This window comes from Balaenoptera musculus, chromosome 5 (genome assembly GCF_009873245.2).
Source record: "Balaenoptera musculus isolate JJ_BM4_2016_0621 chromosome 5, mBalMus1.pri.v3, whole genome shotgun sequence".
Taxonomy (NCBI): domain Eukaryota; kingdom Metazoa; phylum Chordata; class Mammalia; order Artiodactyla; family Balaenopteridae; genus Balaenoptera; species Balaenoptera musculus.
Window position 1 is genome coordinate 21,913,290 of NC_045789.1, and position 144,179 is coordinate 22,057,468.

General features: G+C 38.8%; 1 protein-coding gene and 1 pseudogene across 1 annotated transcript; both read right to left on the reverse strand.

The window, feature by feature from the left end:
* Window positions 1-14,187: 14,187 nt before the first annotated feature.
* Window positions 14,188-84,489, reverse strand: SLC39A8 (solute carrier family 39 member 8). The gene is made up of 9 exons (XM_036853295.1): window positions 84,374-84,489; window positions 83,454-83,926; window positions 59,524-59,686; window positions 51,975-52,144; window positions 48,963-49,085; window positions 48,297-48,464; window positions 18,168-18,375; window positions 17,783-17,967; window positions 14,188-15,657 (listed from the first exon to the last, which is right to left on the reverse strand). The coding sequence occupies exons 2-9, from the start codon at window positions 83,670-83,672 to the stop codon at window positions 15,508-15,510; spliced, it is 1,386 nt and encodes a 461-aa protein (XP_036709190.1). The 5' UTR covers window positions 83,673-83,926; window positions 84,374-84,489; the 3' UTR covers window positions 14,188-15,507.
* A 39,836-nt stretch (window positions 84,490-124,325) lies between these two features.
* LOC118895904 lies at window positions 124,326-125,287 on the reverse strand (annotated as a pseudogene).
* Between the last annotated feature and the right edge of the window lie 18,892 nt (window positions 125,288-144,179).

Consider the following 144,179-nt stretch of genomic DNA (forward strand, 5'->3'; position numbering starts at 1 on the left):
TCTGTTTCACGTCTCTTTCGTAGCTTCTGGTGGTTTGATGGCAATCGTTAGCATTCCTTGGCTTGTAGAAGCATCACCCCAATCTCTGCCTTCATCTTCTCTTGGCATTCTTCCTGTGGGCGGACCTGTGCCCAAATTTCCCCTTTTCATAAGAACACTAGTCAGAGTGGATTAGGGACACACGCTTCTCCCATATGACCACATTTTAAATAATTACACCTGCAATGACCCTATTTTTAAATAAGATCACATTCTGAGGTACTGAGGATTAGGACTCCAACATATCTTTTTTTGTGGGGACACGATTCAACTTGTAACAGTAGTAAAACAGCTGCTCCAGATATCACATCTACACACAATGTCTCAAAGAAGTAAAGGGTATCTCTTCTTTTTTTTTTTTTTTTTTTTTTTTTTTAATAAATTTATTTATTTATTTATTTATTTATGGCTGTGTTGGGTCTTCGTTTCTGTGCGAGGGCTTTCTCTAGTTGCGGCAAGCGGGGGGCCACTCTTCATCGCGGTGCGCGGGCCTCTCACTATCGCGGCCTCTCTTGTTGCGGAGCACAGGCTCCAGACGCGCAGGCTCAGTAGTTGTGGCTCACGGGCCCAGTTGCTCCGCGGCATGTGGGATCTTCCCGGACCAGGGCTCGAACCCGCGTCGGCCCTGCCTTGGCAGGCAGACTCTCAACCACTGCGCCACCAGGGAAGCCCCGGTGAAAATAACATTTAAGTATTTATCTTCTAAAATAATATTAGTAATATTCCTGCTACACATATATACTTTCAAAGGAAGCAAATCTAGGGTAATAGCTAAACCTTAAAAACACCCTCAGTTAAAATTCTTTGTAAACAATAATAAGCTCTATGGTCTTGTTACCATGAAATAGAAACTATTTGTTATCTCTAGGTGATATTCGGAAAATGAAGAAGCTGATAAAATAATACAAGTTGAGTGTTTACCACTTACCAGACATATTTCATGCATGGTCACTTTTAACCCTGCAAGACAGAAATTGTTATCCCTGTTTTTCAGATAAGGAAACTGAAGTTCAGAGAGCTATAACCAAGCTCACATAGCAAGCAGATATCAGGGGTAAGATTAAAAGTCCGATCTCTCGGATTCCAAAATCCTTTCCCCTTCAACACATCTGTTCCTTCTATGATTTTTTTAAAAACTAAATAATTAAAATTAATAAACTAAAAAACAACTGTAGAGAAATATTTTTAGTGATATAAGATCAAATCTAAAAACTTAAGTACCTGAAATAAGCTCACAGTAAATTTTTAATAAGGAAATATTTCTATAATTATCCCAGAAAGTTATTTTTATAATTACGTCCATAGGAGAAACTTCAAAAGGAAAATTACTTTTGACAGAAGTACCACTTAGTAAGTGGCAGTATAAGTGGTAAATGAAAGAAATAATATAACATAATTTAAACTAGCAGAAGCATTTAATGGCTAGTATTTATTGATTGATTGGCAATAGACCAGCACTGAAAAAAATACAAGTGTTATATTTAATAAAATGTTCTCTGCTCAATATTACCTATTTTTATACAGATCTTGAAATAGCAATGGCAAGTTCTGTATTTTAAAACCAGGTTGAAGGATGATCTAGTTTCTTTGCACCCTCTGAGTCCTTCTTAAGAAAGTTTTTTACCTTCACTAGTTCTGTGAGGGTAGCTCACAAATCATTTATTTCAGTTTGATAAACAAACCATTCAAGGAAGACACTTCCCATTCTTTATTTGTCAGCAGAGAAATACCACCTGCAAAAACACCTTTCCCTGAATATCCATCCACCACCATTTCTTCAATGAATGAGTAAATGAGATTCCATACCAGCAGCCCAGGTTGGAAACTCCAAAGTGTTGTCAGGAGATCATTCAAGCCCATGACTCACAATGCAAATGGAAGCAGGACAGCCAATTGGGATTTCCACCTGGAAATTAAGAGCTAGGTAGTTTATGTGAGTATAATGAATTATCCTCTCCCTCCAAGTCCATAACCCATTCCCCAGTGGAGGTGTGAGTTAGTTTAACAGCTTAAAGACACAGGGAAGCCCCAGGAAGATGAGGGAATCCTAGGAATCTTAACCCCATCAGCAGAAGGCAGGAGGATGCAGCACCTGCACAGGGACAGCTCTGTGGGCAGTGGGGCAGTTCAAGGACAGGAAGTTCCACAGGGCCAGCTTTCACACCCACTGCCCACCTCCAAGTCCAGGAAGTCCCACCCTCGTTGATTTCCCAGGCCTCCTGGTGTTAAGCATCTTCCTTTTCTCTCTTCCTCTTGGAGATGATTCCAACCTCTCAACCTCACCGAAGCTTCTCCCCACCAAAGCAGAGATTGGAAATGGCAATGTTTCTTTGGTTCCAGATTCCAGTCCCAAAAGCCAACTCCAAAAAGTGAGGAGCCAGAGCATCGGCCAGAAACTGCTTCTTCTTCTTCTACCCTGCAACAATCAGGCAATCCCTGAAGCACCATTAAGTAAAGACCGTAAACCTATGAAAACTAACAGACCGGTCTGTCTGTTTGGCTTTTCTCATAAAATTTAGCTATTTAAATGTCATGACAGGGGTCATGGCTGGCTGGGCTCCTACGGGTGACAAGAGTTGGATAACACACTTCCTTCTGGTTTTCACAGAAACAGGAAATCTTGGGAGAAAAAAAATGAGTTAGTCTTCTTTTCCTCTTGACTTTTTGTGTGTGTGTGTGTGTGTGTGGTAAGAAACGTGAACATGAGATCTACCCTCTCAACAAATTTTTAACTGTACAGTATTGTTAACTCTAGGTACAATGTTGTACGGCAGTTCCCTTGAACTTATTCCTCTTGCTTAACTGAAACTTTATGCCCATTGATAAACAATCCCTATTTCCCCTGCCCCCTAGCCCCTGGCAACCACCACTCCACTCTTTGATTCTACAATTTTGACTATTTTAGATGCGTCTAGATAAGATACTTTTAGATAAATGGAATCATGCAGAAACAAAAGACACCAAGTGTGGGCAAGCGTGTGGAGAAATTGGGGCCTTTGTACACTGTTGTTGGGAATGCAAAATGGTGTGGCCATTTTGGAAAGCAGTATGGAACTTCTTCAAAAAATTAAAAATATTGGGATCGACATATATACACTAATACGTATAAAATAGGTAACTAATAAGAACCTGTTGTATAAAACAAATTTTAAATAGAACTACTGTGATCTAGCAATCCCACTTCTAGGTATTTATCAAAAAGAATTGAAATCAAGATCTTGAAGAGATATTAGCACTGCCATTTTCATAGCAGCATTATTCACAATAGCCAAGATATGAGAACAACGTAAATGTCCATTGATGGGTGACTGGATAAAGAAAATGCACTATGTACATACAATGAAATATTATTCAGCCTTGAAAAATGAAGGAAATTCTGCAATCTGTGACAACATGGATGAACCTGGAGGACACTATGCTTGGTGAAATCATCCTGTCACAGAAGACAAGTGCTACACGATTCCTCTTGAGTTTAGACATATAGAGAGGCATCTGGGGACTAATGAAGGAGGGTGGCCGGCAAGCAGAGTTGGACATCAGAATTTGGATTACAAAAGGGAACACACAGGAGGGCTGAATCAGTTCGTTTGTTTTAATTGTTAGTAGCCGAAAGCAACTCAAAAGGGTTTTCATGACTAGGAAAAGTGATTGTTACACATGTCAGGAAGTCCCAAGGAAATGGGACTCCAAGGAGGAGGTCTGTTAATTCAGCTGCTAAGGATGTCGTCCTAGACCAGAGTTCCATATTCTATCCTGCATCCTCAGCACATCACCTGTGTCCTCATGTTATTACCTCTCAAGGTAACTGTTTTCATTTGCTGGGGCTGCCGTAACAAAGTACCACCCACTAGGGGGCTTCAACAACAGAAATGTATGGTCTCACAGTTCTTAAGGCTAGAAGTCCAAGATCAAGGTGTGCATAGCGTTAGTTCTTTCTAAGGGCTGTGAGGGAAAATCTGTTTCACATCTCTTTCCTAGCTTCTGGTGGTTTGATGGCAATTGTTAGCATTCCTTGGCTTGTAGAAGCATCACCCCAATCTCTGCCTTCGTCTTCTCTTGGCATTCTTCCTGTGGGCGGACCTGTGCCCAAATTTCCCCTTTTCATAAGAACACTAGTCAGAGTGGATTAGGGACACACGCTTCTCCCATATGACCACATTTTAAATAATTACATAGGTCATTAAATGCAATGACCCTATTTTTAAATAAGATCACATTCTGAGGCACTGAGGATTAGGACTCCAACATATCTTTTTTTGTGGGGACACGATTCAACTTGTAACAGTAGTAAAACAGCTGCTCCAGATATCACATCTACACACAATGTCTCAAAGAAGTAAAGGGTATCTCTTCTTTTTAAGAAACTTCCCAGCACACACTGTATTGTCTCAGGGATCAGAAACTGTGTCATATGCCTAACCAGTCACTGGTGAAGTGGTTGGAATTGCTGGGATTTGGAGGTGGGTTGCTCCAGAGAATACAATGACCACTTTGACTGATAGCCAAAGGGAAGTAACATCACAAGATATTAAGCATGTCAGTTATTATGTTCTCCTAAATTTTTCTGTCCTCTAAGTTGTGAACTTTTCTCCCTTTTTTGTAATTGCATTTATTAGGCTTTTTTTAGAATAAATGTTCACTGAAGAAAATTGAGAAAGTATTAAAAAAAAAGTTTTTAATGATTCATATCCCACCAGCTGAGATTTCTTCTTCTAAAACACTGATATATACACGCATGTTTATTGAAGAAAATTGAGAAAATGTTAATATTTTACCAAGAACCAATTTAAAATAGCTCATAATCCCACAAACAGAGATACCCCCTACTAATGCATTAGAAAATATCTTTCCCATCTGTATATACTATACATACATCCATATATAAAGAAAAATTGGGATTACAGAGGGCATACTGCTGAGTAGGCTGCTTTTTTTCAGTTAATATTAAATTGTTTACATTGCCTTTCTCAGTGTATTAGAAGTAATCGTATTATCTAGAAACACCCCACCTCCATTATATTTACACTCTACAGTGGTGTAAATGATACCAAAATATATGCACCTGGGATCAAGGGAAATCCATTAAATAGATACAGTGTAAATGACAGCAGTGTATTGATATCAAAAGTATCATTCTGGTGATCCCAAAAGCATCATTTAGTATCATTAATTGCAAAAGTGTTCCATCTCAAGTTAAGTCACGGAGGGAAGTTCTTGATTCTAGTGATGGGAAGGGAAAAAAGGTCTAGTAAAAAGGAATTAGACTTATTCACTAAAACCAAAGTCAAATAGTCAAACACAACCTCCTCTGTGAAGAATTGCCTGACTGATTCCCACTCCAACCTAAAGAGAATTCTCCCACTTGTGCTCAACTACTATTTGCTGCAGGTCTATCTGTCTGATTGCTGGTGTCCTCTATCGTAACACCTATGAGTTGTGGTATCATTGGTTTTTATGTGACTATTCCCTCACGATCCTCCTGAGAGCAAACATAAGCTGATTCATCTTTGTATCCTCTGGGCCTCGAATGTATGTTTTATTGAACAAATGAACGAATTCTTTCATTCACAGAACAAGCTCAGAAATTTTTTTCTCCTTCCCTGCAATGGTCTACCTTATTTTTAAAAAACAGTTAAAGTTTGAACGGTTAACTTTTAAAGTTTTATTTGGAAAAAAGTGAAATGTAATTATTCCAACACTAACCTGGATATTATGCTTAAGTATTAGTGATGCATGTGCCTAAAAAAGCCAGGTGTCTATAAAAATCAAGTAATAACTTGACAACCAGGTGATGGTTGCTAAGAAACTGCATTTTTCTGCGAACACATGGTGTATGAAGTGTGGCCTAGATTCATATCCTACATAAAACATCTTCCTCGGAGTTATCTAAAGAGTCTGATTTTGCATGGCTTGTCAAGGCATATAAGTGGCTCTTTCTGCTGTCCTGCTCCTGCTATTAAAAATCATGATTCTATACATAGAATATTATTTCATCACCATGACCTGTTCTGGACTCCAGGTTGTTTAGATTACAGACTAAGGCCCTCTTCAGCTCCAAACATTTCAGTGGCATCAAATGTTACCCTCTCCTTTGGTCACCACTGAGGAACAACCACAGCTTCTGACAGACTAGCAGTGCTAAACACAAAAATTAAAATATCTACAATATTTCTGTATTCTAAAGTGAAATAATAATGAACTGGAGGTTATCTGCAAGTTTTGAAGGACTTTTGTTCACCACTAGAAGAACATAATGGAGATTTTGCTATACTCTGCCCCAAATAGGAAGTTGACTCCAAATCTTGACGGCAGCGGGAAGGGGGGGATGTTGTCCAAAAAGTACTTAGGGACTGTGCTAAATTTAAGTGCTAGAAACTGTGTTTAAAATAAATATCTCTGTATTTAACTGCTGTATTAGTTAGAAAGTTTTCTAAAGCACAAGGAACTACATTCAATATCCTGTTATAAACCATAATGGAAAAGAGTATGAAAAAGAATCTATATCAATAACCGAATCACTTTGCTGTATGCCAGAAACTAACACAACATTGTAAATCAAGTATGCTTCAATAAAAAAAGAAAGTTTACATTTCAAGTAACACAAACTCAAATTATCTAAAGCCAAAAGAAAAAAGGACTTAATATTGAAATAACTTGGATAACTCACAAAATTGAAGGAACTGCAGGAAAAATCGAAACATACTGAGGATGTCAGAGACTACAACCATGGACAACTTAATGATAACTCTCTCTCTCTACCCCAGTCTCTACCCTGTCATCTTCTCTCTGAGCTTCAGTCTCATTTTCCCAGGTTTCTCCTCATGCCAAGGAACACTGGAACCACATCCAAAGGCAAGAGCTTTGGCTGTTCCCCTCCAATGTGGGAAGTTCTGTGGAAAGATTATGACTGACCTAGCCTGGGTGACTTCCTAGCTCGTGCGGGGCACGGCAGTGGTGGGGGGACAGTGGTTGGAAGGCCCTCTGGAACCACTGAGGATGGAGCAGCCAAATTCTGTGAGGAAGAATGAAGCCATTACAAGAAAGGCAGAGTCAACATGAGCAGGAAAATCAACAGAAGTCCCTTACTCCAAACATGTTGGTAATTTAATATCACTTTCACCAGTTTTGTCACTGCAAGGGTATAGGGCAACTCAACCCTTATTTTATAAATATTGTCTCTAATATTCACTATTCTAGAATGTTTTGAACATTTTTCACCCTAAAACACCAAGGAATCGTTATGATAGCACAGATGATTGTTCTCCCATGTGTCCTTCTATAAAGTGCTTACATAAAATTCTGAGCTTTAGTTTTTGCAAATTAAAAGACTTTTTATTGAAAGACAAAAAGCAAAGGTGGAGAAAGGAGAAAAATGTATATGACGTACCTTTCCAACAATTTCTAAGATTTCCAAAATCAGTGTTTCTAAGTTCATTAACAATCCAACATTTAATTATAAGGATAAGAACATTAAGGCTAACAAATAGAAATGACTCCCAAAGGAAAAATATTATTCAGAGGTGTCTGCTGCAAACAGGAGGGGCCTCCCCTCAGCTCTATGGTTATAAGCTGGGTCCCTGCTTTTATCACTCAGATGTGCCTCATAATAATTCAGAGTACATTTTAAGGGAAGGAATATGTTACATCTACATGGGAAAAAATCTCATAAGTCACAAACTGTTTATTCAGTAAGCATTTATAGAAATATATTCACTCTTCCCCACCTAGAATCTATGTCTTTGTTTTATAAGAAGTGATATTTAAGGAATTGTTGCCTCATAAATAGTTGGAATCTTTTATCAATTTTAAAGATATGTATCTGCCAGATGTATAAATCTACTTCATAGCTAGTCTCTCAAAAATCCTAGATATGTTTCTTTGTTTGAATAGTTACTCATACAAATTAATCTAACCTAATTCCATCCAGTTAACCTAAGAGCATTTAATGCATATTTTCCAATCATCTTTAGTTCCTACAAATTTCCAGTTTGCTCTCAAATCATACTAACTCTACTTCCATTTACCCACTTTAGTGTCTTACTTTCTCCCCCAAATTCACAGTAAGACATCTACTGCTGATCAATCAGTCACAACAAAAACAAATGGCCCACTCAAACTAGGCTAAGGTGAGACAGGTCCATTTACTTACAAATGATCTAATTATAAAAAATTCAAGTGGGACTTGGGGAAACCCCAGCATGAAACTAGGGCAAACTGCAGCAGAACGGTTACTACCCCTGGGTCAAAGGGACAGAGAGAGCATGATTGCCAGAAGCAAAGGAAAGGAGCCATAGGCTGGTGTTGGTCCAGCAACTATTGGTTAGATGAGCTAGGTATAGAAATTGAGTAAGCATTTATAATTTTCACTAGCAATTCAATAAAATAATTGTATGTCTGATTATTTCTAATATGTCTGATGTATGTCCTTTCCATTTTCCAAAAATGGTTTTGATTATGTCTTTATTTTAAATTTTATTTCATTTTTCTAGTAATTCCTTTGCATTCTATTTACAAAAGTACCAACCTGTGGCAAATTGGAAATAAGAAAGTGGCCTTTCACCACAGAGAGTAGAAGATCTGGATCTCCAGAACCAAAGATAGTCCTGGAGAAGGCTTTCTGGAGAGGAGCTGCCCTTCAGTTGAGCAATAGACAGCCCAAGGGAACCCAGTGGAAAGATAGTCAAGGAAATTGATGCCCTATCCTCACTTTCCTCTCTCCCTCCAATCTCCTGTTAAGCTCCCCATTGTCTAAACCCTTTGAGGTCCATATAGGTCAGTCCTCTGGGACAAAGAGCAGGATACAGAAGGGCGGAGAGTGAATCTCTTTTCTGTGCAATTGAAAAGTTTATGGCCCAAACATAGCAAATGCACAAAGTCCCATCATCACAGAGAATGCCATTTTGGTCACACTCCCTGTGCCACTTATCAATGTATTGCCTCTCAGCTCCAGATTCACCCTTCAATACATCCTCTGCCCTAACAGACAGAATTCTCTTAGCATCTCTCCTGTACAGTGAGCAGCACATCGAACTTTCTCACCAGAGAGCCCTGGGGAATATAGCAGAAGGAAGGGGCTCTCCTTTTGTTGGCAGGCACTGCATGGGGTCAGCGGTGAGAGTGGGAGGACTTTGGTCACACTCTGCCCCAACCACACACCCAGAGCATGTGGTCCCTCTGCAAGCGCTCAGCCCCAGCCGTGCCTGGTATTAAAACTAGAACCGATTTCACAGGGTTGTTGTGAGTACTGATTTTAAAAGTGCATGTGTAATCCGTATATTGACCTGCAGTTCTCTCAGGGTGAACCACAAACAACTTTGATTTTATTCCCCACCTGCTTGGGGGATGGGACCGGGTAGCCCTTCTACCCCTGAATGAAACTTGACCTGGAACAAGGACTGTTCTGACACAAAACTCTGGAGGAATATAAAGTCCTACAATCGCTTTAATATAGTCTCATCATAAAATATACACAGTACTCTATATAAAATAGATAACCAATAAAGACCTACAGTACAACACAGGGAACTATACCCAATATCTTGTAATAACCTATAATGGAGGAGAATGTATGTATGTATATATATATACTGAACCACTTTGCTGTACACCTGAAACTAACACAACACTGTAAATCAATTATAGTTCAATAAAAAATTTTTAATTAAAAAACATATATAGTCTCAGGTCGATTATTGAAAGTATCCAGTCCGATATACCAATCAGTACTTCAATCTTTATTCAAAGATAAGACTTTTAAGAAGGAATACTTTTCTTTCATCTCTCTTACTCCCCGTTTGCTAACGTGGCATCTAGCGCCACAAGGGTTAAGTGCTTTGATGGAGGAGGGGAAAGGAGGCACAGAAAATTTCTTATTTGATGGGTACAGTCAAAATATGACTCCGTGCCATCTGGTTTGACTTAAAGCTGTCTGAGTACTTAAAGCTAACCCTTTTTCTTATTGGCACTTTTAGGATTCTTCAGAGGGGCTCCTCCCCAATGATGTATCCTAATTCTCCAGTTGTCCCACGAAATTCAGTCCTTGGCTTTTCCAGAAGTCCACTCAGTACCGACCTTCTCTGTCCTCAACATGGCACCCTTCTTACACACGATTTTAAATTGTTCCAGGCCAGATCTCTCATCCCGCATTAGATCACACTAGGCCAAGGGGATATTCATGCGTCCTTTGTCCCAACAAACTCTAGGGGTGAAGTTCAAGCTGAATGCACCAACAACTTTCTCACCTGAGAGAGTGGCCTCCAAAGCCACCTGCCAGCCTCCTCTCAGTCTCTCTGTTTCCAGGAAGGGAGTCAGACACCAGTCCACTGCGTCCATAACTGCAGTGGCCCCTACTGGGCTGTCTGCAGGGCCTTCTGGTGGAGTTGCCACGAAATCCAGAATGAGACACGTTTTGTAAACTTCCTCAGCTTTGTGAGGGAGGGAAATAGTTCTGATTTGAATTCTTCCTATGAGACCCGCCCCTGTAATTCAAAATATTTCATCTTTATTTTTCTCTTCCATGACCCCTGATCAAACATCCCTTTGGTGACCACAAGCATGGTCATAAATTATCCACGCGTTGCCCTATTGGGGTTTTCCCACAGATAGGTGTATACAGTTGTTGGGCTCCCATGCACAACCACTGCAACAGGAATTAAACCATTATATAAAGTTTAAAACATGCAAGCCCTACCCATGAAAAATATTCTTTGGTAATCTTGCTGTATATATCCAAACTAAGCGATATAAGATTTGGTGCCACCAGTAGTTCATTTAATTATCTACAAAAATCAGATAACATTTCTGATCCAACTTAGCTTATGCTACATAGCTGTAATGACCCATAACGAGAGAGGAAAAAAACAAATGATTTTTTAAATTTATTTTTTCCAATTTCTACTGACAGTACTTAGTTTTACAGTTCTGGGTTTGAGCCTCATAATCAGAAGAGTTTCAAATAGAAAGATGAACGTCCATAGAAAAAGAGAGGTTTCTTTTTTGTTTTGGGGTTTCTGGTTTTCCATTTGTTTGTTTCCTTAGAAGGTAGACTGTCCTGTGAAAAACACAGGATGTCTTCAAGGTAAATAAATAATACAACAGGCTAAGACAGAGAAACTAGAAAGTACAAGTGTGTATGAACAATACTGTTTGTAAGGTAAGATTGGTCAGGTGGCCCAGTATAATTAAAATGGTCAAAGTGTCAAGGAATTAATCTGAAAGAAGTCATGAGAATCCCTAAAAGAAGCAGGTCCCTGAGCTGGCTGTGTCAGAACCACCTAGAATGATAAGTTCCCCAAGTGAACCAGATGCAAGCCTGTCTTTACCTGACACAGTCACTCTACTACCCAATACCCATTCTTTGCTTCTTCTTAGAAACAGAACCCTGACTTTATTGGTGGTAGTATAACCAGTTAAAAGCACCATTTCCCAGCTTCCCCTGCAAGTTGGTGTGGCCTGCGACTAAATCTGATACGTGACTATAAGTAGAGATTGTTGTATATTACTTCTGAGAAAGCTCCTTAAAGGGGGATGAAGAGCTAGGTGTGAATTTTTTGCCTTTCTACCCCTTCCTCCTTCCTGCTATGTGGAATTTAGGTGGGATCTCTCTAGCAAACATTTTAGCATATAAAGTAATCTTAAAGTCAGAAGCCAAAGGTTACAAGTCAAAGGAGCCGGGATTCCCAATGACCAGGGACCCACAATGCCAGCCCTGCACTGCTTCTTCCACACTCCTTTTATAGGAAGGAAAGTAAACCTAACATGTTTACACGCCTGTTATTCTATGCTAGCGAATCCTAAATGCAATGATGTTGGCATTTTCTTGGCCTTACCAGATTCCAACAGACGATTTTCCTTTTCACACAACTATAAGTTCCTCAACAGTGTCTCAGAATTAATGGAACAGGAATTTGGAGTTTTCAGTTTATCCCGCTGCCTTAGCTTACCCGAAATTTTACTAGTAAAGTCCCTGATTGGGAGCCTCCAGCATAAGGAGTTAAATGACCATGAGAGAAGGCTCTGTGAACACTCAGCACAGAAAGGAAGTTAAGCGCAATGCAATCTTACACAGGTATTTCAACCCACAGTTGGGGGAAGGCAGAGTGTCAGTGAGAAAGCAGATGTAGCAACATCAGTGCTAAGGAATTTATTTATCACAGAGTTAGAACCTCTTGTATTGTCAACCTCTTGTACTGTGATGGACCTTAAATAAAACAGAGGGAGTCTGGAAATCACGGTAGCCTACTGCTAAGAACCAAAGTGAAGACAATGCCAATCAGAGCATGGAGGACAGATTGGTAGTTAATGTTCCCCTGGCACAGACCATCAATAATTAGTTCTGTTAATACACTTACACTAATTACCTGGTAAATCAGAGTGTTCTTTGCTTCTTCGCAATTAATTCATTTTTCAAAAATTTAAGCTCCTAGGTAAAGAAATCCTCTTAGATGTTGGGTTGGTAGGTTGGAAATACTATAAACATCTAGAGGTCATTATGAAATGCTATTCAGGGGCTATTATACAACTGGACTCTCATGTTGGCACCGCTAAGCAACTGCTATAGAAGTGAACCTCGCAGGGTCAGACTTGCAAACTGAAGAAACACAGATTATCCTGACAGAGCAAACCAGTGTGACATCCATACATCTACACACAATAACTTACACTGGTAAGGGAAAGAAAATAATATTCTCATAAAAAGGAATTGGTATTAAATACTAAGTTCAAACATGAAAGTAGTTCTGGAAACTCTGGGTGAATTTGTATTAGATATTTTCTAAGGAAAATGAAATAATAAATCTACATAGGGTAGATTGAACCCATTTGCACTCTTCACTCTCCTCCTGCATTAGAATTGCATGTCTATTTGCCACTTGACTCTGCAGCACCTCTTACTACACTACACTGGCCCAACCTAGATGACCCACAGCCTGAAGTGGAGCGACCCAGCAGAGCCCAGGCTGGATCTGCTCATCAGACCCGTGAGCATGACAGTAACCTGTCGCTGTGAGCCTGGGGTCTTCAGATTCTTCGGGTTGGTTGTTACTCCACATGAGTATGGTAACAGAGGTCTCCTGTGGTCTGAATGTTTACGTCCCCCCAAAATTCATATGTTGAAATCCTAATCCCCAAAAGATGATGATATTAGGAGGTAAGGGCTTTGGGAAATACTTAGATCAAAAGGGTGGCGCCCTCATGAATGGGATTAGTGCTCTTATAAAAGAGGCTCCAGAGAGATCCCTTGCCCTTCTACCACCTGAGGACACAGCAAGAAGGTGCCACCTACAAACCAGACACCAAATCTGCCTGTGCCTTGAGCTTAGACTTCCAGCCTCCAGAACTGTAAGAAATATATTTCAGTTGTTTATAACCTATTCGGTCTGTGGTATTTTGCTATAGCAGCCTAAACAGACTAAGACAGGGCCTGATTCAGTACTCAAAAAATGCCAAATTAGTAATCACTGTTATAAAGTTCAATAATGCAAAAATAAAAGTATACACGCCCATATAACGCACTGAAATCATTTTTGGTTTGCCATACTAGCATCTTTAAAGCCTGAAATTATAGAATATTCAACTGGTATAATGAATGTCTCAGGATAAGGTATGTTGACTGATAGGTTTACATTTTGTTATCTAGGATAATTTAAATTTAAGCATGGCTTCCCATATCCTACCTTCTACCTGGAACCATAGCCTCTAATAAGTAGCAATTTTCTGTTTTGCTTTTTGGGTCTTCATACCCTATTGCCTCTGTTCTCCTCAGAGTTGAGGAAAATGGCCAAAAGATCAATACATGGACAGAGTAACATGAAACACCCAGACAGTCCACATACACGCTGATCTCCACCAAATGAGAGTTTGTTAAACTATCTTGTTTTAATACCATGTTGTAAATAGCTTCTTAACCCAGACATACAATCTGTGCTTTAAAGAGGTAAAGATTATCTCTTAAGATTGAATGTAAACAAGTGAAATGATAAAAATAGATTCTCCGTTTACTGATTTTAATGAACAATGATTAATCTTTACAGTATTTATTTGCTGAATATCTTTGAAATAAACATAGCTATTTCTCTCCCTCATAATACCGAGTACATGGAAGTCACACAAAAAATACATATTAAAATGAATAATGAATGACACAATACATGGATTCAAAGGTGTTTACTGTTTGGTCAAACAATATTCTTTAATTGTCAGTCATAGAGTGAAATGTACATTAACATACATGTTAAATATTCATCCCATCTGCATTATTGCCATATGACACCATTTTATGGTCTGTAGAAAAATATAATTCCTGAGATCATTGTTGGCTTCTTTCAATCATTTTCCTCACTGACAAATCATCTTTCCTTAAACGACTTGGGAGTGTGAATTGGGGTTAGGATGTTCACTTATATACCAACTTTTTGTATCTGCTAAATGAATAAACAGGCTCTATCTTTTATAAAGGGTAGAAAAATAACCATGGTGTGTGGAATTATTTTGCAAGGTATACAATATAGGAAAAATGTAGGCTGAACACAAAAGAAGTATTTTCTGAATGTCTCTCAATCACCCATAAGGAACATATATTTCCTAGCCAATCAGTCTTTGGCATACAGCCGTCCAGCTGTTATTTTGCATTTACTTAAAATATCCTCTGCTAAATAGTTGTGTTCATCTTTAAAAGTAAATTGGTTAAAATTACATTCAATTTCTTTCTATAAACCAACATTTTCTTCACCTTCACAAGCAAACACACTGGATACCGAAACATTGTTGTCACCAGCTTTACGTACTATTCTGCCATTTGCCATGGTACAACCACAACATAAGTCATAAGAAAGCAATTCTGGCTTTTTACGGAATCTGGTGGAGTTTACACTGAGTCTGGACTTAGTAGGGCTAACAAAACTTTACTGATTTCATAATTCATACTATTTCAGGATGGTTTTCAAAACAATCCTAGAAGTCCCTAACTGAAATAGAAAACAAAACAAAAGCTATGAGCAATCTTTCTCTCCTGGGTTCACTAAGGCCTTGGAATCATTTGTATCTGTGTACTTGCTTGTGAAAGCACTAAAACAAATTAATTCAAAGAAAACCACTCTGAAACTACTTGAACATTTGATACAACCATAGAGGTTCAAAGGCTTATACGGCCTAGTCTGTATTTTTCTCCAAGTCTTGGTGTCAAAATGATTATAGAATGAGTTGGTTCTTGCTCTGTGATGATTTTTAGTGTGCATGAAACATAAAAGAAGTGAGTATTTAACAAATATCTCATGTTATCAGGCTTCTCAGGCTGGAACTGAAAAGCTTTTTGAAGGATTTTTAACAACAAATAATGGCCTATTTCACAGATCAGAAAACCAACAGTCAGTTTTCTTGACCTACAGCTGAAAACAAAATTATCTTTTAACTAAATAGGAGCTGTTTTATTTATTAAATGCCTTCGTTAACAACACCATCTTTCACTTCCAGTTACTCCAATTCAATTTCTCCTGCATACATAGTAATGAGCAGAATGGCTGTGAATCCAGTTAACATTCCAGCATTCTGAATCATGAAGAAGGTGAAATCGGTTTTTCTTCCAGTTACCTTTTCTCTCAGCATATCATTCATCTCTGGAAACTAGAGGAAAGATATATTGTTAGATAACTGTTGCCATCTTGTGGGAGAACATAAAACTGTCACTTACAGATTCCTGTGGAGGTGGGAGGGGACGAGCATTTCTCTGAGTTGTTTAAATGTTTTAGTATAAAGAGCGTAACAGTGATATCCAGCCCTACTAGACATCAACAAGAAGAAAAGTACGAAAATAGTGTTCCCCAAGTGAGTCAATATAGTGGGATGGGATTTACCTCATTTTATGTCTCTCTCTCTCTCTCTCCCCCGCCCCCAGCTCTCTTCTTTGCTCTCTCTGCTCCATCCACACCATTCTTTTAGGACCTCAAATGCATCCAGCCTCTTTCCATCCTCAAAACCTTCACACCCACTAAAACCTCTATCTGAACTCTTTTCCCTCAACATTTTCAATGAGCTAAATCTTTGAGGTTTCAGCTTAAATCATACTTTCCTCGGAAGGCTTCTCTTAGGCCCTCCTAATTTAGGTTCCCTTATTATCATCTTTCATCATATATATTGTTTTTCCTTTCATTTCACAGTTTTTTATTTGTAATTATGTAATCATGTGTGTGATTTTGTTTGTTTGTTGAATTTCAGGTTCCCCTCTTTGTAGACAGAAGCCCCAGGAACACGGGGACTGTGCCTTTTTGCTCCCTCCAGGGTCCACAATTTCCAAGCCTGATACAAAAATATCAATCAATAGTAGCTGATTCAATACATTTTTAGAAATCACTATATATTTAATTCCTGTTCTCTTCAATTTGTTTCCTTTTGCTTGTTCTGTCCCTCGCAAAATCATAAGGTTTTTAAATAAACTGTGCTCTGTTCTTGAAATGAAGACTATAACAATCTTATTGCAGTGAAAGCGATTAAAACCCCAAGTTCTGTACTTAAAAGCTATCCTTTCTCAGCATATAACTTCTACTGAAGAGGCTTCATGAGGAGATCTGTAAATGCCATCGTTTCAAAACATATTTCAAAGTGATTTGCTATACATACAGTGGTGCATTGCACCAAAGCACCCAAGAGGTCTCCAGAAAACACTGTCAATCCACCTGCCTGATTTGAGAAAACTTACTGAGATAAAATGGATGAAATTCATGAAACCGTTCTGAAAGAAGCAAGTATGCTTTCTGAAAAAAGCAAGTAAGTATATACAGCATCATTTATTAGTATTATTTCTTTAAATTGAATAACTCTAATAGATTCTGTTCTTACATTACAGAAAGAAGAAGTGATGACCTAGCGTAAAATATGCTATGAGGCATTAATTCTGTGAAGAAAAACATAAATGCAGTGATCGTTCTAAGAGATGAAATCCTTGCACTTATAAGGGCCTGCACAGAACAATGAACAGAGCTAGACAGTTATCATTTGGAACTAAGAATGCAGATGAAGGAAATTAAATTATTAAATTATGTATGTAATACATCCTCAGTTCCAAATGCAAAAGAAACATTCCTTGAGTTGCATCCACTTAGCACATTTTCATTTTCTAGAAAGCTGTCCATGATTTATTTGAAAATGCACAAGACCATTGGTATTCTCTCTCTTACACACACACAGACATAAAGACAGACACAGCATAGACATAAACATAGATACAAATATATACCGTCCCAAGTAAATACCGTTCAAATTTAATTTTAAATTTAATTTCAAATTTAATTTCAATTTTAATTTTAATACCAGTTTTAGTTTAACTCAAAAGACTCTCACTGTTCAGAACTTTGAAATAACAAAATGCTCTTTACTTTAACAAGTTATTCCCTTCTGAATGTGACAGCCTCGCAAAAGAAGAGAGAAAAGTCCTATGGAGACATACTATAGAATACAAGCTTTACCCACAAGGCAAAACACCTGGGAAGATATCTCTCCTTCAGCAAAAATAAGTCATTTCATCCTCTGTCAATGAGGTCCTAGATCAAACGATCCATGAGAATCACTTGCAAATCACTATTAGTACAAACTACTGAAAGAGAGTTATCTGTTGGACCGGGACTATTTTAAACTACAACAGAAAGGCCTTCCACACTGTGGAAAGCAAAAGGTCACCCTTAGTCAATTCATAACCCAGGTGTGTCATTCCAAATTTAAGTTGAAACAAGATAAAACTCTTAAAACTTCTTACCATATCCGCCAGAGATATATAGAGGAACATGCCTCCAGCAAGGGCAAATATAACATTTGGAGCAAAATTATTGCCCACCAAGATGCCAAAAGCTAGCCCAACGTAGCAGGAACACGCAGAAAGGAAATTGAATAACAAGGCTTGTCGAGTACTCATTCCTGCATTGAGTAGGATCACAAAGTCCCCTAAAAGAAGAAGGACATATCAAGTGAGTAGGGTTGCTTTCTTACTTGGGGATGAAATAAAAGAAAATCATCATCGTCTAAAAAAGGGCTCCGTCTTTTTGAGGCATCCGCAGGATTTTTAAGAGTGTGTCACCTGAAACGTCTCCCTCCCCTGAAACCAAGAAGCACCGGACTTGGAGAACAAGAGCAGAGTCCCTTGCCTAACTCATGAGGGAACTCCTCGCACAGGATGGCGATGGAAGTGCTGAGTCCCTGCAGAAGAGACAAGGTGCAGGAGGCCCCGATGGCCAGGCCGTCGATGAAATTGTGCAGGGCATCACTAAGTGTTATCATCCAAGCAATGGTCCCTATTTCTGAGAGCTTCGGCCCCTTCAAACAGGTACATGAGCTTGACTCTTTGTTTCCATCCTGTAAAAGAACAGAAAATCAGTCAACAGGATACCACCAATATTTCTTGAAAGTCTAAACGATACGCAGAAGTGGATGTGTTAACGTGTTGAGAGAGACAAATGTTTCCACCAGAAAAGTCTTTCATAGTAGATAGGAACCCCTAATCATATAAAACAGAGAAAAAAAAAGTATGGGAGGGAGAAAAGAAAGGAAGAGATTGACAGGCCTTGAACAAACCACTTAAAAAACATTTCGCTTTGGTTTCACCTTCAAACAATCCTTTCGACTTGTATGAACAGATTCTTACTACTGCCTTCCTAAAGTGTAACTGATATTAACCAAGAATTTGATTTATTCACAGTCTTTAAAGAAGTTTGTCAAAGACTAAATTTAAAGTCTCTTCCATGTCACAATTTAAACGTGAGATCCACATTTAAAGCATGATGATATCAAGGAACATTTATTTTAATCTATCTTATGCCACTGTGTGACTGTGGGCAAGGAATCTGGGCCTCAGTTTCTTCAATTGTGAAGTGAAGAGAGTGTACTCAATGGCTCATTTATTTTTCAATGACTTATTAAGTTTCCACGGTATTCAGGTAGTGTGCTGCATGTTTAGGCTGTAACAACGTGGTCCCTACAAGCTCTAAATTTCAATGATTCTCTTAACAAATTCCATGAAGTGTGATTGGAACAGGCTTGCCTTTACACAACACTTCTTTCCACTTTGAAACAATAATAAAAATAGAAAACCCTACAACAGACCCTTTGCAAGAATTTAAATTTCCATCAAATTTACAAAATTGTATAAAATCAAATGACAAATGCCAACTGAAGCATTTTCCAGAAACTGTGGAAAAAGATAATAAAAGGCAAATTCATTTTTAAGCAGGGAAGCAATTTGCAATTAACTGGAGAACATTTTATTCCTAATTCTCCTTCCTGCAACTCTACCTCAGCAGCTAATCAACATATTTATTGAACACCTGCAACTGTACAACAGTGTGATGGACGCTATGGGAAGTGCACAGAAGTGGGAAATAAAGCTTCTATCTTCGAGAAGCGTATTTATCTTGGAGAAACAAGATGTAAAGTATACGACTGACTCTTTTAAAAATGTGCAACATATATCAGCTGAAAAGGGCTTCCTTCAGAGCAATCATCTGCGCGGTTGTGCGTGTACTCTGACGTGACTTCATTGCTCAAAACACTTTGGGGACCTCCTTTCAGAATTGAAGGTAGATCCTGCCACACATCTTTTCACTGTTTCATTAGTGGCAAATCTTCAGCTTTGAGGGATGTTTTTTGTTTGTAGACACAGCCAAAAGTCATTTGGAGCCAATAAATTCTTAAATTAATATGAAAGGAGGGAGGATTGTTAGTAGTAGTTGCTAGCTGTTAGTAGTGGTAGAAACAGTAATAGCAAAGGCATATGGTGTTTATTATGTGCCAGGCACTGTACTAAGCGATTTAGATATTTAATTCCTTTAGAACCATTCTATGAGTTAAGTACTGCTATTATCCATCATTTTATGGTTGAGGACACTAAAACAAAGAAAGGCTGGTGAACTTACTAGCGATACAAAAGAAAGAAGTGTGCTTTTTCTAGTAACTGTTCTACTACTCCAAACTTATGGTGGGGAGGTAGGGAACACCTCTTGTTTGTGGTAAAGTCTGAAGGCAATTTGCAAGGAGAATACCCCTTTCTCTCAAAAACACCTGAAGCAACGTTGGAATAAGTATTTAATCTCCTTTTACTTTAAAAGGCAATTCTCATCAGCATAAAAAGAATTCCATCTGGTTTTAAAATGTGGTCTTTTTACTGTATAGTGTTAAAACATAAACTGAGGCAAATTAAAAAATTTAAGATCTTATTTGAGCAAGAATGGATTCCAATCTGGCAGTGTCAAACCAGAAGTGGTTAGGAGCATTCCATGGACAGGCGCAGGGAGACACTTTTACCGAGAAAAGACGGAAGCAGAGCAAGGAAATTATTGACTGGCTACACCTTAAAGCCTAGATGGGTGTTTGCGATGGATTGTCCTTAGGTTTTGATTTTGTAACACTGAGGCATTTACAGGCTTAGATTTTGGATTGTTTACATATGACATTAGAGCCACCTCAGCCTAATTGCCTCCCTGTTTAATTAATTTAATAATTGATATATCTTCAATGCACAATATAATAAACAACAGTGACTTAGTTCATGTCAAATGGGTAGCTCGGATAAGAAATGCTCCAGATCAGGAAGCAATTACTGCCAAAAGAGAAACAAAGGCAGTCATGAGAAAAACCCACAGAGCAAGTGACCTTGGCTTTGCAAAAACCTACTGCCAAGATACATTTAATAAGACCAGTTGTTTTCCTCTTCCAACTTGGTTTACCTAATCACATATTTATAATTTCCTTATTTACTTGTGATGATTTAGGGGAAAGATTATAAGACCAAGTCTTGACTACCTGATATTTTGTACAGAGTCTGTATACAAACTCCTTTAATTCTGAAAAAGAAATTAAATTAATATATCAGGCATGGTTCTCTTACCTCTGATTACAGATATTATTCACTCTATTTATTATGCTTCCTTTTAGCCTTATAATCTTAGGTCTCAAGTGACACTGTTGGGTAGGTTAACAGTTATACATTTTTAATAGTCTTAGAACAAATGAAAGAGGCAAACATTCACAAACAGTACTTTTTTAACTCACCTGGAACAAAGTCACTGAGCAGAGAGACAATTAAGTCAAGTCCCTTTAGTTAAATCAGGGAGTATTCTTCTCTTTCCCTTTATTTTTTATTTTTCTTTGCTCTTGTTTCTTGCTTGCTTTCTTCCTTGTTTGACTTATATACTAAATGTGAGGCTCTTTCTAACCTCAGCCATGATAAAGCAACTCAATCTAGTGAAAAGCCCATCACTAGATGGTCCAGGAGAACCAAGTTCTCGCTCGGCTCTGACAAGAATTACTGTGTAATCATCAGCAAGGCTCTTAACATTGCTCACCTTAATAATTAATGAAAATGAAAATCAAAGCAAAGTGCAGACTAATCAGAATAGGGGGAGAAAGAATAGCATGGACCAAAGTTATGAGAGGAGAGGGGACACTGAGTAGAATCCCAACGTAAGTATGGAGAGGAAGAAGCAGAAAGTAAAAGAAAAAAAAGTACTAAGAAATCAAAATGAAGAAAGCAAGTATGCTTATTGCAGAACAGTCTAAGTTTAAGCAAGGAGGAAGAAGACCGAAAAGGAACACAAGGAGAGGAGGAGTGGCATGAGTTGGGAGGAAAAGGAAGAGGAATCAAAAGAGGAAGATAAAAAGGATGAGGAAAAGGAGAAGGTGAAGAAGAACAAGGAGGAGGAAGATGAGGAAAGAAAAAGAAAGAACTTAGCTATCCTGCATAGGCCACAGGTCATATAAATATGGCTTACACCTGCAGTGAAACACTATGCAGAGTAGTGGAGATGATGAATATTTTATTTTTCCACATGTAAAGATGTCCAAAACATAGCATTGAAGTTTATATATATATAAAACAACATGTCTAGTGGGCACCTTTTTGTAAAAATTATTATTATAACTTCATGATGGTCTAAGCGCAAACATACTTGGAAAGATATATACAAAAATGCTAATCAGGGGCTTCCCTGGTGGCGCAGTGGTTGAGAGTCTGCCTGCCAATGCAGGGGACACGGGTTCGAGCCCTGGTCTGGGAAGATCCCACATGCTGCGGAGCAACTGTGCCCATGAGCCACAACTACTGAGCCTGCGCGTCTGGAGCCTGTGCTCCGCAACAAGAGAGGCCGCGGCAGTGAGAGGCCCGCGCACTGCGATGAAGAATGGCCCCCGCTCGCCACAACTAGAGAAAGCCCTCGCACAGAAACGAAGACCCAACACAGCCAAAAATAAAATAAAATAAAAACAAAAAACAAAAAAAAAAAACTAAATGGAAGAATTATGTGCACAGTAAATAATCTGAAGTTTAAAAAAAAAAAAAAATGCTAGTCATGGTTCTCCCTAGGAGATAATACTGTGGATAATCCTTGGGTTTTTTCTTTTATCTTTTATGGGTGTTCTGGATTTTTTTTTCTTTGCACTTATTATATATTATTTCAATACTCAGAAAACAAAACATTAAAGCCATGGGGTGAGAACCTCACGAGAGGGAAAAGTGAACCTGTGTTGACTCAGGAGTTATCATCAGCGAACCAGGTAAAGCTGGAGAAGCAAGCTGCCTGGCAGGTTTGGTCTGCATTAAAAAGAGGGTGTATTGTCCCACTAAGTGAGACTTTTTTTGTTAAGTTAATGGCATGAGCACTGTCAGACCTCACTATGCATTGGAGGAGGCAAGGTGAGTCATGATTAATAAAAATTTTTTTGTGGTTTACTGTCTATATGTTTTATTGATAAGAAGGTAAAAGCGAGCAACCACTGCAGGTGAAAGTTAAATTTCAAATTCTACATCCCATGCTGAAAGAATTTTGCAGAGCAAGAACTCTGGTTAAAAAAAAAAAAAAGTCAAAAAGGAAAGTAGAAACACTTCAAAAAACATAACAAAAATGGCAAAAGGAAGCATAAATAAACAAACAAAAGCTGACAATTGTATGCAAAGGAACATAAAATCTATACCCATAAAAGAGAATTTAATGTAATATAAATAAAAACAATAAAATATCATTTTAAGAGGCTGCAAATAAAGAGAGGTGAGAGTTAAATAAAGGGGCACTGAATGCAAGCTAGCTTAATGATTAAAGGGTATGGGCTTTGGCACAAAATGGGTGTGAGATTAAGTAATGGCTCTGCTACTTAACAGCTCTGTGCCATTTGGAAAGTTACTTGGGTCCTAGCTAACATAAGACAAGAAAAGGAAATAAAAGGTATACACACATAGGGAAGAAATAAATAAAACTGTTTTTGTTGGCATATGTCTATGTAGAAAATGCAAAAGAATCAAAAAAAAAGCTTCTAGAATATAATAAGCAAGTATAGCAAGGTTGCAGGACACAGGTTAATATATAATAGTTGCTTTCCAATATACCAGCAATGAACAAGTGGAATCTGAAATTAAAATCATAATACCATTTACATCAGCACCCCCTAAAAATGAAATACTTAGGTATAAATCTAACAAAATATGTGGAAGACCTAGATGAGGAAAAGCACAAAACTATAATGAAAGAAACCAAAGAAAAACTATTCTGTTCATGCATTAGAGGACTCAACATAGAATTGTCAAGATGTCAGTCCTTCCCAATTTGATCTAGATTCAGTACAATCCCAGTCAAAATCCCAGCAAGTTATTTTGTGGATATTTTGTGATTCTAAAGTTTACATGAAAACACAAAATACCTAGAATAGCTAACACAACATTGAAGGAAAGAAACGAATTTGGAGAACTGACACTATCTGACTTCCAGACTTACTATAAACCTACAGTAATCAAGGTGGTGTGGTACTGATGAAAGAGTAGACAAACAGATCAATGGAACAGAATAGAGAGCCCAGAAGTAGACTCATATAAATAAGGTCAACTTATCTTTGACAAAGAAGCAAAAGCAATACAATGGAGAAAGACAGTCTTTTCAACAAATAGTACTGGAAGAAGTGGACATCCACATGAAAAAAAAAAAAAAAAGAACCTAGACACAGGCTTGACACCCTTCACAAAAATGAACTCAAAATGGATCATAGACCTAAATGCAAATGCAAAACTCTAAAACTCCTAGAAGATAACACAGGAGAAAACCTAGATGACCCTGAATATGGCCATGACTCTCTTCCCAGGTTCTAGTAACTGCTCCTTCTTCGCCATCCTTTGGGCCCAGGGATGGTAACAACTTTACCATTACTGGTGCCTGGTTCATGCACTACTCTTATAACCCACTCACACCTTATGAATAAATCTTCCTCAAATTATTCTAATCTGAGTAGTCCATCTGTTTCCCATTGGGATCCTGATAGAATCACTGGTACTGGAAGTGGCCACAAAAAACAGACCCCCAAAAATGGAATTTAATTGGGTTTTTCATATATTCAAAGTATGGAGAAATGGGACATTGATTACCCATGGGTGGGCTTCAATTTTCAATGAAGGCCAGAACATGAAGGGACTCTGCAAGCTCTAGGCTCTATTGCAAGCTTTCCTGCCAGTTGGTTCTTAGGACCCAGCAGAGCCAGTGGAATTGGAATAATCTGTGGCAGACAGAGATGCTGAAAGGAGCCTTCTGGCAATCCCTGATCAGAGAATCACAGTGCAGACCCTTAAGATGTTAGGTTAAAGCCATGACCTCTTTTGCCATTAACTATTCTTTATCTCAAAAGCAGTTCCTTGTTTGTTCCTAGGTCCTTCTAGAGACTTACCTTGTGCCCATGGAACATCCAGTGGCCCTGAGATCATTCCCAGCAAGCCATAAAATCAGCTGTTCACACCAGCATTCCATCATTAAATTGTATATACAAGTACAAGCCCACACCAGTCTTGAAGACACAGATGGCAATGGCCATTGTGATTCAGACTCTCATAATCTAAACCTAATACTTCATCTCTTTTCCCTTAACAACAATAAAGCTACATGGGGCATTTCCTATAGCCAGTTAACTGTGAATAGTGAGTGTTTCAGCACCAATCAGCTATACAATCTTACTCATAATGAACTTAAAATAAAACAATAAAGATAAATCCTCCAAGTGGGCAGAACTTTTGAGTGTTGTGTTGAACTTCGTGTAGAAGTAATGGCCTGAGATATACATCTACACTAACTCATGGGTGGGTGCTAAAAGAGTTGGCCAAGTGATCAGAGACTTTCAAAAAACAAAATTGGAAACTGGTGGCAGAGATCTGGAAAAAATACATAGATGGACCTCTTGTAAAAGGCACAGAATATGAAGACAATTCTATTCCATTAAATCTCATAAGAGGCTATCACTGAGGATGGTCTCAGTAATAAAGTGAGCAAGAAGACCTGACTATAAATGTCACTTGGTATCTTTCATTGTCCATCCCAATGTTTGCTTAATTTATCTCCCAGGCTCCCTCCTTGAGGGGCAACCTAGGCTGGCTATGTCCCTAATTAAAGATCACTGCGCCACCGAACAGTGGCTTTCTGTACAAGATTAGTTCCCTCCCAGTTCTAGTAGCTTCTTCCTTCCCCTTTCCCTTTGGACATAAGATTGCTAACAGCTCCACCATTTCAAGCCCCAGGTTTACTGCACTCTCCCCTGTGGTTCACCCACAACTTGCCCAGAGCTTTGTAAACTGCTCTTTTTCTATTTTTTATTTATCCTTACTTGAAAGTGCCATCTCTTTCTGGAAAGGACACGATTGATTCAAAGTCAAATGCTCATTCCACATACAACATTCACAGACTCTTTATATACTATTATATATATTTGAACAGAAAAACTTACGAAAAGGATTAAATAGACACAAAGATATAAAGAGTTAAAGGCACTATACAAATATAAAATTTCGATGGGCTTTGCTTTTATGGCTATATTTTCAAGAGATTTCAATGGACTTTATAGCTGATGGTTCCTTTGTCCTTCCTCTAGCCCTGAAGAGTCAGTCTCAGCTCACTATAACCAAAATCAAACTTCATATGAGAAAAGAGAAATTAATTTTATCTTTAATGCATATAACCAAATATAATTCAAATGCACTTAGTCTAGTCATTTGGTTTCAAGACAAACCTCATAACTATTTTCAAAACTCTCTTTGCCAATGAAAATAACCATTAACGAGAAAATAATAATTTCCCGAAAGCTTGAAAATTGTTTCCTTTCCCTCCATCCTTTCTGTGAGATGTGATTGAAGTTATTTAGCTCTTTAGGAGTTCAAATAATTATCTTTCATTTGCAGTTGGGACCATATCATTTTACTCTCCTGATAAAAATAACTTAGGAGAAATCTGAGGGGTTTGCAAGAAATTATGCTACTATTTTGCCAATGGAACTTAGAGTATATACTAATTAAGTATTTACAGTTACCCTAATGGACTACTTACGCCTCTCTAAAAGGATGCCTACTGTTACTACAGATGGAGGAGGGCATTAATGCTCTGATACATTCGAGAAGCAGGATACCGTTTCTTAGAAAAAGCTTGCATGATGTACTCCCCAGCCCACGCAACTCTCATTGTTACCGAGAAGCCTTAAAGGAAGTCAGAGCACCAGGAAATTGGTTACATTTTCATTTAAGTTGGAGAAATTTGTTGCGGGGCTCCTGAAAAATGGGGTTCCCCAAAGGCAGGGATATCTACATTGCTCAGCATCAAGTCTTCCAGAATAATTCAGAGGAGGAAACAGGAGTAGGGTGGGATGTGGTAGAGGAACCGGCCCCATGCAGCAGCTGCCTGTGTTGTAATTACCATTTGACATGAATTATGTGAAAAGAACTGAAATAAAGAAGATCCCACCCAGTGTACTACAAGTGATTGACTATCGAGCCCTGCAAAAGATGAGGGCAGGCTGATTGGCAGAGATCTAGAAATGCAAGCCTCTCAGAGCAAGAAGTTTGGGAAAGCAATGAGAGGCAAGGGGTGACAGGTGACAAGAGGGACAAGAGCAAGTGCCAACCGCAGTCACCGCGACAGAAGAGGCGATGGAGACCACAGGGGGGGCACTAAGAAACAGGCAGTCTGCCAGTAGAGAAGAAAGTGAGCAACAGAGGGTTAGAAATAACCCTGTTCTCTGAGGAGGCAACCGGAACCGGTCTATATTCCAACAGTTTAGAAAAACAGAGCATCTCTACTTAGTATGTGGAGAGTGAGGGGTGAGAACTACACAGGGAATAAGGGTACCAGGACCTCATTCCCTCTTAAAGATGCAAATAGATACTCTGAAGATTTGCTCACCAGTTTAAGAAAAGAAATTTGTATTGAGGTATAGTTGATTTACAATATTGTGTTAATTTCTGCTGTACAGCAAAGTGATTCAGTTATACATATATATACATTCTTTTTTTATATTCAAGAAAAGAAATTTGATAGTGAGGAATTGCGCATGAAAGACACAGGATGTGCTCAGGGAGCTCAGAACAGTAAAATGATAATAGTACTAGCACAAGTCATTAGTAGTAAAGTCATTTAATCTTCACAATAACCCCATGAGGTTATGAGTTCCATTTTATAGATGAGGAAATTGAGTTATAAAGAGGTTAATTAAGTAACTTGCCCAAAGTCACACCTCTAGAAAGGCGCAGAGACAGGATTTAAACTTCTATGCCAAACAAGCTACGCCTGTGATCTCCAGAAAATATGGGGTTTTATTTTCTCTTATTCACTCCTGTTCATCCCGTATCTAGCACTGCAGGCACCCTGAACATCTGTTGTCTGAATAAATGAAGGTCAAGTAATAGTAAAAGTACATTTTCTCTCATGACAGGTTCACAAATCATTGTCACATGAAGCATCTATTCCAGTCTTTCCAAAGAACAAACATAAGGGCAGTGACATAACATGGGTAAAGAGTGCATAGAAAAATGCTCATTAATCAATTCCAAATTGGTTCATCTACATTAAAAAAAAACACTCTGAAAGTGCAGAAGTGTTTTTGTTGTTCTTTTCTTGTTTTGTCACCAATTCTTTAACGTCGTGGAGCCACATCAAAAGCTCCTTGTGGACAAGGATTTTTTTGTTTTTCATTTCAGCCCAAAGTTTAATATTAGTAGGTGTTCAGTAAATTTTTCTTTTAAATAAATCAAGGGGAGGGGGGTCTTGTTTTGCTGAACTGGATGGAGTAATGGAATGCCAAATCACACCCCAGTCAGCAGACAACAGTACCTCCACATCTGTCCCGGTGACCTCCGAAGGGCAGAAGACTTTTACCAGCAGCCGCCTTGCATCTAACTGGAGGATGCTTACACGTTTTTCAGAAGATGGTTGGAGGAAGGGTGCAAAAAATCATAGTAGCAACAAAGGCGACTAACGCTGTTGAGTGCTTACCATGTGCAAGGTACTCTGCTAAACGCCGTGAGCTGAGCACCTCTAACATCCAATCGCAGATGCAGTAATGCAGGTACTAGAGGTAAGGGCTGGACCCAAACCACACAGCCAGAGACGGAAAAGCCATTGAACCCAGATGATTTGACTCCTAAGCCCATGCAATAAAAGGCACAGAAGACTGCTCAAAAGGACTGAGTTTTTCCAGATAAGAAATTCTGCGTTCAGTAATTTATTCCCATGATAATGGGTTATTTTATTGCTGTTGCCAGTCTCCATCATGGAAGGTGCCAGTAATTCAAGTACCTCTGGTTTTGAGTAGAATACACTAAGCTGATGTTTTGGGGTTTGCTAACACTTCAGACACACTTAAAATAATACCTCCAATCACTGAGGGAATAAAACACCATCTCGGGCTTTCAAATCTACTCCATATAATCTGTTGTTTACAGACTGCAATATGGATAGGAAATATACAGTTGTTTTTTGACTGTCCCTTCCTGAGTCTGTTACATTTAATTTAATAATATGTAATTTTAGAACCAGAGGCTTATTTGAGATTATCCATACTTACTTAAACGTTAAAACACAGTAACACTTACTTTGAAGGAGTTCCATCTAAAATTTTCTCCAATGCCATTTCATGCCAGCATCCCTTGTGCCTTCGCTACTCTGATCTTCTTTCGATTCCTAAAACCCACCAAACTCTTTCCCACCCTGGAGACTTTGTGCTGGCTGTTTCCACAGCCATGACCGTCTTCTCCCTGATCTTTGCACAGAGAGCTGCTTCCTTCAGTTCAGATTTTAGCTTAAATATGTTCCTGACCACCCAAACTAGCTGCCCAGACATCATCACATCACCACATTTCAATTCCCTGCACAGCATCTGTAACCCTATAATGTTGGGCTATGTACCCACGGGAACAAAAACAGTGCCAGAGATCGGAGACATTTTCTGTCTAATTTGCCACAATATCTCCAGGGGGTGGAAGAGAGACTGGCATTAGGCATGTGATCACAGGATACATGACAATTGAATGAATGACAGAATGAAAAACTAAATACCATACTTCTGCCCATTAATACAGCTTTACTGATTTGACCTGCAGACCAGGATGTCATTCAGAATGTGAAATGTTACCACAAAAGAAGGCTCAGTTTAAGATTGCCTTTATTGTTTTAATACATAAGTTGCATGACTGAAATTTTGGTCCAAGTCAGAAGAACTACAAAGAATCCAGAGAAATTTTCTGCAAAATGATGCCCTCCCAGTAAAGGATCGTTGCAATTTTACTTTCCAAATGTAAAACAATCTCTAGATTTGTTTGTTTTGCAGCCTAGAAAACTATTGATGATCCCTCACTTCAGTTTTTCTGATATGTATTTTATAACCTAGTAATAAAAGTAGATAAACTAGAAAGCATCAAACCAGAGACATGCACGGTTTACTGAAACTTCAAAGGTGATCTTTATTGGTGCTTTCTCAGCCATTGCATTTTTTTCTTTAATCTGCCTTCACTGAGTTGCTATAAAGGTTTAATAAAGTCATGCTCATTAAGCAATCTGATAATTCTCAGTAGAAGAAGATTCAATAAAGTTTGTTCTTTTTTTGACTTTTAATGCTCTGATACCTGATATCAGAAATAAGAAGCAAAAAGAACCACTTTTAAAAGAAATGGGGGCTCACACATTGAGGTTTCTCCTTTTGACTGATAAGAACTCAAGCTTACAATAGATCTGAATAAATTGGGCCATTGATCAACACGGTGAGCAAAGTTAAAGACAGGAGAAAGTCACCACTTAATTAATAAAAAGGAAGAGTCATTAACTTAATTGCAGTGAGATCCTCAAAAAGGGACTGAAATCCCCTATCTAAAAAGCAAGCACACGGTAAAATCAAATTCCACCACCCAATCAGTGATCTGACTGTAACCTGACGGTACATTTATTAAGAGTGAACACCTAATTTGGTCTTTAAACACCTTCAATTATTTTTATTCACTAAGATAATCAGTGAAGTATTTCTAGTTATAGAAGTGCTTTGTGTGATCTGGACATTTGCCTCAGACATAAAACTGAATAGATAGGAATATATAGGCAGATAAACATCTGTGTGTGTGTGTGTGTGAGAGAGAGAGAGAGAGAGAGAGACAATCTGCTAATGCTCTACTACAGGGTGTAGTAGTGTTAAACTCAAAAAACATCTTGGCAAGACCACACTTCATTTGCAAGATACTTTAGCTTTGTGATCTTTCTAATTTAGGATTCCTATTTTTGAAATATATAGAATAAATATAACACGGAATACTAGAATATAGAATAAATTCTACCTCCCCAATAGCCTCTCCTTGGGACATGAATTTTACTTATTACAATAAAACATCTCATGCTTTGGCAAATTTTCCATCATGCAATCCACTGAGTAAAAATTACTCACCAGGTCTTGATCCAGTATTCCCAAACTGCAAGATGCAGCATGTAAAAAATATAGCACCACATAAATATTTTCAAATGAGCAAACAGCAAAAATTTTTCTAAAAAGAGACCAATTTTGGCAAGCCCAGTGTTTATGACATGGACATCTTTTATAAGTCAACCTTTAAAAAAGCCTGAAAAAGCTGATGTTAAAGACACACCAGCAATAGAATATATATTTACATTTTTCCATTGTTTATGCTAGTTTGCATAATAAAATTAAGCAACTCTTTCTGATGCCCAGAATAACTTACTTGAACCTCGTAATTTTTTCCCTCATTTTTCAAAAGAAAAATGTATTGGCATTCATCCTCAATTTTTTTTTATCAATCAGCATGCACAACAAAGCAACACAGCAATTCTTCATTATACTAATGGTGGAAAAATTAACTTGACATCAAGCCTAATTGAGTAAAACTTCACTAATTCTAAATAGGGATAAGTCCTGCTTGATTAGTGAAAGCAATTTAGTATAGAACATGTTTAGATAAATACACTTTTATAGCTTTCCAGAATTCACACCCACAAATAGCTTCCACAGCAAGCACGGGGTGTAGTAGAGGGCCTTCAGAAAATCTGCCACGTTGTATGGATAAGATTAATGTAGCATCTCAATTACAAATAACAACTTGGTGTTTCTTGAGATAACTTGAAAACTTTAGGTGCATCTTCCTAACAAATTATTTCAAAAGCAATTTTTATAGAGGATGCCAAAGTACTCTACAGCCCAGTCTATAAGCAAAATGTAACAAATCATACGTTATTAGCTATGACAGGTTAGCAGAGTCAAATTTAATGAGGTTTCACTCTGCAGGCAATCCTCAAGTTGCATTGCAAAAGTTCATTTGTAAGTTCATGGTTAGAAATCAGAACTGATTAGAGCAATGTTCCCATTAGGAAGGTCGTGTCATGCCTATATACGGAAGGAACATGGGGTTGGAACTCAAGACCCCAGGAGGGGATCTCATCGTAACTTTGCCATTTATTATCTGTGTGAACCTGTGTGAGTTATTTAACTTAACTGAGTCTTAATTAAATCTGTAAATAGACTTAATACCTATTTTCCAGGACTTTTGTAGGAATTAAACATAGTATCTGTAAGGCACCTACTACAGTGCTCTCTACTCCCACCCCTGGGCATTTATTTTCTTTTATCAAGTATCTCTCTACATCAGAGACGATTAGCTGGGAGGTTGTAAGGGTGTTTCAGTTGTAGGGGTGTACATACTTTAAATTGTATGTAACAATTGGTGGGTCTGTATATTCTTCTGTTGCAAAAGTTCATGCATTTCATCAAACAGCTTCCTAAGGGGGATTCTTAAGACCTGCTCTACAGGGGTACTTGCTTAAATTTTTAAAAATTAGAAATGGCCAAATGCTTACAAATAATAATTGGAAGTATCCTCTGCACCTAGGTTACCATTTCATCCTATCTTATTTACTTAGCAACCTCACACCTATCCTTCACGATTGGTACAAGCATCATCTTCTCAGGAAAGCATCTGGGACCACTTCATCTGCATCACTTCTCACCCCAACATGTGCCACATCTTTCTCAGCACAGCAACTTGTGTATAAATCTACTAAAGTACTCATCACACCACGCTATAACTATTTTTACATGGATATACGTACCTTTAAGGAATTCCAAGTACATGGTAGATTCTTAATAAGTGGATAGAATTTTTTCCCACAAAAAATGTATTTATATTTGGTTTTCATTAAAAGTAGTCAAAAACACTAATTCAAAAAGATAAATGTACCACAATGTTCATAGCAGCACTATTTACAATAGCCAAGACATGGAAGCAACCTAAATGTCTATCGACAGATGAATGGATAAAGAATATGTGAGATAGATGACAGATAGATACATACATACATACATACATACATACATACACACGATGGAATATTACTCAGCCATAAAAAATAATGAAATTTTGCCATTTGCAGCAAAATGGAAGGATTTGGAAGGCATTATGCTAAGTGAAATAAGTCAGACAGAGAAAGACAAATGCTGTATGAGATCACTTATATGTGAAATCTAAAAAATACAACAAACTAGTGAAAATAACAAAAAAGAAGCAGACTCACAGATACAGAGAACAAACTAGCGGTTACCAGTGGGGAGAGGGAATGGGTAGAGGGGCAATATAATAGGGGTAAGAGACCAAAAAAAGGGTTATTATGGGATTATATGAAGACATCTGTGTGAAACTTTTGAAAATTATAAAGCACTATAGAATTTAAAGAACCTTTCATTCAACAAAAAAATTGATCTTAAAAAGTAGTCATTTTAACTGATGAGAAACATGCACATCAGAAAGCAACTTGGCTTTGGTAAAAGAACTTTGAGTTTGACAGATCTAATTTCAAATAAATCTTAACCTCTCTGAAATTCAGTTTCCTCATCTGTGAAATGGAGATAATCACACCTACCAATTGAGGGTGTACATGAATAACATTTGTCTAGTACTGAGTATATTCCCTGCACAAGATCTATACCACCAACATCACACCACTAACTACCGCCATCACAATTATTGCTGTTAATTATTCAGGAGTGACAGGTAACAGAAATCTAACATGCCTATTGATGGATTGCTCTACCTGACACTGACTATGGCTCACAGACCAGAGAAAAGAAAATCTGTGCAGGGACAGCTTTCAGGAGGCAGAGCGCAAAACGATATTTCTGGAACTTCGTACACAGGAGCAGGCTACTTTCATATGTGACCCCCTGGTTCCCAGAACCCTCCAAAGGTTGCAGGCATGCTGTTCTCGGGGTCTGCAACAGTGTGGGAGTCTACCCAGGTGGAGTATCACCGTCTCTGCCTTGCACCCATGCAGAGTATTGCTTGAGTTTGTGAGCCCAGGATGTAAAGGTCAACATTTCCACTCCTGAAAGTAAGGACACAGGCTCAGGGTTGAGAAATCTGCCTTTCTGCCCAGCAATCTGTTATCATCTCTAATCACCTCTTAACTACATTAACAGAGAACCTATTCCAAGCTTTTCCTCTCTTCGCCAACCCCACGCTCCTTACTGCTACTTCCCACCTGCCTGAGATGGAGGCATCTGACACACACCCTCCCCTCCACCCACAAACACAATCTCCACCTTCCACTAGATCTCCGAATAAAAACCCTTCTCCTTTTGAAGATCAGCAGTTCCACTCGTGTTCTAATTCCCTTTTAGTTTCTTCTCTAAGAATCTGCTGCATCAGACCTTCTGGCCACGACTTCGATTGTTCTCTGCTTCCCAACCTCTCCTCTCTGTCTGCAATCTCCTTTAGATTAACGAACTCCTGAATCCGGATCCTCCCCTGAACTGCTGTTCTCCCTCATTCTTCTTCCCTTCAATGACAGACTCCTTGAAATAATTCACTTCTCTAGTCTTTTTCTGCATCCATTTATTAAATCCGGCATTTCCTCTCCTTATAGACTACTGCAGCAAAGTAATCCCTAAAAAGCAGCTATATCTGACTTCAGAAGCATTGAAAATTTATAAATTCTTTACTAAGAACTTTTTGAAAACACTGAGGAAAGACTTATTCAGTACACACAGCACCATTCTAAATACCCTTCAGACCTCTCTTCCTGGCCATAGTTTCAGCTGTCAGGGCAGAACCTCCAATCTCTACTTTCTTGAAAATTCTTCCAAATTTTTCTCTCCCCCCGCCCCACACACACAGCAGTTCTCCATCTTCAGATAAACTTATTATTATGGAAGCTGATTGATTATTCTCAATCATTACTCTGCGCTGGGGCAATGCGAACAAAGACATATTATCAAGGAGAGTCTGCAGTATACTGAAGGTCTATGAGGTTTCTTCTCTTTACTGCTGGAAACGTAGCACCACTCCATCCCACCCCAGCCCCTGGCCATTTTCTTCTACATTCCTCTCCAATGGTCCTGAGGACAGCATTGCCTACCTCATGGGACTTTGTGCACCAAAGTGTCTTCTAATGAACTTTGACGCTGAGAAGTTTTGGTCTAAAGGGAAAGCAAATCAACCTCAAAATTCAACTGCCTTCCTATCCTTTATTCAAACTTGCTATTTGGTTTTATTCTCTGCAAACTTCCATGAAAACCCTGTTCTCAACTCTTCTGGAAACCTTCATTAATATAACTCTTGACTATAAATTGCTCCTGCACTGAAGTAATCCATCTATTTTTGAACCTTCAAAATGTACCCCACCATATTTTCACAGAAAACCCATTCATAAAATGCTTTCCTCCTTCCAGTTGACTTGTGCTTATAAACCTGACATATGAGCCCACAACTTTGTACCAAGCTCCCTACTCGAAATCAAGAGCTGCCCAATCAATATTCTGCCATTGAAATAGAGAACGTTGTGGCTTTGAGGCCACACACAAGGTTGGCTGTTGTTGCTCTCACTTAATCCCCATAACTTCTCAGGAAGATGGTCATGTTTGGTAATACGGACGTGGTAGTAATAAGATTTAATATTTACTTCATAGCTGTACTCTTTCATTACTTTTAAAATATTTCATTTCGTTTGTAATAATCCTGATTGCTAGAGACTTTTGCCAATTTAAAGATGAAAAGAAATCGTTTTAGAAAAGTAAAGTAACCTGATTAGTGGTAAAGTATAGTTGATTTACAATGATGTGTTAGTTTCAGGTGTACAGCAAAGTGATATATGTGTGTGTAAACATATATGTATATTCTTTTTCAAAGTCGTTTCCATTATAGGTTATTACAAGATATTGAATATAGTTCCCTATGCTATACAGTAGGCCCTTGTTGCTTATCTATTTTATATATAGTAGTTTGTGCCTGTTAATCCCAAACTCCCAATTTATCCCTCCCCCTTAGCAACCATAAGTTTGTTTTCTATGTTTCTGAGTCTATTTCTGTTTTGTAAATAAGTTCATTTGTATCATTTTTTAGATTCCACATATAAGCGATATATGATATTTGTCGTTCTCGGTCTGACTTACTTCACTTAGTATGATAATCTCTAGGTCCATCCATGTTGTTGCAAATGGCATTATTTTGGCTCAAGTTCTTTTGACAAAACAAAGTTGCTCTAACTTTCATGTTACTAATCAATTAACACCTACTGAATAATACTGTAGTTCAGAAATGACACAATTTTGCCAGAAAATATTCTTATTTATTCATTTAGTCTTTCACTCTGCTTTAAGAGTCCTCAATTCTAAAAGTAAAAAAAAAATTCTTCTCAGAAAGAGAGAAGCATTGCAGATTCTTAATAGAGATACATTTTTCTTCGTGGATTTCTAAAATTTTTAAATAACAAACATTTTTTAAAGTTTTTAATTAAAATTTATAAAATGAAAAAATTAAAGTAAAAAAATTAACTAAGGGGGCTTCCTTGGTGGCGCAGTGGTTGAGAATCTGCCTGCCAATGCAGGGGACACGGGTTCGAGCCCTGGTCTGGGAGGATCCCACATGCCGCGGAGCAACTGGGCCCGTGAGCCACAACTACTGAGCCTGCGCGTCTGGAGCCTGTGCTGCGCAGCAAGAGAGGCCGCGATAGTGAGAGGCCCGCGCACCGCGATGAAGAGTGGCCCCCGCTTGCCGCACCTAGAAAGAAAAGCCCTCGCACAGAAACGAAGACCCAGCACAGCCAAAAATAAAAAAATAAATAAATAATTTAAAATAAAAAAAAAATTAACTAAGTATAGATTATCCATACTTTATAGTACAGAAAAAGAAAAAAATTCCAATAAAATTCAACACTGAGAAAAACTCTTAGTAAATTCTGAATATGAGAGAACTTTCTTGATCTAATTAATGGTATCTATTGAAAAAAAAACAAACTAAAGCCAGCAACCTACTGAACTTAGAAGTGTACCCATCAAAGTCAGGAACAAGACGAAACACCAGCTATCACTACTTCTACTCAGCATTACCCTGTGAATCCTTGCCATCGTAATAAGAAAAAAAGAGTTATAACAATTGTAAAAGAAGAAAAAATTTGCTTCTTTGCTCATTGACATCTACGCAGAAAATCCCAAAGAGTAAATAAATAAAATACAAAGAACTGCAGGAGAGTTCAGCAATACTGCAGGTTTAAAATCAATATACCGAATTCAATGTACTCCTATATAATAACTAATTAGAAAATGGAATTGGAAACAATACCATGTATAATACTTGCAGAGCTACAAAGTAATTAGGAATAAATCTAACAGAACACTCTAAAGACATTTTTATAGAAAATTACAAAACAAAGAAAATCTGAAATCTCATAAAGATGTTAGCTGCCCCTCAACTGATCTCTAGGTTCAATGCAATGTCAATAAAAATCCCCAAAATATTGATAGGGAAGAACAAAGATAACTTTCAGTGAAAACAACAAGGTGAAGAGCCTTGTCTTGGGGCATTCTATGTTCACTACAAATTATAATAATTAAGGTACTGTGGTAATAAGGCAGAAATTTTTTAATAGACAAATGAAAGACAATAAAAAGTCTAGATATAAACATACTGATATATAGAAACTTGACATATGGCAGAGATAAGATGATCTATTCAATAAAAGAAGCTAGGTTAACTGCTTATCTATACAGAAAGCAAAAAGTGTCTCTTTTTTTATATACAAAAATAAATTCCACATGGAATATTAAACCTTTTGGAAAAAAATACAGAAGAATATCTTCTTTACTTTGGCAAAGGGAAGCTATCTTAAACAAAACACAGAAAGTAGAAAGCTTGAATAAAACTATTGATATATTTGACTACATTACAATTAAAACTTTTAAAAAATAAAATATAAACAAAGTGAAAAGAGAAGTCAGAGACTTTGAGAATATATTTGTAATCCATTTAATCAATGAAGATTAGCATCCAGAATATATACAAAACTCCTACAAATGACAAAGAGTATCCTTGACTAAACTTTAGTCAGGATCCTCGGAGCCCTGTTCTCAACTAGACCTCATTCATGGGCTTCTTTGCCCCTCCTTCCAGAGTCCAGTTGTAGCAAGAATCCTGCTAAGTCAATTTAGTAAGAATCCCCATATTCTTGATATCTGATCATCTTGGCCTGCCTTTAGCAAGAATGCTGTCAAGTTGGTTTAACAAGGATCCCTCTTACTCTTGATGTCTCCTCTTAGTAATTCTCTGTCCACTGACACCCTCACTCTGCTTGTTAGCCATAAATCCTCAGCTGTCTTTGCTATATTCCGAGTTGAGCCCCATCTCTCTACTCTATTGTAATAGAGTTGACCCCTATCTCTATAATCTTGAGTAAAGTCTTCCTTGCCATTTTAACAAGACTCAGAATAAATTTTCTTTCAATAAATAAATAAATTTTCTTTCAGATCAATAAGAAAAAAGATAAGCAACTCAACTAAAAATGTGTGACATAGATGAACAGGAAACACAGAAGTAAAATGGCCAATAAGCATATGAAGAGATGCTCAACTTCACTAGTAATCAGAAACATACAAAGGTTAATCACAGAAAGATACCGTTCCAAATTCATTAAATAAGCAATAGATTTTTTGAAGTCTAAAATTTCCAACAATTGCTAAAGATGTGGAGAAAATGTGAATTGTGCTGCTGCTGAGAGTGTAAAAAAGCATAACAGTTTAGAGAGCAATTTGTTGTTCTTCAATAAAATTACATATGTGCGTACTGTATGACCCATTTCTTACAAGTCTAGCTATGTACCCCAACCTTTCTCACAGAGTTTCTGCGAGACAATTAAGCCCTAGTGCCTTAAGGCATCCATAGTATATAATAAATTATTTTCTTTTCTGTGCACTTTTCCATACATATGTTTTGCCTCCATAAAAATGTTTTCATTTAGGGAAAAAGTAATCATCTTTCCTCCTCCCCTCCTTCTTCCAGAGGTCTCTTTCCAACTGCTTCATTTCTGTTAATCACACTATAATTTTTTCTGAAACACAGGCTCATGCACTCATTTTTGGTCTTTCCATCCCAGAAGACCAACTCTTGCCAAGACAGGCCAATACTATCTGGAACTCTTATCAAATATGTCTTTCTTTTTTCCCCACCAACATCAAACAGATCTTCTGTTTTCTCTCTTATGCTGCATTTTGTAAATCAAGTTGGAAACTAAGCAGTTTTTGGCATCTTATCCTGATAACACAAAAGGTTTCCGTCCACTATGAGTAGTACTCTTTTTGAGTGAATTTTTAATGATTCTTTGGCAAACAATATGTGGGACAGAAATCAGTCAGGATTTCTCTGGCAATTTCTAGGGAGGTTGAGAAGACTTCTCTGGGAAAGTCTCGTTTTTGAACGCCTTTTCTTTCTTTTCTTTTTTTTACTTTAAGATATTCATTATTTAACAGAAATTAAATTGTGTGTGTGGTCTATTTACAAAGGCAAAAGAAAACCCTAAAACTCTATAAGTTATACCCAGAACTCAAAATTTCATAACATTTTAATTATGTCTGCATACAAATGGATTAAAATTATAAACTCTACAAAAAAGTATTAACCGTATAAATGTTTATGAGTAACTAAAATATTTCCTTTTCTTTTGGATATCATAGCAGTCCCTGACTGAGACCCTTAAGCAACTGTTTGTCCTTCAAATAGATTAAATAGTACGGATTTGGGTACATTTCAAAGCACTTTCACATACTGTACATTACCTTATTCGATTCTCCCAGCTGACCTAAGAGTCGGTACTACAAACTCTTTCTTTATGAATTTTCTGTGTCAGTGGTGACGCTACCAGCCTCCCTGTGTGAAAACAGGGATGTCTTAGCTGGAAAAATGACTGGCTAATTTAAGGAACAACAGATAACCCTAAATCCCTCCTCACACTTGGTATCAACTAAAATGTTTCTGCCAAATTTACGTATTTGGGACATGGTCTTATCTGGAAGAGCAAACGTGGTACTTAATGGATAGTTCCCCTTTCTGGCAAGTTGCTCTGGTTGACATTCCAAACCTCTCCACTTTAGTTCTGATTTCATTTAGATTGCAGGTACTATCTCTAGTCGTGTGACTTGATTCACTGGTGCTCTATCTCATCTTTCAAATTACCATTTTTACATTTTGTATCACTAAATTTTTCACCTTTAGAATTTATCTGTATAAAATGTCCGTATCCAGAGTTTAAAAGTTAACAGCACTAACTACAACTCTTAATTCAATTTTAAAAGGTTTTATGCAGCCCAATTATTTCAATAACACGACAATCAAATATCTTCCCTGCATAATTAAGGTGCCATTATTTTCATGTCCTTTCAAATGAACTGAATGTGTCAGAGTGTGACAGATACAACTGGATGGATGAGTGTGTAGCTGAACAACTCGGATAGAGAATCTGCAACGCAAAAACTGATAATATCGTTCAAGTGGCAAGTTACGCTGGACTTTAAAGTTTTATTCCAGGGTGAGTAAATGTTTCAAGTTCTGTTAGTCTATCTGACAGAAGTCAAGGGCAGGCTTGCAGGCATTTGCATTCAGAAAGTTGTCTTTACTACCAAATAGCCTTCAAGTTTTAAAAATCAAACTCTAATTTCTAGGAAAGGCACTCAAATGTTTTAAAGGGTAAATAATAAAGATGAGAAAGCATGGAATTCTATATGTTTTTATCCTTTCATTGTGGTACTGTATCCCACTGAAAAAAACACAAATCAATTCAAAAGCCTTTATGGCTTAGTATAAGAAGCCCTCTTCTAAATGATGATCTGTAAATAATTATGCACATAGATTTAAAAGTGAATCCCACAGGAATGAAAAGTGAAGCGATAGGATTTGATGAGATCACTATGATTAAAAATGAAGGAAAGCGAAGAAAAAAATTTGGTGAACGGAAGAGGGAGGGAAATATATATTGATTGCATGCATTTAATGTCAGACACATTGTTACATAGTTGGCCCTTAGTAAATAATTTTCACAAAAACTTATTAATTTAAGGATTTTTGCTCCTCATTTTACAGATGAGTGAACAAAGACTCAGACGTGTTAACTAATGTTCCCTAAATCACGCAACATATTTTATTGCCGAGACGTTAACACTGGCCCCATGTGACTCCAAAACCCTTGCTTCCTCCTCCCAGTTGTCCTGCAAAGAAAAGGAGATTCTGAGAAAGCACCAAGAAAATGGTAGCTAAAATGGCAGGAGAAAAATAGTATCATGTCACAGAAACTATCTAATGAGTAATTCCAAGTGGGAGGGAGTAAGTTCCAGTAAAAAAATCTGCCTTTATATTCCTAGCATTTAGCCAATAATAGGTACTCAAATGTATGCTAAACTACAGGAATGCTTCAGAAAGGATGAGAATGAGTGTTAAGAATACAGCCTGCTGCCTAGAAAAATCACTTGTATCGTTCCAGAGAGAAATTTCAGAGAATAGGTAGTGAATTTTTAAATTACAACAATTAAACATTTGAGGAGATGATGAATAAGAGGAGGGAGCACGTGAAGACTAGTCAGCAAATGGAAATAATAGGCAGTGCAGTCAGGGTAATGGTTAACCATCCCAGGAACCAGGAAGCCTGGGCTTAAATCCTAACTTGGTACCCATGTGACCTTGGCTAAGTTACTCAACTTCTCTGTATATCAGTTTCACATCCTTAAGATGGAGATAATTACTGTACTCACTTCATACAGTTGTTACTCCGAGCAGTAAATGAGTTAATATACGTAAAGCACTTAAGACAATGTCTGACACATATTCTTATTTCAGTATTAGCTGATGTTTCAAGAAATTGGACAGTGTAGAGAAGATTTGAGAAATCTTAGGGAGAGCAGAGTCAGGAAAAAAGAATAGTTTAAGGAAGAACAGACTTTCAATGTTTGTAGACATGGGGAGAAGAAAAGATTCAGGAAAGATAAATGAAACAGGAAGAGGCCATGGGAAAGATGAGCAGGTGTGGAGGAACTGGCCTTAAAAAAAGAGAAAGGATACAAGTTCTGACACAAAAGGGAAGGTAGAGAGCAGATGCACAGAGCACTTTTCAGGAAGTAACAGATGGGGTGAGACAGCAAAGTTCACAGAGATTCCAAATAATCTTCGCAGTCTCCTCATTAAAGGAAGAAAAGGTTGTAGTGAGAATTTTGTGGAGTAATGAAAATTTTTTTGGAACAGTTATTCTTGAAAATGTGAAAAGGTGTTCACTAAAAATGAATAAAAGTGGACTTAGTAAAGCGTGGGCTAAACTCAGAGCAGATTCAAGTACAAACTTTTATGACTTTCAAACCCCCCAGACTGCAGCCTGATAAAATAGTCTGTGGGGTGCAAGGAAGCATGGAGATGGATCCAGTGAGAAAACAAAGGCCACCAACAACCAAGGTGTACTCAGAATTCCTCCTCATGATTGTGTAGGGGCAGCGTTTGCCTCTAATTCAACCAGCTTTTTTGTAAGCATCTGTCAATCAAGACCAATGAAAACCACTTCTTATATAATTTATTACATGTATCATTTTCAATTTTAACTAATTGTTAGTATAACCCCATAAAAGGAAGTAACTGATTTCTGTTTTTAAATCTTGTGATATTCAAAAACTACCAAATGTAAAACAGATAGCTAGTGGGAAGCAGCCGCATAGCACAGGGAGATCAGCTCGGTGCTTTGCGATGACCTAGAGGGCTGGGACAGGAAGGGTGGGAGGGAGACGCAAGAGGGAGGAGATATGGGGACATATGTATGCAAATGGCTGACTCACTTCGTTGTACAACAGAAACTAACACAGTATTGTGAAGCAATTATACTCCAATAAAGATGTATTAAAAACAAAAACTATATGATTTAAAGTAGTAAATAGGTCTTTGGTGAAATATGGCACACTAGACATACATATTTTTCTCTAGTCCCTCCTGAGACTTCCTAAAATTAAAGACTAAAAATGACATAAGTCACAAGGACAGAAAGAATGGAAGATGAGAGCGCTGAGATATTTATTTTGGAGGATGAAAAGAGGAGGATGAGTTCTGACTCCACAGAGGAAAAAAGTCAAAAGAAACAAAGTGATGCAGGGCCCAGAACGTCAGAAAAGTTTAGAGGATGGAGGCGCCAACTGCCTCTGAAGAGAAAGAGTGGAACTAAAGAAAGGAAATCAGTTGTAAATTTATTTAGGGAGCAATAAAAACCCCAGATTATTGCTCCCAAACCAATTCAGCAAGGCAGCCAGCCACTCCAAATGATGACTAGAGATTTACCCACTGGGGAAACTGAACCAGAAGAGGCCCTCGATTCAAGGACACAAAGCGAACTGAAGGCTATAGAGTGAAACACAGTACCGAAGACAAGGGTATCACGTCAGATATTCACAGTGCTTCGACCCCTTCCTCTCCCACCCTCCTTCCCAACATGGGCAGCCAGGAATGGACACCATCCTTCCCACCTCTGGGCAAGAATGGAGAAAAACCCATCACGCAAGAGAAAAGAGCAGTAGACAAGCCCCACACATATACACAGAGCTTCTGATTTGGTTTTTTTGGACTTAAAAAAAAGATGCTTTCCACTTTTTTTTTTTTTTTTTTAAAGAAATTCACGTTCTTTTATTTATTTATTTATTTATTTATGACTGTTGAGTCTTCGTTTCTGTGCGAGGGCTTTCTCCAGTTGCGGCGAGCGGGGGCCACTCTTCATCGCGGTGCGCGGGCCTCTCACCATCGCGGCCTCTCTTGTTGCGGAGCACAGGCTCCAGAAGCGCAGGCTCAGTAATTGTGGCTCACGGGCCCAGTTGCTCCGTGGCATGTGGGATCTTCCCAGACCAGGGCTCGAACCCGTGTCCCCTGCATTGGCAGGCAGATTCTCAACCACTGAGCCACCAGGGAAGCCCCCTCCACTTTTATGTATAATATTTCGGTATATTATACAATACTTCAGTTATGCTATTGAAGGGCAGAAAGTTTGTTCCCTCCCACTGATGAATTCTCAGTACTCAGAATAATGCCAAGTACGTATTAGGTACTCAATAAATACTTGAATGAATGAAGTGTTTTTAAAATCTCTTGGACTCTCATGGATACCCCAAGCACCTCAAAAATGTTATCTTTATATCTGTAGAGCATCACTTCCTTTCAGTTATTGACAAAGTAATAACATCACCACACTTTGCAGTTAAATTCCACTTCATTGCACCTCGATTTTAAACATAAAATTCACAATAGTCAGTTTCTAAAAATGGCTGATATTAATTGTTCTTCTGTTAGGAAGAATAAGTGGCTCATATCACTTCATATTTAATAGCATTCATTCTTAAATGAAAGCACAGGAGGTTTCATTTAGAAAAAGATACTGATTTTGTACTACTGGAGGAATGAGCTAGATGGGCCCTCTAGTGGCCTTGAAGAGCTAACACTCCCCGAAGTACCTGACATTCCTGAGGAATCAACGTCTATTAAACACAGTCTTTCTGAAGCTGTAGACTCAGGGGGAAAAGACCCACCTGGCTGCAGAGTTACTGCAATGACTTCTCCCTGTGTTTGCGTAGTAGTCAGAGAGAGAAAGGAACAGAGCAAGTGTCACAGGGTGAGATGTGAAACGTTACTTAGAGGCAATAATGGGATAACTGGAGAAATGGAATCCTGAGCTCCTGTTTGTCCCTCATAACTGCTCCCTTATTATGCCTCTGTCACTGCTACCTTTCCCCCAGAACATGAATGCTCCTACATGCCCACAGCAACGCGCACACACGTGCCACACAGGCTGCGGTGCAAACATTTACTGAGACCGGAACAAGGGTACTAAGGAAGTTTCACACTATTTGTCTAAATATTTAAAAGTTATTATCAAGCTAACAAACTGTTAAATAAAATATCTTCTATCCTCATACTGTGATAAATTCGCTGCCATGGCAATAAAATTTTTAAAAATACATGTAAAACTATAGTTTTTATATGAGTGAATATAGACAAAATACCAAAGGCAACTAAACTTAAACATTATTGCATTTCTGAGTATTCAGTGATGAACCAGAATTGTCTGGATGAATATTGATAAAGACATCCCTAAGTCACGCATTTTAATTACTCTATAACATTCCTTTTGTTCTTCCTATATTCCAGAAAAACCAAGAATCATGCTGTTATAATCCAGATTGTCATATAATTTGTGTTCTTTTGATAGCAATGTCAAATTAAACTACTTTTCTTAACTCACTCTTAGATGGTTTCTTATTATCTTCAATTTGGAAAAACGTCACTGTGTCAAAACAGTAAAAACAGGAATCATCAACAAAATTCTCAGGGCAATGCTTGGGCTTCGAAACAAACCATGAATTTTACACGTCATGTTCAATCATTGTAATGGGGTCACCCAGGTTAAATATATTCTCATCATATAAAATACTAGAAAATATTCTAATTTTATTATTAAAATCAGTATCACTCATATTTCTCTACCTATTGTCTCTTAAAGCAATTATCTGGACCCTGATAGTATTTCTTAAATGTCTCTTCTTTCCTTTGTTTTTAATGCGATGTGAAGAGAAAACTGAAAATAACAGTGTGTTGCTCAATTTGTTTAAATCTCTCTCTTCACTAGAGATTATACCTACAACCAAAACGGCCAGAAAATAGTCCCCAGAGGAAATTAGCATCAGGACTTTTTATGTGGCTCATGTCAAGGCCTGGTTCATGGCTGTCATCCTGGCACACACCTTCTCTACTTCAGGCGGACTTCTCGTTCCTAGAAGTAGATTTCAAGACTCCTAGCTTCATTCTGCTCTCTCACTAGATTGGTAGTTTACCCAGGTTTACAATTCCACAGTTGCCTCTGTTCAGAATATTGAAGGTACTGTGCCACTGGTCTCCAGCATTGATGTCAGGAAATCCAACGCCATTCAGCTTCCAGCTCCCTTGTATGGGACCCACTTGATTCTTCTCAAAGCTTTTGGAACATTATTTTCCCAGATATTTTCATGGCTGGTTCTTCTTTCTCATTAGCCAATTCTCCGCTGACCTCTTAAGGGACCATTCTTGATAGATCAAAGAAGCCTCCACATGTCACTGCCACATCACCATGTTTTATTTTCGTCAAAATAGTTAATGCTACCTGATATTTTCTTGTTTTACTCTTTTCTATATTGTCTGTTTCTGCTGAATAAACTATAAGCTTCACAAGAATTTGTTTGCTTCTGAGTCCCCAGTGCCTACGACAGTGAGCAGGTACTCAATAAATGTTTATTAAATAAGTGAATGAAAGCCTGTATATTAGCACTACCACCAGAAGCAGAGAAAGAAGGGCCGTTTGACTGATATTTCTAAATTATGTAAAACAGGATCATGTCTAGGACCCCATCTTTGCCACGGTGTCTGTGTTTACTGCAAACATGTCTTCTGGCCACTGTGAATCGGAAACCAGGAGTCCTAAAACTTTAAAACTGAAGTCAAACTGTTGAGCAGATCAATTTTATTTGTTCTCAGAAAGCACTGACCATGGGCCAAAATTATCTTCTTCCCTCTACAAAACTTAATATTTATTAAGAGTTAATGTTATCATCTTGATCCTAGCAGAGCACTGACACGATGAACGCAATCCAGCAAGGCGTGTAAGAGTGCAGGCTTCCGCATCAGATGGCCTCAGTCCTGAGAGAAGCTTCGTCCTTAGGAGATGTGTGTCCTTGGGTTTATTTAACCTCTCTAAGCCACAATCTCCTAATTACAAGAGTGCTTGTCTCCTAGGCTATTATGAGGATCAAATGAGATCATCCATCTAAAGTTCTAGGCATAGTCCTTGAACATTTAATAAAGGTTAGCTGTAATCATTATAGGAAATTATCTATTTGAACATTTACAAATTCTTTGCAAAGTCTTGCCTAAAAGCATCATTCATTATATTGCATGAAATAATTTCCTCTCTTAGCTTAGTGCTCACATAAAACTGCCTTTTCAATCCCTCCTGAGATTTTCCTTAATCGGGTGGGAAGAAGTATAGGACCAATCATATTTTCTTTCCAGAAGGAAACTCAGATCATTTGCGTTAATAACCTCTTCCAAATATCTTTTTTCTGCTTTTTTTTTCTTAGCTGACTTCCTTCTGATTCTATTTTTAATTATCATCTTTTATATTGTATTTGTAGCTTTGTAGCTTTTGGGTCTGTCATTTATGAGCTGAGAGACACTGGAGAGGTTATTTAGCATCGAAAGCTCCACTTTCTTAATCTGTCAAATGAGACGTGTGTGGACACCAATGACACTAGCATGCCAGGCTCCCTTTTAATAACCACTCTTCTACCGCATCCATATTCCCTTGGGGCCATCCAAAGGGCCCAACCCTCTAAGCACTTAGATTAGTCTAGAAGAGGACATCTAATTCAAGCTGGACCAAGAAGACACTCGCCAGAAATTTTGGATTTAGGACTTAAAGAGGCAGGTCGATTTCCTTCTAGTAGCCGAAATTATAAAACATAAATCCCAGGAGTTGCTAGTGGCTATGTTTCCCATTTATGAAGGAGCCCGTCCACAGTGAAAAAAGAGAATGACTCTAAGATGCAGAGAGGAGAAGGGAGTGGGAGTCCTAATAATTCTAATGGTTCCAGGGTAGTTGATCTTCCTATAGCTTGGCTATCCCATTACATAGCCATTATCTTTCCAATAAATTCTCATTTTTGCATACATAATTTGGGTTTGATTTCCAAATAATTCTAATACATAGAAAACAATCCCTACTTTTAGTTCTAATAGTTCTAATATGTAGTTCTAATATGTAGAAAAGAATCCCTACTTTTAATAGTTGTTATAAAAAGTAAATGAGGGTTTCCCTGGTGGCGCAGTGGTTGAGAATCTGCCTGCCAATGCAGGGGACACGGGTTCAAGCCCTGGTCTGGGAAGATCCCACATGCCGCGGAGCAACTAGCCCCGTGAGCCACAACTACTGAGCCTGCACGTCTAGAGCCTGTGCTCCGCAACAAGAGAGGCTGCGATAGTGAAAGGCCTGCGCACCGCGATGAAGAGTGGCCCCCACTTGCTGCAACTGGAGAAAGCCCTCGCACAGAAACGAAGACACAACACAGCCAAAAATAAATAAATAAATAAATAAAATTTTAAAAAAGTAAATGAGATAAAATAAGTGCTGGCTTATTACCTGACATATAATACTTGCTCAAGAAATAATACCTATTAACATTATTTAGAAAATGGGAATGAAAATTCTAAATCAATTAATTAATGAACACAATTTTAATAGCTTACAATCATAAAACAAAAACTCTGAAAGCTTACAAGTCTTCTTTCAGTTTCAAAATCACTCAAAGGGATTCTTTGGTTTTTGTATCTCGAAAGAATTGCAAAATAAGAGAAATGCTCTAAATTAATTTTGCAACATATCATTGTATAAATCTTAGTAACTCTTACATAGTTAAACAATCTTAGAGAATACTAAAGGCTCCAACCCAGCAACCTACAATTTACTGCTTAACTCGCATATTTGCAGTAAATTGACAGAGGGAAAGTGGAAAAGAAACAAACTTACATTCCACTTAACCCACACATGCAGGAATAAGCCTGATACAATTAAATGTGCAAAATACTGACTGGCTGCATGCACAGCAGTCTTCACACAGTATGAAGGATGCAGTAAAGAGAATTACAATACCTGTAGAGATACCACACTGACATTATCAAAATGAATGTGTCCATTAGGCTCTGTGACAGCTGGATTTGCATAACATGTCACACCATTGATGGCAGGTAACGTTTTAGGTTGATGAGCTTTTTCTTGAGAAGAACCAAAGTCATCATTTCCAAAATGAGTGTGACCATCCTACAAGAAAAATAAGGGAGGAAAACGTTATAAGAAGAAACAAAGATGGCTCATACGGGCAAGAAAATAGAGAATTTAATGGTTTTTATTTATAAGAGAAAAATTTTATATCTATTCCGTATGTAGTATAATCTTTTTAGATTTATAAAATTTCTTTTCCTTTAAATGTATCTTTATTTATTAGATTCTCCTGTTTTTGTTTTTTCGTGTTAGGGTGCATATACCTTCTTATGTTGATGGATATGAATGGAATACAAATTATGTGCATCTGTTATTGGACATTAAATTGTTAGTATTTATTCCAAATTCTACAATAAGAATCAAGTGTTCCTCTTATACTTATCAATATATTGATCCTTTCCTTTCTCTCCTCACATTCACAAGTCTAATAACTGAACTGTTCACATAATTGTAAGAATAAAATTCCTGCCTTTATTTGCCTATATAAAGTAGCTTTAGTGGGTAAAACATCAAACATTTTAAATAAAGTCCATTTACCTGACCATACGTCTTCAATAATATCTTAAGTGTTCTTTCAAAAAAGAAAAGTATGTAAAACCCACCAAACACAGCAACTGCCTTCTCAACATAGTTGTCAATTTTGGGATTGAATCCAAATGCCTAAGAGAGAAAAAAAGGCAATTCAGGTAAGACCAAGTAATTTAATTTGATTCAGTAAATAATTTTCACCACAGTCCTAAGTCCATCCTTCACATCCAGGTATTATTGGGAATTTACCTGCCAAACTCATAAAACAAAAACTCTGAAACCTGAGTAATCAAACTGTAAGAGATAGCACTGAAGTCTTATAACCAGAGAAAGTCCTATTAAATAAAGCCCCCAGAGTACCTTATAGTTTCCTAGCTATAACACCTTCAGCGATACTTGCCTTGAGAAAGTAAACTTTTAGCAGTAAAAAAGCAGCACTGATTCCTACATTTATAAGATAATATTAGACATGGGTAATTAAGACAAATGAGACATTGATTATCCACTTTTTCTAAAAGTAATATATTTGCCCATAATATCCAGAGTCAACTTTTTAAAGTAAATATGGCAGGTCACTTGGATTACTGTTTTCCCAAGAGAGAGCCCCTTGAACTTAGAGGATCCTAATAAGTCCTAAAGAGATAAATAAATCGAGGACTGAGCCCCAGAATAAAGAAGAAAAGATATAAGATACCAGGCACTCACACACACACACTCACAAATGATGAGAATGAAATAATTCAGTGTTTAAAGGACACAGGACAAGAGCCGGAGTTTGAAATTATAGAGTCAAGATGTTCTAGGCAGACAAGAAACACAAACTTAAAATAAGTAAAATAGCAGGGGAGCATAACATGTGAAAGGCCACAGCTTTATACCACTCCACACATTGTAAATTTCCCCTCTGAACAGCAGTCTAGTATAGAAAATGCCTGGGTTCTTGTTCTACATCTGTCTCTGGGGAGACCATGCCACATCTTCTTTTCAGTGACTTCTCCGGACCTATTTACACAGTGCAAAAATGGCATAAAAATACCTACTCTATACAACTAACACAGTGGTTATGAAAATAAAATAGCAAAGGGGAAATAATTTTGCCACGAAAGAAATAACTATCAGGACTTCCCTGGTGGTGCAGTGGTTAAGAATCCGCCTACCAATGCAGGGGACGCGGGTTTGAGCCCTGGTCCAGGAAGATCCCACATGCTGCGGAGCAACTAAGCCCATGCACCACAACTACTGAGCCCATGTGCCACAACTACTGAAGCCCACGCACCTAGAGCCTGTGCTCCGCAACAAGAGAAGTCACCGCAGTGAGAAGCCCGCGCACCCCAACGAAGAGTGGCCCCCGCTTGCTGCAACTAGAGAAAGCCCGTGCACAGCAGCGAAGACCCAACACAGCCAAAAATAAAAAATAAATAAATTTTTTAAAAAAAATTTTTTTAAAGAAATAACTATGTAAATTGGGGGTATTATTAAAAAGATAGATTCTCTAGTGTTTACATAATTCTCTGCTCATATCCATAATTCCCTAATTATCACAGAAAGGCAAAAGAACCTCTATAAGTGCTGTTGAAGAAGTTTCTTATTTCCCTAATAGACATTTTAATGTACTATTACATTTTCAATAAAACAGGAAACCTCAAAATCATAAATGTACAATCCTCAGTCCACATAACAAGTCAGTTTGTTTAATTTAATTTGACTCACCACAAATCAGGTGAGTTAATATATATAATACTATATCAAATATATTACATATAATTTTTAAAATCAGAAAATCTGTTTTGTCATCCTAGCTTTGTTACTAGCTGATTATATGGCTGTAATCAAGTCATTTAATCCCCTTGGATTTTAATTTTTTCATCTCTACAATTGAGGCTTTGAAGTAGATGTTCTCCTAGGTCCTTTCTAGATATAATAATAATTTTAAAAACTATGACTTTAAGAAGTTACATCCCCACTTTCATATATAGCTGCGAAAACTAAAAGGAGCTTTAGTTATAATTTTCTAAAACTTATGAGCTGAAGGTGATACTGTATATTTTCTTTTTGTTCAGAGCTTGCCTCTCCATCTTTGTGTGTGCATGAGTGGGGAGATACTGTCCACGTGTATATGTATTTCTCCAGTTGCCCTTTGTGACGCCCTCCTGTTAATGTCTCTTTCTCCTGCCTGTCTCTTTTCCTCTCACTTATTCTCCTCACTCCATCTCTCTTCCTTATACGGCCACATTATAGATTTGAAATAAAACATATATATCATGTGCTGATGAACTGAATAGCACACCCTAGTCAATGGCAGATCAATAATACGTTTTACCGAAGGAAAAAATAAGCTGCTGTTTATTTATCGGCCCTCGATTGATTTTTATCCACAGTCAAAAAGAATGAAAAGGTTTGTCAACCATGTTCTAATTTACCCTCTAGTCTTCTTTAGCTGTAGTAAATACATGGAGGATTTTATTTTAACATCTTTATTGGAGAATAATTGCTTTACAATGGTTAGTTTCTGCTTTATAGCAAAGTGAATCAGCTATACATATACATATATCCCCATATCTCCTCCCTCTTGCGTTTCCTTCCCACCCTCCTTATCCCACCCCTCTAGGTGGTCACAAAACACCGAACTGATCCATGGAGGAATTCTGTTATATATCTTAGTAAATTTGACACTGCGTGCACTTCAGAAATAAATAAGTAAATAATAAAAAGAGTGTAGAAAAATTAAATTTGCCAAATGTGAGACAGAATAGAGTTGTAAGGCCTTCCGAGGTGTCCCAGAGCTGTCTGAGCACGTCCTGGTGCCTGGCCTCCCAGAATATTAATTTTCTCTCTGACGCTGACTTCCCCTGCAGCTTGGGACAAGCTTTTTCATTTGCTGTGATTCAGCTTTCTCTTACCCAAAACACTATAAACCAGACCATAAAATGCTGCAAGAATTATGGAGGCTTAAAATGTACAAAGTGCTGAAACATTTAAAAGAACCAATTATTCACAGACACAAACAGCCAACCTCCTTACCTCTGGTATAAGTTGGAAAATTGCATTTGAAAATAGAGTCCCAATAGCCAGCCCCACAAAATAGGTCAAAATCTTAGGGAAATAAGATTTCTTTATCAACGGAGTCAAAACCAGTCCGAGGAGAGATGCCAGATTAATAACTGTCACTGACAGGAAGCCATATCCCCAAACTGTGGATCAGAGGGAAAAGAGTAGAAATTAATTAGAGCAAAGGAGCCAAATGACATCTTACTGTACATTCAGTCTGAAACACATTTCATCTTTAAAAGCTTGAAACAGGTATCTTCTTTAAAACAACGAAAACTCCTCACTGAAAATTATATAGAAAATTACTGAGAATATAAATATTAATAGTAACACTGCCTATGCTTTCCTCAGTCCTAAGTCATCATTATGGGATTACAGACTTTTACAGCTTGCAGGGAATTTGAAGAACATCTAGCAGAGTGACCATCCGAGGCCCACAGGCTCCAAGCTACCGAGCTGCATCTGTGGCTCAAAGCCCAGTTTAAAACTCGGCCTTTCAGAGGACTGACAGAGGCAGTGTGGGTTGCGGGGAGAAGGTATGGGGTGACGAGGGCAAGGAGATGGGTGGGGTGGTTAGCTTCAAGATGACCATAGTTGCTGCTGACACTGAGCTGGTCATAATCACTTGTCTGCAGGCCCTGTGGACAGCACCTCCTCGGGGAAGACAGCACCTCAGCCCCCTGCCTGGGCCTCCAGGGAGCCCCAGTGCAGTGAACACTCAAGAAGGGAGCACATGGCAGCAGCAGAGAGTGGATACGTTGCACAACTCACCCTACCGGGCTCGGACAAAGGCAACAATATCCCACAGAGTGGAGACCGTGGTGAAAAGGGACGTGGAGCATTCTTCATGTCTCCATCCTAGGGCCTGGCCCCCTAGTGGTGCTTAATAAATGTTCCTTAAAATGAAATGAACGGATGGCATCCTAAGGTCAATATCTCCCCGGTTATCCTAGAGGGGATGGTTTAAAAACAACATGGGAATGCGAGTGAAACAGACTGCGTGAACCGTGCAGGGGCAGGGGCAGTGCAGGCTGAGATACAAACTGCCCCCAGAACTGTGCGACGTTGGCTTTGCCTGCAGCCCCACTGACTGTGCGCTAAGGACACTGTGAAAGATTAGAAAGCTGCCTCTGCATTGTCACTTCTTTAAAATGCCCAGGAAACATTTTTAAATGTCGGGGCACTTTCCTCATTGACATACTCAGTGGCGTACGCAGTAACACCAAATGCTTGGAGAGTGTTTGCCATGTGCCGGGCACCACACTAAGTGACTAACCTGTATTAATTCATTTGATCTTCACAAAACCCTGCGAAGCAAGTACGACTACCACCTCCTTCATGCAGTTGAGGAAACCAAGGTACGTGGAGTTCAAATCAGCTGCCCGAGTCATGTGAATAGAATGCAAGATTTTGAACCCAGTCTGGCTCCAGGGCCCACATTCATTAGCAATATGCTTCATTACCCCTTAGAGGTAATCTAATTTTTAAAAAGCTCAAGGGACTCAACAAAACTGTGAACATCTTATATTGTGCTTCATGAATACAGGATTGCTCACCATTATTCTAGTGATTCTAACTATAAATAAGCCATCTTAGCAAACGTTTATGGAGCCTATGTTGTAGACCAAACCGTGCTTCCTGCCAACAAGGAGCTTGGACCTTTGGCTTGGGGACGCTAGAGGGCACACACATACACAAAGCAAAACAAGGTAGCTTGTGCTGAGTACCACATGAAAAGGACAGATAATAAACATTACAATGTTACCACAAGAACCATCGCAGCACTGACCATGCCTTTATCTTCTGCAGATACTTTCCTATCAGTTCCAGACTCCTAACCATGCCCCAGAGTCATCTCATCGGACTCACAAAGGTCCACCTCCTTCCCATTTCTTACCTTATCACCTAAAGCAATACTACCCACTCCCCTCAGCATTTCCACTTCGAAGAAGTTCTCAATCCCACCTCTTCCTCCATGGTATAATCTATGTGCAGTTGCCCTTAACACAAACAGCCTTCTATCCCATCACTAGCCTACATGTGTTCATTCATTCAACAAATATTTATAATCTAATTAGTAGACAAGATATATACAAGTTGGAAACTAAAATCAAAATGCAAAGAACTTTTTGAGTACCAAACAGAGGCAAAGCCACTACGCATATTAAACTCATCAGCTTCCCCTGAGAAATCCTATTTCACTACCCTTGTCCACTGTCTCCATAAATAGCAGAAACATCAGGATCAATTTCAATTTCTCACTCTCTACAGTCAATGCCAAAGACAATTAGTGACCAAACTCTACGAATTTTCCTTGAGATATCTCACTCCATGTTCTCCATTCCATCACCTCTCACTCCTCATCTGGTGCATTATGACAGCTTTCTGTCTGGTCTTCCTCCCCCTACTTGACATGGCCACTAATCTTATTATCCTAAAACACAATTCTGATCATCTCGTGCCCCTATTTGCAACTGCCCTTCATCAACGGACTGCCACACAACCTCTCCAATGTTATCTACCCCCTTATCAACATGGCCTTTATGCAGACACAATGTTTTCCAAATATAGAATTACCTTTGCACTGTGGTTCTTTATCTGAAAACACCTTTTCTATCTTCATTGCCTGACAAACTCACACACAGCTCTCCAAGCCAATGCAAAGACCTCCTCCATGAAACTTTCCTGGATTTTCCAGGCAGCAATCCCTTGCTCATCAAGTTTCCTATAGTTCTTTGAAGGTATTTGGGCCACTTACCATTTCTTGTGTGCTACCATCATTTTATCACATATATTCGTCTACATGATACAAATTATAAGATTTTCAAGGACAGGGGCTATGTTTTATTCTTCCTCAGAGCCTAGAATGTTGCCCAGCAAATAGCACACATATCTTGATGAATGAATGAATGAATGAATGAATGAATGCCATATTTTCAAGGTGCAGCCCAGAACTCTGTCAAAAAAATACCAACTCATTTGCTTGTCCCACATTTCTAACCTTCCTTCCTATTATTGTGCACATCAGAACCACTTGGGGAACTGTGGGAGGGGGAACCATCATGCTCCAGGCACACAGCATAGTCTCCCCTTCTTGCATTGTTAGCACATTATTCAGGAAAAAACGATTCATTCATCCACTCAATCTGAGCACCAAAGAATGAAGTAGTATAAAAATACTCCTTGAAAAAAAAAAAAAAATACTCCTTGGACCTCTCCATATACACATAGGACTCCCTCTAATGATCTGTTTCAGAGAAAATCCTTTCTCTCTGCTTCTCAGTGAACTCTGAAGAATTTTAATACATTTTCAAGGAATATTAGTAACAATAGCGAACATTTATTGAATGCCCACAATGTGTTAAGATTCTTCTAAGAACTTCACCTTTTTAAATTCATTTAATTCTCCTATTTCATAGAGTTTTTACAAGAATTGAAATAAAACCAGTTAATTCAGACCCTGTAATATAGTAAGTCTTCAATAAATGCTATTTGTTTTTTTAAGTTAGTAAGTAGACATCATGTAAATTTTAGTTCATTTGGCTCACTGTTATACAATGAAAGATCAGCAAACCAGGAGTCAGGAGCCCTGGGCTCTCATGCCCCCTCAGGTATGTACCTAGAGGAAGCCATTTAACCTCTCTGGAACATAGACTTATGTCATCAACTGTATTACAGAGTTGGACAGTGTGATTTTCAGGGATACTATTAAGGATAAGATACTATTATTCTTATCTGTTATTTGAACTGAATGGTATTGTGTGATCTTAAAAAAAAAGAGGCAACTTTGGACCATTAACTTATTGCTAAAATGTAATTAATCTCCTAGAGAATTTAATTTACCATCAGTTTATTGCACTCATCAATGTGAGTTTATAAAGTACCTGAGAGGCAATTTCAAAATCACAAACTGTAAGGTCTCAGGTAAGTGAGATTCTTTTATCTGCCCATTGAAATATCAGAGTCTGGCTTGCTTTTATTTTGGTTTTTCATTTCCTTGAATGAGCTCAAAATTGACTCTATATTAAGTGAACTATTACATAAAGAATCCAAGGCATTTCATTGTTTAAAATATCATTTCTTTGTTAGAAAAGAATAGGCTTACACAGGGGCCAGGGAATAGAGTCAACCTATGAGCATATGTATAAGAAGAGCGAAGACATATTTTTCCTACTCTGTCGCGGGCACTGTTCTAGGTACTTGCGTATATTAACTCATTTGATATCCCCAACAATTCTATAAGGGAAGTACAACCATTATCTCCATTTTTCAGATGAGGCACAGACACATTAGACAAGTCACCCAAGATTACACAGCTGCACAAAAATAAAACAAGATATTACACCAAGTAATGGCCATATGCAGTCAATCATCTTAGACTAGTAATGAATACTCTACTAGTATCTCTAATTCTCCGGAAACTTTTCTATATCTTCTCTCACTCCATCCCACCCATTCTAGCCTTATTTCAATTCCTAAGATAATGTGCACCCTAAGAGGCATTTCTCTCTGGGTCCTGCATCCAAATACTTGGTGCTTTCCTGACCTTGTAACTTAGGAGTGTTGATTTTTCCATGTTATGGCTTTGCAGTATTGATCCTAGAATTCTTCCCCTTATTGCTTCCCACTTCCCTGTTCCTACTTCCTGGTTCCTGAGAGGGTAACCCGGGAATTAACTGGGGTTAAAACAGTTTTGAATATCAGTAATTAACCTGCACAGAGTAGAGGATTTGCTTTCTCTGAAGCCTCACCTCCTGTCCCCAGAATTATGTACATGTCAGATATATTTCATGTAACAGATATACATATATATATATATATATATATATATATATATATATATAGTACCTGTGTGCCAGATAATATTCTAAATGCTCTACAAACATTAAGTTATTTAATCCTTATAGCAACCCTATGAGAAATGAACTATTTTACATGAGAAAATTAAGGCAGAAAGACAAAGTCAAGTGCCCAACATAGCTGGAAAGTTATAGAGCTGGGATTTGAGCCTAGGTTGGCTGACTTCAGAATCTATGCTTTTACTACACTATATTATTAGTAAATGTTAGTACAGAAAGCATTTGCTGAATTTAGTTTTGAATATAGAGTGCAAACTATATTAAATAAACTTGTAGAAATATAAACATATTCCCATTTAGTACATCCTCTAGAAAAAACATTTGTTTGAACAATGAGCTCTGAAATTATTGTTACTCACAAAATCGCTAATTATATTGATAAATTATTGTTGGTAATTTCTATTCTTTGTATATGTAAATATAGAATACAAAGGAGAATATGGGTTCTGAAGCTGAGACAGCCTGGGTTTGAACCTGGCTCTACCATGTACAAGCTGTATAAATCTTGAGCAAATGACTTTGAACTCTCTGCACCTCAGTTTCCTTGGCTGTAAAATGGGAATAGTTGTTCCTTCATCATATAGTTGTGCAAAGATTAATTGAGTTAACATATGAAAGAACTTGGAAAAGTATCGGTTATAGTAAGGACTACGTAAAAGTTGGCTGTTTTCATTATTTTTGTCTTTGTTGTTATCCCTTTTATTCATATATAGTGAGATTAAAATGCTCATATATGCACAAAGGAATCCAAAAGTTAATATCGGTTTGGCCAAAAAGTTCGTTCAGGTTTTTCATGTTACGGAAAAACCCAAACAAACTTTTTGGCCGGCCCAATAAAATAGGTACTCCCTTTGTTGAGGCTTTCCTTTTCTTCATCTTTCCTCTCTTTATATTCTCCATCTATATTCACGTTAGATGTGCTCACTCAGACCAGTGGCTCCAAACACCATCTCTGAGATGACAAATCTCCTGCCTCGACTATTCTCTGAAATCCAAATATGTGTGTGCCACTGCCTACTGGACCTCTCCCCTTGTCGGTCTACATCAATGTCTCGGACTAACCATGTCAAAAATTGTACTCTTGGTCCTCGCCACTCGCTTCCTCCACAACAAAGTGCTCTTCCCCAGTCTTGCCCATCCCAGGATACGGGGCAACCATCTATGCAGTTTCTCTGGCTTAAACTTGGATTCATCTTTCCCTCCCACACATCCAGCGCAGAGGCGAACCACATTAGCACAGTCTCCAAAATCCATCCTGAATCTGACCAGATCTCCTTACTTCTCCACTCCCACCTTAGACCAAGCCCCCATCAAGCTGAGCACCAACCCTGGCAATAGCCCCCAACCCATCTCCTTGCTTCTACTCTTCCCCCTTAACAATTTATTCTTCAAACTGCAGGTAGAATAATCTTTTACAAATCCAAATAAAATCACATCACTCCCCTGTTTAGAACCCTACAGTGTCTTCATACCACATTCAGAATAAAATTCAATCAGTTTACCACACCCTACAAGCCCTCGCTATCTGGCCCCTGGCTACCATCTCCTACTCTCCTTCCCGCTCGCTGTGCTCCAGACACACACGCTTTCTCGCTGTCCCTTACACACGTCAAGCTCACCCCCAAGCTTATGTTGCTGTTCCCTGGACCAAGAATGCTGTCCCCCAGAGAAGATCTAGCCATGGCCCTCTCCCTCTCCTCAGTCAGGACTCTGTTCAAATGTAATCTCATCAGAGAGGCCTCCCTTGACCCATCTAAAAATCACACTCACCCACCATATCCTATTCTTTACCTACTTTATTTTCTTCATAGCATTTATCACTCTGAAATGATATAATTTATTTGCTTGTTTGTATAAATGTTTCCTATTTCTTTTCTTCGCTACATTGTAAGCCCTAAGAGGGCAGGGAATTTTTCTTCTTGTTCACTACTGAATGCTTAATACACAGAAAATAAAGGAACCAAAAAAATGAGAATTAAAATACTCATGTGGGGCAGGTAACAATTTGGGAATACCAAAATTGCCCCTCAGCAACTGGTTTATCTCATTGGTGAAAGAACTCTTCTACCTGTTTAATTAAGTATGTGGACTATACAGTAAGAATACACTTACTTTCTTATGTTTAAAAATTTCTTTACAATATCTATGGCAACACCGCTATAGGCACTTAAAAGAGTCACTGGCACTTTTTTTATTTATGAAAATTAAAGCAGTAATAACTCAGTACCTTAAGATTTAATCTAGAACCACACTAGTTCCCTTATCTCTTTACTGACAATGACAGGTAAATTGACAGGTTTTAAAATTATATGATAAGTACAACGTAATGGAAATTGATCAATTATGACCCAAATAGTGAATGTGCCATCCAATATATACAACATAAAACATGTATTGCTTAAAATCAAGAACTGAATTTTATAAAATTTTCCATTGGTACCAAGTAAAATTTTGACTCCATAAATAAAAGAGCATAACTTCTGAAGCTTAAATGAGTTCTAATTATGCTTATTCTAAAGACTTCCAGAATATAAGTATTTTTTACCAAGGGATCCTATGTAGATTAATTAAGAGTAATAAAGCAGAAAAAGAAGCATGTTAATTTCATTTTAGACTAGCTCACAGAGTTTTCAAACAAATGGGAGAAAAAGCTTGCAACATACCCTCTGAATGACTTGGTTTTGTTTTCTGTTTGGGCCGATCCTCGCAAGGGTGAAAGTTCAATTGCTGTAAGACTGCTGGACAGATGACAGAGAAGTCTGAGCTGGTGATCTGCGTAGCATTTGAAAAGCCATGAAGGGAAAAGATCTCTTCCGCTGATAAACACTGAAATAGAAGAAACAAAGTAACCATATATGTGTCAACATAGTAAAAGGCTGCAAGCAAAGATACTGTAAAGAGGCACGGACTATTTCCTCTAGACACACAACACTACCTCTTTTTTTTTTTTTAATTTATTTATTTTTGGCTGCGTTGGGTCTTTGTTGCTGTGCATAGGCTTTCTCTAGTTGCGGCGAGCGGGGGCTACTCTTCGTTGCAGTGTGCAGGCTTCTCATTGCAGTGGCTTCTCCTGTTGCAGAGCATGGGCTCTAGGCGTGTGGGCTCAGTAGTTGTGGCATGCGGGCTTCAGTAGTTGTGGCTCACAGGCTCTAGAGCACAGGCTCAATAGTTGTGGCGCACAGGCTTAGTTGCTCCGCAGCATGTGGGATCTTCCCAGACCAGGGCTGGAACCCGTGTCCCCTGCATTGGCAGGCAGATTCTTAACCACTGAGCCAACAGGGAAGCCCAACACTACCTCTTCTACAAAAAGTCACTATAAAAATGTATCAACAGATGAATGGATAAAGAAGATGTGGCACATATACACAATGGAATATTACTCAGACATAAAAAGAAACGAAATTGAGTTATTTGTAGTGAGGTGGATGGACCTAGAGTATGTCATACAGAGTAAAGTAAGTCAGGAAGAGAAAAATAAATACAGTATGCTAACACATATATATATAGAATCTAAAAAAAAAAAAAGGTTCTGAAGAACCTAGCGGCAGGACAGGAATAAAGATGCAGATGCAGAGAATGGACTTGAGGACACAGGGAGGGGGAAGGGTAAGCTGGGACAAAGTGACAGAGTGGCATGGACATATATACACTACCGAATGTAAAATAGATAGTTAGTGGGAAGCAGCTGCATAGCACAGGGAGATCAGCTCCATGCTCTGTGACCACCTAGAAGGGTGGGATAGGGAGGGTCGGAGGGAGACGCAAGAGGGAGGAGATATGGGGATGTATGTATATGTATAGTTGATTCACTTTGCTATAAAGCAGAAACTAACACACCATTGTAAAGCAATTATACTCCAATAAAAATGTTAAAAAATATATATTATCGGTGGACCAACAGCAATCCACACAAAGAGCTTTAAAACAATTGTATATCCTCAATCTCCCATCTCTGTTTTTCCTCAGTTTGAATAGGTATTTTGTGGAGGCTATTGGAGTAGCTCTGTATAGCGTTTCTTGTAAACAAACACACCTGGTTCCCTTACAATTTCATAGTTAAGAAATTCATCCATCCTGGACTGCAATAATAATCTCAATACGTAAAAGTTGTTTTAAAATATCTCTTTAGAACAAATTGTTGCTTGCTAAAATATCTATTATTCTCAATGTTGGTGGGTAGCTTTCCTATATTACAATATTTCTATATTATAATGGTGCTAGGCTATTTAGAAGTTCATTTAACTGTTAATAAGGAATAGAATCTGCATTAGAAAAAAGTTCTCTGCAGAAATAACTTTTTAAAAGTATCGTTTTACTCTTGGGCATATTTTAACTGTAAACTTTCTTCTATATACTTGCATTACTAAGAAGACTATAAAAGAAATTAAATGTCTTACTATTGCTAATAAATGTTATAAGAGTTATAGAGTATGAAAAATACCCATTCACTCAAAGAAAAAAGTCTATCTTTAATAACTGCAAAGAACGTTTCTTTGCGTACTTCAGCCAATATTTAAACCCCACTAAGACCTTAGCTTTGTACTCCGGACTGGATTGTGTCCTCCGCAAATGTATATATTGAAGTCCTAACCCCCAATGTGATGATATTTGGTTATGGGGCCTTTGGAAGGTAATTAGGGTCAGATAAAGTCATGAGGGTGAAGCCCTGCTCCAACTGGATTAGTGGCTTCATAAGAAGAGACACCTTGTCTTAAGCAGCCATCTGCAATCCAAGGGGAGAGCTCTTATCAGACACCAACCCTTCTGGCACCTTGATCTTGGACTTGCAGTCTCCAGTCTGTGAGAAAATAAATTTCTCTTGTTTGAGCCACCCAGGCTACAGTATTTTGTTACGGCAGCCCAAGGTCACTGATACACTATGAACCGTACCAAGAACTCAAAAGTTGTTGTTAACTGTTTCATCATAAAGTGCTGTAATTCCTCTCACAACAGAAACAATCAAATTAAAAATGTAAGATTTGGTAAAAGGAGATCACTACTGATTATGAAGGAAAGATGAAAAAACATCAAATACATCAAATTGTATGGAGTTGTCAAAAGGTAAGACTTCAATTGCCTTAAAGAAAATGCACATGTACACATCTTTTTTGTAATGTCTAAGAATGTGCCTAAAACTGTTCTTTACTGAACCTAAACTCTCCTTCGGGTTCGTGACAATGATAGCTGTGTGCCATCCCTAGAAGAGGAGACAACACTCAACGCTCTGTTAACAGTCTTCCCTAAGACCAAGAATAAGGGATAATGAACCAATGGAGGGAGAAAACAGCTCGACAGCCAACGGGGGGAGAGAAAGTGGGTATAGTTTATTCATTACTATGAAGACACCCAGGAGCATAAATGCTAGGCTCAAAAATTACGAAGTCCGGGGAATTCCCTGGCGGTCCAGTGGTTAGGACTCCGCGCTTTCACCGCCGAGGGCCCAGGTTCAATCTCTGGTTGGGGAACTAAGATTCCCGCAAGCTGTGCAGTGTGGCCAAAAAAAAAAAAAAAAAATTACAGAGTGCATGTGGCTCAACTGCCCCACTGCATGATTCCAGGAATAAATAGGTGTAGAAGTGAAAATACAAAGCAGCACTGTTTCCCTGCAAGGAAGTTCCTCCAACTCCAAAATAGGAGGAAAAGGGATGCTGCCCACAGATAATTTGCAAAAGTCTTCTCAGAATGAACAGTCTAAGACTTCTTAAAACTTGATGACTGTTAAGCAGTTCCTTTTAGACTCTAATTGTGACCCATTAGTGGATCAGAAAATCCACTTACAACATCACAGAGAGCATTTTGTAAGTAAGTAAAAAACAGTATAATAGGAACCACAGAGTGTATCACACATAACAGGAGTAAGTACTGCTTAGTCAAACTTTTGCTTCAGTTACACTTTATACATACCATACACACGTATACTGGACCACAATATAAAGTTCATTTTTTACTATAAATGGCAGTCAAGAGTTTTAAAGTCACTATCCTTAAGGATGCCCAGACTGCCCATTGTACATCATTAAAGACACTGTTCTACATACAGTTAGGGGAAAAAACCCAATGCAATCAAGGAATATATACTCAATATTGAAAGATAGCTGAGAGTCTTGATGATCTGTTCAGAAAGAACAAAAAGGTAGAGAGATGACAAAACTCTAGGCCTTGCTTTATGATTTTAGAATGAGGATGGACTACTAACTGTGTGACAAAACTGAATTAATGACAGGCCTGCCTTATTTAAATTAGCTACCTACCTTCAGAAAACAAACAGTGGTTGCCAGAAAAGGGGTTGGGGGGGCGTGAATTAGGTGTAGGGGATTAAGAGGTACAAACCTCCAGTTATGAAATAAATTAGCCATGGGGTTGTAATATACAACATAAGGAACATTGTTAATAATGTAATAACTTTGTGTGGGGACAGATGGTTACTACTTATCACGGTGATCATTTTATAATGTCTACAAATGTCAAATCACTACATAGGACACCTAAAACTAACATAATATTGTACGTCAACTACATTTTAATTTAAAAAATAAATAAAGGAGCAAAGTTATGAGTGAAAATTAATTAATTAGTTTAATTAAATAGCTATCTACCAGCAAGTGGAATGCAAATAGTTTTATACTGCACCCTATTTGGCTTTAAACAATATTGATTTTTATTATGCTTTGATTTAACAGAGTTGAACCTGACGCAAAGAAAGCAGTTGTCTAAGAAAGGGCAGTGCTTCCCAGAGCAGAGACAAACAGGATGAGCGCCCAGGACCTGAACAGTGAGGGTGGCAACAAAACCAGCAGAACCACTGAGGAAGTTCAAACATCCTCTCAAACATACCCCTTCTGCTCCAAAACAAACAATGAATGAACTGTGAAACTGGTGTGACCCACAGGGGCTCCTCAGAAAACAGCTCAGGGTGATTAACCTGAAGAGTATGTGCCTCCGTGTGTTTTCACTGGCTCCTTCATGTTTCCGTACTGGCTTTTCTTCTTTCCATCTGTTTGTTCTTACAACACTGCTGTTCTCAAGAGCAACCCCCTGATGTTTGCTGTGGCCCTGTGAGCTTTGTGCTGGGAGAGGCAAACTCCAGCCAGCAAACGCGCTAATGCACAGTGGGTTGACTTCTTCCTAAAGACATTTTCTAAATGTTGAGTTAATCTCCTATTTGCTAGTCTCTTACACATTAAGATGATCTTGAATGGGCCTCATACACACAAAGTACCAAAGTAAAGTAGTGGTAGAGGTAAGGCGATGTAGATGCATCTGATTAATGAGGCCTCAAATTATATTCAAAATCATTTTATCAGATACTTCCATACATTTCTTCTTCTACTTCCCCTACTCTACCTTCCACCAGTGCTGACTACTCAGAATTTTTTTTGCTTCTCTTCCAGACATTTCTTTGTGGAGGTGCTGGAGGCCAGTGCAAAGAGAGGACGGGGGAAGGTTGAATGATTAGGGCAAATTCCTCCCTCAACATTTTATACAGTGGAAATCTGCTTATAATAAATGCCAAGGAGTTAGGCAAGATTTGAGATTACACCGTGTAGATAATTACACAGGCTCTCTTACTTGACTAAACTTTAGTCAGGTTCTTCTAAGTCCTCTAGCCTTCAGCCTTGCGTCCATCCTTGTAGGGCTGGCACTGCCCAGTTTTAGTAAGAATCCTGCCAAGTCTGTTTAGAGAGAATCCCCTAGCCTTAATATGTGATATTATCTTAATATCCTCAATATCTGGTCAAATTCTTCATTCCTCACCCTGATATCTGATTACCCTGGCTTCAGCAGGAATCCTGTTAGGTCTATTTAACCAAAATCCCTCCCTACCCCTGATGTTTCCTCTTAGTAATTTCCCATCCACTGACCCTGACTCTGTTCCTTGGCTATAAATCCCCACTTGTCCGTGATGTATTCAGAACTGAGCCCAGTTCTATACTGAGGTCCCTTTTCCCCTATCGCAATAGTTCTTGAATAAAATCTGTTTTTATTACCTTACTGTCAGATTCTGGTTTTCTTTAACAATACCAAGTATAATAACCATGTAATTATACTACACATCATATAAATTCTTTCCTTCATTCAACAAGTATTTACTGCATCATAAAATTCTGTGTATGACATTCATGGAAGAAGTGGAAGGTGGAGGGTGCCAACAAAGAAAGAAATAGTACAAAGATAAATAAGTCGTCATACCTTCCATCAAGAAACCAAAATAATTTCAGCAGAAAGAAATCAGATACACCAGTATCTATAAAACCAGAGAGAAAGTGATAAAGTAATTATAAAGAACTATGAGAGTTCATATAAAGCAGAAATAATATGCAGAGGAAATAGTCAAAAACGACTTTGAGGTTAGAATTCCGGGAAAGTAGAAAGAGGATATTGCTACTGGTGTGATTAGAGAACCTAGGAAAAGAAAGGCATTTCGGAGGATGGTGGCAAGTTTCATTTTAGACATTTAAAGTTGCAGTGCTGCCTGTGGGGCACCGGATGGAAATGATGAGTGAGCTTTCTCTGAGAAAGCTAGAGGCCAGAGATAAGGATGTAGCTGTCTTCTGTAAGGAGATAACAGTTAAGTGGGAGTGGAGGAGATCATCAGGAGAGAGAGTATAGAAAGAGGAGAAAAACTTTGGGAATACACATATAATTTGTGCAAAAGCAGGAAAGGGAGCCAGAAAATAAGACAGAGCGAGATAAGCCCAAAACATTAAGAAATAATTAAGGCCAGTGAATGCTTATCATTTTTGCCTGCCTGAGACTCCTTCCCCATCATCCAGTAACAGACCACCTCCCTGCGATGGGAGCCCCCCTCTATGTGATTTAGTTGGGGCTGACCAGGGAACATAGGACCCATACTTGTCCACTCTCTGGTGGAGCTACTGAAGAAATCTTCTTCCACTAGGATTGCCAGAAGTCTATGGGCTCCTTAGGCCACTTTTCCACCACGTGAAAGAAGGTGAACTACTAAGCAGAGAAAGGCAGGAATCCAATACCATCACTCATCCCCTGGATACATCTGTGCCTAAAGCTGCTTCTGCCCCTTGAATCTTCAGTTACCTGAGCCAATGAATTTCCTTTTTGACTTAAGCTAATTTCACTTAAGTTTCTTTTACTTACAAATGAAAGAGTCCTAATTGATATATAAGGTAATTATTTTAAAGACATTTTTAAAGCTAGCAATAGCAAAGGAATGTTACGTCCAGAACCTGTGTGAAAACAAAAAGATAAGCTTCTCTACCCTTCTTCCTTTTCCCAACACATGGGCTGTCTTCTCTACTTGGCTGTCTAGTCAAATGGCATCCACTAAATAATACAAAGCAATAAGACCATCTGATCCTGTACCCATTAAGCCTAGGCCTTCACACTATGCCACAGATGAAATATCACCCCACTCAAAGGTCACCCCAGAGATGGTTTCAGATTCTGTTTTGCACGGACTGTGGTTCTGTGGAAGATGAGCAGCCCACATTCCTAATCAGGCCGCTGCTACAGGTATGGCTGAGCTCTCAAGGCAGGGAGAGAGAGTCCTCCTGATGCATTTAGACTCAGTGACGATCAAAACTAGAATGAAATATCAAGTCCTGTCAGTTTTTCTAGGTTGTCAAGTAATTGAGCCACACAAACTTTTTTAAACCCAGTATTCTTGCATTTCAAGCAGAGAAGCCAACATGCTGCTTCATCCTTCTAAGCTACCATCATATAACCATACAACTACGAGGCCAGGAACTGGTCTCAGATTGTTAAGAGTGTATTAGGAAGAGGAAAAGATGAAGATCCAAAATCATCATGTAATGGGAAAGAAACTTCTGGAATCCTTGCGCTCATATCCACCTTAGTATTTACTAATGCTAATACTAACAATATAACAGTGTATGCTGGCACACAGCAGGGCTTAGTAAATATTTGTTGAATGAACAAATTAGTAAATGAATGAATGAACCCCTCACTTGTCTTCACAGTAATTTTTAAAACCAGTTGCAAAACCTGTTTAAGTTCATAGTAGTAACCTAAACAAAATGATATAAAAGCAAAAAAAGTATAAAAGCAAAAGAAGATGAAGTATACACAAGAATGTTTCAAATATGGCAAGAGAACAATTTAAATATTTAAAGCTTAAAAGGGTGGTTTGAGTTTAACAATTGGGAGGCCATTTCTGACCCTGAAACCAGTGAACAGTCCCATTAATTTTCCCCTTCAGGGGTGACTGCACAACATCAAGGAATTGGTGATTTAAATGCTCCACACTGGCAGCAGGAGCGGCAAAGTGGGAGTGACCATGGGCATCACTTCCAGGATTGTTACTGACACAACAATGGAACTACCCAACCACAGTTGCAAGGAACTCACGTACCACTTCCAAACAGCCTGCCTCTTGCACAACATATATGTGTGCTCAATCACCCTCTACCAACTTCCTCTTGAACTTTTTCCCAATTAATTTCCTCTTTAAAGTTTACTCATGATTACTTCACCACGATAAAAGAGTTTTCTAAGGTTTGAGCAAAGAACATTCCAGAAAGATGATCTTCTAAGGTGTAAAAGGTGGCTCAAGTGATCCCAGCTCTGTTTCCCCAAGATTTGTTCTTCCATTTTTCCCGCAGATTTCCTTATAGTTCTTACTGAAGCCACTATGGTGCTGACGCAGTCCCTCCCACAATGTACACAGGCGTGCACACACACACGTGCTTATACACATTCTCAAAGCTCTTCCTTAACAGCAGACAAAAAGAGCCTTTCCTAGATATATTATTTAAAGGAGAAAGATGCTTTATTTTATGATACATTGATAAGGGAAAAAACAGATTATTACAAAACAATATGTATAGAATGATACCACTGCTCTAAATAAGGTTAAATAAAATCTGGAGATACGGTGCAAGACGGCTCCCTTTTCTCCACACCCTCTCCAGCATTTACTGTTTGTAGATTTTTTGATGATGGCCATTCTGATCAGTGTGAGGTGATACCTCATTGTAGTTTTGATTTGCATTTCTCTAATGATTAGTGATGTTGAGCATCCTTTCATGTGTTTGTTGGCAATCTGTATGTCTTCTTTGGAGAAATGTCTATTTAGGTCTTCTGCCCATTTTTGGATTGGGTTGTTTGTTTTTTTCATATTGAGCTGCATGAGCTTCTTGTAAATTTTAGAGATTAATCCTTTGTCAGTTGCTTCATTTGCAAATATTTTTTTCATTGCAGCTCTATTTACAATAGCCAGGACATGGAAGCAACTTAAGTGTCCATCGACAGATGAATGGATAAAGAAGATGTGGCACATATACACAATGGAATATTACTCAGCCATAAAAAGAAACAAAATTGAGTTATTTGTAGTGAGGTGGATGGACCTGGAGTCTGTCATACGGAGGGAAGTAAGTCAGAAAGAGAAAAACATATACAGTATGCTAACACATACATATGGAATCTAAAAAAAAAAAAAAAACAATGGTTCTGAAGAACTTAGGGGCAGGACAGGAATAAAGATGTAGACGTAGAGAATGGGCTTGAGGACACGGGGAGGGGGAAGGGTAAGCTGGGACGAAGTGAGAGAGTGGCATGGACATATATACACTACCAAATGTAAAATAGATAGCTAGTGGGAAGCAGCCGCATAGCACAGGGAGATCAGCTCGGTGCTTTGTGTCCACCTAGAGGGGTGGGATAGGGAGGGTGGGAGGGAGACGCAAGAGGGAGGAGATATGGGGTATATGTATATGTATAACTGATTCACTTTGTTATACAGCAGAAACTAACACACCATTGTAAAGCAATTATACTCCAATAAAGATGTTAAAAAAAAAATCTGGAGATAACATGCTTCAATTTACCTCTGGTGGTGAAATTATGGACGACTTTTTGTTTTTTCCTTTCTGCTTCTCTATATCTGCCAAAGTTTTAGACAACATGCATGTATTCCTATTTTAATTAGGAAAATAAAGTTAAATCATGAGGGTTTTCCAATCTTTTCACAGGTTCCTCCAAACACAATTAAGACAGGCTGGAATTTTTTTTAATTTTTACTAAAGAAAAAGAAATTTTAAAAGCTGTGATACACTCTTTAAAAGAGGTTTACAAAATTTTCTGATGACCACAGCTACTGACAAGGTTCTCAGCCCTTTCCCCCCTCTACGTGCAGTTTCCAAGGCTCTCTCACCCCCAGAAGCCTGGTGTGGTGTCAGAGCACAAATAATCTGGATTTTTGACTACATGATCCTGACCTGGCTCCAGGGGCTGGGGCCACCCTGCTTTCCATCACCAGCAAGATAGTCCCCTAGGCCTCCTCCCGTTTGCTGCCAAGACCAAAAGGTCTTTTGGCCTTGCTTCTCGCCAAGGGCTCCCCACTAAGCCCCCTGGGAGATAAAGTGTGGAAGGCTTGCTTGCCCCTCCTCCAACTCAAGGCTGGGGCAGATGCCACAAGAAGTGAGCTCATCCTCAAAGTCATCTAACCTCTGCATACGTGAAATGACCTTGTCCATCACAGACCCAATCATATCACAACCCTTTAGCACAGTGGTTCTCAAAGTGCAGTCCAGGGAACCCCCACCCCGCCCAGGGGTTACCAAGACCCTGCCAGAGAAAATGCAAGGTCAAAATGATTTTCATAATAATGCTAAAACTGCATTTTCCTTTTTCACTCTCATTCTTTCATGAGTGAACAATGGATATTCCAGAGGCTAAATAACATGTCACAACAGATTGAATACAGAAGCACATATGAGAATTCAACTATCTTCTACTAAGCCAGACATTAGAGATTTGCAAAAATGTAAGACAATGCCATTCTTCTCACTGATTTTTTGTCATGGTAAATACAGTTATTTTTCATTTAAAAAACAATGTTAACATGGTATGGCCTTATTACTGTTATTTTTTATATGTTAAATAAATATTTTAAATTTTTCTTAACATTAATTTCTATAATGGTAGATATCAATAGATATAAACCACGTGTACTTTAGTATATTGGGGTCCTCAATAATTTTTAAGAGTACAAAAGGGTCCTGAGACCAACAGGTTTGGCCTAGAGCATAAGAATGACAGATGGGCCCTTACATTTAACTGACAAGTTGGGAACTTCTAACTAACCTTACCCAATACATGTCTCATCTTGTTTATCCTTACTCACCCCACACACAAGACTATTTCTATTGAAATATTGCCGTTGTCACTCTTCTGTTCAAACTGGCCCCCAACACACACACCAAAAAAAAACTTTCCTTCTGCCAAGAGTCTGAAGACCTAACACTGAAGAATTATCTGTCCCCAACCTTCCTTCCTCCTTTTGCCCTCCACCAAAAGCATCCTTAAACTCTCTGTTTTAACCAAGCAGTTCTAATGCCTTGTATTTTACCTTCACTGTGACTTTGCATGCCCCATGAGCTCTACCTAGAATTCTGAGATACCTCCTCTCAAAGTATCCAACTTCTATCTGTCTTATATTTGGTCCCCACTGCCTCTACTTAATATTGCTATGCTCTCCAGACGCCCCTACCCATAGGATTTACATGTTTAGCACTTACTGTGTGCTTCCTCGTATTGCCATCTGCTCTTGAAAATGGGTGTCTCTTTAATAAGATCATGAACATCTTGAGAGAAAGGATGTATTATTTCATATCTTCCTCAACTCCTAGCAAAGCTTCAGACATGTAAGTCACTCAACTTATAACAATCACTAACATGATAGATTAAGGAAAGGGCAGGGAATGAAAGAAGATTAGAAACGAGCACATAGTGTCTGAATATAATTCTGAGAAATACAAATTGATAACCTGAGACTTATTTACTAGGAACTCTGAAGAATCAAATTTTCTAGTCACAAGTTGCCTTGCTCATTCTATAAAACTTACCCGGCATCAACTCAGTAGAGCCCTGATACTACAAATAAACTAATACTGACACCAATGTTTCCAAGTTGCCATAAAAATTACATGGGCTATGGAGAAAATCTGAGTCTAAATTATGACCAAAGAACTCTAAAAATTTCAGAAATTAGAAGGAATAAAAACTTAATTATTTCCTTCTACTGATATGACACACAGGTTCAATTTTAACATACTATTTCTTTTCTACTGTTTTTTTATTAGTGTGTCTGCATCAAATAAATGGATTGCTGGCTTACTTTGAACTAAATGAGACATCTAGTTTGACTGAAATAATTTTAAAAGTTATATTGGTGTAAAATTTATTGTAAAAGTTTGAAGTTATTCATTCATTTAACAAATATTTCCTGAATACCTACTATATGCTAGACACTATGCTAGTTACAGGAATAAAGAAGGTGACTGAGATAAACCCAATCCCTAACCTCACAATAGATATCACAGACTAGTACAGGATCCAGATAAAAAAAAAAGTAATTACAGTATGGCCCGGTAAGTGCTAGGGTAGGATCCATGAATGTTGAAGAAGACAGAATAACTAACCTACCCTAACGTAATGGGATTGTCCAAGGATTCCTGGAGAAAACAACATCTAAGATGAGATGTGAAGAAAAAAGGAGAAATAAAGTTGGAGAAATATGGGGGGTAAGGGTAGGTACTGCAGGGCCTTAAATACCAGGCAAGAAGTTTAGATTTTATTCTAACAGTAATTAGAAGCCATTTGAAGATGGTGAAATGATCAGATTCGCGTACTTGGGATATAAATCTGGCAGCAATGTGAAAGATAGGACATGGGGCAGCATGGAATGCCGTGGGCAGCATAACGCCAGGCACAAACAGAATGCAAGATCTGTATCTAATTAAATCTCACAACAATCCCATGAAGTAGATAAAATTATCTCCCTTACACTAAAGAGAACACTGGAATTTAGAGATATTAAGTAAGCAGTATTTAAGCTATTGTGACCCAACTTATGCGCGTTTGACATGGGAAATAGAGAGACAGAGGACTCAAGAATAACATCCAGTTTTTCAGCTTAGTCAGCGGAGTGGATGTTGACACTGATCACCGAGACTGACAAGACAGGATTACAGTAAGTCCTCTACATACGAACCTTCAAGTTGCGAACTTTCAAAGATGCGAAAGTGCATTCGCATGTCCAATCACATAAGTTAGTTCACGTGTCTGGTGTACATTGTCATGTGTGTGCACCCTCTACAAGTGGTTGTGCTTTTGTGTACCTTACTGAACAGTACTGTATAGAGTACAGTAGTACAGTATCCTTATTTCAAGCCCAGGATGTCCAGAAGCAAGCGTAAAAGCAGCAGTGATGTAGCTGGTACTGCTAAGAAGCGCCAAGCGATGATGATGGAAACAAAAGTGAAAATAATTGAGAGAGCGGAGCAAGGCTAAAAGATGGTAGGCGTTGCTCATTCTAATAACACTGAACTCCCTGCTGTGCAACACGAGGAGCTTACTAATGAAGACCTGACGGAATTGGAGGCCCAGAGAAAGGACAAAGAGAGATGAGAGGAAGAAGAAGTAACTGAAGAACCGAAGAGATTCACAACGCGGGAAATGGCAAGGGGATTTTCTTTATTTGAGGAGGCACTGTTAGTTTTTAAGGCACAGGACCCAAACTTAGAACGGTGCACGAAGGTTGCAGCAGCCGTTCAAAATGCAATCCAGTGCTACCGTGTCATCAATGACGAGAAAAAAAGAGCTACTATCCAGACATCACTGGATCGCTTTTTCAAGAGGGTAGATAGAATTGAATCCAGCAAGGAACCAGAACCTGTGGCCTCAGTGTCAGGTGTGAGTGAAATTGCAGCTTGCCTTGCATCTCCTATTGCTGACGATCCTTCAGCTCTACCATCTCCCACCTCCTCTCCCTCCTCCAGTCAGTAACTCTTCTTGCCTGTTCACTCGATGCCAGCCCCTGATGCCAGCTGTTGTACTGTACGACTGTACTTTTCAAGGTACTGTAAGATTAAAAATGTTTTCTTTATTTTTTGTGTTTGTTGGGTTTTTTATGTATTATTTGAATGAAAAGTATTATAAACCTATTACAGTACCGTACTATATAGCCAATTGTGTTACTTAGGTACCTAGGCTAACTCTGTTGGACTTACGAACAAATGGGACTTACAAACGTGCTCCTGGAACAGTACTCATTCGTATGTAGGGGACTTACTGCACCAGAAGGTGTTGATGGAGAAAGGATGGAGTTGACGAGTTCCATTTGGGACAGGTTTAGACCTGCTGAGTTGGGGAGGGGAGAGACTTAGACATCAATCGGCAACCAGGATGTGCATGGCTGAACCTCAGGAGAGAAATGTGAACCAAGCCAACCTAAGCAGAAAGCACCCACAGACAGGTGATAACTGCAGCCAGAGGAGTGACTGAGGTTGCACAGAGAGAGTGTGCAAAAACAAAAGGAAGAGTGCTTAGGATAGAACCCCAAGGAACACCGATGTTTAAAGGATGAGCAAAAGACACTGAAATTGAAAAGAAGCAGCCAGAGAGGTAAGAAAACCAGACCAAGGTAGACACAGCTGTGGGCAAGGAGAGGATGTGTTTCAAGTAGGATGTGTTCAACACTGTCAAAATTAAGACAGAGGTAAAGCCTGAGAATCTCTCATTGTATTTAGCAATAAGAAGGTCTGGGTGACGTCCTATAGAGCCAATTTTAAGGAAGTATTGGGCACAGAGCCATACCGAAATGTGCTGAGGAGTGTCTGGAAGGTGAGAAAATGGGATAGACTTCATACGTGTCCACCACCCAGTTATATAAAGAAAGTAAGGCACGAAGACCATGGGATATTCAGGGGATTCATAGCACAGGGGCCACGCTAAGGCAGCACTTGACTAAAACCAGCACAATGGAGAAGAACTGAGGGTTCAGTATTGGCACCTCTGTTCTCCCAGTCAAATTTGGGCACTTGGTGACTTCTGCCAAAGACTTCTTTGGGCCTCAGTTTCTGGGGAAACTGCTATGTCCCAATTCTCTCACAACACTGTTTGGAGTATCAAATGTCAATGATCAGGAATTAACATTGCAAGGTTGAAAAATAGCTTGTGAAGGAATTGATAATCTTGTTTTAGAGCTAGACCTGACTATTGCAGAGACAGCTCCAGCAGGAAGAATAGTAATAATAATTTTTTTTTCTTGTTTTACTGAAACAAAAGAAATCTCAGCAGAAAATACCTTCCTGCTTTAAATGACTGTACTGTTCCCAGTGGCTTCAAGAAACTAGCATCAGTTCTACTTTGACACTGAGGCACTTGGATGACATATCAGGCGCTAAGATTTTTGGAAAATAAACCAGCCCCTCCGTGGGATGATATTCTTCAGTATATGTGGAGCAACAGTGGAGAGAGAGCATGGGCTTTGAAGTCTAGTCACTCTGGATTGGAACCCTCACTCTGCCACTTCTGAGCTATGACTCTGAGGGAGGTATCCAACCTCGCTGAGACTGGGTCTCCTCATGGGAATACCTAGAGTACTTACCCTGTGAGATGAAGAGGCTTAATGGGATGGTATATAAGAAGGTACTGAGCACAATGCCTGGCACATGATAAGTACTCCATAAATGTTAACTATCACTTATATTAGGATAGGACCTGCTCCCTCTGCTGGAGTGAAGGTCCTACCTGAACATTTACTTAAATGGCATTCATCCCAAGATTAGGGACAGAGCCAGTGTCTAGACTTTCTCAAAAGATGTGTAGGTAAAGTAACCAAAGAATATACATGAATTCTGAGATCCCTGCTCCTAAAGAAAACTGCAGAGCATCATGATTTGATATTCAAACTCAAGTACCTGGTATCATCAGTAGGGTGCATCCCTTAACAGAAGGGTCCATGTGTTTTCCAGCATATGTGTTCAATATTCATTTAAAGCAGGATCTGTTACCCAACTCAGAATCGTCTTACTGATTTTACCTCTCGTTTGAAGTTTGGACTAACTTCTCTTTCCCTGTCCCTGAAGAGACACATCCCTGACTTATCATAGTCAGACCAAAGTGGCGCCTGTTCTCTTACCTGCTTCCCAACTAATAAGGTCAGCTGAAGGTGGAGGACCCTGGATTCTTTTGGCTTGCAAAACCCATACAGAGGTCCTGAGGTAAATCTAAATTTAAAAGCACAATTACATCAATTTCTACAAGTATAATATGAATTTCCAATCATTCACATTTCAGTATTGATGTAAAATTTGGACAAAAATAATCAAACAAAGCCAACTCCTAAATACAGCCTCAGAAGTCCTCTGGGAGGACCTAAGGTTTACATTTTCAGGAGTTTACATTTTTCAGGAGTTTATTACTAGTGTTTGATGAAAGGAAAGAAGAGGCAAATGGCAAAAGCCTTTCTCAAGATGAGAGTCACCACTGAAACTAACACTGAAACCAAAGTCACTGGACTGATGTATTTCTCACTGAACTTTTTATTTCATTAATCCTTGCTGTCTTTTTATAGCACTGCTTTCCTCTAAGTTGAGTGACCCTAAGGTGCTCAGGCCTCCAGTGAAAGACAATTTTGTTAAGGGTAGTTAAGCTATTGTTAGGCTATATCAACTAATACAGTATTATAATATAATAACTATGCATTGAGCATATAATTTGAGCCAGGCATGATGCTAAGTATTTTACATGCATTGTCTTTTTTGTTATTTATTTTTTTAAGTAATACAGGTAATGGGAAAAAATAGATTATTTGTTTCAGTTACTACATGTAATACACATAGTAGTAAATATAGAAGTGCCTAAAATGCAGCGATACTCAGTAATTATTATTATTGCTCTTATATTTTTGTTCACAACCATCCTATGAGTAAGGTTCATTTTTTCAATTCACAGATGTGAAAACTGAGTATTAAAGAGGTTAAGTCATTTGCCTGTGATTCCCAGCTAATAAGTGATTAGAATTTCAGCCCATGTCTGTTTAAACCCCAAGGACAAATTGTTAACCATTATGTTGTATTCCTACCACAATTAGAGACCCAAGAAGCCCATTGAATATACCGATGACAAGTGTATTATTTTTGAATACGTTCAAAAATAGAACTAAAACAGAACTAAAGCCTTAGAGGCCTTATCAATGCTCACTTGGTTTTTTTATTTCTCTAACTATTTAGTTAAGTATTAAAAAAGTCAAGGTATTAAATATTTGGACTTCAAAGGCATAATACTACTTTTCAGGTTAACACCTTTGATCTAGATTCACAGATTTTTGTTTTTGTTCTCCTTAAGCTTCAGGCCAAGAAAAACAACAGAGGACCTTTGGAAGGAGACAGAAACCAAATTAAACAAGGCTCCATTCTGAAGATTTTCTATGTTCCCACATCCCATCATCACAAAGGTAACTCAGTGATAGTTTCATTTCTTTACAAAATAAACCTCAAGACTCGGCAAACCCATTTGGCTCCTGAAACAGACAACTGGGAATAGTTTGAGATAAATTAATTAGTTTCAATTACAAACAGGAATCCTACCATCATCTGAAGTTGGAAATGGGAACACTCTCTGAAAACTACAAGTTTCTTAGGTTGTCTAGAGTTTAGTAACATTTTTTTTTAATAAATTGCATTTTAAATGATCCTAATATTAACTGTGTGCACTTAGTAATATGGACAGTCCCTTGAGGACATGCCACTCTGAATCCAAGTAACTGGCAAACTCTTGTTACCAATCACATGAGGCTACCCTCGTTATGGGGTTGCTTTTCTTTTCCCTGAGGAATGCCAATCCTTCTCAACTTCAGGCCTGTTTTCCATGCCTATTTATATTCCTATTTTTCTCCCCCGACCCCTACTACCACCAAAAGAAATTTAACATAGAGGATTCAAATGTATATTGATTTTAAAGAAAAAACTCTTAAACTGCAGTCATAGTTGAGAAGCAATGGGTTTTTATGATTGGGAAATGAAGTCCCTGACCATCAACATCTCCCAATGTTGGCATCACCTGGAAACAGAAAGATGGTGTGAACCATGGAAAGCACAGAAGCTGAAAATCTCCCACCCAGCTACTCTACTTTGAATATCTCTAGAGAGAAATAAAGATCTATCTCAATTAAGGGAAAAAGTTTACCACTCCCTCTCCTGGTAAGTGTGTGAGAGCTCAAACTCCCATCTAGCAGCAATGAGATTCTAAGAGTTAGTAATTCTGTTAGAGTTAGTCCCTCTGTTAGGGTTAGTAATTCTGTTAAAGTACTCTGCTCACCTACTCTTCCCTCATTGCTTCAACTCATTCCCTAGCACCGATGCACAGTCCTCTTTCTCCAGTGTTGTGCAGTCAGCAATGCAGCTGCTTCACAGGCATGAAAAAGGAGGACTTAACAGGATTAAGAGGAACAAACTGTTATGTATAAAATAAGCTACAAGGATGTATTGTACAACACAGGAAATACAGCCAATATTTTATAATAACTATAAATGGAGTATAATCTTTAAAAGTTGTGAATCACTGTATTGTACACCTGTAACTTATATAATATTGCACATCAACTATACGTCAGTTAAAAAAGAAAAAGATAATTAACATGTAAAAAAAAAAAAAAAAAGGATTATCTGCCAGAGAGAAGATGGCACAATTTTTTTTTTTTAAATAGGAGGACTTACATTCTAAACTGCCTGAAGAGAGAGTGAATTCATTGGCAGAATTCTTCTAGAGTAAAAGTGAGAACAGGACTGAAAAATTTAACACTAGACACGGATGTTTCTCCCCTTATCTGCAGTCTATCCATAGAAGAAAGAAGAAGCTGATTAATATGCCTTTCTCCAGGAAAACTTCTGAAACTCAGAATTAGGAAAACTATTGTTGCCAAAATATTTTCTCCAAGAAAAATTCATTATATAAGAAAGAATGAAGGAAACTTTCATTCTATAAAGGAGAATTCATGTAACCCACAAGAAGATCCATCTTGTGATTAATAGCACAGACACGTTTGGCACAAGCAGATGTTCATCCAGTAAGGATTTTAAAAACCAAAACAAACAAGCAAAATCCTCCAAAAGGAGAATTGACTGACTTGTAACTCCTCCACAAGGTGTTTCCCAGAAGGCTCCCACAGAACATGGTTCCCAAAAGTATTTGTTTGGCAGTTAATCTCACACAGCCTGGTGATACGTCTTGTAATATTTCTTTCAGTGATTACTTAACTACTGCAGTTTTGCCTTGCATACTTTTCAAAAGTTTCCACCTTATTTCTTAATTAGATTATAAGCTCTCTGAGGACAAGGACCTGTCATCCTCATTGTAGTTTCTGTAGTCTTAATACTGTTCCCTTAACGTGACTAAACAATGGAGCTACATAAGCGACTGATGATTTGTAACTTCTACCCATAGATCAAAATCTGAGATTAACAGTTGCCCTGGCTAGGGAGAGTATGATTTTCTAAACTATAATTCAAAAAATCCACTATAGGATTTAGGATTGCCTGAGGTTCTACCACTTACTGTGTGATTTTGGTCAAGTACTTAATCTCTCAGCACCACATATTTCTCATGTGTAAAATTAAGTTAATAATGGTATCTGTATCACAGGATTGTTGTGATTTTGAAAGGCTTTAATACAGATAAAGTGGTTAAGAGTTATGTCACACAGGAAAAAACCAATAAATCCTAGATATAATTATTTATGTTATGTACAAAAGGGTCTATGTGACTCCTAGGGTAGTGGGTAAAGATGCAAGTTTGGGAGTCAGAGCTAGAAAGAATGAAGGGTATTTTCTCACATGGATCCCAATCATCCCTGGCACGAAAGCAAACTAAGCTCTTGACATCACAGTCAAATGAATTACGAGTGTCTCTCATTTTCCTAAAACCTTTTGGAAACAATGATCACACTGTACACAGTCAACTTAAATGAGAGTGATATATCAAAATAGGTCCATTGTCTTGAAGGAAAAGCCACCGGAGACCTAAGCACAACCTGGCCCTTCCTGCCAGTTTCTCACCTGAACAAGCAGGTTGGAAGGCATTCCTAGAAGATTTACGCCCTCATTTCTCAGAATATAAAGGAAAAAAAAAAAAAGAGGGAGAGAGATGCTCTTTCTCCCCTCCATCCATGATCAGTGCTTCCCAGAACCTCCCTCATGTAATGCACCATTACCCTCCATCCCAGGAAAAAGTACACTAAGCAACAACAAGCTATGCATACAACATGTATGTAATGACCACACACATACACCCCTTCTGTTTGCTACAGACCGCTAGCCTGGCCATCCATTGAAATAAGCCAAGAGTTACCTCACTGCCTCTCCCTCTGGCATCCTTGTGCCATAAACTAATGAAAGGAAAGATCTAACAATAGTTAAATGACTGCTACAGGCAAAAGACTTGAAGTAGAAAATATCTACCTTTGGGGCTTTTGCCTACTCTTCAGTCACGGCTGCTCTTCCAGAAGAAGGCAGAGCCTTTATGTACCTCCTGACGGCCTCCAGGATCAAGCAATCATTACATCTCCTACAAACCACTGCAGTTTCCTCCTTAGCTCCTGTCTCGACCCACTCCGACACACTCCACGCTCTCAAGCAGATGAATTTTCCAAAAACACAAATCTGATCCCATTCCACTTTTTCTGAAATTCTTTAATCAGACATATCGTTCTATCATGCATTATAGTTACGTGTGCACATGTCATACGTCTACCTATTAACTGTAAAGTCATGTGAGGGCTCAAATTGCCTTACTCATATTAAACCATCTTCACTCATTCATTCAAAAATATATATAATGAATACATGTTATGTACCAGGCACTACACCAGCCCCTAGAGAGATGAGTCAGATCAGTCCCTTCAATCTATTCAAAATCCTATGGGTGTGTGTGTTGGGGTCGAGGAGAAGCCATATAAACAGAAATTTATAATATGTATAAAATTATGTCCATATTATAATTGCAATATATAATATGTTATGATTTCATAGGCACCAGTTAATATAGGGTCACATAAAAGGGGGCTCCTACTAAACCCCTGAGCAGGCTAAGAAAGGCTTCTCGGAAGAAGTAATGTCTAAACTGATACCTAAAACATAAGCACACGTATATGGCGAACCAGGAACTACCAGCAGTCCATGAAGACTGGAATAGTAGCAAAGGATAAAGCTTGAGAAATATACAGGAAGCAGATCATAAAAAGGCTTAAGCCACATTAAAGTGTTTAAAGTTTAACTTGAAGGCATTTAATTGTTTTAATAAAATGAGCAATATGATTAGATTTGTACTTTTAAGGGACCACCCTAATTAGAGTATAGTAGTTATTTGAAATATTTGTTGAACACATGAATAGCTAAGTGTCGTTAGCATAATAAAAAATTTCAAGAATTCAAAAAGACAGCAAATCAGTGGTGGTTGTGATGCCCCAGAAAGGTTTTATGGAGTTTAGCTGGGTTTTTCAAAATTTAAGATTTTGATAGGGCAATTCAAGGAAAAGAAGGACATTGCAGTTGGAAACAGGAAGGGTGCAAGGAAGATAATGAGGTAAAAAAGTGGTTGAGTAGAAGCATACATTGATTTCAGAGAAGAATGAATAATTTAATTTAGTGAGTGCTAGGTCTGGGCAGGCATGTTAACATCTCAGGGTCAACCTTGCGGTGCAGAGCCTTAAATGCCAGTCTTCAGATTTAGACTTCACCAGCCAAGAGACAGTTCACGGAGGAGAGCTGAAAGAAGAGAGGCATACTCCAAGTATTGCTTTAGGAAGATTGAAGGTGAATTGAAAGGGATTTAAAAACAAGGTTCAGGCAACCTGTGAAAGAAAAAAAGAAGATGTGCTGCAGGATAACGTATCAAATGAAAAAATAAAGTTCGGAGAGAGAAGTAAAAGCCTAAGGTTGAGTGATGGTGGGAGACAAAGGTTGCCTCACATGCCAACCTGCCACACCCACACCCACATCTCCATCACCCCCACTAAGCCTCCTCAGGGACTGAGTTATTTAAATGGAGGCATTTCCTGCAGCTTAGTGTGATAATTCAGAGGTGAGGTGTTCTGAAGGAGATATGAAGAGAAAAGAACACTTGGAGAATGAGAAAGGAACATCTGAACAAACAAAAAGTGGCACTGAGCCCATTCTTAAATCCCCTAAATTAATCACCCAGGGTATTCACTCAGCTGGGGCTTCCCTTTGTATTTTAGAAACTCCCTGAGATAGAGCAGACTCACACTCAGTCATGGGCCCCAGCGACCCATTTAGATGAAAGAGCTCCCTCCTCTCACTTGTCTGGGTTGCTTCTTCTACCTGTTCTTTGCACCCTCAGAAACCATAAGAAGCAAAACAGTAAACTCAATTATTCTATTGTTTCCAGCTTGAACTCAGGTCACTTTGATCTCCCAAAGCAACAAGTTCTTTTAATAGTACTTAAGGACACTGAAAAAATATTAGAAGACCTTCCAAAATTGTCTGAATTTTTAGTACAGTAGTCCTATTACATGGGAAAAGCTGACCTAAGCCCTCATCCAAAGGAACAATGTCATCTGTAAACAGATCTCATAGAAGATTCAATAAATCCCTGGCCCAAAGAAATAAATTCTATCTTTTCAATTTTCTTCAAAGTCAGAAAATCAAGCTTTTCACATATATTATTATTCTACTTTGCTGCAGGTAAGGAAACTAAAATTGCGTTCTTTAAGGTATGAAGATATTAACAGCCCTAAATTTTGCTCCAAACTGGACGATTTCCTGCTGGAGCAGATATAAATGTCAGCAAATTAACAGATTCTTCTGGAATGGCATTTCATTCGACATCATTTAACTGATGATTGTTGTTTTCATTAGGACTTTTTAGAACATCCAACAGATGTTCGCTAGGTCTGATTAAGTGATAAATTTTCCATGGCTTCCCTTTATTTCCAAAGTAACTATGGGCTTCTTCGCATCACTTTTTGATGCCCACAGAGGCCATAATGAGGATAGTTAAATATACAAACAGAAGAATGAGAAACAAGGTGTCAACATACTTATAATTTACCTATTGAGGTGTCCTACTTACTCGTAAACTGGGACTCATACTGCTAATAAACTTAAGCAATTTTCCTAAATTATTTAAGTATATTTTCCAGTGTCTTTGCCAAGGCGTGGCTCAGCAGTCTTTTGTCCCTTTATAATTCATCAACACCTCCAGACATTGCAAGATAAGGAGATAATTTAAGTCAAAACAATGTGTGGGCTACAGATACGCAGCTGCAAGTCAAGTCCCCAAGCTTCTTTCCAAGCATATGACCCCCCTACTCCTACCTAGAAATGCTTTAGTCAGGTCAGCTGTTTCCCCCACTTGAAGAGACTGCAACTAGACAGAAAATACTTAGGAAATTGTTTACTTATTTTCTAAAATATCAGTATAACATGGGGTCATTTCAGTTTTTCCAATGTGTCATTTCTTAGACATTGAACCAACTGTAGTGCCATGCCAGAACTGGATCTATAGATAGTTTACTAAAGAACATGCATAAGAGGACCACAAAACCCTTCTAGATCAAAGGGAGGTCACTTTGATCCCTCATGGCATCAGAACCTTATACTTCTTGAATATTGCATGTTTTAAATGAGGTAAGATATTTCTAACAAAAAGAATGCCAAACTATAATGTTATTAGCAAGGAATTTATCTGATTAAAGTTTCCCTAACTGTAATCTAAGGTCAAATACATCGGGAAATGCTAGATTTCCAAGAGTGGAGTATAGTATGCAACATTTCCCAAGCATCTTGGACCACAAAAACTTTTTGTAACACAAACTAACATCACGCAGAAGTGACAAACAATACGGAAAATACTGAACACTGCCATTCATCACCAGTTGTCACTGGAACCAGAGCAGAAGGGGAAAAAAATCAAAGCACTGAGTAAACAGAGTTTTTAAAAGTAGAGAGAAGTTTGGGGGAGGATGCCAAAAGCACACTTCGCTTACTTCACAATTTTAAGAAATAATCATAGAATATTTATGACGGAAGTAACGAAGAATCTATAATATCCTCCTTTTCGAAGTTTACTAGAAGGTATGGTCTTAATTGCTCCTAGGTAACTCATGGTGACCCTTAAATTTTAGGAATTACCAAATGCCTGTATAATACTGTGAATATGTCCTAAGATAGGTTTGTTTGTTTTTGAATGAATGAATGAACATTCGAATCAAACCCTTGACCTGACAGATGACTAAAAACTGCGGCTTTAAACCCAGTTCGACCCACCGACTGAATGCTTGATCTTGGTCTCAGGGCCCCCCTCGGCCTCCCTATCTCTATACAGTAGGCCCTTCGGCCCTAAATGCCTCGGGTGACGTACACCGGAAAGACAGAACTACATTACGTCTCCATAGCAGTCGTCACCCACCGGGCTACTGTTAACGAGGGTGGCCTGTGAGCCACCCTCTCTGCCGGGAAGACTTCAGTACGCCATTCTTATCTAAAACGCATCTCCTAAGATGCTTCCCGCTCTCAACTACTTCATAAACTTTTGCATAAAATCTTATAACCACCAGCGTCTGAGGACTCAGTTCATCGGGCATAAAACTGCAATTTCTGGCTCCCTGGTCACCGCCAGCCCTTTAACCCCGGCCAGAAAGCCAGGTCTAGTGAAAAGCAGGACCCGCCTCACCCTGGAGAAACGTAACGAAATCCTTTCTCCGGCACTTTTCCCCATTAAACAGCGTTCCTGGGCAAATGGACGTCTCCGGACACGCCGGCGGGGAAGGGCGGCCGGGCCCGCGCCCTACCTGGTTGAAGTGCAGCTGCCCGGGCTCGGGGTCGCCCTCCAGAGGGGCGGCTCCCAGCTGCTCCAACAAGCGCCCGAGCTGCGCCGCCGACAGGCTCAGGTTCGCGCCGAACACGCTCAGCACATCCTCGCTGAAGGCGAGCGCGGGCCCCGCCGCCTCCCCTCCGAGGCCGGCGGCCGCCAGGAGCAAGAGCCCAGCCACCGCCCGGCCCGGGGCCATCCTGGCCGGGGCTGCCCCTCGCGGGCCCGAAACGGACTGGAGCGCACAGGGAAGCGCCGGGCGCACCCGCGTCGGTGCCCAAGGGCGCGGGTCAGGCGTCGGCGCCGGTCCGAGTCAGCGGTGGCGCGGGGCGCCCCTGGTCCTCCGCCGCCTTCCAAAGAGCAGCCGCCCGCGACCTGCCGGGCATTGAAGTGGCGCTGCCGCCGGGGGTGGGGAGCGATAGACAGAGCGGGCCCCCGGGCCTCCTGGAGAGCCTGAGATAAAGAGGACAAAGGGGGACAGAGATAAAGGCCACCCGGCTACCGCCGGCCGGCCCCGGGAGCACTGCGAGGCCGGAGCCCTCGAACGCCCGGCGCCCTCGAACGCCCGGCCGGGCATGGGGCCAACTGCCCCGGAGCCGGGTTTGCAAACGTCCCAGGATTAGCGTGCAGTGTGATGACACATGCTCCTTCCGGATAGAAAGCCCTTCTTAGGAAGAACTAAAAGCACATGGGCTGTAGAACCCCACCTCCTCTTCTTTCTTTCTGCTTAATTCCCTCACAGCAAGCTTAGAAGGGGTGAGACGTGCAGCCCCCAGGAAGCTGCAGGAAATGGCCCCTCCGGCGTCCTGGGGTTTGAGCGTCTAAACGGGACCCTCCCTCTCCCAGATCTCTTCTCTGCAATGGCAAGCTAGTAGGTTAGCTAGCCTGCTAAGCTCTCACCTCGTCTGTTTCTCCGTCTGTCTGTTTATGTCCACGTGAGTCAGTCCCTCTCTCTCTCTCTCTCTCTCAACACTATCCCAGGCAAGTCCGCTGTGAAACTCCGAGATCCTGCCCTGCGCTCTTTACTTATAACTGGAGGAGAGGGCCCTGTCCCCGCCTCCCTGCAGCACGTGGTGACACATTCCCCAGCCTGAACTCCCGCGCGCGTCCACGCCGGGGCGCACAGCCGCTGGCCCTCCCTCCTGGCTGGCGTGGCGCACTCCCACCCCCGGCAGAGCCGGCTCCCCGCCGGCCCCCCTGGGGGTTACCTGAACGCCACCTCCTGGTCCGTATTCCTAGCCTCCTTTCTGGTCTCCGTGGTCTCTTTGTTAGCTTGTTGAAACCAACTTCCTGGAATAGAGTCTGGAACCCTTTGCATTGTCTAAGAGAGTAGCAGGAATTGGTTTTTTGTCTTACTTAATTAACATCAGGAGAAAAAGGAAACCAAATCTGTAGCGGTGGTGGCGAGCTCTCTGAGCCGGCACTGCTCAAGCCGGCCCTTCCTGACGCCGCAAGGGATATCCGCAGATCAGAATGAATGTTTGTTTGTTCAGATGAGGGTTCAAGAAAAGCTGACTTAGGTGTGAGGTCAACAAGCTTGTGCAAAGTGAATGCGGTGTTTGAGGGCAAAGGTTGTGTCTAGTGGCTACAACTGTCCAGAAATAAAGTGAAACCACGAATCACTGTTACATGGCTGAGGACAATAAGAGGAACTCAAAGCGTTGTTCTTGCCTGTCATGTGGGAGAGTGCAGAGCCTCCTAAAATAGCACATTTTAAAAGGGGCGCTTAATGCATGTGCTCTTACTGTAAAGTATCAAGGAAAACTGATATAAGTCAGAGCCCTTGAACGGGCATTGTCTTCTTGTTTTTGCACTGAATCAAGTCTAACTCCAGCAACTCCAGCCTTCTCCTACACCCAGACTTCTTATCTCAGGAGGTGGGAGTAGGGGGTGGTCAGAAGGAAAAATAAGTGGGCATCTCTGTGGAAACCATAACCTGCATGTGCTGTATATGATCTCCACCCAAGGCACGGATTCACAGTGGTCCCAAGAGCCACTTTTAGGAGCTATTCTCATCCAGTAGTGGGAAGCTTCCAGTTGGCATAGAAAGAGGACCCAGCTTCAGACCTCCGTCCCCATGGATGGGAAACTGGGGGTATCTGTTGTTAACCCTGAAGTTTTTTTGTTTTGTTTTTATACGTCTGAATAAAAATGACAACGTTTTGCAGCTAAAAAAAAAAAAAAAAAAGAGGCACTTAGTCCAGACAAAGGGCGGGGGAAAGAATCTCATTTCCCATGAGGAACTTAGATGATGGAAGAAAGAGACAGGGAGAGAAAATTCCGGAAGGATGAACATCCAGGGGGACATAACTGCAGGGCTGTCATATGGAGAGGGTTTAACTGTGTTCTAACTACAGAGGGCCGAAGGCAGCAGTAACAGGGCAAAGTTACCAAGAGGAAAGTTTCTGCAGAAAATAAGGCACAACTTCTTTGGGAGATAGTGATTTCCCCATGATTGAAAGTGATTCAAACTCAGGGGTATGTAGGATTCCTGCCTTGGAGGGAGATCAACAAAATGATCTTGATGGTGTGTCCTTTCCAACTATAAAATCTGTGTGTTTGTTGATACTAATTTACAGAATTACATTGGTACAAAAAGGGCAAATATTTCACCCAAGGGCCAGAAATAAGTTCATGTCACACTTAAGCTCTTAAATTACACAACTGATGGGGACACTTCAAGATTTTTCTTGGATCCTTAAATATAGTTTGTTGCCTATTTTTCCTTTGACCCCAGCAACTCAAGGTGATCTTGGAAATCAATGAACACTCTAGATGGTTCACCTACACCCAACAAGCTATTCTTTCCCAGGTTGAACTGCAACATTGATAAGATGTTGGACTTTCCACAAATGTAAATGGGTTTCAAATAATACAAATAATACAAATTTTATATTGTGGATTTTCAAAATAAAATTTTATTTATCAGCTATTTGTGTCTATATATATACATTTTGCCAGTCCATCAACCCCACAAGATGATAAATAGTAAAATAAATAATAATCTTCTTGCTTGGCATCTTTACCAAAAACAGTTAACATAATGTAAGCATGCAATTAAAAGAGAGTATTCAGAAAATTACAAGTTACTAACTACCATATTGGTGAGGCTAATTTCTTCCACTCTAGTGAGATATAATCACCAAAGTACTACTTAGATAAGGTTTTAGGGCCAAAAAAATATAGCATTCTACCAGCAGTATCATTACTGAAGAAAAGGACTTCCAATTAAAAACATAAGGTGTAATGTAAAAACTAATTTTTCTCAGAAATTTGCCTTAAAGGTCAACTAATTTTAAATGATCATAATGAAGGGAGAGTGCCAAGAACACTGGCCAGGATGTAGAAACATGTCCTTTTCCTTTCTGACTATATCACCTGGGAAACCTGGGAAAGTCATTTGGCCTAACCAAGACTCAATTCCCTCATCTATGAAACAAAAAAATTGGGATAGAAGCACAAATATTCATTCCAGCCTTTTCATTTCTAAATGTCTAATTTAGAAGTCATCTATCAGAACAAAACATGAAACACCTAGAAGATAAATAAAAGTTCAATTCTCCAGTGGAAAGGGCATTTAACATCAAATCTTATTTTTCTAATCTCTTCAAATTTTTCTAAGTCCAAATCTTTTTGTACTATTGCAAATAAGGAGCAAATTGGCCACTTTTAAACTTTTCCATGCATTCATTTTCCTCTGGAAGTACTAAAAAGTAAACCTAGGAAATGGTATGTCTTTTCCTTTCTTCCCCTTCCTTTCTCTTTCTCTCTCTCCCAGTCCTAAAGCCATCAGGGGGGAGCATAGCATAATAAATAGTATCTGTGTGGTGGGCAGTCACAGTGGCCCAAAGAAGAGTGTTGGAACCTGAACAAGGGAAGAAGGGTATCCAAGTGGGAGGGAAATTTAGCGTGGGCAGTTAGAGCCCAAGCAGAGTGACGAAGGTGTCAAGATTGGGGGAGGAAACTTTGGAAATCAGAGGATGCATCCCTAATGAGGTAAGAGTGTATTCATGCACCCTAGCACAGAATGTCAGCACCCAAGTATGATGAGTGAAGCTTCCTTCCCGGTACGGTTTGTCAGAGCCCAAGCTGGAAAGGAGGGCATCTACACAAAGCAGTGCCCTGATGTGGGGTGTCAAGAGTCGGAGCAAGGATTGGAGGGCATCCTTGGGTCAGAGGAGAGAAAGAGAAGCAGCCGATTGTGAAGTCAGAGGCTGGATGGGTGAGGAGGGCCTCGGTGCTTGGCGGTGGTCCTGCACAGAATGTCCGAGATGGACAGAGTGAGGTGGCAGACCCTGCCAAGCAGCAACACGAGGTACCAGGGTCTGTGCAGTGAGGAGGGCAGCCTGACATGGGGTGTGTGCTAGTGTGATTTATAATAAGAAAAAGATATTTGGTCTTCATCTCTGTTTCTGGCACAGAGCTCCTAAAACCCTTGGAATTTCCTAAGTGATGCAAGTGTTAAAGGTAACTTTTGGACGCCCACCTAAGGATGGGGCTGGTTGTCAAGGAAACCAACCATGTGATAAGAAGTTTAGAACTTTCAATCCCACCCTCTTGACCTCTGGGGAGAGGAGAGCAGCTGGAGGTTGAATCAACCACTAATAGTCAATGGTTTAATCAATCATGCCTCTGTAATGAAGCTTTCATAAAAACCCAAAAGGACTGGGTTGGGAGAGAGTACAGGTTGGTGAACATGTGGAGATTCTTGGAGAGTGGTGTGTTCAGAGAGGAAAGAAGCTCCGCCCCCTTTCCCCAAACCTTACCCCTTGCATCTCTTCCATCTGGCTACTCCTGAGTTATTTTTTATAATAAACTGGGGATGGAGTAAGTAAAACATTTCTCTTGAGTTCTGTGAGTCATTGGAATCTCAGATCTATAGCCAGTTTATCAGAAGCACGGGTGGCAACCTGGACTTTGTGACTGACATGAGTGGGGGGACCGTCTTTTAGGAATGAGCCCTTAAACTGTGAGCTCTGACACTATCTCCAGGTAGATAGTGTTAGCACTGCGTTGAATTGTAGGACACCCAGCTGGTGTCTGAGAATGGCTTGGGTGTGTGTGGAAACCCATCTCCCATATTGAAATTTGGAATTTCAGAATTATAGAAGGAGGACCCAAGGAGGAGAAGGAGGGAGTCAGGAGGGAAGGAGATGGCATCAGAAATAGAAGATTAGTCATGTATAAAGGGATCCATTAAATAAGTAAATATATTAAAGATAATAGTACCCAGTTTTCTCACTGTCAGAGAAGGGAGTTGCAAACATCAAGAGAGAGAAAACTAGAATGAGCCCATGATTAGGTGTTGGAGATACCAGTGTTAGCTCATGGTTTTCAGTATATAAACAAATGAAAATAGATATTGTTTTAAATAACCCCTAGCTCTGTCCACCAGGAGGGGCTGGAAATGGCGATGCCCTAATAGCAATAAGCATATCCAGGGCCCTGAACTTGGCTTCTAAAAACTATTCTCCACTAGTAGGGAATCAGAGCTCCTTAGAAAAAGGGTTGATTCCAGGACTGAGCAGGCCAAGACCAAGATGAACCTGGAATCTCTTGCTGTGCCTAAAAACAAGGAAGTGGTCAAAAAATGTAGGAAATACATGTAAAGTATTCCAAGATAATAGAGCATCAGAGCAGCAACTTACACTCAAATGGTTTGCAGGGGAAAGGTCTTTGTACTGTGCTTGCAACTTCTCTGTAAGCTTGTAAATGCATCAAATCTTTAAAAATAAAACATTGAGTATGAATAAGGAAAGGAGAACGTTCCTGCAACAAATTACACAGAAATTAATACTAAAATTTTGCTAAAATCCCAACTTGATAATATTCCATAAAATTAATTGACTCATTCGAGACATATTTTATTTTTTCCCGCATCATAGTTCATAATGTCCGGGAAAACAAAATGAAAACATGAAAAAATGAAAACATGCATTTTGTTTCACCTTTAAGAAGCCTGTAGTTAAAGTTAGACAGAAGGGAGATGGTTGCTATTATGGAGATTTTAAAGGTTGCAGTGGAGAGAGATTGGAGAACTTATGTCTGCAGAAGATGCTGAGCAAATAATTCACAGAGCAATAACCCTTGAGCTTGAAAGACAAGTAGAAGTTTGACAGAAAGACAGGAGGAAGCACATTCCAGGACAAAGAAATGCAAAGTAAAAAGCCCTGAGAGCCCTGAAAGAGCAAGGAGAACTACAGAGGGTCTTTGGAACTGGAGAGTCTGGGGCAGGAACACAAGTTCCAATGGGTCAAAGAGGTCTTCCTCTAGGGATGCTCCAAAACATTCCTTCTGATCATCTGTGGCAAAACTCTCCTGAGCGAATTTAAACCTCCTTTTTCCCCGTATTACGAGTATCAAATAATATTCATTCATTATTATTACAAACATGCCACACATAAAATTCTCAAATGGGAGCAAGATAATGACTCTATCCAGATTGTATGACTCTTCAGCCACCAATGTTACAAACAACGTAGGTAGGAGTCGGATTTCTGCAAGTCCTCTCTGAATTTAACTCTTAGTCTATAAACTGTGGATTAGAGTCCTATCTGCTCAATCTATGTCACTGAATAACTGTGAAAATCAGATATGGTAAGGTGTGTGAAAACTCTTTATAAACTGTAAAACAGAGTGTCAGTATTATTATAAGCTTTTTAAAATGGTAAGGTAATGTGACCTGTGTAATCAGCCTAGTGAACTGCTTTTGGAAAATGGACAAAAACAACCCAGAACCTTGGAACAAAGACTACTTTATATCTAACTAAATTCTTGAGGTTTTTTTCCAGGAAATTAAAGTGCTAATCAGAAATGGAAAGAACCATAGATATCATTGACGCTAATCTGGTCATTTTTGAGTGAGGAAAGGAAAACTCAGGAGAGTTGAGTGACATGGTTAAGTAATGCTAGGCCTAAATCTGCCTCTTTCCATTTTACCACCAAAAGTAAACACCTGTCAATGTTTGGAGAGAATTACACATGTGACTTTAATTTGATTGAGTAAATGAAACTGAAAATTATATCAGCCTATGTTCTTCCTAGCTCTTCTTCCTCGTAATGGACCAATATCCCTGATATTGGTCTTTTGCTCCCAATTCAGCTCAGCTCATCACGATGACCTCACCATGTTTTCTGTGCTTTATAATACCTATAATACCATACAATTTTTTAAAGATATTCTTAGAATTTTTGGAAAATGTATATGCACGCTCACGGAAAGATGTTGAATAAATTAATGAAAAAAGTAGAAGCAGAATATGTTACAAAACAATATAAACAACGTGTGTGTGTGTGTGTGTTTGTACTTACAATATCAAACGTCTGGGGGTTTATGCACCAAGCTGTTTACAACGTCTTCCTCCTAAAGAGTAGGTTTGGGGAGCAGGGATTCCGAGGGAAGAATAATACCTTTCTGTGGAGGGAAGAATGAGAAAAATGTTTCTTTTTCTTTATACGCTTCTATGGAGTTTGAATTTCTCAAAAGGTGTGTGTTACTTTAAAAGAATGAAAAATTGTCAAAATGTAGATGGTGGTAGAACTCTAGGCAACCTCTAAAGTGGACCCTCGAGGCGTTAGAATCAAGATGCTTCCATGGGCCCAGGGAGGAGAGTCCTGAGCGGCACAGAGATGCCCTGCTGTGGGGTTGACGTGCTTCTTCATCACAGAAAGCTAACAAAAATAGCATGGGTTTATAAAAATAGCCCTGAAAGGCATCCAACTCCTTTCACTCTGTGAATCCGGAACAGCCCCAAGTCTTTGATGGGGGATGGGGTCAGCTGAACCGTAGGCATGAATAATTCTCCTTGGAATAAGGGCTTCCTGTATCTCAACTCTCCCAACACTTGAGGGTCAGAGGCCCAAAGCTGGAGTGAAATGGAGCTGCTAGGAAATTGCATCATGTGAGAACAGTTAAGAATTTTATTTTCAAGATAAGATCTTAGTACAAAGCCTAGCCTCCGGCAAATTTATGAAATGAAACTGTGATCAGGAACTCTTTTCTCCTCTGGAAAAGACCTCTTAACACCTGGACCCACATCCTCTTCCCTTGCCTTCCCTTCCTGCAAATCTTTTATTTTCCACTCACATTAAATATCTCCATTCACATTAAAATATAAAAGATGAAGAATTAAAAAGTGATAACTGACCCAGGCGCTATTTGCAATATTTTGATGCCAATGTTATCACTGGCATAAAGCAGTGATGGTTCACAAAGCACTTTTAACTTAAGAGTTTAAATGAGACTACTGGAAGTAAAAAAGCAAACAGAGCAAGTGTTCTCTCTACAGTGTATGTGTGCTCTATGAGGAGCTTAAATCTACCTAAGAATCCTCTTGACCAGCTTCACATCTAGTCTTTTCTCTGAGGCTCATTCCTACCACATTCTTGCTGCAGAAGAACTCTCATTATATGAAGCATTCATCTATGACTTGTTTGAAAGATGTGTGTAATCTCTAAGCGTGGCACCATGGACTAACCAACCCAAGGTCTGGCGGCGCAGTACTGAGGAAAGAACAATGGAATAAGAATCAGAAGACTTGGGCTTCCCTGGTGGCGCAGTGGTTAAGAATCCGCCTGTCAATGCAGGGGACACGGGTTCGAACCCTGGTCTGGGAAGATCCCACATGCCGCGGAGCAACTGGGCCCTTGAGCCACAACTACTGAGCCTGCGCGTCTGGAGCCTGTGCTCCGCAACAAGAGAGGCCACGATAGTGAGAGGCCCGTGTACCGCGATGAAGAGTGGCCCCCGCTTGCGGCAACTAGAGAAAGCCCTCGCACAGAAACGAAGACACAGCACAGCCATAAATTAATTAATTAATTAATTTAAATTTAAAAAAAAAAAGAATCGGAAGACTTGAGTTCTCATTTCAACCGAAACCGTGTGAACAGTTTTGTAGTCGTGTAGTTTGAGCCCCTTAGCTCTTTGCATACCTCACAGGGTTGTTTTGATAGTTCATTGAGATAAACAAAGTATTTTGTAATCTACAAAGCCAAGGAGGACTAAAGTTTCAAACTAGCCAAACCAGATTGAGATATCCTTCTGAGCACAGCTGACAGCACTGTGACAACTACTTGTCTGTCTGACACATGTAACAACATCAAACAGGCCAGGCAGCTCATCCTTTCTAGACTGGAAAATTACTGGTCTGTAGGGCCACAGCATGGTCCAGAGAGCCCATTTTTGAAAACACTGCTTTTTTTTTTAAACTTGGATGGAATTTGTCATTTAATCATAGAAACTTTAATGTTTTCTAGTTTGATTTCTTATTCTGATGCCTTTGTTTGGTATGTTTCAGAAGGACAAAAATTATTCTTGGCATACGCAAATGAAAAATCAAGCTTTGGTACCTGCAGCTTTACACTTAAATATGATCCATTCTTATGGGAAAGTCTTAACATAGATAAATGTACCTGGAATAAAAATGTACAGAAATATAAAGTAAAAGCAGGATAGATGTTACAGGGAAAGATATTAATTCGAAAACACAGGAAACTAAATGTTCAAAAAAAAAAAATCCTAATATCCTAGGAACTGTAGGGAAATGTTCAACTTGTATTTGTGAAAGAAGAAATATTCCTCAGACATAAAGTGTGATGCCACTGAGAAAATGATGGATTTACTAATGTCCAGGTTTTTTATGTTCCAGGCACAATCTCTAGAAATGCCTCATCTGGTACATGTGTATTTCTTAAAGTCTATGGACAACTAATAGATCTTGGGTGTCTCCTAGGAACCCAGCCTAATTCTTAATTCAAGTTACCCAAAACATGTTTGTTCTCACAAGTGAAAAATCTATTTTGCACTGCAGTTTGGAAACTAAATTAGATATGAAAAAAATTCGTGTTAAAAGAAGCCTAAATATTTGCTCAAATAAAAACACTATGAGTCTTTTTAAGGTTGATACAGGAATAAGTAATAAGGAGGAATAAGTAGTTGCTTTATTCCAAACTCCCAGGACTATCGCTTAGGTTTCTCTCATCTAAAAAATAGCAAAGAATTGGTACAATGGAGTTATATTAATTGGAGTTAATTCCGGGAAAATACAGAGTTCAGATGGATTTTTTTTTTCATTTCTTTATTATCTGTCATTTGTGAACTTGAGGGAAGGAAAAAGAAAGAAGGAGGGTAGAAGGAAATGTTCTATAATGGTATGAATTTGATAATATGTTCCATATACTGAATTAAGTTCATATTTCCTTTGACATTTCCCAGTTAGTTTTATTATTAAAAATGAAATTACATCTCCAAACTGTAATTTCCAAACTAACTTGAGGGTTTCTTATATATCTGAGCTCTCACTCTCCCACTGTAGTTGTTCTTTAAATACAGTTTTCATTGTTTTCAATGTCATGAAGAAACGTTGCTGATAAAGTCATAATTTTTTAAAGTGAGGTTGAATTCATTTTTCTAAGAAATAAAATAAAGATGCATAAAGAAAAGAATTTAATGAACAAAATCATCAACTTGATCATCTCCAGATGGTTGTAATATGAAATTTTTATAATTTTTTATATTTTCTAAATCTTCTGAAAAATGATTTCACAATTAAATTTTTACTATTAATTTTAAACTAGCAACAACAACAAAATTAAAAGTTAGAGAGTTAAGTAGAATGAGGATATAAACACCTTTTCATTAAAAAAGCCAATGGTTAAGTGTGGTCAAAATTTCCTCTGAATTTCATGCCTGTGAGATTTCCTTTAATTTGAGGAAAGAACCCTGCTTTCTCCTTGTCTATGTGGTTAATTACAGACTCACGGCAAGAACAAGAATTGAGTCGGCAAACTCGATATTTAGTAGGGAAAAAAGTCCCCCAACACCAGAATTTTTATGCTCCATGAAACTTTCCAACTGCAATTATACCCTCGTACATAAAAGGTAGACTAAAACTTTAAAATCCAAATGATTAAGATACAATAAATGGTCCAATGCATTCTGGGTAGCTACCACTTGGCAAGTTTTCATCTAAAACATTGCACAGGACTAATAATTATTTTAGAGATCTTTAATCTAAAATATTACTAAATAAATACTAAAACATCTAAATAAAACTAAAAATTTAATCTAAAATAAAATAATCTAAAGTACCTAAAATAGGAACAAGTAACTTCTCAAGTTGTTTCTTCCTACTTAATCCACTGAAAGTTAATACAAAGCAAGTTTTTGCCAATGTTACATTTAAATTTTCAATCTTTGTAATGCAAAATTATTTCTATTAGGCCCTTGCCTATTTTATTCTTCACCATTTTGTGATTCTAGGATATGAATTTTTAAAGAAGGCGTAGAATAATCTTGGAACAAACTTTGAGCCAAAATAAATTTGTCATTCAGAAAGTTCAGACAGAAAGTTGAAGCTCAAAGTTGTACCCTAGTGTCCTTTCTGCTCTTTTATCTTGAGAGAGATTTGTAATGCTCTGTTTTGGCCATCCCTGGAGAGTGAGATTAGCAAAGTGACTGGTATTAGAAAAGAAGGAGGTGTGCATAGCATTACCATCAGCATACTCTGCGCCTGGCTGTGCCATAGATTTAAGAACTAAAGAATGGGGTTGGGAGTCATCACAGATCAGATCATATCAAAACACTTTCTAGAGTAGGTTAAAAGATGCCTGGGTTTTAAGATAATTAGAGAACATTTATATCACTGTCATTTTTTTTACTCATCTATGACTCTGCTGACACTATAGAATTCAATATTTATAACTGTAGCTCCAGTGCCATCAACAAAACTAATATCTGTAATTACTCTCTCCAATCCACAGTGAGTACGAAGACATGATCTCTCCGGGATGATTCGGTCTATGCAGTAGGTCTGGGGAAAGCCTAGAATGAAGAAAACAGCATTCTTACTATATCATCCAGATTAATGTGTAGTTGTTTAAATGCCATCATTTTCTTACAGATGTTATTTTCCTTATATAACCTTGGCTTGAATTTTAATTCTAGTGTGTGAACATTTGGAATATTAATTTATTGCCTTAATCAGACAAGAACGCTTCACATATAGTTTATATTCTTAAATATTAGGAGTGAATATAAATCAAAGGTAGGTTAAATACAGAAAAGTAAACTGGTTTTTAAGTATTGACTCATTCGAAACAAAAGCTAACACTAAAACTCATAAACAGTATACATTTTAAATTTGTAATCTTCTTTTGATATAAATACTGATAAGGATGGTAAAGACCGCTACCTACTAACAAATGGATCTATGTTTGAGAAACTAAAACAGAAAGAGAATGCCTCCCGGACTGGGCTTCTGGCCAAGAAGCCAGGTTAAAGTACAAAGAGGCTTCGGTGTTTGATCGGCCCATGAAATCGGTTATGAGGAGCCTACGTGTGCTTGTTCACAGTGCGTTTCTACTTGCAACCCTTTTACAGCTGTTAACATGGGTTTGGCTTATTTCGTTTTGTTTGTTTTTTGTCTTGGGGGATTCTTCTAATGGCTGGATTCTTCTAATGGTTTTCTCAGCCTGGATTCTTCTAACGGCTAATTATTATCCCAAATACATGACAAACAAGCAATATAGAGTTCCCTAAAAGTTTTAAATGACAAGAGACTTGGTTTGGTTTGGTTTTAGGTCTCTTGGTCCTGTTACTGCTAACACAAAACTGATTATTGATAAACAGTGATATTAATAAAATGATTTAGTTTTGGGTAAATATTCACTAATTGATCTTTAATCTATACCCCATATTTTAATCTATTAAAAATCTATATTTTAATCTATTGAATTTTTTTAACTATTCTTCTGAACTTTGCACTGATTACATTTCAAACTTCAAAGGACCTATTGACAATGTGCTCTTAGCTAACCTCTGAACTACTATGGAAGCATATTTAATGCTTTAAACCTTTATGGTATGTAGATAAAGAAGTTCTTTTGCCAGAAAATTCCTTTGTCAAATGTTGTGAGGATTAAAGTAAATAACATATGTAAAGTATCTAGCATAAAGACATAAGAATGTGTGTGTGTGTGTGTGTTTCTCTCAAGCACTGCACTGTACTTTCACATGGACCACAGTTCCCGAAAACAATACTAATTGCGATTATTATATTGATCCAAAGTTCAAGTCAGAAACATTTGTTTCTTTTTCACTGGGAAAATACAAACACCCAGAAAAGAAATTTCTTTTCCCACCAACAAATCTACAGTCCACCCTTACCTGAATCCCTAAGCTCTGCTTTCTCTTCTGTTAGAGACAATGAACTTCCCATCCTTTTCTCCAAGACCAGCCCTCCACTGGTACAATGGTCCCATCCTCTCTTGCTTACTCAAGGTCTTTGTTCCCACAATTATACCTTCTCTCTCCTACAATATCATCAGTTTTTCCCTCGGTACTACATCATTCCCAAGAACAAAAACATTATCTCTTATGTCTGAAAAGTTCCTTTCCCACGATGTACCTCTCAAGCTATCACTCTATTTGATGTAGGTTGAATTGTGTTTCTCAAAAGAAGATATGTTGAAGTCCTAATCCTCAGTAACTCAGAACATGACACTGTTTGGAAATAAGATCACTGCAGATGGAATTAGCCCGAGTTGGGTGGGCCCCGATCCAATATGATTGGCGTCCTTATAAGAAGATGGACACGTGAAGACACAGAGAAGAACACCTTGGGATGATGAAGGCTGATATTGGAGATATGCAACAGGAAGCCAAGGAATGTCAGCGATTACCCACAAACCACCCGAAGCTAGGAAGGTGCAAGAAAAGTTCCCTAAGGGTTTCAGAGGGAGTGTAGCCCTGCCAACAACTTGTTTTCAGACTTCTAGCTTCCAGAACTGCACACGAGACAATAAATTTCTGTTGTTCTAAGCCACCGCATTTGTGGTACTTTGTTATGGCAGCCCTAGAAACTAATACATCATTTCCACTTCATACTAAATTATTCCCAATGAGCAGAAAACATTATCTTATCACTTAAAAATTCCCTTGACCCTAAAACTCCCTTAAGCTAGCATCCTATTCCTTTGCTTCCTTTTAATAGCAAATATTTTTTTTAGAGTTTTTTTTTTTTTTTTTTTTTTATTTATTTATGGCTGTGTTGGGTCTTCATTTCTGTGCGAGGGCTTTTCTCTAGTTGCGGCAAGCGGGGGCCACTCTTCATCGCGGTGCGCGGGCCTCTCACTATCGCTGCCTCTCTTGTTGCAGAGCACAGGCTCCAGACGCGCAGGCTCAGTAACTGTGGCTCACGGGCCCAGCTGTTCTGCGGCATGTGGGATCTTCCCAGACCAGGGCTCGAACCCGTGTGCCCTGCATTGGCAGGCAGATTCTCAACCACTGCGCCACCAGGGAAGCCCAATAGCAAATATTTTTAAGAGTTAATTTTAATTGCTGTCCTCACTCACCGCCCCCGCATTTTCTAACGCATTTATTCTGGTCAGGATCCCCACCTCTTCCACCACTCCTCAAAACCACTTTTGTCAAAGTAACTTATTGTACTTTGTTTTTCTTCAAAACAAATAATACTGTATGTTTATTTCTTAATTTTGCTATTGTCTATCTGCCTCACTGGACTCTAAGTTCCAAAAAGACAGGGAATTGATGTATTTTTTCACTACCATGCTCCAGGCCCTGGCACTCAGTAGGTTCTTAGTGAAATTTTGTGGAACAGTGCAATGCATTTGCTTTTAGATTATTAATTACATGTGATACATAAAATTTCCTTTTGGATTTAAAGCACTCTTTATTTATGGATGCAATAAATTTTGCAAGTATTTTGTAATAACTTTTCAAGAACTTGAAGGTTACTAATAAAAAGGGTTTTTATGTTTTGCAAGCATATGTTACCACTAATATTTTACCCTAAGGTAAACTGTTATGTCTTTATTTTATATTATAACTTCCAAAGCTATTAGCAGATATTAATCTTCATATTCATCCTATGTATTAAGGAAAGGACTTTTTTTAACTTTTATCTTACAGATTTGGAAACTAAATGATTTAAGAACCAAAAGGCCGTCCTGTGACATCTAAGTGGGTAAACGATAAAATGCAAACTTGGATAAAAGCTTTTCACTATCAAATCAGCTTAATTTCCGCTAAAATCCCTCATTACTAACCCCACCTTATAATTTCATTGTCATTTAAGGTTATTATCTCAATTATATTAAATGAGAAAAAATAACTTCCTCCTGGATGTTAAGGCAATTTATAGATGAGGAATATGAAATCAGAGATATTATGCAAATAAATGAAATCAATGAAGATTCCTTGCTCAGTTCAATGCTCTGAAGAGAAGCAGAAGTTTTGCACAATGAACTGAGTTAAAACAGAAAATTAAGGAGCACTGTTAAACGTATTCATAAAATGCATTATCTAAAATGTGAACAGGACTATCATCACATTAGTCCACGATGTGATAGCTCACAGTAATCAACCATCTATATCCACATAAACGTGTCTTTCCATTTTTCCACTGCCCTCGTTATCAGTAGTAAAGAGTAGCTCAACAGCAAGATAAGGCGGCACATTAAACATACTGAAACTTTGCTAACTGCCGACATCAGGGCTACATTGTTTCACTTCCTATCAAGGCCTCCCTAGAAGAAGAGACCTATGTATTTTATTCAAGCTATTTTTTGGAATAGAGTAATATAACAATACCATTTAATCATCCATGTATACACACAATAACAAAAATTCTGAATACTGTGTTTCGCATTTGTGTTAATGTCATCTTTGACAAAATACATCTACGTTCTGATTTCATGAAGAAAACAGATTCCAGAAATTTCAAGACCAAAAGCGATACTAGATTGAACATAAGAATATTTATAAAAATACACTTGCATGCTATTTTATGAAACCTTACTTCAACTCTTTGTTTAACTCAAACTATCTTCTCTCCCCCAAAACTCTGCCTTCATAACCACTCCTTACTTTCCAATCATTTTTCCCATCACTTACTCCTTCCCCCCTGGACAAAGAGAAGAGGTGTCCCTACACTTACCTAAGGCCAGTCCTGTAACTGAGCTATGAATCCTTTTCTCTTCCTCCACCTCAGGCATGACTCACCTCTCTCTCCTCCACCCGCAGCCCTTTCCTCCCTGGTGGTTCTTCCCAGTAGTAGCACTCAAACCCTGCCACCTGCTCCACGCTCCACTGGAGCCACCGCGCTATTTCACTCTTCTTCTCTCAGCCAAAGTTTTGCAACTTCTTTTCAATGATCACCCCACGGGCTCAGCAACCTCCTGGCTTCCCTCCTCTGCTATGTCTCTCAGCAGCCTTTGGCATCAGCTGCCTACTCTCTTCTTCTTGAAACAATCTGGCCCTGTCCTTCATGAAGCCACACTCTCCTGGTTTTCTCCTACTTTCCTAAACTCCTTTTCAGTCTGTTTTGTTAGTGTTAAAGATTAGTCCCGTTAGTGTTTGTGTTAATCCTGTTCAATGATGGTTTCCCTCCAAACCCTGTTCAAGGCCCTTTTTTTCTCATTCATATTTCTTGAAGAAGCTTATCTGTTCCACCTCGTGTCGATTACTACCTGTCATGGGCTGAACTGTGTCCCATCAAAATCCATATGTTGAAGTCCTAACCCCCAGTACCTCAGAACGAGACTTCATCTGGAGCTAGGGTCTTTAAAGAGGTAATTAAATTAAAATGAAATCATAGAGGTGGACCTAATCCAATATAACTGCTGTTGTTATAAGAAGAGGAGATTCCGGCCCAGATGGACACAGAGAAAAGACCAGGTGATGACACAGGGAGAAGACGGCCAAAGAGAGAAGCCTCACAAGAAATCATCCCTCTCAACACTGTGGTCTTGGACTTCTAGCTTCCAGAACTCTGAGAAAATAATTCCTGTTGTTTCAACCCCTCAGTCTGGGGAACTTTGCTTTGGCAGCCCTAGCAAACTAATACACGACCTGTGATTAGGCTATGGCTCCTCAACTCATCACTGTGGTGTCAAGTCTAATCACCAAATCACATCCCACTGCCTACTGGGTCTCACCACACGGATGTCTCAAAAACATTTCAAGAATTCTACATACACCAGTGCATCTAGTTGCCTGAACCAAAAATATGGTCACTGTAGTAGACCCTACTTGAGCCCCATGTCAGATCCCCTCAGCCCATCTCTAACTGCAGTTTCACCTCAAGTAATTCTCTCAGATTTTCTGCCTCGGGGTTTTCTCCAGAGTTCTAAGAACTTGCTCAGCAGCTAGGAGTTAACGTCCCTGGAGGCAACAAACCAAAGAGACAGGAGAGTTGGGGAATAAAGACCCGGTATGCAGTCTTCCAGAGAGACCCTTCTGAGAGATTTCAGTATGGTTCCTCAGAAGATCCCCTAAAAGACTGTGCTCCAGTTTCTGCAGCAATAAAGAGCTCAGTAGTGCACACTTGATTGGCTTTCCTCCTTCGCAGAACTGGCTTTTCTCCTTTCCTGACTCACTCTCTCCATTTCCTCAGTCTTACTTCCTGGGATTGCCTCTAAAATAAACTTCCTGAACCCCAGTCCTTGTCTCAGACTTGCATGTAAGGGGATCCCACACTAAGACTGTCAATGTCATTCCCTTAGCTTTCTCCTTTATCCATTTTATCTGGCCATCAGTTATTAAGTTCTGGTGATTCTACCATGGCTTTCAAATTAATCTACTCTCTCCAAGCCCACTGCCTTTATCCTGGTTTCAAGCCACCATCAACTATGACCTGGACAATACTACAATCTCTAACTAATCTCTTTGCCTTGTGAATTGCCCCTCACCAAATTGTTCTCCACAGGGAAGTCAGTGTGTGCTTTCTAAATGGACTATTTGATCCTACTTACTCATAAAAACCTTCAAATAGTTCTCATTGTCTCTAGCATCATGTCCTTAACATGATTTGCAAGGTCTTTTAGACCTAGTTTTCCTCCCCAGTCTCATCTCTCACTTTTCATTTATACTAGTTCGATTAAGCTATTGTTAGGTCTCTGACCAGCCATGCGATCTCTCACCTCAGGGCCTTTGCACATGCGGCTCCTGCCTCTTGAAATGTCCTTCTCCACTCCTCATCACCACTACCACTCATCTTTACCCTTCCTAGTTTAGGTGGCACTTACCCTTGGAAACCTCTGATGTTAATTTTTTGATTAGGTGCCTCTCCTATGTGTTCTTAAAACATATTATGCTATATTTTAATTGCCTGTTTATTTGTTCAGGTCATACAATCAATATACTTTTTGAGGGTTTTTATTTCCCACTGTGTCTAAAGAACTTCACGTATTTTAGGTATTCAATAAATATTGGTAAAATAAATGAATTAATGAATACAAGTAAAATTGTTAAATAATGTTACTAAAGATTTTTAATAACAAAAAAACTGGCAAACAAGTTTTCAAATCATATAGAAAGTGTTGAAGCAAACCAGAAAGAAGATTAATAAATAGACTCTATAAAAATCTAGCGGCTTCCCTGGTGGCGCAGTGGTTGAGAATCCGCCTGCCAATGCAGGGAATACGGGTTCGAGCCCTGGTCTGGGAAGATCCCACATGCCGCGGAGCGACTGGGCCCGTGAGCCACAATTACTGAGCCTGCGCGTCTGGAGCCTGTGCTCCGCAACAAGAGAGGCTGCGAAAGTGAGAGGCCCGCGCACCGCGATGAAGAGTGGTCTCCACTTGCCGCAACTGGAGAAAGCCCTCGCACAGAAACGAAGGCCCAACACAGCCATAAATAAATAAATAAAATATTAAAAAAAAAAAAAAATCTAGGACAAAAATGCCATCTTCAGAAATCTTTGATACCATTACTGCTGTAACCATGCATACATGCCTACTCAGACTCTTTTAATCTATTACTTAGAAAGGAATTTTAAAAGTTTGTAATACAAAGCAGGCATTTTCAAATGGAAAATTAAGTCAATCCCATAAATTAGTGAATTTTTAAATGACTTTTAATGACACAGCTTTAATGTATGACCTCACCCAATGAAACAATGAGGTGCTGAACAGAATTAGCCTCTCAGTAAGTCTGAGAAGTAAAATCTGTTCCAGGCCTTTGGCTCCATGATTTCTCCTCTTGCTGCTTCCACCTCAAGCCCTTGCTCTGAAATCAGAAGCCTTCTATGTCTGTTCACTGCCCTGCCCCTTCGTAAATCTAAGAATATTGCCAGGATATCCTGGTGAACTGCCCTTTCTAGCTATCAATTATCTAAACAACGTGTAATCACTGCCACTCCCCGCCTCTTGGCCTTGTTGGACAAGCAAATGCCAACACTTGAGAACGTGAGTAAGAATTTCCAATCAGCTAAAATGGAGAGATTGGTTTCCTGGGCAATCTACAGGAATATGTGTAACCTCACCAATCACTCTGGGTAAGTGGTTCCCATCCAGGAAGTATCAAGAAGCACTTCCTAGCTGAGACCCTATCATCAGGGCATCACTGCAACCAAGTAAGAGTTGCTTCCAGCATAATCCAGGTAGAGTTGCTCTGCTCAAGGCAAAGCTTTATTTCTTACCAGTCTCTTAACAATAATGTTTAACTGTTCTCAAGAGAAGGGATAGGGCATCACTGAAAAACCCTCAGTTGTAGATATAGTGTCATCACTAACTATATGAAAAAGCCACTATAGTAAACCATTCCTTAAAAACACTATATTTGAGACTGCACAATTATTTTCATCCTCAATTTAGGAGGCAATAACTTTCACCAAAACCAGGTGCTGGGTTGATTCGAAGGAGTAGTTAATGAAACCATACAAATTTCAAAAACACAATTCTTTCATTTATTCAACAAAAGTTTTTTTTAGAATGCCTTTTATGTGCCTGCCAGACACTCTTCAATGTACTGAAGGATTGCCTATAAACAAAACAGACTAAAATCCTTACCTTCTTAGAGTTCATATTTTACTAGGAGAAGAATGAAATAACACATATAGTTCATTTTTAAAAACACTTATCATATAATGAGTCACTGTGTAGTTATTAAATATCATCTTCCCCAAAAATAAAATTTAAAGATTTGAAAATATGTACACATAATGTTAAGTGGGAAAAACTAAGATACAAAACTATATATGCTATATATAGTAACATATATATATATATAATGTATATGTATGATACCAAAGTTTTTAAAGAATTAATAGAGGCATATGTAGACATAGATATAGATATAGGTTCTAGATATAGCTAGATATAGATTTAGGTTAAAAAAAAGAGTATGGATACACACTAACAGTTACTAGTGTTATCTTTGGCATGAGATTACCAATAATACTTTTCTTTTTTATATTTCTTGTACTTCCTAAAATCTCCTAAAGAATACTCTTTTAATAGTAGCAAATGAATATAACATTATGTATTTTTAAATGCAAAAAATAGGCTAAGATGAAACTTTATTCATAATTGTCAAAAGTTAAAGGCAGCCAAGATGTCCTTCAGTATGTGAATGGATAAACAAACTGTGGTCCATCCAGACAATGGAATATTATCCAATAATAAAAAGAAATGAGCTATCAAGCCATAAAAGTCATGGAAAAATATTAAAGCATACTGATAAGTGAAAGAGGTCCCAATCTGAAAAGGCTACATATTATATGATTCCAACTACACAATATTCTGGAAAGCGTAAAATAGTCTGGAAACAGTAAAAAGATCAGTGGTTGCCAGTGGCTCAGGTAGAGGGAAGGATGAATAGGCAGAGCGCAGAGGAATTTTAAGGCAGTGAAACTGTACTGTATGATACTATAATGGTGGATACATGTCATTATATATTGTCAAAACCCATAGAATTTGCAACACAAGTAGTGAACCCTAATGTAAACTATGGATTTTAGCTAATAATAATGTATCAATATTGACTCATCTATTATAAGAAATGCACCCCACTAATGTAAGATGTTAATGATAGAGGAAACTGGGGGAATGGGAGGGGACTTATAGGAACTCTCTGTATTTTCCATTCATTCTTCTGTAAAACTAAAACTACTTTAAAATAAATCTATTAATTTTTTTGAGCAATAGGCTATAATGAACTCCATCTTTGACCTTCCAGTGTACAAAACACTGTACAAAATTGTGGCTCCCAGACCTTGGAACTTCAGAGACCAGTACAATTTCCCCGAGAGTCAGGAAGAAACAAAGAATTTTCCACTTTCCTTTGCCAAGTAAGCATATTAAATCTATATGTGTGTGTGCACATACACACACATTCACTCTTTCCATAATAGCCCTTAAAAAGGAAGGACATTTTATCACCCAGAATGTAAAAGCATAATCTTAAAGTAAGAAAAATTCCATTAAATGCAATAAATTTGGTCTTATGAAAAACCCACTCCATTTTGCAACTTTTCTCATTTCACCATGCCCTTGTGAACACCTGACCCACATGGGTTGGGAATCCCCGGTCTATGGCCCAATGTTTTACCCAACTGCAATCCAGGAATGGAGAGGGACATGCTCTAAAAATCAAGACTCTTCTGCCTGGACTTCCTGAGGATGGAGCGTCCATCTCTTGAAGTCAGCCATTCTCGAGCCGTTGGCTGGTGGCATATTCCACACTGCTCTTCGTCATTTATCATCATTGTGAAATCATGTGAAATGTTCAAATGCTAATGTCTTGAAGACAGTGAATTAGTCTTCCAAGGTGGTCATTTGACTTGTTCATGCCCTTAAAGTTCTCACATCTGTTCCTGTGAAACAGAACTAAAAGTGTATGTTCACAGAGCAAATCTCCCGATAAAACCTTTAGATTACGGTTCACTGCAGAATCAATGAAGTGATGATAGCGTAGTGCCGGAGGAGGCAGATGTCGTGACTCCCCAATGATCTCAAGTATGTACTCACTGCTCCTCGACAAGAAGAGGCTCAGAACTTCTAGATCCATCCCATGGTCCACTGCTTCCTCTGCAGGCTCTCATCTCTGCCCCAGGCCAGTAGCAGCACAAGGTGTGGCTTAGCTAGAATTTCCCTCTATCTGAGAGGGAGTAGAGAGTGAGGAGCGTCTGCATTGAGGGGCAGCGGTCACATCCATCTGTTAGTTCTGAGTTATTTTACACTATTACCAGAAATGGCAAAGTTTTCCTCAGGGCACGACATCCAGGGACATTCCTGATCCCACCATCCAGCCAAATTCTCTTGCTTCTAGTGTAGGGCAAGTGGGCACTCCTGGAATAATGCAAGGCTTTAATATCAAAGTCACACACAACCTTCCCCTCCTCTTCAGTTTCAAGGAGGTGAGGACAGATCCACTTGCTTCCTCTCACGCAACAGAGATTGAGCTGGGCTTCTCCTCAGCACTTGAGTGATTGTTATTGTGGGAAGAAAGGAGTGTGGCCATACCTGTTCATCTGACTCCTTCTCTATAAGCTGACAAAGAGAAAATGGATGAACTCATCTGGTTATTCCAGTTCCACAGACTTGACTCCAAATTAAGGAGAACGTTTCAGTAACAAATTTTGAGGATTGAGTTGCAAATAATACTTCATGCCTCTATTAAATAAGAGAAAATTGATCTTTCTTTTAAAGGTATTGGTCCGTTCAGAGAAAAGTAGTCTCATGCAACTGGTAAAAGAGATCAGATGGGCTATGATACAATTTAATGCAGCCATTGTGCCCTATTTAGATTATTTGACTTCACTCACTGACTACTGTTTGTGCTTAATTAACATCTCAGGTTTGAGCGTGAAATTGCCATACTCTACATACTGACAAAGTGACCTGGTACAAAACAACCCTGCAGTGTTAATAAATAACCCCTCAGCCCAGACAAAATCATGGAGGTGCAGAACATACCCACACATTGAAATTCCAGCTGTCAACCTGGCACTCTCACAACAAACTAAAAAGAGTCCTTCTCCACACCCACTAATTTAGGCATGTGCCCTAAGCCACTTTTCTGATATGATCTCTTTTTTCGATCTTTAGAATCACCAGGAAAACACCAGCTGCCTGAACTCTTCTGTCCTCTTAACAATACCACTGATGACCTTTGAGCCAGTTTTCTTAATTCCCTCTGCATTGATTTGTTTGGACAGATAATTCTAGTGGAACTGAGGTTTGGCAACAAAAGATAGAAGACCCAGACCAGGCATCTTGCCTAAACCTGAGGACCTGAGTCATTTTTATTATGGGCCATTGTCACACCTTGCTTAAAAAAAGGTAAACCCCACACTCTCTTGCCTTTCCTCTTCCGGTAATTCCAAACCACTCCCTTTCCAGTCTTCCACCTTCCAGATATACTGGTTAATATCTTCTCTACAGAGTTAAGATATGATGCATTACTCTCCTTTTTGCCAGTCCTGGCTTAACCTCCTTCCCAGATTCTTCTTCTTCATTCTGGGAATGAACTTCTAAGGTCTTATCTTAGCAATAAATATTAATCTTATTTTGTACTTATTGTGGTATCCTCTAGGTAGAAGGGTAAAGGTAAGATTTCTTTCTCAGAAATCTCTCTCACCTTTGGTCCCTTTCAGGCACACATTTCAGGCTTCTATGTTTCCTCTACTCTTCCCTCTAATATAACTGACTTTCCAGAAAAATTAATAAATCATTCACTCTAAGATATAAGGTTGGCAATATTTAGCCCCTTTCCAAAGATGTTTGCTTTAACAGAGAACCAAAATCTCAACTTCCAATTCTAGAAATGCAACATCCATGAGAGGTTTTAGGAAAAGATACCTTTAAATCATACCCCTTAGGACATAGTGTTCAAATTGGTCATAACAGCACACTTTGTGGGTTAATACCAATTTATTTTTTTATACAATAAAAGAGAAGTAAATAGAAATATCAAGGCAAGAATCATTTAGACTAAAGGTAAATATTTCTTAGGAGTTCATTTCTGTTTTACATAGGTATGTATAACATATGTATGTGTACTTACATATGAAACATATAAAGGCATTTTTTATGATGTTCATTATCAAAAAGTTTGAACTAACATGTCTGACTTACACCTTTAACTGGTGCTTCTGAAACTATCAGTGGCATAGAACCAATATTTTTAAATTTCCAGTCTGTCTCAGACCAATACTTTTAAAAAATACAATAAAAATAAATAACTAGCAGAATGATATCAACACACATAAAATTAATCTGTTAAATTTCTGTCATCTTTCTTAAATGTTTTCTCTCAATTGCTGTACTTATTTCATAATTGACTAGGTAAGAAACAGTTTGCGGGCTGGGACTGGTCTATGGCCCACACTTTGGGTAACACTGCTTTAGGATATATGTTCTTCAAGGATGGGGGCATATTTTGTTCACCTTTGTACCTCCTCAGGTAGCACAGAGTGGCCACAGCTAGCACAGATTGATTGCTGATTAAGTTGGGTCAATCAACCTACTTACAGATGGCAGCTTCAGCAATACATGATTCAAACAACCAGTGAAAAGACTAGTGGATTCAGAACTCAGGCAATAGAAACTGGCTAAAATCAGCTCAGCCTAATCAGTAGTCTACAGGGGGGCCTTGGCTCATAATGGCACTCTTAATTATTCCTCTACATTAAATAGCAACTATGTTGTTTTCCATTTCACCAGTTTACACCTTAACCCCATTAATAGAATGACATCATTTACAAAATAAATAACTTAATCAAAACAAAGCCAGCGTTAGAGACAGAACCATTTTAGCTCAGAAATGACCAAGAACTGCAGTGTTAAACTTTGATACACAATTCATAGATGATTTACAGAACGTACTTCCTAGTGTTGCTTAAGCATAGTCCTATTTTTAAGGGGGAGGGGAATTTGAAAAATATTTTTTAAAGTTCCCTTCCCTGAAATGCAAGCAATTATGCAAGTTGCCACTAGAAGTCCTTATAAGGAAGAGAATGAGAGATATCTGAGAAATGAAGTCTAAAACTGGGCTAGGGAGCCACTGGAGATTTCATAATACCTTTTAATTATTGCACAGGACATATAGAATAATGATTTTAAATCTCAATAGACCCATCAGCTAGCCTAAAGAGAGGACATCAGCTGAAAAAGCCCTGGGGACAGGATTTTCCAGACTTAGGTGTGTTCCCAATTCTATCTGAGGCTTGAAAAAAAATATGCAGCATTTACTTAATCGCCTTTTCACTGCGGGAGAGTAAACAAAGACACCTTATGGTTGTCCCTCTTTAAAGACATGGAGCGGTGATGTACTGAGTGCAAAGGAGTCACCCAACCTGAACGGGAGCCACAGACACTGTGCCCAGACTAGGGCTACGATCCCATGTCCCAAAATGTCTGACCACCAAAGGACAGCCTTTTCATGGAAGTGTGGCCCTTCTCTTTTATTTTTTGGAGGCGAAGTTATCCTACTTCCTGCATGAAAGAAATAAAGTGAGATTATATAAGTCAGATCAACTTTAGATCTTCCCATATTAACTCTTAATCAGGTAACTCTATGATTCCTAACTTTCCTTTATCCTGCAATACAATACTTTTGTGAGAAAGAATGTGTGAAGTAAGATGGCTACTTAAAATTTTTTATATAAATATAAGGACAGAAACTTCCATACAGATGGTGATTTAATGCAGTGTGTTATGTCATAGTACAAACAGTGGTAATTTGTATTGCTTTACAGAAAACTTTCTGTGTAGCAAATGAGGAGTGCTAGCTGTATTAGCCAAAATACAATTATTCATCAACATTTTTATTGTGCCCGTTGTTTCTCCCATCACACACACACATACACACACAATTACATTCACACAATATAAAACTTGACAAAACAGTCATTCCTTTTGAATGCTAGCACAATTGCTAGCATTCCAGGTAAGAGAATTTTTCAAAATCTTTTTCAAACTCCCTCACCCTATACATCTATAAAACTGATCACTCACCTTCAGAGGATGTTATGAAACCAATTCCAATTTTTTACTTAAAAACAGGTGAGTAAAAGCACTAATCAAAAATTTAACCTGCCTTTCCTATATAAATCGTACTACTAGGTAACCCAACAGTAGGTGAAAGAGTCATCTCTAATAAACGTATTTCAGCTAATAATTGAAAACCAAATTAGAGCATCACCGTTTTTGTGACCCCCAATGAATGATTTGAGGCAATGAGTGTCAATGTCTGCTAACATCAGAAAAACACTCAGACATATGGGTCCATGGAAGTAATCTGAGTCTGACCAAGCTCCTGGATCCAGCTGCTAATGTTCAGGAAATATGGAGGATAAAACCGCGTGTTGAACTTCACCATGAGGATGTGATCGACAAAGTCCAGGCTGCGAAACACTTTAGTGAAATGGCCGAGGTTCTTCAACAAACTGTAAGGCAGAGACTAGAATGGAGGATAAGCCCATAGATCAAAAAGAGACATACAAGATATCGATTTTTTAATAGGCACAATCAACTGTACTCTCAAATGATGCATACTTAAGTGATAAAATCACAAAGAAGAAAGTGATTACCTTTGGAGAGAAGGGCAGGTCTGTGGGACAGGTCACCTGGAGGGGCTTCTGGAATGATTGGCAAAACTTTATATTTTGGCCTGAGTGGTAGTTAAGTGTTCTGCTTATAAAAATTCAGAGCTATATAATTCCTTTGTGTGGTTTTTCTGGATCTGCTTTTATTTTGTAATAAAAAAGAAAAAATATATAAGCCTTCTGATGGGAAGAAAAAAAACAACTAATACAGCTTTATTTGACACCTCATCGTTCACCTGGAAAATGGCACAGAGGCTCACAGGAGTATCTTCCCTGCGTGATTTATGAGGATTACCATCTCTAAAATGAAGGACTCTTTGCCGTAAGTAGAACTTGAGTTTTAAATTCCTCACATATTTCCAAAGTACACAGCTGAGACTGGCCCTGTGGTTAGTTATCACATTCTGAGTCTGATATCAGCTTTACTAACAATTAAAAATCATACAAATATTTTACAGAAATTCTGTGTAAAACCTACACCTAGGTTCTGGCTATCAGCTATGACAATATACTAGCTTCCCAGCTTCTATTCCTGTACTCTTACAATCCTCTCCACATTGCAACCAGTGTGGTCATTTTTTAAAACTAAATGAGAATGGTATGAGCACTTAAGAAAGAGGTCTGCTAGTGTCTTGTAAAGCAAAACATACCTGGTCTGAGACCCATCAATTCCATTTCCAGGGATTTGCACAAGAGAAATGAAAGTACAGTCAGCCCTCCATACCCATGGCTGTGGGACCTGCAGGTGCAGAGGATTGACTGTTCTACACCATTGTATATAAGGGTCTTGAGAATCTGCAGATTTTGGAATCCACAGGAGTCCTAGATCCAATCTCCTGGGATACGAAGGGACAGCTGTATATGATTATAAAAACATTTGTACATGAATTCTCTTCACAACTTTATTCGTAATTGTTAAACACTGCAGACAGCCCAAATGTCCATCATAAACTGTGGTATGTTTATATAATAGAATATGACTCCAAAATAAAAAGGAATAAGTTACTGATACATGTAACCACATGGGTGAATTTCACAGAGTATCTTGAATGAAAAGACACTTTACACAAAAGAGCACATACTGTATGAATATATTTATGGGAACTTCTACAACAGGCTACTTTAATCTATGGTGGGAAAAAATGCATATAGTAGTGTTCTCTGGGACAGTGGGTATGAATATTAATTGGAAAAGAGCACAAGGTTTCTGGTGTGATGATAAAGGTCTATATTTCAATAGGGATTTGAGTTGCACAGGCAGAAGTATTTTTCAAAGTCAGCAATTTATGCATTTCATTTTACGTAAAATTTTCATTAAAATAAAAAGAACTAAAAACTCTGTCATCTAGGTAGATTTCCTTTGTCTTCTATTGCTAACTGATTTAATTGTGCTTAATGTTCTTGTAATGCAGTAAAAGGCTGAGAAGTTCTTCAACATTGTGTTCAATACTGCATGTAATCCTACCTTTTTGCAAGATATGGAATTTACTTTGCAATTGACTTGGCTTTTATCCTGGCATCCAAAAATCAGTCAGGGGCTGATAGAGAAGGCACTCTGTAGGCTTCATAATCTCTAGTGGTGTGTTAAAGGGAAGGGATGCGTAAGTGGAGATTAATTTTGTAAATAGAAGTTCATTAGTAAACATTTTCATGTTATGAGGACTTTTGCTTCTCTATGCACATAACTGTACTTTGGGGACTCCCTTAATGGAAACTTGGAGAGCAAATAAGGACTCCCTACATGCTTATCTCAAGCTCCTTCAGCGAGTGTTATTAAGACTAATTGATCCACTTGGCGGAATGTTGAACTGTGACTCTACTTGAGCAACAAAAGTATTAACCTCCTTTAATACATGTGTCTTTTATTATCAAATAATTGAAACTCTTTACTCAAAGTCTACTGATTTACATGTTAATCTCATCTAAAAAACACCTTCACAGAAACTTTTAGAAAAATGTTTGACCAAATATCTGGGTATAGTGCCTTACCCAAGTTGACACATAAAATTAACCATCATCACTATCACATGAAATTTAGTGAAATTTAGTACTGTTTGGAGGATCAAAGGAACTTACCTTTGAGAGTCAGGTAAACTTCAGTAGAAATCCACCTCTTATAATTGTGTGATTTTGGACACCAGGTTACTGATTTCTTAACCTCTAAAAATAGGAATAAAATTTGCTCAGCTTAGTGGGATTATTGTGAGCATTAAATGAGTTAATTAATAAAGTCTAACATATCATAGGTGCTGAATAAATATTATCATCATTTATTTACTTAAAATATATTAAGCTTTCTTTATCTATATTTTATAATTGAGATATTAAACAATAGTTGTCTAAATGGGAAGGAAACTGAAAAATGAAGGGATATATGTATATATATGGCTTGCTGTACAGCAGAAACTGACACAGCAGTGTAAAGCAACTATACTCCAATAAAAAAAAATTTTAATTTAAATTTTAAAAAAATAAATATATAAACAATAGTTGTAACTGTATGTTTTATAATCAAATCACATTAACAAATGAGCATGCATTCTTTAAACTATTTTACTAGAAGAAATGTTATAGTATATAAAACTATCTCATAAGTTGGCTGCCTGGTTTCTTTTAGGACCCAGGCTTCTATTAATAAGCAAACTTGGAGTATAATTGGTTTTATATGTGTCACTCCACCATTAACATCCTACCCATGTTTCCCTGAAGCAGCTACCTAGTTTGGAATAACTTTAAGGAGGATGAACAGCCTGAAAATTGAACAGTCCATCAACCATTCCTGTTAAGAATATTTCTATTTTAAACTGAGGTAAATGAACCACCATTATTTCACAATAGCAATCATATGTCTAGAGAGGCTAACTATTAAAAGCAAAGATAAATTCTGTTGAAAAATGATGTGGTTTACACTGGTGATCTATGTGGTTAAGTAATAATCTTCACCACTTAGGAACTTCAAATAGGTGAAATTGGGGTTATTTAACTAAGCAAAGGAGACTGGTTTTCTTCCTGATAGACCAGGCACTCAACAAATACTTCTCATTCCTTTCTCCTGTATCAAAGTATCAAGGAATAAACTTCCTGACATCAATTTAACAGAAAATAAATTTAGCTATGCTTTTACTGCTTCACAGATTTAGAAATTAAGATTTTAAGGGGAACATATTACTCTTTTGGTTTCAAGTAACAGAAGCCCAATTCAAATTGCCTTAGACAAACAAAAGAATTTACTAGACCACACAACAGTGAAGTTCAGGGATGCAACATGGTTTCATGCACAAATTGATCCAGGGCTTAAGGATGTCCTCAGGAAACTCTTCATGTCTTGGCTACATTAATAGTCAGACTTTTCCTAAACTGTAATCAAGCCCATCTTTGGGCTGTATTTGCCCACAGCAGTGTCAGGCTTACCTCCTACTAGTCTAACAGTCCCAGCAGAGACTAAGACTCCTTCTTGATGGCTCCACAGATGCCCCAGGGACTCTCATTAGCCAGTTGTGAGGCCATGACCACCCCTGGCGCCAGAGAGTAGAGCTGGTCCCACACTTGGTGATGGCTGAGGGTGAACTAAGAGTGACAATGGGATGTCTCCCAAAAGGAAGAAATGGTATACTGAGGAGGCAAAAGTAATAAATCTCCACTGTAATATGGAAATTCAATTTGATACTTTAAAAAATAAACCATTTTCTAATGCACCAGAAAGACCCAGTGAAGACAGAACGTTCCAGGGACACAGATCTCTTGACTTCTTGTTCAGACTGTGGCTTCTGATTAATTACGTGACCTTTCCAAGCAACTTATCCTCTCTGGATATCTATTGCATATGTGTGAAATGAGAGAATGTGATTAGAGACGCTTTAACTTTTCCTTCAGCCTTCAATGCAATGATTCTGTCATAATGGCTATAAAGCAATGTGATCTATAGCTTGAGTTTTCAAAAAGACAATTACTATATAAGTATTTCTTCAGATTGATTCCTTTCTTTCTTCTTTCTTTCTTCTTTCTTTTCTTCCTTCCTTGATGGCAGCCCAGTTGTGGCCATGGCCCGCATGAGGTTCCCAGAGGACAAGAAAGCATCGCAGCATAAGTTAGAATCCAAATAAGAAGGGTGGCTGAGTGAGTCAGGTTGCATGCAAGGAGGGTGTACAAATGGGGTAGAAACCTAGAGAGGTCAAGAGATTAATGATATTCAGAGATTTAAAAAAATAAGTAAATATGTTGAGGATAATGACAGCAATAGTTCTCAGTGTCAGAGAAAAGAGGTACAAACATAGCAAGGAGAGAAGCTAGAATGTATCTTGTGGTGCTGAACTGGAATAGGAGGCATAAATGTGAACTCACATATTTCAATATATGTAGATAGACATAGAAATAAATACAGATATTAATGAGTGTATAGATATATTTTTTTATAATTCTGTTCACTGAAACGGTGTGGAACATCAATATCTCAGTAGCAATAAGCACACTTATCACACAGGTCTTTGACTTCTAAATATCACTCTACATTAAATGCAACCAAGGCACTTGGAAATAGTGCCTAATTCCAGGACTTGAATAGGGAGAGAACAAGATGAACCTAGAATATTTCCAAAAAAATGATAGTGACATGTCAAACAAACTCAGTAACTGGTTTGAAAGAGCTCTTACTGGCTGAATCTGGAGCAATTTGAGTATCAAAATAAGTAATAATAGTAAAAAATTATAACCCATTTGATAAAATAAGGATCCAAGGGACCATGAATATAAATAAATATATGAATAAATAAATGGGAGAAAAGAAAATTCTTTCCTAGCATAGAATGCCAACTAATAAGTGTAGAATGAATGATGAAATTAGAAAAATCACAATTTGTCAATCATCATGGTAATAATAAATTTGCACAAGTATTATCAATAGATGCTAAAATTGATGGGTGAAGGTGGGATAAGGAACAAGGTTTTACCTGATCTCAAGGTGTCTCCCCACAAATATTTATTAATTAAAATGAAAAAGCAACATTACAATAGAAAACCCAGGCAGACACATCTTGATAAAGTGATCAATGTTAACTCCACCAGTAAAGGGACAATTAGCCATGGTGTGTCACCTGATAGGATACAATGAGAATTACTTGCAATAGATTTATTGTTTTGGGGACTTCCCTAGTTGTCCAGTGGTAAAGAATCTGCCTTACAATGCAGGGGACATGGGTTTGATCCCTGGTCAGGGAACTAAGATCCCACATGCCGCAGGGCAACTAAGCCTGCGTGCCACAACTACTGAGCTAGTGCGCCTCAACTAGAAAGCCTGCGAGCCGCAAACTACAGAGCCCAAGCGCTCTGGAACCTGCGTGCCACAACTAGAGAAGAGAAAACCCACACACCACAGCTAGAGAGAAGCCTGCACGCTGAAACGAAGATCCCGTGTGCTGCAACTAAGACCCAACACAGACAAAAATAAATAAAATAAATAATAAATCTTAAAAAAAAAAGAATTACTGTTTTGCCTTGTTTATGTACACAATGTTTCTATACACAAGTAGTATCAATTACAAATTTGTCCAAGTATCATTGAGCATTTTGGAGGTAAAAAGATAAATTAATGAGTGACACTTTCATATGAATTTTTCTTATTTTAAAATTAATGTGTGGTTATTACAGAAAATTAAGAAAATACAGATAAGCATAAAGGAGAAAATAAGAATCACCAAATCTGTCTCTACCCTCCATTCCCATACCCCAGAACCTTAAATTGGAAGTTGCAACTAGAAGACCCAAGGTATCAAATATATCAGGTATAAAATTGAGTTATGAGACAGACCACCAAGAAGCAAATTTCAAAGGAAATATTCAAGAATTACATATACAACACTTGGCCTCCTTCCTGGATCAGAAAGAGTAGAAGTTGAGAGAAATGTGTGAGGAAGTTTCCTTTGGGGAAAGCTTCTCAGACAAGAGGCCATAGTGAGTCCGGGAGCAAAGGTCCAGAGCCCTGGACCTGCATCAGTCACTGTATCTTCAGACACGTTGAAAGCCCACAAGTAATTATGATCCATAATTAGAACCCAACACCAAATCCCTGGATTTAGTACCTTCTTCAATTGAACAGCATGTCTGGGCCAGACTAAAAAATGGTAACAACCTCACAGTGACAGCTAATCAGACACTCACTATTTCATGAGTTCAGCTTCTGTAATGTTTAATCCCCATGGAGGTAAATCATGTATTGTCTGGTATGGGATTTTGCTTTTGTTTGTTGTGTTTTATTTGGTTTGGTTTTCGTTTTTGTAGTGTGTGATGTGGGGAAAAGAGAAACATGTTAAGCCAAACTTCTTTCCCTGATTAAGCAGGACTGACAGACCTCTGACAAAACTCTGAGCTGGGGTCCTCGCTAGTGTGCTGGCCTACAGCAGGGAAATGTGTGTGATACTTTGTGCTTTACATAACTCAAGTGTCACTCTGACTATCTTTGTCTGCTCATGCACTATTTTTTCCATCCTGTAAAAAGGGGAATTGAAATAGTCTCCTGCAAGAACCAAAGAAAGAAGCAAGAGACTTTATTGAAATCTTCTCCGGGAAAGTTCAGCTTCCAATTCACTCCGCAGTGTAAATTCCTGCCATATATTTGCAGTACATTTAACTACTCAACACCTAAACCAGGGTTCATTACCTGTCTTGCTTTTCTTTAACTATTGATTACTTTTTCTTTCTAGTTTGAAACTATAGTTCAAAGTTCTCTTCAAAGAGAATATCAGTCAGCACACCCCATCTGAATTATCAGAGCTAGACTATTAGGTAGGTATGGCCAAAGACCTTTCAGAGATTAGATGCCCATCAACATTAATGGGTTGCTAAGTCACCCCACTGACCCTGAGGAATCTTGCCTTATTACAAAGTATGCCCTTTCTTCAAATCAAAAATCTTGCCACATCAATAAGACTATGGCCTCCAAGTCCAAGGACTATGGTCCTTATGATGAAACTTTCATCTCACAGCAGCCTGTTGAGGCCTTGTCCTGCAACACTCAGCTTATTTTGAACTCCCCAATGAAGAGGCTTTTCACATCAGCCACTTTCTGCCTCTCTTTGAACCCCACGAAAGAAGCCCTTGGCCTGCCCCTTTATATATTGGACATGGTGCCACAGTTTCCATTTTAAATATGTTTCTTCCCCTAACCCCCCGATTTTTAGGCCTCCCGTTATATCTATGCCCAAAGTACAATAAAAAATAGAAACTTATTGTCCCTTAAATAAATGAAAACAAAATGATCCAGAGCTGAGCATCTTTTTCAAGATTGATTAATCATTGGGGGTACTGCACCAACACGTGCATTTTATTAAGAACACCCCCATCTCATATATGCGTATACATACACACACACACACACACGCACACGCACACATCTTGAAGATGGAAATAATTTTGATAAAGGCAGGGTTTTGGCACTTGAAGTTAAGGGAAAGGGAACTAACATTTGAAAAATACCTACAGTGTGCCAACTTTACAAATGGCATGCCACTCTTGAATCCTCATGCCAGCACTAGGAGACAGCGCAGCATTATCGAGCCCAGGACAGTGGAACAAGAACAGGCTGTCAAATCCTATAAGTCTGCTTTGAATCTTTACACCCTTTCCAGCAGTTTGTAACCCAGTCATGACTACAGTACTTTGCCCTTAGCTACCTGTCAATTCATTTCCCTGGAGTCTCTCAAACCACTTCTACATTACCTATATTTTAAATCTATCACTGGATATGGATACGGATAAACATTGTCCATTGAACAAAATATCACTCTAATAAAAAGAATGAATCTGTATTCCACAGCTGGGTAGGGCAGGGAGAGAAAACCTCTAAGTCACTACTGGGCATTACAGATCATCCTTGAATAAAAGAGCATTTTACTGAAAGTGTTAGGATAAAAAAACTTCTCTGTCCTTTGATAAATTAGTTCGTTCTTCTCATTAGGTGTTTCCTCTTTTTTTCTTCAACCATTTCAGTTTTGAGAAATGTAAAAGATGTTTAGTAAAAATGCCTGGACCATTTTCAGAACTTGTGCAAGTCTCAAAATATTTAGTCTATTTGGTATGTGGCTCTTCCACTATTGCTTAATTGCCACACCCTTTTCAAATTCCTCAGAGATCTGCAAATCTGAAACCAATCAGAGGTGGTTAATTTATTTTGTTCAGTCCCAAGTGCCCCCCCCCAAAATTTTTTTTCCTTCTTGGAACATTCAAGCTCTCCTGTAATCTAGACCAGGTCAACACAATAATCAACACCCAACACACACATGCTTGACGGTCATCCATGGCCTGCCCACCTGCTTTACCAGATGGGCCTTCTGCTTCCTCCTTTAGTTCCCAGAAGTCTGTGCATTAACTGTGACCTCTGTCTCCTCAAAATACAAAAAGCACCACTTGTAAAAGATAATAGAAGCCTGACTTAGTGGGAAATTAACATAAAAGATTTATCCATTTTAGAGCTAGATCCCAATTTGGGAACAGCTGTGGCAATTAAAACACAAAGATAGGCATAAATACCACTTGTCCTCACAGTTCTCAGTACTCCTCCCTCTCCCTTGCCACCACTCCTCTCTTCCCTCCCTTGTACCCACAGCCTCTGCACTTCATGCCCATGCAGAGGAAGCAACCAAATCTGAAGTATCAGACCGACTTGTAGAGCACTGAGGCTCATGGATGTAAAATGCTCAAGGTCAAGTATGTAGGTAGTTGCAGAATCAAGATTTAAACCCTGATCAGTCTACCTTCAAATCTTATGCTCTTTCCATAACACATTGATAAGAAGTGGGCCGAGAAGGAAGGAAGGAACAGGAAGTCTGCTCTGTGTCTGGACACACTTGGGACCATATCGTTCCAAGTCAGAGAAGCAAGTGCTGGTTACTTACAAGACTCCAGCAAATTACCTATGCTCTTTTTATATTCTACCTGTATTAGATTTGGACCCTGGGGTGTTAAAAACTTCACCCATCCACCAGTCAACAATTATGATAAAGAAAAATAATGGCTCACACTGGAGGTGATAATTTAGTCTGGGTCTTAAAAATGAGTCAACATTTACCAGGCAGTTGGGGAAAGGACATTTCAGACATAGCACCTTCTGTTGGTAAAGCACTTTCTGAATTTTATTGCATTGAATACCGAGAAGAGGAAAAGAAAAAAAAATCCCATTGTGAGATAGGTGGGACTGTTATTCTTATCCCCATTTTAAAGATTAGGAAACTGAGGATCAGGTAGGCTGAGTTGTCACATTTCACATTCTCACGACACACTCAGGCAGTAGAGTATGTGGAAGACATTGGAGAGAAAAAACTCTTTTTTGTAGTGTTAAAAATGATTGAAGAAAATTTAGGTGATACAAACAAACTTTATTTAACATTTCATGAAGCAGGCAGTCTCTATTCCCAAGGGTCCAGAGAACTGCAAAATGGAGCACAAGGCAAGAAAGTTTTATAGGATAAAGAAGAAGGAACAAGGGAGAGAAAAATAGAAAATGAATAAGAAATGAGGAAATAAGTGTAGAGCCCAGAGTTGGCTTGGCGTTTGGGGATTGGCTGGCTGGATATACTCTGTTTCTGGTCAAACAGAGGGTTTACAGGGACATGAAAGTTTTCTAAGTTTCGATGTGCTGACTTGGCACCCCAGGCAGGAGCAGTTCCATCTTGAGTCTAAAAATTTATTTCGACAATGAGGTCCTATGGGTGGACGTCTTAACTTGGTAGGACAGGTGTCCTTATAAGAAGAGAGAGAGGCACCAGGGTTGCAAGGCACAGAGAAAAGGCCATATAAAGACACAGCAAGAACGCAGCCATCTACAAGCCAGGAAGAGAGGTCTCACCAGAAACCAACCCTGACAGCATCTTGATCTTGGACTCCCAGCCTCTATAACTGTGAGCAAATAAATTTCTGTTGTTTAAGCCACCCAGTCTATGGTATTTTGTTGTGGCAGCCCTAGAAGACTAAAACCCTGTCTAATAGTAACCAAAGCTAGCCTAGGATATGGAGCATCAGATCAATTACAGATACATGATCCAAGGAGAAACCAGAGAAACTTCCCAATGGAAAGTAAATGAACAAATAAACTATGGAAACAAATAACATTTGTGCAAAAGTCTTCTCTTGCAGTCAGCTTGTATATTTACGTTTGATGAGGAAAGAGAAAATTCTTACCACTTCCTTGGGGAGGACATTTTTAGAACAATTTGAAGTATTTTCCAGCATAAAATTGCATAACATGCCAACTCAAAAACATCTCCAGGGACTTCCCTGGTGGTGCAGTGGTTAAGAATCCACCTGCCAATGCAGGGGACATGGGTTCAAGCCCTGGTCCGGGAAAATCCCACATGCTACGGAGCAACTAAGCCCGTGTGCCACAACTCCTGAGCCTACACTCTAGAGCCCGCGAGCCACAACTACTGAGCCTGTGCACCTAGAGCCCGTGCTCTGCAACAAAGAGAAGCCACCGCAATGAGAAGCCCACACACCGCAACGAAGAGTAGCCCCCGCTCGCCGCAACTAGAGAATGCCTGCGTGCAGCAACAAAGACCCAACGCAGCCAAAAAAATAAAAATTAAAAAAAAAATCTCTAGTACAATAAAAAACAATAGTGATATTCAACCAAATGCATCGGGCAGATGAAATTCAGGCACAGAAATGGAGAAGCTGGTTTAGAGTTAAAGCTAAAGTGGTCTTATCTATCTCCCAAAAGGCAGATTATATCTCCCATGTTTTTCAACTTTTGGAAAGTAGTGTACCCAGTTTCTAGGATCCTCTTCTTCTCGGGAGTGAGACCAGCCTGGGAAGTGTTCTAACTCTATTCTGACTCCTGACTGGCAAGAACCAAGAGGGAGGGCCCAAAACCACATAGGATATCACCTTTGGTACAACCATCAGTGGCAACGTCCTAAGCAGCGAAGCCAACAACTGTTCCTTATTACTGTTCCTTCATCATCACATGTGCCAACACTTGACCCAGGCACCCAAAGAACTTTGGTCAAGCAACACCAATCATCTATCTGACTTTTCCTCCCTTCCAGGAGGCTAATCTTTGCTGCTTCTCCTCCTTATTCACTGATTCCACAATCTTTGTTGACTTTTTTTCTCCTTTCTCAAATATTTGTTTAACTTTCTGTTCATTTGCCTCTCTTACAGCCTCCAAAAAACTGGGTCTCCAGCCCATCTTCTCTCCCTCCTCAGATTCAGATCAAAGTCTCCAGCTGCCTCCCGAACATCTTCACTTGAATAGCCAAGTATCCAAAACAAAACTTGGTGTTACCTTACATACCAAATCTGCTCCTCTTCCCTCTTTTTCCGTCTTAGACTCACGATCTTACCATCCATCAAGTGTTCTAATGAGTTGCCAAGTGGTCTTGATTCCACCTTAAAACCCGATTGCAGAATTAACCTCTGCCCCCTCTTTTGATCTCTTCACTCAGGCGCTCACACGTTCTCATCTAGGCTAATACAATAATCTCCTAACTGGTCTTCCTGCTACTTGTTTTTTTCCACTCTTGCAACCATCCTGCTGGGTTTATCATCTTAAAGAACAACAAATGTAATTTTGTCATGATCCTGCTTCTAAATGTTTGCTGACTCTCCCTTTCCTACAGGATTAAATCCAAATTGAACCAGAAGGGCCATTCAAGGCCTTTCCCAATATGACCCCAATCTACTTCTCTAGCTTCAATCTCTGATATGCCTCACTACACCCTCAAATGAATTTCTCTTTATCTCCCAAATTGACCATGCCCTTCCTGTTTTTTATGTGTTATGCCCTCTGCGTGAAATGTCTGGCCTTCCCCTACTCTACCTCTACCTCAACCTGGAAAACTTCTATTTTTTTCATTAGAAAATAATAATAATAATAGATCAAATGTCACCTGGCTAGAAAGGTTTCCCTGAGCTTCTCCGGGTCTAACCCACCCCACATTTGACTAGCCCGGACTCCTAATTCCAAGAGTCCAGGAGGCATCCTACTAGAAGTAAGCTCCTTGCAACAGACAGGAACTCTAAGTGGCTGGCCACTGTATCCCCAGCTTCTAACATTTTGCCCAGCATAGAATCACTGTTCAACTTATATATTTTAATGAATGAATCTCTTACCTTCAGCCTTTAGAGCACAGAGACCAAAAAAACAGGGTTGAGACAAAGTATTGCAGGGAGGAGGAATATTAGGACAAGAGACAAATATCCAAGTCAGTCATGTAAGCAAAAAATCTAGGCAGAGGGAAAAACCAGGTTTGAAGTCTACCAAAGTGACATCCTCGTAGGCCAGATAAGAGAGAAGGTTCAAAGGCTCAGGTGTGGACAGAGATGGAGTGGTTATAGGTGCTAATCCAGTGTGAACACCCAGGCAGGTGGATCTTCTCCCTCTGAGATCACATGGTTCATTTACAAGTAATGTCTTATGGTGCAATTTATCTGTTTACGTGCCTGAAACACCCACCAGACTGTGTGTTCTTTGAAGTCAGCCACCCTACCTAATTCATTGTTATATCTGGGCACCTAGTACCATGGCCACCACTTAGTCATGGTTTTACTATAAATTTTTGCTGCACTATAAAACCTTAGGTATAATAAATGACTGTGCAGGGCCTGAGTTTCACTGTTGGAACCACTAATGAAGGCAGACTTGGAGATGGAAAATCCAATAGTATTATTGTGTTGGGTGAGATCATGGAAGTCACACATGACACCTGAGAAGCTTGCTTTTCTCAGCTCTAAACTTTGTGACCCAGGCCTATTTCTAACTCACTCTCAGGAAAGTTTGCACCTTTAGAAGAGCTGATTAACAGCTTAAGCTAAATAAAGTATCTAATAAAGAATTCTTGCCATGATTTAGTCAAGGTCTTCTCCGACAGGCTGACTTGACACTTATAATCTCTATTGGCAGTCTATTGGTCTTGCCTGGTTAGACTCAGAATACAGTCAGGCCTATTTTTAAAACAGCAACTTTTAAAGGAGCAAAACAAATTATCAGCCTATTAGCTTTTCCATATTCTACTTTGATACAATGTAAATATGAGCTTCTCAGATAAATATTTCACAGGATAACTCATTGGGAGTGGCCACAAATTTTGTACCCATCATCCCATCAAGAGGTAAGCACATGTGCCCATCCCCTGGATCTCATTGGGCTTGTGACTCTGTCCACCAATAGGGTACAGAGGAGGCAATACCATATGATTTCTTTCTTTTTTCTTTTTGGTAATTGAAAAATGCTTTATTTTTAGAGATGTCATCTTTGGAATTTAAAATAAGCAGTACATTCACTAAAGAAATTGTTTTACAATACAGGTAGTTTAAAAATTTTTTGTCTGTGATATGTTTTTTATTAAAAAATATTTTAATAATTCTAAAAAATAATTTTGGAAGGCATGGGGAAAAGATGGAGGAGCTGAATTATTTCAGGATCTCTGATTAGTGCTTTTTGTCCAGCCCAGTCAGATAAGTAAAGATTTATAAGAATATAAAAAAATATATATATATAATATATAAAACTGAATCACTTTGCTGTACACCTGAAACTAACACAGTATTGAAAATCAACTGTACTTCAATTTAAATTTTTTTAATTAAAAAACCAAAAGATTTATAAGAGAAATTATGTTTTAGGAAATCAAGGTGATAAAAATAACATTCAGCCTGGGATTATACCATTCAAGAAAAAGAAAGATTGAGAAAACCGCTTGTAAAAGTCAAGATGATATAATCAAATTCTATTCATATGATCCTACTCTTAGTAGCAGAAATACTCAGTATAAGCATTATAAAAATAATTCTTACCACTTATTCAACACTTATCATTTGCCAGGCACAGTGCTAGGTGCTTTAAAGTCATGATTTCTAATTCTAAAAACTATTCTTAGGAAGACGGTTAAGCTGTTTTTTTAAACAGAAGAAGGAAATGAAAATTATTAAAGTTTAATGACTCATCTAAGGCCATACAGCCTGGTAGATGTGAGAACTGGTGTTTGAATCCAAGTTTTTCTTCCACACCCACAGCACCTACCATATAGAAAATCAGCAGAATAAACTTATCTTATTATTTTATCCAAATTTCATTTGTAAAATCCCAGACATGGCCTACTACTCTGATATGGCAATATCTATCTTTCATAGTATTAATAAATAATTAAGAAAATCCATCATGTTCTTATCATGTGTTTGGAAAACAGTGTGATCACAGATAACAATAAAAAGATATTCTTTTTCTCCGTTCCAACAATTTAGACTGTTACTCAAAACAAGAAGCCCTCTGATTCAAATATAAAACACAGTATTCTATTTAGCCACAATCACAACGATCTGAAACTCCATTTTTGAGCCATTTCTGCATTATAAGAATCTAGCCTACATTTGTCCGTAATAGAGAGAATATTAAACTAAGAAGTCCCTGAAGAGGTCACAGTGCTGACAAAATTCAACATGACGGTGGAGCCTACACAGACAAAGGAAACAAAGCTAGGCCCTTCCACACAGCCCTAAGTCCTCGCAATGACTTTGTTTTAAATCAATGTCTCCTCGTGCCGCACATATTCCCCAGTGCTTGCTTGATGAAATACCCCAATCGCCATGGGGTCTACTTTCCTGAAGTCTTGTGTAGATTTTGCTGCCACCCCAAAGCCCAAAGGGATGTCTGTCATGGAGTACACCATGACTCCCTGGTACTGAGAAGTATTTTCAATGATTCGACCAAGTCCAGATTTCAGCACATGGTTAGCATACAAGAAGGGCTGCTCTGCTCCAGCCTTTACCCACACTTTATACTTGGCATAGGGTGCTAGGTAATCCAGAGCTGTGATGTACAACCAAAACTTGTGGGTCTGAGTGAATTTTCCAAAGCACGTTCCCAAAGACAGCAGCTTGTCACCGATGATATTGGCGGTCAACTTCAAGATCTTCTCACTCACGTTAATACAGCCGGTCATTGTGCAGCCTGAAACAGTAGGTGTCATCGGGCTTGTCGACCAGCAGCTGAAGATTTTGGTATCATCTCAAACATTACACGGGTCTCCTCTTCAGTCAGAGGCCGCGTTTTCCCGCTCGGTTGCAACACGGGATCCTCGTGCCTCAGTCACTGGGAACAGAAGGTCAGCCGCCAGCCGCTCCTTGGCAACTTCAGACCCTGCCTCTCTAGCCGCTTTCCAGTCATTCCCCACGCTAACACTCTGTAGCCTGGAGGACCATTGGGGAAAGAAAGCCGGCCTAGCGAGAACCATAGAGACCGGAAGGTCACCCCGGATGCTTCCGATCTGAGATTCGGAGCTGGTGCCCTGGGTGAGCCGGAGGGGAAGAGCTGCTGTTGGTGAGAAGGTAGCGGCGAGGGCCACAATCGCGTCTCAGCTACGGCCTCAGCCACAGTGACGGCCACCACCGCTGCTCTTGGGGAGGTGCAGGATGAAGGGCTCCTGGCGTCGCTGTTCCGGGACCGCTTCCCAGAGGCCCAGTGGCGGGAGCGGCCCGACATGGGCCGCTACCTCAGGGAGTTGAGCTGCTTGGGGCTGCAACGCGAGCCGGAGCACCTGGCCAAGGAGCGAGCGCAGCTCGCCGTGTGATTTTTAAGTTGAGGTCATAAAGAGCCGTGGAGCTTCTGCTGTGCTTATCCTTGAAACCACCTGAGCCACCACAGAAGTCTGACTACCCTGAGACCGCCGTGCCGTAGCGGCACACACAGACACTCCACCAACAATCGCAACTGAGCCGGTTCTTCAGCCATCTCCACCTAGGAGACGTGTGCAGAAGCTGTCCTAGAATTACATCTCCAGCCCCAGTCAGTCAAGTCGTCCGCAGCCATCTTAGTCATACTAGCTGAGCTCCCAGAGCCATCTGTGTTGCGCTCTTTGACGTTTCTTAACACACCTCATTTCATAACCCAGGCTGTTAGAGCAACCGCTTGGTGTCCAGAAGGAAACACAGAGTCCAAGACCAGATCCGTGGAGAGAATGGAGCAGCTGAATTCAAGACCCATGGAATTTAATATGTACCAGTCGTTTTGTGAATGAATCAGCATGTAGAAATGTGTGAAGGGATATACGCCAGGTTGGTGGCAGAGAGAGGAGGTAAGAAAAAATGTTAATCACTCATTTTTTTCTTTGTTTATCTTTATTCTATTTCACTCTCACTAAACTCATATTATTTTTGCAATTTTTGAAGAGAAGTTAAAGGGAAAATGTTATTTTTTAAAAGCCTTAGAACATGCCAACTTTCTTTTTCCTTCCTCCATACCCCTAGCCTCCCACGGTGATGTCTGTTGATCTTCTCCTAGAATTCTACATGCTATATAGCACATGAGTTAAATTAGAAATGTTAATAAAGGAGGTGTGAGGTCATTGGTAGAGAAAAGGAGCCATTTTGTGTGACCGAGTATGATATATACATAAGTTCAGTCACTGAGAGCACCTCTAAAACGTAAAGTTTTGGTGCATGGTAGTAAGTGGAAATTCAGAAGGCCTCTGAGTAGTTATTTTAATTATCCACCTTTCTTGGCAGTTGTGTGGAAAATTGTGACATTTACAGTTTAACTCGTAGACAAATACCCAGTTAACAGCAGGCTTATTAAGACTGTTAGAAATTGAAAGAAACCACGCTCAATTTTATAACCCGAGTATAATTCCCCTTGGGGGTGGGGGGGACTAAAAAGAGAAATACTCTGTGGTAGTACTAGGCTCAATACACAATATTCCTACAATGTAATAGAATGAGTTCATTTAAGGTCAGTTATCTGTAAACTCAAATTCATATTTCTGGCAGATGTCCTCCAAGGTTTAACTGGTTTATGTCCAACAACTCTAAACAGCATGTCAATCATTTTTATTAGTATGGGGTACATTTCACAAGTCATTTTCCCCAGAAGGATCACTAGAAAGCTGTCAAACTGAGACATTTCACAAATGGATTTCTGAAATTTTTCTATGGGTAATTCTGCTTTGAAAATTTTCCAGGCTAAAATTGTCAAAGCCATGGTCTAGAGCGTAGAACTTTGGAACTTTGTTTATTGATTCGCCCTTATCCTGGAGCAGACTCAGAATTGTTTTCTGAGAAAAATCTTCATACTGTCTACAGTCCTCCAAGACCTCCTCTATGCAGAGGTAGACCAATTCAAGACAAAGTCTAAGTTAGGCATCTTAATTTTCATAAGGTGACATTCACTTGTATGTCTTTGCTCAGTTGATTTTTAAAATATATACTTTTTGAAGTATATGAGTTTTAAAAATACATGGATTTCAATTAGTAAAACCAAATAATTATTCCAAAACATTTGTCAAATAATCAGTTGTCCATCACTGGCCAACTTTTATCAAAAGTCAAAGTGCAAGATAAGTGAAGTAAGTCAGAAAGAGAAAGACAAATACCATATGATATCACTTATATGTGGAATCTAAAATATGACACAAATGAACCTATTTACAAAGCAGAAACAGACTCACAGACAAAGAGAACAGACTTCTGGTTGCCAAAGGGGAGGGCGGTGGGGAGGGATGGACTGGGGGTTTGGGTTGGTAGATGCAAATTATTACATATAGAATGGATGGACAAGAGGGTCCTACTGTATAGCACAGGAAACTGTATTCAACGTCATGGGATAAACCATAATGGAAAAGAATATAAAAAAGAATATATATATATATATATATATATATATATATATATATATATATATATATACACACACACCACACACACATATATATGAATAACTGAGTCACTTTGCTCTACACCAGAAATTAACACAACATTGTAAATCAACTATACTTCAATTTTTTAAAAAGTCAAAGTGCAAGAAATAATATTCATGAAGGACGAATTAAAGGGCATAAAATTCACCCAGCCTAATAAATAGTTTTGATATTTATCCCTGGACCAATGTAGACATTAAGAAATCTTATTTCATAGTTTTGGTTTTTTGTACTACCTACTGACAGATAATTGCATTTACTGCATTGTGCTTTGGCCTTAGGCTCTCAATTTACATTGAAGTATACTATAGGCATAGGCAACAGCTATACAAAACTAGTTGTTTTGATCTTAAGAATATTGTTGATAATATTTCCACTCCATGATTCTATGTCCTATTCTTAAGGATGCCATGTCCTACTCTTAAGCATCCAAAATACTAAATTTGAGGAGAAAATTTTCTCAAATTTCATAACCAGAAAAATATTAGCTTATTTAGTTTTATCTACATTTGTTAATATTTTTGTTACTATTACTGTGCTACTATTATTATTACTATTATTGTTAGGACAGTATTTCTCTTTATGTGATAATATTGTCCTTTTAGCTTTGGCTTATCAGAAGTTTAGAACTAAGTATAAATATGTTGTCTTCAAAGTTGTCTTTGAAGAGTTGTGTGGGACCTTGTGGCATATATTTATGTGTATTAACTTTTTTCTTCAGTTATATCTCAACATTCTAAATTTCTTTTCCCTGTAAATAAGTGTCTTTAATTTTCATGTTATGATATGTGTGCAATCCAGTAAGATATCTCAAATCTTTTTTGAAAGGAGATAGGTTATAATTTAATAAATAATCATAATCCTGTGATAAGAAATCTTTCTAAGTATATGTGTGGTAGGTAGGATTTGGTAAGAAGCAGAATAGAGAAAGCTGGTAAAGAACTGCTGGGTTGTTCATAATAGAAATCCCTGAAGGTATCACATATTTTTAAATAAATGAAAAATTACTAAAAGCCATGATCTGATTTATATAAAAACAATAATATAAGATCGTAAAAGGAAGCCAACTTACAGTTTTAAAAAAATGTTTCTATTGAAACATTTATTCTGAATAATAATCATAAAAAATCCTGAAAACTCTAGGATTTCTTGCTCAGAATTGTTAAGTTTCATTAGCAGAAATGTGACAAAGAAACATTAATCCTAAATGAGTTTCTAAGCTGTAAAAAGTAGAAATGGAGATGTATAGTCAAATTTCAAATTTCATTCACACTATAGTGTATCTCAGTTATTTTGCCTCAATTTAAAATGGTCTTGTTTCCCAGTGCCACTGAAGATGATACAAACAAATGGAAAGATATTCTGTGCTCATAAGTTGGAAAAATGAATATTGTTAAAATGACCATACTACCCAAGGCAATGTACAGATTCAGTGCAATCCCTATCAAAACACCAATGGCATTTTTTACAGAACTAGGACATATAATCCTAAAAATTGTATGATAACACAGAAGACCCCAAAGATTAAAAACAATCTTGAGAAAGAAGAACAAAGCTGAAGGTATCATGCTCCTTGATTCTAAACTGTACTGCAGAGTTACAGTTATCAAAAACAGCATGCTACTGGCACAAAAACAGACATAGATCAATGAAATGGAATAGAGGGTCCAGAAATGAACCCACACTTACATGGTCAATTAGTCTACAACAAAGGAGGCAAGACTATACAATGGGGAAAAGACTGCCTCTTCAGTAAATCGTGTTGGGAAAACTGGACAACTACATGCAAAAAAATCAAACTGGGCTACTTTCTCATACCATATATAAAAATTAATTCAGAATGTTTTAAAGACCTAAATGTAGGGACTTCCCTGGTGGCACAGTGGTTAAGAATCTTTCTGCCAATGCAGGGGACACGGGTTCGATCCCTCATCCAGGAAGATTCCACATGCCATGGAGTAACGAAGCCCATGAGCCACAACTACTGAGCCTGGGCTCTAGAGCCCATGAGCCACAACTTCTGAACCAGCGTGCCACAACTACTGAAGCCCGTACGCCTAGAGCCCGTGCTCTGCAACAAGAGAAGCCACCGCAATGAGAAGCCTACACACTGCAACAAAGAGTAGCCCCTGCTCTCCACAACTAGAGAAAGCTTGCACACAGCAACGAAGACCCAACACAACCAAAAATAAATAAATAAATAAAATTGATTCTTAAAAAAAAACAAAAAAAGACCTAAATGTAAGACCTGGAATCATGAAACTCCTAGAAGAAAACAGAGGCAGAACACTCTTTGACATAAATTGTACCAATATTTTTTTTTAATGTCTCCTCAGGCAAGAGAAACAAAAGCAAAAATAAACAAATGCTACCTCATCAAACTTAAAAGCTTTTGCACAGCAAAGGAGACCATAAACAAAATGAAAAGGCAACCAACTGAATGAGAGAAGATATTTGCAAATCATAATTTTGATAAGGGGTTAGTATCCAAAATATACAAAGAACTCACACAATAACAAAAAATAAACCAGATTTTTAAATGCGCAGAGGACCTGAACAGGCATTTTTCCAAAGAAGACATACAGATAGCCAACAGACGCACAAAAAAAATGCTCATCACTAATCATCAGAGAAATGCAAATCAAAACTACTGTGAGATGTCACTTCACGCCTGTCAGAATCAAAGAGACAAGAAATAACAAGTGTTGGTGAGGATGTGGAGAAAAGGAAACCTTTGTGCATTACTGGTGGGAATGTAAATTGGTACAGCCACTATGGAAAACATTATGGAGGTTCATCAAAAAATTGAAAATAGAACTACCATATGATCCAGCAATTCCACTCCTGGGTACTTTCCCAAAGAAAACAAAAACAGTAGCTCAGAAAGATGTATGCACCCTTATGTTCACTGCAGCATTATTTACAATAACCAAGGTATGGAGGCAACCAAAGTGCCCGTCTATAGATCAGTGGATTAAAAAGATGTGAGTGTTGCTCAGTCATGAAAAGAATGAAATTTTGCCATTTGCAACAACATGGATGTACCAGGAGGATATTATGCTTAGTAAGTCAGACAAAGGAAGATAAATACTGTATTTTTCACATATATGTGGAATCTAAAAAATAAAACAAATGAACAAACATAACAAAAGAGACTCATAGTACAAACAGGTGGCTGCCAGAGGGGAGGGGGTTGGTGGGATGAGTGAAATAAGTGAGGGAAATTAAGAGGTACAAACTTCCAGTTACAAAATAAATGAGTCACAAGGGTGAAACGTACAGCAAGGGTAATATAGTCAATAATAATGTAATAACTTTGTATGGTGCCAGATGGTAACTAGACTTATGATGATCATTTGTAGTGTATAAAAATATTGAATCACTACACTGTACACCTGAAACTAATATAATAACATAAGTCAATTAAACTTCAATTTAAAATTTTAATAAAATCCAGGAAATAGGGGGAAAAAAGTTTTTTTCTACCTTGGAGACCCTATCATAAAAATAAAACCTGCACCAAAATCCACCAAACTTTTCATATCTGTACATGATTTCAATTGTCTAAAAGTGATGCTCAAGCAATCTTTTCTGAAATTTTAGAAGAAAACAGTGGAAAGGAAAATAAGAGACAACAAATGCTTCTTATTATATAATAATAATACAACACTACCAACTTTTATCAATACTAAATTAATACTGAGATGGCAAATATTATGTTGTTTTTTTTTAACCACGTTGATTTTTAAAGCCATTTAACTTTTTGTTAATAACAAAATGCCATAGAATGATACAATGTATGAACTGAAACTTAAGAAAAACATAATCATGTAGAAGTGGAAGTACTTATGACTAGGTTGCTGAAAACAATTTTAAGGATGAAATCCTCCTCAGAAAATAAATAACACTTAGAAAAACTAGTAAAGCTTTAAGAAATGCATCATGTCACATCTCCTTAAACTAGATGTAATGGATTTTTAATGCTTTGAGTATCAGTTGGTGCTCATATCTTATTCAGTGAAAGAAATATTTTTAAATTTCCATTAACAAGACACTCCATATTACAATATTCTATAATCTTCTGATCCCAAAGTTTAATAAGAATTTAAAATTAGAGGGAAAAACAATTAAGTGCCTGGGAAGGAGCCCATTATATGATATCAAACTGGCCAAGATCATTAAGCTTAGGCAGCTATTTATGCCTTATCCTGGGTTAACCTGTGGAGTGGTGTGATAGCACATCACAGCTGCATTCTATTTAAGCCTTTCAATCACTTAAACACAGATTATCTTATTTGATTCTTATAATAACCCTGTTAGATAATTAAGGTAAAGATTAATATCCCCATTTTTCAGATGTGAAAACTGATATATGTGGTAATTAAATCTCTGGAATCCAAATTAAAGGAGTGATTTAAGCAATCGAGTTAAAGCAGAAGAATACATATAACAATATTTATTGAGCAGCCTTCATGGTTACAGTTTTTCTGCTTTTCTGTTGGAGCTAAAAGGCAGCCTAAAATCTTAGCCAAAAGGTGAAAAAGTAATTTGCTGCCTGTAAAGTTTAGCTCCCTATCTAGTAAGAGATAATAGAAAAAGCAGCTTTTCTTCACCTATAAAATAATGTTGAACTACTTGATCAGAGGTTATGACCTGTCAGGATAATAAACAGATTCAGGACAAATTTCATCTGACCTGCAGAATCTTGGCTCACAGAAACTCTTACATTAAAAAAGCCAAAGATTTCCAGCTTCTCTTGAAATCAGAAAACTTGGCTGCCTTTGACCCACGTTTGTGCATGGGAGCAATCAAATGGAGTTAAGTCCAGGTTTCCCCCTTTCGCCAAAGCATGTACTTTTCAATTTCCCATGATCTGTACCACTCCCTATTACTTACACTGAAGATGCTTCCTGCATTATTGCTTGAGTCCTGTAGATATTTGAATTGGTGACCTCTGTTTAATATCACCCATTTTAGCTCATCCATCCATTCATTCATTTTATTCAAAAAGCATTTACTAAGCAAAGCTTATACATGCAATATTATACAAGGTACTTAAAAGGAAAAGGTAACTAAAACAGCCCAGGAGCACCACGACCTCATTTGGTGGGGATACATACCATAAACAGATTACTACTACACAGATGCCTTGGGACTCAGTCTTTGGATCTATTCTCCTCTGTCTTTGTTCATTCCCTTGGTACTCTCACTCAGTCTCATGACTTTAAGTACCATCTCTATGCTGATGTACATCTCAGTCTGGCCCTGAATTCCAGTCTCATCTAGCTGAATGTCTAATCAATAACTTCACTCAGAAATCTGTCATTCAAACTCCAAATGTCCAAAACCAGATCATGATTTTAGCCCATAAAGCCTCAGTCTTTCCTGTCTCAAAGAATGACAATCCCATTTTTATAGTTGCTGTGGCCAAAACCTTGAAGTCATCCTCATTTCTTTTCCTTCTCATCCATTCTGTCAGCAAATCATGTTAGCCCAGGGAAGGAGGCCTTCAAGTCTTCATGAAGTGACACCTGAGGATGAATAGGACTTAGCTGGATGAAAAAGGAAGTGAAGTGCATTCCAGACAGAGGAGACAACATGAGCACAGGCATACAAGTGAGAAATAACAGGACAGCTAGGAGGAACACCAAGTAATTCAGTGTAACTGAAGGGTAACTTATGGGAAGGGAGAGGCTGGAGATGGTTGTAGAGAGGTAGGTAGGGTTTGGATCATAGGAGGCCTTGTATCCCATTTATCCTGTCACCACACAATGCTATGTCATCAAAGCATTTTAGGCAGGTAGGACACTGATACATAAAGCCAGATGATCGGGACCTGAACTGAAGCAGCAATAATTTCCATTTAAATTCTGTAGGATTGAAGATTGGTCCAATGTAGGAGAGCAAAGGAAACAATGAAGATGACTCCCTAACATGGCCCCTGAATGGAGAATACAGGAGAAATGGATCAGGGAAAGAAGATAATAATTCAGTGTCAGAAATGTTGAGCTTGACAGCCCATGGAGCATCCACAGAAATGACTTAATGACTTATCTGAAGCTTGGGAGATGTGTAGGGTGGAAATGTGAGTTTGAAAATCATCAGCAAATAAATGGGAGTTAAAACCATGACAACTACCTACTAACTGTGTCTCCTTAGTCTGTAAAGTGGGGATTATCACACCTACTTTATACAACTGTTTTGAAAGTAACAAGAGAATTATTATACTTGCATTTAGTTAGGACTTCGTGTATATTAGTTGTTTAAAAACTAAATTAATTGCTAGGATTACCTTGGAAAACCATGTAGAATGGTGGTTACTAACCTTTTGGAGAGACATGAATGCCTTTGAGAAAGCTTTCTCACTAAAAAGTTACACATAACCAAACACCCCAAATTCTGCACACCATTTCAGGAGGTCTGTGGACCCCTAAAGAACCCTAGGCTTAAAAATTCTTGATGCAGAGTTAGAAGAGAGAAAATTTGAGAATCAAACAAAGGAAAATCAACATTTAAGGAATGATCAGGGTAAGAGAAGACCAAGAAGGGATTACAGAAAAGCAACAAAGAGAACATGGGATAGTTTCAAGAAGAAGGCTGTGATAAATTCTCTCAACTTTGGCAAATAGGTCCAATAAGAGTTAAAATGATCACTGGCAACTTTCAAAAATCACAAGGCTAGTGGTGGGAGAAGAAACAAGAATTAGTAAGTTGAGTGAAATGAAGGCGAAAAAGTGGAGAAAACTTCTGGACAAAGAAGGGAGGGACAGGAGACCTTCAAGATGGCAGAGAAGTAAGACGTGGAGATCACCTTCCTCCCCAAATACATCAGAAATACATCTACATGTGGAACAACTCAAATACATCAGAAATACATCTACATGTGGAACAACTCCTACAGAACACCTACTGAATGCTGGCAGAAGACCTCAGACTTCCCAAAAGGCAAGAAACTCCCCAGGTACCTGGGTAGGGCAAAAGAAAAAAAAAAAAACAGACAAAAGAATACGGACGGGACCTGCACCAGTGGGAGGGAGCAGTGAAGGAGGAAAGGTTTCCACACTAGGAAGCCCCTTCACAGGCGGAGACTGCGGGTGGCGGAGGGGGGAAGCTTCGGAGCCGCGGAGGAGAGCGCAGCCACAGGGGTGCGGAGGGCAAAGTGGAGAGATTCCCGCACGGAGGCTCGGCGCCGAGCAGCACTCACCAGCCCGAGAGGCTTGTCTGCTCACCCGGCGGGGCGGGCGGGGCTGGGAGCTGAGGCTCGGGCTTCGGTCGGATTGCAGGGAGAGGACTGGCATTGGCGGCGTGAACACAGCCTGAAGGGGTTGGCGCACCACAGCAAGCCGGGAGGGAGTCCGGGGAAAGGTCTGGAGCTGCTGAAGAGGCAAGAGACTTTTTCTTGCCTCTTTGTTTCCTGGTGCGCGAGGAGCGGGGATTCAGAGCGCCGCCTAAACGAGCTCCAGAGATGGGCCCGAGCCGCGGCGATCAGCGTGGACCCCAGAGACCGGCATGAGATGCTAAGGCTGCTGCTGCCGCCACCAAAAAGCTTGTGTGTGAGCACAGGTCACTCTCCACACCGCCCCTCCCGGGAGCCTGTGCAGCCTGCCACTGCCAGGCTCCCGTGGTCCAGGGACAACTTCCCCGGGAGAACGCACGGCGCGCCTCGGGCTGGTGCAACGTCACGCTGGCTTCTGCCGCCGCAGGCTCACCCCGCATCTGTACCCCTCCCTCCCCCCGGCCTGAGTGAGCCAGAGCCCCCGAAGCAGCTGCTCCTTTAACCCCGTCCTGTCTGAGCAAAGAACAGACGCCCTCAGGCGACCTACATGCAGAGGTGGGTGCAAATCCAAAGCTGAACGCCGGGAGCTGTGTGAACAAAGAAGAGAAAGGGAAATTTCTCCCAGCAGCCTCAGGAGCAGCGGATTAAATCTCCACGATCAACTTCATGTACCCTGCATCTATGGAATACCTGAATAGACAACGAATCATCCCAAATTGAGGAGGTGGACTTTGGGAGCAAAGATATATATATATTTTTTCCCCTTTTTCTCTTTTTGTGAGTGTGTATGTGTATGCCTCTGTGTTTGATTTTGTCTGTATAGCTTTGTTTTTACCATTTGTCCTAGGGATATGTCTGTCCATTTTTTTGTTTCTTTGTTTTTTTCGGTTTTTTTCTTACTTAAAAAAATTGTTTTTCTTCATATTTTTTATTTTAATAACTTTCTTTTCTTTTCTTTTCCTTTCTCTTCTTCTTTCTTTCCTTCTTTTTTTTCTCCCTTTTATTCTGAGCCATGTGGAGGACAGGCTATCGGTGCTCCAGTCAGGCGTCAGGGCTGTGCCACTGAGGTGGGAGAGCCAAGTTCAGGACGCTGGTCCACAAGAGACCTCCCAGCTCCATGTAATATCAAACGGCAAAAATCTCCCAGAGATCTCCATTTCAACACCAAGACCCAGCTCCACTCAACAACCAGCAAGCTACAGTGCTAGACACCCTATGCCAAACAACTAGCAACACAGGAACACAACCCCATCCATTAGCACAGAGGCTGCCTAAAATCATAATAAGGCCACAGACACCCCAAAACACACCACCAGACGTGGACCTGCCCACCAGAAAGACAAGATCCAGCCTCATCCACCAGAACACACGCACTAGTCCCCTCCACCAGGAAGCCTACACAACCCACTAAACCAACCTTAGCCACTGGGGACAGGCACCAAAACAATGGAAAGTACGAACCTGCAGCCTGTGAAAAAGAGACCCCAAATACAGTAAGTTGAGCAAAATGAGAAGACAGAAAAACACACAGCAGATGAAGGAGCAAGGCAAAAACCGACGAGACCTAACAAATGAATAGGAAATAGGCAGTCTACCTGAAAAAGAATTCAGAATAATGATAGTAAAGATGATCCAAAATCTTGGAAATAGAATGGAGAAAATACAAGAAATGTTTAACAAGGACCTAGAAGAACTGAAGAGCGAGCAAACAGTGATAAAAAACACAATAAATGAAATTAAAAATTCTTTAGAAGGGATCAATCACAGAATAACTGAGGCAGAAGAACGAATAAGTGATCTGGAAGATAAACTAGTGGAAATAACTACTGCAGAGCAGAATAAAGAAAAAAGAATGAAAAGAATTGAGGACAGTCTCAGAGACCTCTGGGACAACATTAAACGCACCAACATTCGAATTATAGGGGTCCCAGAAGAAGAAGAGAAAAAGAAAGGGACTGAGAAAATATTTGAAGAGATTATAGATGAAATTTTCCCTAATATGGGAAAGGAAATAGTTAATCAAGTCCAGGAAGCACAGAGAGTCCCATACAGGATAAATCCAAGGAGAAACATGCCAAGACACATATTAATCAAACTATCAAAAATTAAATACATAGAACAAATATTAAAAGCAGCAAGGAAAAAACAACAAATTATACATAAGGGAATCCCCATAAGGTTAACAGCTGATCTTTCAGCAGAAACTCTGCAAGCCAGAAGGGAGTGGCAGGATATATTTAAAGTGATGAAGAAGAAAAACCTACAACCAAGATTACTCTACCTAGCAAAGATCTCCTTCAGATTTGATGGAGAAATTAAAAGCTTTACAGACAAGGAAAAGATAAGAGAATTCAGCACCACCAAACCAGCTTTACAACAAATGCTAAAGGAACTTCTCTAGGCAGGAAACACAAGAGAAGGAAAAGACCTACAATAACAAACCCAAAACAATTAAGAAAATGGTAATAGGAACATACATATCGATAACTACCTTAAATGTAAATGGATTAAATGCTCCAACCAAAAGACATAGACTGGCTGAATAGATACAAAAACAAGACCCGTATATATGCTGTCTACAAGAGACCCACTTCAGACCTAGGGACACATACAGACTGAAAGTGAGGGGATGGAAAAAGATATTCCATGCAAATGGAAATCAAAAGAAAGCTGGAGTAGCAATTCTCATATCAGACAAAATAGACTTTAAAATAAAGACTATTACAAGAGACAAAGAAGGACACTACATAATGATCAAGGGATCGATCCAAGAAGAAGATATAACAATTGTAAATATTTATGCACCCAACATAGGAGCACCTCAATACATAAGGCAAATGCTAACATCCATAAAAGAGGAAATTGACAGTAACACAATCATAGTAGGGGACTTTAACACCCCACTTTCACCAATGGACAGATCATCCAAAATGAAAATAAATAAGGAAACAGAAGCTTTAAATGATACATTAAACAAGATGGACTTAATTGATATGTATAGGACATTGCATCAAAAAACAACAGAATACACATTCTTCTCAAGTGCTCATGGAACATTCTCCAGGATAGATCATATCTTGGGTCACAAATCAAGCCTTGGTAAATTTAAGAAAATTGAAGTCATATCAAGTATCTTTTCCGACCACAACGCTATGAGACTAGATATCAATTACAGGAAAAAATTTGTAAGATATACAAACACATGGAGGCTAAACAACACACTACTTAATAACCAAGAGATCACTGAGGAAATCAAAGAGGAAATCAAAAAATACCTAGAAACAAATGACAATGAAAACACGACGACCCAAAACTTATGGGATGCAGCAAAAGCAGTTTTAAGAGGGAAGTTTATAGCAATACAATCCTACCTTAAGAAACAAGAAACATCTCAAATAAACAACCTAACCTTACATCTAAAGCAATTAGAGAAAGAAGAACAAAAAAAACCCCCAAAGTTAGCAGAAGGAAAGAAATCAGAAAGATCAGATCAGAAATAAATGAAAAAGAAATGAAGGAAACGATAGCAAAGATCAATAAAACTAAAAGCTCGTTCTTTGAGATGGTAAACGAAATTGATAAACCATTAGCCAGACTTATCTTTAGCTGTAATATATTAGACTTACAAAATTGCAAAAGCAATAGTAGACCTTATGGATGTATGTTATATCTATATGATGGATAGATACATGAATACATATATATTACGTGATACTAAGTACCAAAATTTTATTTGATGTTTTTATGTGCTTGAGGTACGTTTATTTTAACCAGGTGTTATGTTTTCAAACATTGATTTGTTTTATCCTTCTCTTCCTTGTGTAACCATAAAGAAAGCTTATTAGACTAATTTCTTCAAGAATCTGCCTATTATAGGAAATGGAATTAATTTCATTTCGCATTGCTACTACTACCAAATTTGATGGCATCAAAAAAAAAATAAGATGGGAAGTACGCTCACATAATAAATTACAAAAATTTTCATGGTAGAATTCTTGATTTTTCTGCATCCAAGCTGTGTGTCACTTTATAATGAATCATTATCTCAGGTAGATGTTCTTGTTAGGAGGTAAATTTTTCCCACTAGATTTAATGCTTAAAACAGAAGTTATCCCCACACCCACCAACACACTTTCTAAATACAAAGAGCCCTTGTTATCAAATAGTTTCATCTGAGTTGTTTTTCTTTCCTCTTTTGGGTTATCTGGGAAATTTCTTTCATATTTTCATTTATATTTGCACAAATGTTTTAAACCTCTCTGCCTGTGTTGAAATTGGTTCGTACTACATTTGTACGGCTAAAAGGGGAGAACAGAGAGGAAAAGAAAATCTAGTCTGAACTATTTAAAGCCTTAAATCTTCGAAAATCAAAAATTAAATCTGAGACTTCCCTGGCGGTCCAGTGGTTAAGACTTCGCCTTCCAATGCAGAGGGTGCAGGTTCGATCCCTGGTTGGGGAGCTAAGATCCCACATGCCTTGTGGCCAAAAAACCAAAAAACATAAAACAGAAGCAATGTTGTAACAAAAATTCAATAAAGACTTAAAAAATGGTCCACATCAAAAAAAATCTTTAAAAAAAATAAATCTGAAGATGTTCAGGTTTCTCATCACTTATAAGGGTTTAGTTCCAAAGATATGCCACATTTTCTTAGAAAATATAACACTGATAATCTGAAAAAGAAGGCAATGTATTTGTCACATTTAACCAACTCTTATTAACAGAGATAGAACAACTAGTCCATAAATTGGAAGTTGTACCTTTAATGTACTTGTCCATAGTGCCACCAAGCGGTTCTATTTTAAAAACTACTTCTAAGCAGAGTAATTCAGTTATTCTAGGAGTTAGACACTAGGTGGCAGTGGATTTCCCTTTAAAGAGGCTTTGAGAACTTTGATGAAGAGTTAGAAATGGCTTACTCTCATTCGAGGGCAATTATTCATCCATTTAAAAAAAATTAGAATAGCTATAACCTACTCCAAAAGAAAGGAAAATATACTGCAGAGTTGGGTTTTTTTTTTTACAATATTCTGTACAACCTAGGTTGATCACATTAAAAATGACCCATTTCTTTTTTTAAATTACAATTGTATTGAGATAAATTCACAGAGCATAAAAGTCTTCCTTTAAAGTGTATAATTCAGTGTTTTTAGTATATTCACATAGATGGGCCACCATCACATGACCTAATTCCAGAGTCTATGGACCACTACACAAAGAAACCTCATATCCATTTGCAGTCAGTTCTTATTCCCTCCTCTCCCTAATTCCTGGCAACCATGAATCTACTTTCCATATGTATTTCCCTATTCTGGAAGTTTCAAATAAATGGAATTGTACAATCGTGTTCTTTGGTAATTGGCTTCTTTAACTTAACATAATGTTTTCAAAGTTCATCCATGATGTAGCATTTATTAGTACTTCATTTTTATTGTCAAATAATATTCCATTGTACGGCTATGCCACTTCATTTATCCATTCATCAGCTGAGGGACATTTGGGTTGTACAGTATCTTCTTTTGTACCATTATGAATAGTGCTGCCATGAACATCCTTGTAAAAGTTGTTGTGCAAGTGTATGCTCTAATTTCTCTTGGGTTTATACCTAGGAGTAGAATTGCTGGGTCATGTAGTAAAGCTATGCTTAACATTTTGAGGAACTGCCAAACTTTCCCAAGGTGGCTGCATCATTTTACATCTAATTAACAATTTTGAAGGTTCTGATTTCTCTGCTTCCTCCATAATGCTTCTTCATCCTTTTCTCCTTCTGTTCCTCAGACTGGCTATCACAATGACCTATCTCCAAGTTTGCCAATTCTTTATTTTGGGCAGCTCAAATCATTTCAGTTATGGTAGTTTTCAACTCCAGAATTTTTTTTGCCTTTTTTTTTTAAAATAAGTTTATTTATTTATTTTTGTCTGCTTTGGATCTTCATTGCTGTGCACGGGCTTTCTCTAGTTGTGGCGAGCGGGGGCTACTCTTCGTTGCGGTGCGTGCGCTTCTCATTGCAGTGGCTTCTCTTGTTGCGGAGCACGGGCTCTAGGCGCGCGGGCTTCAGTAGTTGTGTCTCGTGGGCTCTAGAGCGCAGGCTCAGTAGTTGTGGCACGTGGGATTAGTTGCTCCGTGACATGTGGGATCTTCCCGGACCAGGGCTCAAACCGTGTCCCCTGCATTGGCAGGCGTATTCTTAACCACTGCGCCACCAGGGAAGCCCCTGCTTGTTTTTTCAAAATAATTTTTATCTCTTTACTGATATTCTTTATTTGTGAGACGTTCCCATACTTTCCGTTTATTCTTTTAGATGTGGTTTTCTTAGTTCTTTAGACATATTTTTAATATCTGCTTTAAAGTCTTTAGTTAATTTCTATATACTTTCTTATATTTTAATCATTTCATTCTCAAAAAGAGGCAAAGTATTAAAATAACTGTTTGTTTCCTATATTAATATGCCCAGCCTAGTCAACAGAATCTCACCAATTTTCTCTCTGCTTCTACTTATGTTTGGCACACACACAAAAATCTTTATATATAGTCACTAATCAACAAAACTTTACTAAGTCAAGATTTAGAGGCAGAAAACCAATGAGAACTTTGTGCAGCTGACTTACGTTCATTTATATACCGTCTTGACAAGTAAAAAAAGAAATGGGGGCTGGAAAGGGGCATGGAACCCTGTGATTATCACTCCATTTCCCTTCCATCCTGCTTCTGAGGCTAAGAATTCTTCCTAATTTCTCCTGCCAATCAGAAAGAAACACTATGCCACCTTGGAACACAGTCCCAAGATGGCATGGTTTAGGAGGTTTCCCTAGTTGCAAACAGTAAGTGCCACATAATGCATAGGAATCCAACACAGCTGTAGCTTTTTGTGTAGAAATTTTTCTTCTCATTAATATACATAAAATCCAGATCTTCTTAAACTGTCAAAGGATTTCACACAAGAAAAGGATAGCAGGGGCATGAAGCCCCATCTCTAGTTGACAGATTAATTTCTCCTTAGGTATCTTACTTCTGACAACTACTAGGTTGGTTTAAGATGAGGAAAAATGGAGTGACCTTTCACGTTTAACCTCCTGGCCTATTTTTGGACACAGAGCCTTTCTTTAATGCCAACAAGTAAAACTACAAAAGGGCTAACATATTAAACAAGACTTGACTAAATAAAAAGAAATAGCTAAAGGGAGCTTGATGGAGACAAAATTATACTAGCTCCATCAGGGTAAATAGGTGAAAGTATTTAACTAATCCCTTGGTTTTTGAATAGTCAACAGGAGAAAATTAAACCAAACCATCATTGTCCCTTCCCCGCCCTTATTTTAATTCTCCAGAAGAAAAAACTAGACCTTGGTAATCTTGGGGCCGGAAGAAATCCTAATGGATTCCCTTGGAGATAGCATTGGTGGGTGGAGTGTAGCAAGGAACTGACCTTTTTGTGTTTTGTAACTAAAAAGAAGTAGACCTGATCCTCACTAATAACCCTCCCCTAACCACCCCCCCCACCCCGCCCAAAAAAAAGTCAGGCCTTTATTTGGAAGGTGTATCAGGTAATTAGGCTAAATTGCTCAAAAAGACTGCTGCCACTCTGGGTAGAAAGAAAAATGGGCTGAGCCCTGGTGGGTGAGTCCCCCGAGAGCAAGAGGGAGGGCCAGGCTGCATGTTCCCACAGAACCCTGCACAGCTGGGGACCAAGACCCCACCCAGACGCAGCCCCCCAGATGTGGCAGAGCCTCATATACAGCACATGCTGCGGGAGCCTGGGCCCTGTTATTGGGCCTTGGAGGTCTCAGCAGAGGTACCTGTCACTGAGTTAAGCACCAGAGGAAATCACAGGTAGAGCCTCCCCACTTTGAATGCACTGTAGGACCAGGCAATGAAAAGGGATTGCGACAACAGTGCAGATTGAAACTGCAGCCTTCCGTGAATTTCCGGACTGAATAAAGCCCGGGATTCCTGCGCAATGCAAAGCATGTCCTGACAAATTATTAGTATCGATTTTCTTGTCCACACTCAGGAATGGAGGGATGAACCAGATAGAAAGTGGGAAAATACAGCATTTTTAAATACCAAGTGGGGGACTTCCCTGGCGGTCCAGTGGTTAAGAATATGTGCATGTCCGATGCAGCGGGCATGGGTTCGATCCCTGGTCAGGGAACTAATATCCCACATGCCACAGGGCAATAAATAAATAAATAACCAAGTGGAAGCAGAGCAAAGTCAATCCTCTACATAGATTATAAAGCTTGCAAGCTATGATGTGCACTTCTGAAGCCTGGCTTGACCTAGATTCCAGGGTCTAAGTGCCTGTGCACTGTCTCAGAACCCGCCACCTACAAGCACAGACCAGTGTCTCCTAATTTATTTAGACTAAGAGATGAAGACCTAGAAGAGGAGGAGAATCCTTTCCTCCAACCAATATCAGTCCAGTTCCAGTCTGAAAGCCTCCTCTACCCATAGGGACTGACCTCAGTGATTACCACCTCTTTGACAGGAGATCAAGTCCGCCCACAGCATGTGGCCTGCCAGCCTCAACAAAACCTCACAATAAAACAGACTAACCACCTTTGTTCACCTTTATTCACACAGAAGACATACAAAACCAATATGCAAATGTGTGCTTTGTTACATTAGAAAATCACATTGGTACTGTGTGACACAGCATGATGATGACAAAATGTCTTTCTTTTAATATGAACACTTCTGTTCCTAATCTTTAGTTCATCTGACAGTGATGTCGAGGAACAGCGGTGGAAAGAGGAAATAAAGTTTCTGTCCCCCTCTCCAGCACTATTAAAAACTGTGTTTACGGATTTGTCAATTTCCGGAGGTGTGTTCTCAACACAGTTTCACAACGTGCTCTTTTTTCAGATCTTGGAATCAATACTTCTTGAATTTAACACAGAAACACAGGCAAGTATCCTGGAAATACAACAGCCCCGGATGACTGACTAAGCCTTGGAAGCTTATGACAAAGCACTTTGATCTCCCCATGCATGCCAGGGCTTCCCAGAGAGTGGCCTTCCCACAAATCGAGTTTGGTTACTATTTCCTTTGGATAATTTGAACACTGCACTATAAAAGATGCCCTGTTCTCCTCGTAAGAGGCAGGTCCTAAAGCCTTTTGTATACGTGGGGAGTGATTTATTACTTTTGTGAGTTCTGGCTTAATTATAACAATTATTTGTTCACCTATATAAAATGTCAAATGTCATCTATCCGCTGAATCAGAATTTCAGGAAGTAAAAAGCCATTGCCTGTGTCAGAAAGACTGACCTGATGAAATATCTTGGAGACATTCCTCAGTACTAATTAAAATAATACACATTGTTACACGGTGCAATTATTTTCCAGAAAACAGCTGATGTGTACACACTATGCTTGGCAAAAATCCTGGCCAGTTTCGCAAGAAT

What these genes read in the sequence shown, in the direction of transcription:
- SLC39A8 (XM_036853295.1), bottom strand. Translation starts at nt 83,672, where the DNA reads ATGGCCCCGGGCCGGGCGGTGGCTGGGCTCTTGCTCCTGGCGGCCGCC. An exon ending in GGCAGCTGCACTTCAACCAG is followed by an intron (nt 59,687 to 83,453) that starts GTAGGGCGCGGG and finishes CTTCTATTTCAG; the next exon opens with TGTTTATCAGCGGAAGAGAT. An exon ending in ATATATCTCTGGCGGATATG is followed by an intron (nt 15,658 to 17,782) that starts GTAAGAAGTTTT and finishes TCTTTCCTCTAG; the next exon opens with TTTCCAGAGATGAATGATAT.